The sequence below is a fragment of the Saccostrea cucullata genome, unplaced genomic scaffold, assembly GCF_032062105.1.
Source record: "Saccostrea cucullata isolate Sc308-1 unplaced genomic scaffold, CSIRO_AGI_Scuc_v1 ctg461, whole genome shotgun sequence".
In the NCBI taxonomy this organism is placed as follows: Eukaryota; Metazoa; Mollusca; class Bivalvia; order Ostreida; family Ostreidae; genus Saccostrea; species Saccostrea cuccullata.
This window is the reverse complement of record NW_026927825.1, coordinates 49,335-172,267: the sequence shown is the minus strand read 5'-3', so window position 1 is coordinate 172,267 and position 122,933 is coordinate 49,335. Positions and strand designations below refer to the sequence as shown.

The 122,933-nt window shown below is 33.8% G+C and overlaps 6 protein-coding genes and 1 long non-coding RNA gene across 7 annotated transcripts; 3 read left to right on the top strand and 4 right to left on the bottom strand.

The window, feature by feature from the left end:
- The first annotated feature begins 768 nt into the window (after positions 1-768).
- Positions 769-11,752, top strand: LOC134275578 (mucin-3B-like). Its single transcript, XM_062757845.1, has 6 exons — positions 769-1,446; positions 4,533-9,395; positions 9,492-9,592; positions 9,701-9,847; positions 9,979-10,176; positions 10,331-11,752. The coding sequence occupies exons 1-6, from the start codon at positions 1,377-1,379 to the stop codon at positions 11,597-11,599; spliced, it is 6,648 nt and encodes a 2,215-aa protein (XP_062613829.1). The 5' UTR covers positions 769-1,376; the 3' UTR covers positions 11,600-11,752.
- Positions 11,753-17,033: 5,281 nt separating this feature from the next.
- On the top strand, positions 17,034-20,527 carry LOC134275577 (uncharacterized). The gene is made up of 2 exons (XR_009993853.1): positions 17,034-17,248; positions 18,783-20,527. It is a non-coding gene; the product is annotated as an uncharacterized LOC134275577 (long non-coding RNA).
- Positions 20,528-25,899: 5,372 nt separating this feature from the next.
- On the bottom strand, positions 25,900-27,153 carry LOC134275565 (uncharacterized). Its single transcript, XM_062757834.1, has 2 exons — positions 26,972-27,153; positions 25,900-26,630 (listed from the first exon to the last, which is right to left on the bottom strand). Exons 1-2 carry the CDS (start codon positions 26,975-26,977, stop codon positions 25,941-25,943), a joined length of 696 nt encoding a protein of 231 aa, XP_062613818.1. The 5' UTR covers positions 26,978-27,153; the 3' UTR covers positions 25,900-25,940.
- Positions 27,154-28,524: 1,371 nt separating this feature from the next.
- Positions 28,525-59,900, top strand: LOC134275582 (gamma-tubulin complex component 6-like). The gene is given in 30 exon segments (XM_062757848.1): positions 28,525-28,789; positions 30,622-30,752; positions 31,047-31,183; positions 31,386-31,477; positions 33,904-33,952; positions 34,415-34,536; positions 34,797-34,976; positions 35,209-35,413; positions 44,911-45,194; positions 45,307-45,373; positions 45,470-45,579; positions 46,796-46,887; positions 47,086-47,222; positions 47,732-47,874; positions 48,088-48,179; positions 48,341-48,429; positions 48,932-49,047; positions 50,985-51,147; positions 51,318-51,487; positions 51,762-52,620; positions 52,702-52,726; positions 52,949-53,117; positions 54,021-54,162; positions 54,308-54,464; positions 55,525-55,562; positions 55,810-55,942; positions 57,066-57,120; positions 57,417-57,578; positions 57,776-57,975; positions 59,648-59,900. Coding segments are annotated over 30 exon segments (4,611 nt in total). The 5' UTR covers positions 28,525-28,589; the 3' UTR covers positions 59,740-59,900.
- A 679-nt stretch (positions 59,901-60,579) lies between these two features.
- LOC134275564 (transmembrane protein 18-like) lies at positions 60,580-63,199 on the bottom strand. The gene is made up of 5 exons (XM_062757833.1): positions 63,044-63,199; positions 62,231-62,348; positions 61,947-62,001; positions 61,600-61,693; positions 60,580-61,170 (listed from the first exon to the last, which is right to left on the bottom strand). Exons 1-5 carry the CDS (start codon positions 63,113-63,115, stop codon positions 61,063-61,065), a joined length of 447 nt encoding a protein of 148 aa, XP_062613817.1. The 5' UTR covers positions 63,116-63,199; the 3' UTR covers positions 60,580-61,062.
- A 9,577-nt stretch (positions 63,200-72,776) lies between these two features.
- Positions 72,777-79,214, bottom strand: LOC134275573 (uncharacterized). The gene is made up of 11 exons (XM_062757841.1): positions 79,151-79,214; positions 78,113-78,766; positions 77,862-77,942; positions 77,551-77,718; positions 77,249-77,339; positions 76,878-77,063; positions 76,675-76,700; positions 74,408-74,575; positions 73,996-74,132; positions 73,246-73,585; positions 72,777-72,897 (listed from the first exon to the last, which is right to left on the bottom strand). The coding sequence occupies exons 1-11, from the start codon at positions 79,212-79,214 to the stop codon at positions 72,797-72,799; spliced, it is 2,016 nt and encodes a 671-aa protein (XP_062613825.1). The 3' UTR covers positions 72,777-72,796.
- A 15,033-nt stretch (positions 79,215-94,247) lies between these two features.
- On the bottom strand, positions 94,248-104,103 carry LOC134275572 (uncharacterized). Its single transcript, XM_062757840.1, has 9 exons — positions 103,443-104,103; positions 101,628-101,708; positions 99,504-99,671; positions 99,196-99,277; positions 98,862-99,067; positions 97,530-97,697; positions 97,139-97,275; positions 95,112-95,451; positions 94,248-94,735 (listed from the first exon to the last, which is right to left on the bottom strand). The coding sequence occupies exons 1-9, from the start codon at positions 104,101-104,103 to the stop codon at positions 94,620-94,622; spliced, it is 1,959 nt and encodes a 652-aa protein (XP_062613824.1). The 3' UTR covers positions 94,248-94,619.
- Positions 104,104-122,933: the final 18,830 nt, after the last annotated feature.

Below are 122,933 nucleotides of genomic sequence, written 5' to 3'. Positions count from 1 at the left end.
AGAGCGTGCTCTACGTATGTACTATTTCTAAAACGAAGTAAGTTATTGACAGACAAATTGATGAAAACAAAAAAAATCAACAGTTTCTTTAAAGTCATCATTTCGTAAGTTCCATGGTCGATACATTGACCTTACCATCAAATATTATTTATCATTAAGTCAATTGATCAAAGACGTTTTTCATACTAATTGTAAGGCCATTATTTACACACTAAATTGTCGACAGATTTTTATTTTTCGTTCAGAACAAGGAACACACGGCGGGTGTGATCCATAGGCAGGGGGTGCTCAGTCCTCCTGATTCATCATCTGATGTTTTGGAGGTCCGTGTTTTCTCTGCTCCAAATTTGTATTGCTTACTTACTTTTACAGCTTGAATACTGTTCGATATCTCCATAAAGTTCATCATATATAACATAATTTTTTTTAGGAATAAGAAAGGTAATTTTAATTGAAATATAATTGATACAAAGAACAAAGTTGCAATTACATGTATAAATAACAAAATTACACCTTTCATCAAAAAAAAAATCTTCGACATACAAAGAGAATAAACAATCAAAAGAGTTTTAAAAAAATACGATTAAAATGTCACAAATAGTTTGCTTAATTAGGCTTAAAATATCGTAATACATGTACAAATATTAGTGCTTATACATATACCACTTAATCTAAAAGATAAAATGTCATAACCAGCTTCCGGATCGGAATTTTTTTAACAGTTCCGTGTATTACATACTACTGGGGATGGCCCAGTTGTTTAATAAATTTTCATGTCGAAAGTCATGACCCAAGCTGTTGGTGGTACTGCACTAAACTCATCAAAAACGTGACTTATACCACGTGACTTGCAGAATTTAATGAGGAGAGTAATCGGAAAGCATTAACTTTGAATATGAGTGCCGTAAAACCACAATATAACTATATTTTAGAGCTTAAGCCTTATTTTGGAATGTAAACACCTTAAACACGTGCATTTGGTGGCTGAAATGAAGAAGTGTTACGCAATAGGAGATTGATGGAGATAAAGACTAACGATCAATTAAAGCCGCACATGCACGACTCTTTGAAAAGGCGATTGGAAAGTCGTTTTAAATCAGGAAGCATTTCATTGCGGCTGGTTCCAAGCTGCTGTTTTTCTCGCTGACATAAGTAATGTTTTTAAGCGAAAATCAAAACAGGTACTAACAACTTAAGATGCCTGGGAATATATAAGTGTAAGCAGAGAAACTGTAAAGCTGTCAACATGAGAAGAACGCCTTTATTTACTTTTTATTTGAAAAGGACATAACGACGTGCAGAGTGTGTCATACTTCACAAAACTAAAATGAATTTAACGTTTTCTGATGCAAGGATAGTACTATATCATTAGGATTATGGGTAGATGCAGTTGGACTATTCCAGTTATCATTGTTTTATTTCTCAGCTGCTGTCGATGCCTTGAAGGTACCTATACACATTTTCAAACTTTCTTGATGCATGAAATTTGCTCACTTTCAATTCACTTTTTGTTTTATTTCAAGCTATGCCTGTAGTTTTTCAGATTTATTTATATAATTTTGACAATTAGAGATTATAAATATATATTTATATCAACTTTATCGATGTTTACATTTTTCAAGGAACTTAAAATCAAAATAGACTGTTATTCAGGGAAAATGAAATACGTTTTTCAAAAAAGTTCCTGCTCGTCCTCGGCTCGATTTGCTTCAGTATTTGTTTCCGGTGCAATTGTCAAGAGCTTTTGTGAGAATACTTAGAATGCTGTCTTATCAGGCTACACACAGATGTTTTTATCCTAAACCATTAAAGGACAGACAGTAATATTATCTCTGGTGATGTAGAGCAAATTCTATACGACACTGGGCCTCTTCCAAATTGAAAAAAAAAACTTAAACCATTGAACTTGGTTTCTTTTATTTCGATATCCTAAAAATTATATATAAAAAATGAAATCAAATGCAAAAAAGAAAATTATAATATTTTCTTTTTCAATTCCACACGTTTTAAAACCTTTCCCTTCTAAGAAAACTCATTTAAAAAAAATAAGCAATGCATTATTATTTTAAAAAAAGAATGAATTTCAGTGAGAGAATAAAATAACGGAATCCCATAAAACAACAGTTTTATCGCAGCTTGTTTATAAATGTACTTATCTTGCTGAGATTTGCGGTCTTGGTGCAGCTACAGAACACGATCTGGAATCTCAATTCTCCAATTTCAGACCTGGCGCACAATGTCTTTGTCCTTCCGAACTGTGACTTATCTCAATTGTTTGGGTCTGCGTTTACTTTCTGATTTTTTTTTTTTTGGTTGCTTTCCTTTTTTATCCTTTAAATGTAATATTTCTGCAAGTGCTACCTAAATGACCGTGTAGATTTAAGATATAAAAATCGGACTTGGTATTATTTCAGATTTACAGAAAATATTGAATAAGATGAATAATATGTAAAGCCTTGTTACTTGTAAACCTCAGAAATATCTTTGTAACTAAAAAAAATGCTAACAGGTGTAAATAACGAAGACTTTGACTGCCATTTTATTGAAAAGTAACCTCACTTTGAATTGGAATTTGTTCTATGTTTAAACAGATAAAGAGGATAAAAATGTTGTTGATCAAAGGTTATCTTGTGCAGCTGCATTCTAAAACTTCCTTCTTGTGGCATACTTATTTATTATGATATACTATACTACAGTGTCACGATCTCTTTTGTTTCTCTTTATTTGTCTGACTATACACATACTTCATCACAACATCCAGGGAATCATGTAATATTCCCATCTGTTAGTATGTTTGCGGAAAAAGACTATTCACAAATACACTTTGATACACCCTGCTTTTGGAAAACATGTCTATATTTAAAATTTCATCATGACTGAGAAAGATTTCTCGTTTTAATTTGATTTTTGAATTTCATATTCACACATTGTTTGCATACCTCGGTAATGAGCTGTAATATTTTCTTCATTTACTGCACGCCGAAACTAGATTGACGTGTTTCAGAAACCATGTTATCTACCTCCGTCTATCACGATGAATTCCAACCGAGACTTAAAAGACTTGCAACCGAGTTTTTTTTTAATTCATCAACAATAAAACAAGCTGCTTTAATAAAAACAACACTTAAACTGTGAGGTTATCAGGCCTACAAATTGATGAGGGTGTTTCTTTCTTTTTAGGTCATAAAATTCACACTTTTAAGGACACCATCTTCAATCTTAAAAATCTAAGATAACGTGTATTCTGATGCGTAAAATAGTCCTCTAAAACTATTATTCGATATCAGATTTAGCTATATTTGAACATGTTGAATATATTCTAGACTAAGTAGGAATATATGTACATCAATTCTCATTATATACTGTACTTATACACAGATATATAATTGGCAATATTAACCTATGTTTTCAGTGTATATTGTTATTAAATAGAGAAAATCGTCGATTCACATACGAGTATTTCTTTGAAACTCCAGTTGCTCAAATTTGAGTTCTTTAATTGAATGAACACACACTGAGCTGAATGACAATTGTGTGAAGTAAGATCGAAAGTAAAGTGGTGCTCTTGTGTCAAGTACGTGGGGTCTTACGAGAAACTTAGACTATGTCAGTTTCTAATCATCTATACAGGGAAAACTATACGTCGTTATAGAAGCAAAGTCACGCTGAGATCTGGCAGCGGCTTATCCGAGTTAAAATTCATGTAAAATAGGCATGAGAACCATTAATTTCTTATGCAACAAATGGTGCTTGTGATTTTTACAGATTGATATGATAAAAAACAATTTTTTCAAGCTTTTTAACGATTTCCAGGAGAACAAAAAATCAGTAGAACTCTGACTCAGAATATCCAGGACACAGACGTACAGAATTTGGTCTTCAATTGAGCAGATGCTCTTTAGACAACATGTCTGTGAATCACTCGTGCTCGAGTATTATTAATTAGGTATCATGTCAAATTAAAATTTCGACATCGTGTTCACATGTCGAATGAAATGTGTCAAATGCTGCATGTCAATTACTGAGAAGTCATTATTCAAAGCAGTCTGAAATCTCCGGCTATACGATCAATTAACGCCGAGCAATTAGAGTAAATCTTTCAGCAAAAAATACTGCAGATCCCCAAATATTATATAATACGTCTTACTTTTATTTAAGTGAAATTAATTGTATAACTTAAATGTCTGAGCTTACAATGGTTCATACTAACATATCCTTTTGAAACGGGGGTTAATTATTTCCTGAAACATTACATGATCGATAAATTAATATGTATTCTAATTGCAGTCTTACCATTAAACATGTAAACTATTTATATGCTAAGATTCTGACAAAGGTTTGGACTTGTTTAAAACTTTTATTGAAGACAAACTTATAACATTACGCAAATCTCTTAGCATGACTATAAAACATGAAAATTACATATGCATTTGTTTTATCTCTCTTAAAATATATCATGCATTACATATGTTTTAACAAAATGTCAAAAAGAAAACAAAGTTATCAGGTAAAATTATTTTTGTTTGTTGCAGAGTTGTTGGAATCATCACTGCCATTCCTTATCCTCAATGACACGCGGCAAACATCGGGCAGCACACCGAGCATAAAAGAAACGCTATCACCGTATAAAGAACCTTACAAAGTACCCCTATCACCGACACTCAGCTTAACTTCAGAAATCATTTACGACAAAGGCAGAACTACTTTAATTCCTCATATAATAGAATCCAATCCTACGGAGTTGACAAAGGATATATCCTCAAAATACAAGGATTTAATATCACCCACTTTAAGCATAATTTCTACATATGACAAAGATGCAATCAATTCCAGTACCATCCTTCAAAAACAGGACTCCAGTGTTGGACTATGGACAACGTACGCACCTATTTATAAAGAACAAATTACACATGCTACGAGGAAAATATTAGAAAGTACGGATGAGATAAGTGAAGTCAATTTAAAGTTGATATCCAAAAGAATCGTGGATACTACTCCAAGTCTAGAGTCAACGGATATACAGTCACAGTATAGAGAACAAGTATCACCTACAATCAGTGCAACCTCAGAAATTACTGAACAAACCATTTCAAAGTTAGTCCCTCAAAATTCTATAGCATTTCAAAAGCTACAAACAGCCGATAAACTTTCACGGTATGCGTATTTGAAATCAAATACAATCAGTACAACAACGCAGACTATATATGGAGAATATTTGTTGAAATTAATATCCACTGAACAAAATCATATGACGCCTCCTGATAAATCTTCATCAGGATTTCCTACTTCCAAATTTCAACATAGTGAAACCGAAACAAAGACTAAAATAACAGCAGAGGCATGGATGGTGAATATGCACAATGCCTCACCCCAACCCCTCAAAACTGAATCATTAACATTACCGATTCTTACTTCATCAATTATGAAAGAAGACACGTCAGAGCAAGTCCATAGTCTAGAGTTGTCATTGTGGAGTCTTAATTTCTCCAGTATCTCATCAGTTTATGAAATCATATCCGAAAACACCAAGACAACAGCATCAAGTTCAGTCTTTTTGATGACGCAAAATCCTTCCTCTTCAATACCATCACCGTCATCATTGATTCAAACGAGTCCGACATCATCCAAAAAAATGATTCACAATGAGGCTCAGACAGTAAACCTGCTTTCCGAATTGTATTCTGATTCGGAATTATCACATGAGACGCTTATATCTATAACTACTTCAACATCACATAACTTTATTTCTCCGTCCAGGACACAAGTGATGGAAACAGAATTTTCTCCAGGAGTTACAGAGCATGCGTCATCTATATTAATGTCTAATGTTCCCTATGACATTCAAAGCCAATCTTATGATGAGGTGCAAGAAATAAAAGATGACCCCAAAACTTCGAAAGAAAAAACATTGACGACACCCAAAGATGAAAAAGCTGTTCTGACTTCGTCAATTATCACACAGAAACAATTTGATTTCGACACATCGTCTCTCAACTCTGTCTCTCATGTCATTGAACCTTCTTTTGACATGAACTCAGAAATTCTCTCTGATTTTACCTCTGCTTCTGAAGCAAAGGCATCATATTTTGGAATTCTGAAAAAGGAAAAACTTGTGGACTTTACAGAACAGAAAAAATCAAAATCTCCTGTTGTGACCTCCGAATATTTGGAAACAAGTGAATCGATTTCTTTTAAACCTTCAATTGAAACGAATTTTCTAGAAAGAAATAGCAGTGTATTTTCTATACCTAAAACAAACTTCACAGAAAATATTGACAATATTAAAGTATCCTTGGTAACAAAGTCTCTAAAAACGAATCAGAGTAATCATAATTCTTTCCAAGAAAAAAGATCATCATCCAAAGTTTTCATGACAGATCTTCCATACTACACATATGAAAATGATCTTAACAGTTCAAATCCTTTTAAGTCTTATCGATCTTCCACTACCCCGTATTCAACGGGGCTACCGAAATTTTCTTCCATAGAAAGATCATTTAAATATGAATCTTATCCTATCTCAATTCATCCTAGCAAAGAAAAATTTACTTTACCTAGAACAACTTTTTATTACGGATTAAAGCCTTATAGTCAAGAACATTCAAAAATGAAAGAAATTCAAGACAGGATTGAAGCCCAGTCACAAACAAAAACGTCTGCCAGAAAAATCAGAAAGTTTGCATACACACAAACAACTCATGGACTAAGTGGGAGTGAGGCAGAGAACATTGATGTGCATGACTTCATCTCCATACCTTCTTTAAAATATACTGATTCAGATCACCAGATAGCGTCCACTTTTAATACAGATAGTGTTTACGAACATGAAAATGATTCATTAAAACTCTCTATGGATTTACATACAACGTACATAGAAGAAAATAACGCAACAATATCCTCAAATCAACTGCTAAATGACTCAAATTCAATAGCTACTGGCAGTGATCAGGAATCAATAGAGGCAATTGTTCCATCATCTGAACCCACTTTTGAGATTTTTCATTCATTGAGTGACAAACTAGTCTTACAAGAAATTGCATCTACATCACAACACGAGACATCGTATTTAAGTTTATTTCCGTCTCAGGATTCTTCTTCACAACCAGAACTGCAATCATCTTATACCTTGGTACAAGGTGGTTCGACGTTCTGGACCACCAATACTGAACCTTTGTCGACAGTGAATGATAAAATAGATAGAGCTTTGATACCTTCAACATCTCAAACAAGAGTGAAAGCCCTTGCTGCCGTTAGTAAACAAACTCAAAATCAGATAAAGTCCTTTATCTCTCACGCTTTCTCATCACTAACTAATCAAACGCAAACGGTGAGATCAGCACAGAGCGGAATACACACAGCTTGGTTTGAAAGTAATGTAAGCTTTGATAACTTTAACACATCTCAGCATAAGTCGCTGGATAGTGACAAGGAAAATCAATCAAAAAGCGAGTATCATACATTTTTGTCTAACCAAAATGTAGGCACTTCTAACTTTTTTACTTCAACTCAGTTCCGTTTAGAAGATGCCATTTCATCTTTAATTCGCCCAACTCCATCAACAGCCTACGATGTTAATACTACCCAGCCACCCAAATTCAACTCCAATAATGTGGTAGTACAGGTAGAAACAAATGATAAATCAAACAACAAAATCCTCACTTATAAAACACCAACACCTAGTTCAGCCTCAAACAGTATGGACTATGTATCCACTGTATTCAGTACAATACTGATGCAAGGGGATAGGAAAACTTTAACTTCTGACAACGAGAAGAAAAATGTTGTGCAAACAAGCGAGTCGTCAGGTATATTATATTCTTCGATGGAGAATCAATATGAATACTCGTCAATGTCTCAAACAGAAATCTCAATAGCTTTGACAATTTTGTCAGTCAGCTCAAATGTAGGGATTTTTGACAGTTCTTTATCATCAACAGAAATAGTGCAAATGCCAAATAATTTAGACACTTCGTACAGTTCACCAATGTTGAATGATGTGCAGTCGACATTTATAGATCATTGGAGTGTTTTCCAAACCCCCACATCACACATATCAAAAGAAATGGTATCAAAACAAACCCTTCAAGATACTAGCACTAGCAATTCATCTAAAGGAGGATTAGAATTTCCTACTACGTTGCAATCATCCATATTTAGACTTGAGACGACCACCTCAAATTCTGCATTGATTTCAGATATGTTTCAGATATCGTCAGATGTCCATTATATAACAGAGGATTTTCAAAACCTCACTATGGCAAAAGCATCTATGGCGAAAGAAAATTTAATTAACATGGATTCATCTTCAATTTTAGAAAACTCTGCTGTTGATTCTGAAAGTCCTCGTCCATCTCTTCATTCGTCATTCACACACAGATTATCTACTTCCATGGGAGAACAATTTTACTCGTCTTCCCGTACAAGGCAATCACTTCACGACTCTAATATCATTGTTACATCAGCAATTGACATTGATAAACATATATTTGAAATCAATAGTTTTGTACGATCTCAATTTACATCTGAGTCGGACTCACACATTAACAGTGCATCTATTGCAGAGTCTTCCCAGATCTTCACTATGACCAATGTTTCAGTGTTTCATGAAACTTATGAACATAATATATCTTCGAATAGAATTGATTCTTCGTTGTCCAAACACACAACATTTTCATCTCTGATAGATGAAAATGATGTCGCTGACGTAAAATATTTTACAACATCATCAAACTACAATCCTGCAATATCTCAACTAATTGTTTCATCTCTATTGAGTTCATTAGAATTTGAAACCACTTTTACACCAGGTCATGTTTATTTCCCATTGACTTTGTCGAGAACACGCAAATTTAATGAGGAAACAACTTTGCATTCCTTGGACATGTTTTCTTCGGAAACCGAGAAATTGTCATCTACTGTATTGCCAGTTACAAGCATAATCGAACAGGAACTGAGATCAATTACGTCTAGTGGGTATAATTATTCAGCAACAAACAGTGCAGAAGTGAAGCAAGAAAGAGGGATAAGTCGCGTTGATATCTTACCATTAAGCGTTTCTGTAGCTTTCTCTGGAAGTATTAACGAATTTGACACAACTGGAAGCGCCTTCTCTACAGAAAGGCATAGTCCAACAGTACAATTTACCACTATCACATCATCTGAAAAAACTGAATCCGAAACACATGACGTAGAGAGCAATGCCAACTATTCAAAAGAAAAAGAGAAAATTCTTAGTACTTCTTTAGCGATTAAACCATCTTTGTCAGTGCTTGATACATCCTCTAGCTCTATCATGGTATCTCTTTTTGCAGAAACAAACCTTTTGGTCTTGGAAATCAACGTTAAACCAGAAATAGATATTTCTAATGATGACTTTAAATCCAATTTAGAAGAAGGTTTGTGCCGTCTTTAACTGAATTTTTTTTGCAATTTTTATATTGCTTATTTATTCATGCACACGCCCAACTTTCGCTGTTATTTTCGATTTTCAGACCTCACTACTGTTTATATAGAAGGTTTGCACGGTCGGAGAAAGAGAAATTCAATAAGACATTCTACACGTCAAGTACAAGATACGGGAATTTCAGTAAAGGTACTAGTACATTTTTTTTGGAAAGTTGGAAGTCCCTCCTTTAAGTGAATGGTATAAAAATATTGGACAAAGTATGATCATACATTTTTTTTTTAATTTCTTTTGCAGGTCAGAGAGATCGATCGCAAGTTCGGAGAACGAGTGAAAATAATTTTTCTCGTTATGTATAATGGAATTGTCGTACATGCTTCATTGGCAGAATTGACGTTTCAGAAAGTATCAGACGTCGAAATGAGTGCCATATTGGGCTATCCGGTAAGGATAAAAATGTATAATAAATAAATGAAAGACCATGACTTGAATTTTCCATATCGTTAAACAAAATACTTTGTTTATGTCTACTGTCATATTGTTGTCAAAGATATTATTCAGTCACTTTATTTTAGGTTATAGTTTCTGTTTCGCGTTGGAACGCTGGATCAACATCACCACCTAACCCTGGTGGATGGGAAGAGATCTTTCAACCTCTAGTAATAGTACTTATCACATTGCCGACTTCTATTGTCATCATTGCAACAATCATAGCAATCGTCAGACAGTGCCGCTCAAAATCTATACATAAACACCCATCAATCCCGAGTCAGGTAAGTGAAGGTCAATTGCATGTATCTCCGATTTAAACTCGTGTATGTAACTTTCCATTAATTAATCAATTAACAATTTTGTATTTTAACATATTACCTACATATAAATTCTTAAATTTAAACTTTCTTCAAATTAAATTGTCGTCTGCTTTAGATGGACTCATTGTACAAACATAACCTCGTTGTGGATGTTGAAAATGGTGACGTCAGGAACAGGAGGATTTCCTATGAATATCCTTCCGATGACGAGTTCAGCATGGCGTCTTCCGACGTATTCAATGAAATCAAAAGCAAATATTCCCAGTCCATGCATTCCAAGATTAAAAATTTCGAAAAACATAATCTCAAAAATCACTTCCACAATCACGTAGAGAGAAAAGCAAGCGATGCTTTAACAAACAAAGTTAAATTCAGTGTAAGTGCGGAAGATAGCAAATGTGTATGTGTTAAGACAGACAGCAATGAGTCTAACGACAGTGGAGTGAGCAGTGATGGACAGAAATCACCGGGTGAAGGGCCAGATGTCCCCTGTTTAATACCCGAAAGAGTGTCTCAAATAACAAGCGCAAATGTGCCACAAAATCTAAAACAGCAAAACAATTTGCAAATTCCTCCAAGAAATATATCCTTACAAAATCCATATCCTGTAAAAAAGAAAACAAATATAAAAAATTTGAACAGTGAACGTGTGACTTCGTGGGTTTTCATGGGTGACAACACAGACGCTCCAAACAATCGTGTTCATCATGAAATTTCAGGGGTCAGCAAAACTAATGAAAATATATTAGAAAATGACAGTGTGACTCAAGTCACTCATGATTTCAATCACATTCCATCTATGTGTGATAACGAATGCCAAACCTCAGACCAGCCATCAGACTCTGGTGTTCAGGATCATATTTACGAAACTCTTAACCGAAATGATTCAGTGAAAGAGGAAAAGACGGAACAATCCTCCATGACCCAGACCGAATCAGGAACTAGCGGCTCAGACGGTTTTGAGTATTTGGAGCCGCTCAGACAACTATTAATGGCTGTAGAAAATCACAGACGACGTAATCCGCCTGTCAGTCAATTCCTCCAGGAGGAAAACGTCTTACAAAGGTGCATTCATGGATTCTGTAATATGGGGAACTGCCATGCAAATTGTTCTCCAGTCAGTGTACCGTCACGATATGGAGAAGAAATAGGAGAATGTGCAAAGAAATGTAACTGTGAAACTCCTATCTCAGCCAAACAGGCACAGGAAACACGAGCTGGTGCTGATCATGTGTGCAATGAGAGACAACTCGTCACGGAACAATTAAACCCAAGCAAAGAGTTGTTACGCCGACCTGTTGTGCTTAGTGACACAAAAGAGGCATGTATTTATGATCAACCAGAATTTTCCCTTGTTGGTTTTACAAACTCTGCTGAAATTTAAACATTCTGAATGTTTTGGTGTAATTCTATTATACCTTCCTGGTCTTTCACTTTCTCTTTTTTCACTGACAATATTCTGCAACATTCTATGGTTATTTAATGCAAAAATTGTTATGTTATACCAAACAAAATAAATTATTTTAATTCATCTAAATTTAATGTTTGTCTATCTCTATCATAAAACTTGATATTATCTTTATGACATTAAACTTAAATTAAGCAATCACCATCTTCTACAATGAATGAAGTTCTGCTGAGAAAAACAAAAATATGGATTTTTTCTAAAGTGTATTGTTATTGTTGAAATGGTATTTTATTTTTTATATTAAAAGCAGGGTATCTTTTTAGTATAGTTTAAAAATACGAAAGGTCCAACACTGGGTCTAAGAAATAAGGGAATTATAAAAAGATGAAAATATTCTCAGCAAAGGCTACAAATAAAACAAACCGGTGAACTGGGGCATTAAAACGAACACCAGGAAATTCAAGCGATGGGATAAGTTGCCTATTGAATTGATTTATTTGAAAGTGAATTATATAGAGATCAAATGCCATATACATAAAATTTCAAATTTATTCTCATGTTAAACATTTTTCCTCTACAATTTTTATTTCTCAAGAATTAAATCCCTTGGTCAGTGTGTTTCATTGAAAGGAAATCGCGAGATCCAAATGATGATGTTTATAATTTGTGATTACAATAATTATACATGTAATAACCTGTTTTCCAATTCACAACTAGCATCATATCAGACCTCGAGTCTTCTACTGATGATACAGGATACATTATTCTCTCTGTGTATATCTATACTTTCCTTGACTCAAATGACCTAAACTCATAGTAAACAGAACAGCGTACTAATTAATCTTCGGTAAAACACAATATTATGCAGCTTTTATATGACTCAAAACCGAGGTTTTTTAGTAAGTCCTAAGAGATGCCATTTGCGCTCTTGATAATATTTATTAAATTTTTTAAAACAACATGCATGAAGTATTTCATTGATGCACGTGTGAAAGTAGCTATATATGTAACCTGCGGAAAAGGAATACTAAACTTTATTTTCAAAAAAGTTAAAGTCTTTTATAAAAAGTATACAAAACTATGTAAAAAACATGAAACTTTTTTCCACTTAAACATTAATCTATTTCTTGTTCTCTCATCACTTATACATGTATATTTTTACTTCTTTAAATTCTCTTTCTCTCCTTCTACAATGGTTTCTGTAGAAACAAAATTACTCAGGTATACTGCAATAACAAAAATATGGACCCTGTAGCAGTTCTCAAGGATAAGAACAAGAATGAATTCTCTCTATACATCTCTGCAAATATTAGCTTCAAAATGTGCATCAGGGACCATTTATTTTGTATGTTGATAAGACAAACATTATGGAAAGCCTATTGACATACATCAGGACTTATTACTTTAAAGTTTCGCTTTTGTTTAACGTGAAAGCCGCTGAAAAAGGCGCCAAAACCTAAGATTATTTCTGTAAACAGTTATGTCCCTGTTTTTACAGTTTTTACAGTTTTTGTTTTGTTTTTGTGTATAATGATATGTTGTGCAAAGTATTTCTGAATAATTTAATTTCAGTTGTAACACGTCATTTGATTGGTTAAACGGTTTTATCCATTTTGTAAACATAACTTGCCTACGTCACAATGAGTTAGTCAAGAACGTATTACTCCACTTGACGTTAACCTTTAAAATTTGAAAATTATGTCATAGTTTTTGAAGGAAAAAAATAAAAATTGTCACATTGTCTACATTGAAATTAAATTATAAAGGAATGAAAGTTATTTCAACCAGCGGTTTATAAAAAACCGTAAATGCCTTAAAATTTTTATATCGTATAACATAAGTTGAAATAACCTTCATTCCTTAAATATTGCCTTATCTTTTGTAAGATGAAATGAAATATACAGTATTCAATCTCAAAAGTCCTTTCAAACAACACAAAATCGGGAGTTTTAAAACATCAGTATTGGGGTCATATGTCAGGGTGCTGAATTTTACTACCGCCGAGTGCTCCTTGCCATTATCGGACAAAAGGGAAAATCTGTAAAGAAACCAGTGTGTAAATAATTGTTAGTCCTTATACATGCAGAAGACACGGATTTTTCCGTTATTTCCCGAACATGACAATGAGCACAGCTTAGTTTGACATTTTAAACATGAATTACGTACGGAGATACGGAATTGATGATTAATTAGAAAACCTTACTAGCGGTCATAAGTAAGGTGTTAGGGGAGGATAACTTAGCAGGGGTTGGTCAAGGTGGGAAGAGATGGGTTTAGTATCAAATTTCCTTTCAAACAAAACAAAACAACGTAATATGTGTTTTGAACGACCGTACATTGTCCCAGTGTAAAAGTAAATCGTCGATTGTAAAAGTCAGCGCATCTCGCAAAAGTCCAATGGTCTAACAATTTCACGTTTGATTGTAGTTGCTGACAAGATCACGTTATCGACAAACTTGGGAACTGTGATGGCTTTAAATTAAACGGGGTATCCTTGATTCATCAACTTGCAATTGTTTGTCAAAAGCTGTCATTGTTGTCCCTAAAGCATCCTCTTAAGTATAGAATCAACTGGGAGACACGATACTCATATGAAGGTGACTAGGATATATTGCTACCTAAGTTATGAAAATTGACGGTAGAAAAAATTGAAGTCATAACGGTCATCATAAAGTTAATTTGTTTTAAGATCACCATTAACGGCTTCTGGTAAAATATTTAAATATAAAACAGATGTGCCAGACTCTATGGGTGGGAGTCGGCATACGAATGGAAGTAATGACACATATGGAGAAAAAGAGACAGTATTAATGCTCAAAAGTCCATTAAACAATACAAAATAGATCCAGAGCAAACCTCCTAAATGATCAGGTGCCATGGAGGAGTGAGCATCCCTTGCCGACCGGTTACCCCCGCCGTGCGCTCCTTGTCATGATCGGGAGATAACGGGAAAATCTGTTATCAAATTTTATGTGTAAACAATGGCCTGACCATTATTATGAAAAACCTCATGAAATCAGTATTTGACTCAATGATAAATTGTATTTGCTGATACGGTCATTGTATCTACAGTAGAATTTACAAAATGATTACTTTAAACTAAACGAGAATTAATTTTTTTAAGTGATATAATAGGTTGTCGATAAACTTGTAGAAAGGATCTAAATTGATCTAGAGAGTGCAGATAAAGGAATAAAAGATTGCTACTAAAGAGGACAATGACCCACCCATAGTAAATGGAAGCGCATTAACGTCCTAAGTATGGAGTACATGCATGGGAGCTGTTAGACTGGGTTCACTGACCGCCTAGAGGTGCCTTAATACAATCATCTATTGATTAAAATAAATATAGACCATTAAGATATATATAGACCAAGAGCCAGCTACATTGCTGTTGATCATTGATAATGCAAATATCGATAACTCTCAACTATGCCGGAAAAAAAAATATTTACATTAACTGAATAAAAATTTTACCATATATTAATATCAAACACAGTCAATATTACTGAACATTCAAACTATCATAAAAGATAGAGATTCTTAAAATCCTATAAGCCTTACTTTAACAATCTTATCAAAGTTTGTTTTATATTTCGGAATTATAAAATCCTGAAATGGCAACATTTGATTTAAATTATGTATTAAAAACCAAGAAAAATATCCATTTAGTTATAACTCGCCTGTATTGTAATTGATATGTGTATGGAAAAACCCCTGTTTATTCATTATTTATGTGTGGATGTGGGGTCAATGTTCTGAGTCTGTTCCTAATCATACCTCGGAGTTTTACATTAAAATACATTTGGCAAATGAAATTCATGATTGTTGAATAAACACCTTATTTTTTTTAACCTTTTTGCATTTCTTTCTTAATGCATATAATTTCTGTGCTTGATTTATGAAAAAAGTAAAATGTTTGCTTGATTTATGTTAGCATATGTGGGCGTTTTTAGAAGCCTTGCGATAAACATCTAACAAAATGAATATTGTTTGAGTTTTTTTCTCAAGATTTTGATGAGATAAGTATTATAATAAAAAACTGATTATTTATTGAAATTCTTTATATCAAACTATAATGTATATGATATGTTATTGACTTCGTATTTATCTTTAACATGCTTTGCTCGAGGAATTTGCTAGGTGATGTATTAATAAATGAAAACTGATCATTCATCGAATTTTTTTATATCAAAATATATGTATATCATACATTATTGACTTGGCATTTATCTTTTACAAGCCTTGCTCGAGGAATTTTTCTTCCATTGTTTTTTTTTATTTTTAAGTTTCAGAAATGTACACCGAAATAAAAATACTTATCGCATTGGTGTGGGTTTCATGTTAAAATAAGCGTTCATGGTGTACCTACAGCGAGAGCATATAGCATGTCCTCAGAGCCAATGACCTCCGATCGGTGGAGAACGTCTACAAAATTATTTTTTAAAGAACGATGCTATGTGATAACCTATTATTCATCTGTTGAAATTGAATGCTTGGTCACCATTGAAATAATATTTAGTTTTTTTATGTTTCCCTTTTCTATTTAAGGTACTAAGTATTTGCATACTTTCAAACAACAATCCTTTTGCTTATTATTTCGTTAATATCAGGGACGTATATACATGTACATCTCAATTAATATGATTGATCAAAACTTGCTGTTGAATGTCTCATTTTCGGCATTTGATAAAAATGCATTACACAGAAAGGATACTAATTATGGATATTTTTAAAAATAATATTTTATTCAATTAATGGCAGTTAATGGCATATTTCGTGATGAGTGGGAAACATAATTTGACATATGTATCACATTCTTTACAAAAATATACATGTATGAGGGTTCAAGATTAATTTCATTACTTTGAATTTTTACGGTGATGGCTTACTGTGTTTACACTTGTTATGCTACAACTACATACAATTAAAAAAACCAGCAGATTTGTTTTGTGTTTCAAATTTTATTATAGAGATAAAAAAAAACAGACACTTGTCTTAACAAAAGAATGCCAGTGATTTCATATTCTCAAATTAATCACAGATATAATTATGTATTTTATAATACTAAATTATAAAATATGGAAGCTTCTAGATATTTCTTTCAAATGATTAAATGAATTGCTTAAGTCTGTTGACATGGTACCAAAGTAATGATGATGATGATGATGATCACTGCATCATGCTGCATATGTTTTAATTATTATATTTTCTTATACTTAACTTTTAAAAGATACATGTGATTATCCATTCTCGAAATAATCATTAAAAGTTTGTCTTCAATTTATCCACTGTCTTCTGGAGAAATTATTCGAGCTTAAAATTGATTTACGCGCGGTTCAATGTTCGCAGCGAATGGAGGGCGTTGACCCAGTCAGCCATCTTGCATTTTTTCAATCTACGCAACATTACATATTCAGATTGTTGAGGTCGGGTCATTCAGCCCTAGACTTTATGTCATGCAAACACACTGCCCTAGTTTCCACCAATCGTTAGCCTTCGATCATTCACCTTAAATGCCCCCATTTTGGTGTATATAAGATGCAAAATTTGGGTTAGGAGAACAAATCTCCTCACTAGGTCAGAATTATAAGAAGTTAAAACGGGGACCAGCACCCTTACCAGGTAGGTTTCTTGTATTTTTTCATATTAATTTACATATATGTTATGATCTTATATTATAATGCGCTGTCAGCAAGGTTAGTACGTGATTATGGAAGGCAGCCATATTGAATATCTTTTTTGCTTTTTCGCATTTTTACTCATTTGAAGATACTTTAGATCAAAACACTTCGATTTACTTCAAATAAATTCTTAATTCAGCTAAAAGTGTAGAGATGTTTTCCTATAATTCACTCTGAACGCCAGAATCCCTTTTGATAACTGGGGGACAACTGGTTATCAGCAGACATTAGTTGACCGCTAAGAATAGCTGGATAACCAATACCTGGTAAATGAATACTGACCAATGGTCAGTCCATAATAGATATACGTCATACAACTGATGTATTTATGATTGCTCTTGCAATAGCTGATAGCGTTCACACCCCACTCTTTTGACCTAATTTCGACTTCTCTTGATTTTTTCTTACAATTAAAGAAATTATAACAGGAAAAAAATGTTCAAAGCGTACAATAAATATTCTAATGCTTCTTCTTTCAAGTTATCTAATCTTCTTGAAACAAGGACTAACGAATACTCAAGAAAATTCAAATGAATTTTCCGCAGATGTGCCATATTGTGTATAAAAAAAGTTTTGATAGTTCAAGAAATTTATTTTAAGGGGAAGGGGATTAATATCACGTTTAATTTTCCCTTTGGTTGAAATTGAACCATGAAATTTTAAGTTAAAATACTGGTTAATTTTTCGCAGATATGCTAAATTGTTTATACATGTAGTAAAAGTTTGATAGTTCAAGAAACTGATTTTGTGGAGTGGGGTGGGATGGGGGTAAGTAATATCAAGTTTAATTCCTTTTCCCTGTAGTTGAAATTGAATCATTTAGATTGTATTTTAAAATATTGGTAAGTTGAATGAGTGTCAAATAAATCTATCTAATTCCATGAAGCAATCAAAAAACTCAATAGAATATAACTATGTCTTTAATAAAATATTACCCCCTCAGGAACATTTATATAAATGTATACAGTTATGTTTCGCTTATATAAACAAAAACGTAGAGAAAACTTACAAATATAGAATGTAGTACTTCTCCTAAACAGGGGAGTGAATTAGATATGAAATTTAATTAAGCACATCCTTTAATTCATACATCAGCTTAAAACAAAAATTCTTCTACAGCACACCAAATAAGAACTAAAAAAGCGGATAGGACATTGGCCAGTGACGTAGGCATATTATGTGTACTTTAAGGCAGAGGGAGGGAAAGGTCATTGCCCTCTTCTGTGTTTATCCTCACATTCAGAGAAAAAAAATCAATGGTTAAGGCATGCACTGACAGATAAACTAGGCCAAACACATTTTCAGAGGAAAATAATTAGGGCCCTTTTTTTATTATGTTCATTGATTTCATTTTTTTAATGTATGAAAAATATGAAAAGAAAACATTTTTACTTGAAATAGCTTTTAATTGCTATTTCAACAGAAAACTTATTATCACCTTTCTCCAATGATAATTAATTGTCTTGTTTTTAAAGGCGCTGGTCCCCGTAACGGTGATTCATACAACAAGCAGCGAGAGTCGTTTACCATCTAGATTACTTCAGCAAAAAAAAAGAGAGAGAGAATGACGAAAGTTAAAGACCGCTTTAGACTGAGTGGACCTCTGAAAACGAAGAGAAGACAAGGCTGCAAAGTTAGAGAGAAAGTTTTACATCGTCTGATTGATCGAGCCAGTCCATGCCGAATTTGAACGAAGAAAAAGGATAAAAAGCAAATCATGGAGAGAGAAGAAGAGGAGGAACTCTCAGAGAATTTGAGAAGTTCCTGTCAGCAGTTTGATCTGAACGATCTGTTGATTTATACTGGTGTGTTTAGTTTTAGTTTACTATGTCTATATTTTATTAAGTCAGTAACGTGCACTTTGGTGCCAAGTCGGATGATGTATCATCCCGGTGAAATAAGAATTTGATGCTTTATTTGTGTAACTGATAATGAGAGAATGAGCGCTGAGTTATGTTCTCTGGTGTCAATGCTTACATGTCGATAGAATATTAAGTGAACAGACTGATAGTGAGAAAAAGATTTGACAGCATGTGGTAAAAAGAATGCTGAAAGGGAGTGTGTTCGAATGAGAGAGCAGACTGTTGTATGCATTAAGGGTGCAAAAGAAATGTTTCGAACATTTCTGCATTTAGATGCTGAGTTTTGAAATACTGCATAATATTGTATTATTTGTTATGGGACTCCATTACTTACATTTAGTACTTTTTTAGTACTCCGTGTCTTCTTGTGCCATATTAAGACATGTATATATGTATAACATATTACTGCGTAGCAGAGCAGTGCTATAATATAATGTAACCTGCTTATTCTTTTTTGAGTTGCATTCTCAGGTGTGTGCGCCACTGAATATTATATTTAAGCAGCACATAAGGGTGAACTAGCCGGTGATTTTTGTGTTTGGAACCTCTGTGGTTTCCTAGTATGTATGTCATTAATGTATGCTAAGAAATTCTAGGGTATTTGATGCTAAATCTAGACACTAGATTGTCGGGAGTGTTTGGTATGGAATACCTGATAAAGAGTACTTGGTGTGCGTGTGTGTTCATGTGTTATGGTTGCTTCATAGCAGCGACGATGAATATGAATTAGAATATCTGTAGAGTAGATGATGCTTGTTTTATCTTTATGTGCCTTCAATTCATTGAACAGAATTCTCTGTAGATCTGGATTGGGATGAATATGTACCGGTGATTTTGTACATATATAACTGCATTGCTATTTTAATTAGTGAGGCTTATGCTTTTTTACACAGTTATACAACTCACAACAGAAAAGAGAAAATATAATTGAGGCTTATGTAAACAAGTGTTGTGACAAACTAACCCGGTGAAATACTATCAATTATAAAAAGAGAGTGGGAGGGGGAGTCTTTATGAATGCATATGAATTTATGAAAGAAGGAAATTAATTAGCTTGTATTATTGTTTACTGTTCTTAATTAAAATTGATTCAGGCCCTGTTTGTTCTGCAGTGGCCACGGATGAATATGTACCGGTGACGAGATCATTAATCAAAACAGAGAGAGAGAGAGAGAGAGAGAGAGAGAGAGAGTAAATCCTAATTTTTTTTCCATTATTGTGCTGTGAATTTCTGTGCCATATTGTTTTCTTGACTATATATCAGATATTTTGTTTGCAATGCATCCAATGCTACTACAAGTATGATTTGTTTTTGTCCGATAAACAAGTTTTACAATAAAGAAGATCAACATCTTAAATTTAGTTACTTGTATTTTTTCATTCCGATTAGTCTAATATCGCAGGCCTCTAGCTATCGGCAAGTGGTGACAAGTCAATTTAAGTAAGAAGTTCCCAAAAGGGACATTAAACAAACATACAAACACAAGATTCTTCAATTTGGATAATGTTTATGAAATCCTTCATATACATGTAGATGTGAAAACCTGGTTTTTCTTCCTAAAAGTATATGAAAAGTGATCTAGAGTGAAATATCTGTTTCATACAATTCGTTGTTTTGTTTCAGAAAGACATTGTTAACGAAGTATATATAACATGTTAATCTTATGGTGGTGAACCTGAAACCTAATGACTTTAACTTTTCAAAGGTCAACGTTCCTTTTTTGTGTACCGGTACATATAGCAGTATAGCATGTACCTTTAAAATCAGTAGACGGTGTTTATATTTTCCATATATAATGAATATATAAAGATATCTATAAAATACTATATCTTAGCAATCGTGCAATAAAACGGTTGAAATTTTAAGTAAGTATATTATTACTATATGACACTCCCCTTTCCAAAATAAATAATTGAATAAATGTTGAATCAACTGTTTTTCAACATATAATCAACGTTGATTGTCAATGTTGATTCAATGTTAAGACTTCAACGTTGATACAAATTTTCAAAATCTAACATAAAATCAATGTTGAATCAACATAGAAAAACAACGTTGATTCAAAGTTTATTCAATGTTGTGTGCCTGCTGGGTAGTATGTTCTGCATACAAACAATGAATCAACCAAAGCAGACTTATTATGATTGGTTGATTTTCAGAGGTATCAACGATCTCGTTGATCCTTATCTTCCATATATAAAAAATATATAAAGATACTTAAAGAATGTTCTGCATACAAACAATGAATCAACCATTACATCAGTACGTACTGGTCCCTGCTGACAAAGCAGGTAACAACATTGTCTTCGTTTGTAAAGCTCATTATATAACTTGTATTTTAGAAGAACTTTGATTTAATTCTACCAGTAGTAATCCAACTTATACTCATAGTTCAATTTCTAAGGAAGAAATTCTTCAAAATCATATGTCTGTTTTGAATATTTTTAATATCCCGAAAAATCAAAATGATTTTGAACTACCATATATATATATATATATATATATATATATATATATATATATATATATATATATATATATATATATATATATATATATATATATATATATATATTGGATTCCAAAACTTCATAAAAATCCTTACAAACAAAGATACATTGTGGGTTCCAGTGAATGTTCAACCAAGTCTCTTTCTTTACTCCTCACTAAGATATTGACAGTAGTAAAGGAAAAACTTCAAGAGTACTGTGCAACAATATATTCAAGAAGTGGTGTGAATCAGATTTGGATACTCAAAAATTCCAAAGAACTTTTGGACAATTTGAAATCACAAACTTTTACCAAAATCAACAGCTTAAAAACTTACGACTTTTCAACTTTATACACAACCATTCCCCACGATAAATTAAAGTCCAGGTAGGCTTCTTGATATCATTGACAGCTGCTTTTTCAATAAACATATCTGAATGGAACTCGTAAATTTACTTACTTGGTCATTTGGAAAATACTTTTGTGAAAACACATTCTGGTTGCACACACAAGTACATGTACTCTGAAGTTGACATCAATAAGATGCTTGAGTTTCTAATTGACAATATCTATGTCGTTTTTGGAAACAATTAAGGTCTTCCAACAATCTATTGAAATTCCCATGGGTACCATGCGCTCCGTTATTAGCAGACCTAGTTTTGTATTCATATGAAGCAGAATTTGTGCAAAATCTTATGCGTGAAAAGAAGAAAACACTTGCTGTGGCCTTGAACTCAACATTTAAATATACGACATATTGTCAATTAACAATGGTGATTTCCATTCCTATGTCGATACAATATATATCCTGGTGAGCTTAATTTAGATAAAAGATACCACAGAGTCTGACACATCTGGTTCATACTTAGATATTTTACTTGAAAAAGACGTTAATGTTAATCTAACAACCAAACTCTATGATAAACGTGATGACTTTAACTTTTCTATCATCAACTTCCCTTACTTATGCAGCAATATACCTTCAATGAAGATATATATTTTATGGACTTTGATATTGAATACTGTTCGTTATCTCCATATCCATCATCCAAAGCAGACTAATTATGATTTGGTTGATTTTCAGAGGTATCAACGATCTCGTTTAAAGTCAACATTTCGCGTATTCTATTACCAATACAGGGAACTTGTTTGCAAAATTTCATTACAATCTGTCGTTATATTAAATGTTGACCGACGACTTCTATACAAATTGTTAGGTCAAAAAAAATTCTTACTGATTTGTCAACGGACAGCTCTGTTAACTTGATCTTAAAGGAAAAAAGGCTCACGGGTTGTGGCACGAACATCAGGGAATACTTAATCCTCCATACGCTTACATAGGCGTCGGAACCGCAAAGATAGACATAATATAGGCATTGAAAATTGGGGTTTACCTTTTTTTGTTGGTTTAGCCCCCTCCCCCCCCCCCTTTCAATTTGCTTCCGACGCCTATGTCTTACCTTCATTCTTTTTAATTAGTAATTACAAAATTGTTCAATTCAAAAAGACCCTAAGCTGAGTCTTTATAACATTTTAACAGGGCTCGTTTATGATGAGAAAGTGGATAATGAGTACTAGATTCTCTCAAAGCTACAAGGACCAGTAATTTTCTACATTTACAATTCACAATTAGAATCTATTCACTGTGCACTATGAACGAGGTACCTCAATAATGCTTTTTTTAAAAAGATATGTAAAGGTTGGTAAAAATAAGTTGTGGATTCTCAATTTATCCAAAGAAATTTAAAAAAATAAATGCAGAATACTTTTTTTCAAAATCAACATCAGTAAAACGTACGACTGCAATGTTTTATATTGCCATTATCATATTATATATCATAGACAATCAAGAAGTTGAATATAATAAACAGCGAAAAAAAAGATCTGTAAATAATACATATCTGTGAACAGGGTCCCTTGGAAATTCCAGAGGTGGGATCAGGTACCTAGAAGGAGTTAGAATCCCTTGTTGATCACTCACACCCGCCCCGAGCCCTGTGCATTCATGTTCAATGTATTGTAGAATCAGAACAATTTTTACAAAGTAATTTTGTTGTCTAATCACACAACTACCGCTTTTATTGAAAAAGCAACTGTGTTTGATATCGAGAAGCCGCGTTTTTTTTTCATTTATCGAAAGGGATCGGTGGTTGTTTAAAGTGTAGAAAATTCGTATGTTTCATATTACTTACTTTTGGGGGAAAATGAGATTCTAATTTTTCTAAAAAATTTATAAAGTTTTTGAGAATCCACACGAAATATATGGAGAAAAAGAACAGTAGTCAAGCTCAAAGGTCCAATAATAGTATACAAAATTGGAGCACAGCAAACACAGATCTAAAAAATATCAGAGGTGGAATCTGGTTCCATGGAGGAGTTAGTATCTTCGTTATTTCCCGAACATGACAATGAGCTCACGGCGGGTGTGATCGATCAGCAGAGGATGCTCACTCCTCCATGGCACCTGATCCCACCTCTGATGTTTTGGAGGTCCGTGTTTGATCCACTCCTATTTTGTAATGTATATTTCAACATTTTTCACCCCGTTGTGTGCTCCTTGTCATGATCGAGAAATAACGGAAAAATCCGTCGATAAATCATTATTTATACAATGGCTTAACAATCAGTACGAAAAAAGTCAGCATTTGATATAGAACTTACGAAATGATGACTTTAAACGAGGCTGCTGATATTCTTATTTCAGCAAATTGTTTGTGAATAATTTACCTCATTTTAGAAATTGTTCATACGTAGAGCATGCTTTCGCGTGTCGAATCAACCCCGTATGCAGATGATGAAGGTATATTGCTGCATAAGTAAGGGATGTTGAAGATTGAAAAGTTTGTCATCACATTTATCATAAAGCTTGGTTGTTAGATTACCATGAACGTCTTTTCAATGTAAAATATCTAAATATGAAACATTTGATTTACATTAAATCTGCAAAATGCTTTAGGACAATGCGTCTTGACTTTTTCCTTTACAACAGTTAATATTTGTGGACGAGGTAAAGATTTGGGCTTGGGAGTGCATTTGCTGGACCATGCAATTATCTTCGTTTTGAAGAATTTTAGGATTAGATAGAACTTGCTTTGGTTGACTGGAAAGTTAAAACACAGAATAATGATTTTGAAGTATTTCGTCTTTAGAACGTGAACTGGATCACGGTTTGATTTCCAAATGTATAATTAAAACCAAGATCTTATAAAATACACTTACTAATTTTAGAATGGGCCTTACAAAGACGATAATGTTATGAACCTTGTCTGCTGAAACCATAACATATCGTTCATGTAGTCTTTCTCATTCTTGTATCTCCTCCGATTTAGAGAAAACAGAATGATAGATAGTTCGCCTATTGCTTTGTAAATTGTGTACTATAGTGTACGATTTCTTAATGTATACTGTATTTCAAAAACTAGCTGGAAGTTCCTTGCCTTGTTCATTAGTCATCTACAATCACAGTTTATTAAAACATTCTGATTTAAAAATTTAATAAAATTTGAATCCAGAACGCCAAAAAAGAGATCGGTTAATAAAGAAGTAAGCCTATTGCTTTGGAGACCAGGTCGTTCAACATATCATTCTATCAAAAGCTTTAACCTAAAAGGGAGGAAAGGTTTTCTGTGATCTTCAATACGACATTTAGATTAATAAACATGTACATGTTATTTTTATTTATATGTAGACTTAACACAATACATGCATATCCCAGTAAACACGAAAGAGTCTGGTATATCTACTTCCTATATATGGATGTTATACTAGATAAAAGACTTCATAAAAGACTTGGCAAATAAATTTATTAAAATAAAAAAAAATATATATTTTCTTTTTATAAGCTGCAATAACTTATTTTTAAATCGAAGATGCCAATTTCTCTATACGGGTCGTCTTTGTTCAGATAGCAGATATATAGTGTTTTCAAATGTTCTACCGGGAACTATATATATATGTACATCTTTCACGCGAAATTTGGGAATTACTAGTATTGTGCATTGTTATATTATCAACACGAAAAAATGATTTTAATAATGGAATAAAAACTTTTCCCTGAGATAAAAATATATATTATTTCTCAGAATTCAAAATCACAGTAAGATACGATAGCGAAAGAGAAAAGAGTAGACTTTAATCAAAAATGGTATTAAAAGTTTTATTATCAGATTTATTTTCTATAACAATAAGTTAAAAATACAACAACAAAATGTAGGAGTTCCGAAAAGGAACTCTGACAATTTCAATAAACAACTGGATATCATAAGTCATTTATAAATTATTTAATAGATGGGCGAAGATGCAATGCCTCCTTGGGACCATGAATTTGAGGACCCTAGAGAAAATCCGGAGTTCATTCCACCGCTTCCACCCCAAGAGTTGGAGGATCCAAAAGAGAATCCGGGATCCACGGTCTGTCCCCAGGAGCCAGATCTGCCTCGTGAAAATCCAGGATCAATCATATCACCACGCCCCCATGAACCCGAAACATCCCCTCGAGAAATTACATCATTAGAGTTATCAGCTGATAAAAAGTCTGGGGCTGGTCCAATGAATGACCCAGGCGGAAATCTCCCTCCCTCGATCCCCTCCCCAAATGTGAATCTTCCGCTTATTCCTCCTATTTCACCGAGTCCTCCCAAACCAGATATTCCACTTAAACCGGTTATTCCTGGACCTGCACTGATTCCTCCAAATCCTCCGGAAACAATGGGAATAACCTCACCGAAGCCGCCCGATATACTTTGTCCGAAACCGCTTCCGATGAAAGTTTGGGGTGCTCCAAATCCGGACACAACTTCGGAGAGGATATTATTTATTGATCCCATCCATCCTTGTCCAAATCTTGATCCGCCCATGTAATTTCCTACCGATTCAAAGCTATTGTACGGGGCGGATATCAGGCCACCGGAGAAATACTGCTGTCCCCTGACAACACATAGTGTAGCAAATAACGACAGAATGTATGCAGCCTAAATTGAAGAGAATACAACAGTTAAGAACTACATTTATCATAGCAAAATACATTTATATGGTTAATAAAGAAAATCATCATGTCAAATTGCATGAAAATTATTTTAATCATTAATTCCTAAATAAATCTTCTTAGTATATATACAAATATAATAATCCCTTATCCTTTTATTTTCTCGAGAACAGTAAATGGAATTTTCGAAAACTGAATTAGTCTATATGAGTAAGTTAAATATGAAACACATTAATCTGCATCTCATGCTCCTTTTCAATGTCATTTCTGGACCTTAAGAAATAACATTCATTTATATAAATCTAAACAAGATGAAAAACACGTTACCTTCATCTTAGATGTATTTCTGAGTAAACTGATGTTATTTCATCCCAAAGTTGGCTTTATATATACCTTCCTCGTTTAACTTTTTGGTCACAGAGAAACAATTCTGATTGGTTGGAATCGGATTGCTTAATTAACCAGTGAATGATTGGGTTTGTAAGTGAAGTCATCAAAACGAGGTAACGACCTCGTGTATTATTTGATATTACTCGGCAGCTCGTTAGATCGCGTGTATAAGTGACGTCACGTGACGCAATAACATGGATGAAATCCCGATCACTGAATAGTTACGTGTACCCCGTTTGTTACCTGCTCCTGTACTGTGACTGATTGACCCAGCTGACCTCAATAGTACACTATTCCGAAGTTAAGCTTCAAAAGCATCAACTTGACCATTGTAAAAAGTTGAATGTGCTGTGTTGTTAGAATTCCAGGGTAAAACCAGAGCTAGGTGCATGTGGATCCCTCCCCCTACCTTTACCCGAAAGGTTCTTCCATTTTTAAAAATTTCGATGACTCTTTAATAAAGTATACGTTTATTACAGCCTAAAAAACCAAAAATATAACTGATACTAAAATACTTATTCTGCATAACTGAGAACTATAAACATTCTGTCGCATACATGTACCTCTAAGTCAATTTTCATGAATAGATTTATGAGAGAGAGAGAGAGAGAGGGGAAGGGAGAATAGTAAAATAGTATTTTCCATTTAGTAGAGAAATGAATGGGAAAAAAATGTTTAAACACTCTCCTTCATTATTTAAAAAAAAATCTTGTTACATATATTATCTGTAACGTTATGAATTGCAATTTTTAAAAAATCAGAACCCCCCCCCCCCCCCAGCCGATATTTAATTTCAGACAAAAATCCAACGAACATGTTTGTTTTGTTTCGAATTCATAATTTGGATTGTGGTTTATGATTTTTCATATAGTCTTTTAAAGAGCTACATGTATAATGGTTATTTATTATGTAAATTCGTTTTATTTTGTAATTGTTTTATATTCATTATCATATTTACTTTTTAAAGTTTTGTAATTTCCGTTTTTATTTTACATTTCGTTTTATATTTTGTGATTGATTTTTTTTTATTATTAACATCTTTATTTTGTTTTACTTTGCACTATTGAGTTTCCATACGAATAATTAAAAATTCTGACTTTTAAGTTCGAGATCGGTGTTCCAGAAATTAAAATCCCATTTTTTCAGCGGGTTCTGGTAAACAAAATAAAATATTTGAAGAAATGCTTTCGGTCACCGTTAATTTGATTCCATAGAAATGGAGAATGTTCTGTTAAAAGACATTATTTCCAGCTGCTTTTGTAAGCAAATGCGTTTTAAAAACAGATATTCGGGATGGTAACGATCGTTTTTCGATGAAAAGTTTTAACAAGATCGTGCACATCTCGCTGACCTGAAATTTATGAATTTCAACTTGATCTGGGTAGCATTTAGGCAATGTTTCATCTTTTTATTTCGTTATGTGGTTTTATGTCAGTGTACAGTATTTCTTCTAATCATCGAACTATTTCTTATTTTCTTCACCAGGTTATAGTGATCAACTGAAGAATGTAGCAATAAACCAACTTGAAATCAGCGTCAGAGAGAACTGAGGATTATGGCTTGGAGCAGCAGTGCAGAGAGCTGTGGGGATAGCATCACGGAGTTGTTTAAGCATCTCTGTAAGCTTCACTGTGTATCAGATAGAAAAGTGTCCCTACATCGACCAAAGACATCAACACTCCCCACCCAGAGAAAAGCCCTCAGAACTCTGTATGATGTCCTCTTTGAATATCATCTGGGAGATCTCAAATATTGGTAAAACATTTAACTGAAGCATATATCACAATTTTTTTTAAATTATGCAGAAACTGTGTATCTACATTTATGAAGTTCATCAAAATCTACTTTGTATCAGTGATTCATTTTGCCCTGCGTATTGCGTAATTTACGCTTTACATTCATTAAATACCCATTGGTTTTTGTCCAGTGCATCCCGAATACGCAAAGTGATAACCCATATAAAATAGAATCGAAGTTTCCAGTTTCTATTTTTATTGCTCATTCTGTTTTTCGGAACAACTGCCTCTTTCATCTTTTGTAATAGCGTTTAGAGGGGTACCGAACAGGGTGTGTAGCAACGATAGCTATGACGTCATAGCCTACTCCACTTCGTAACGCAGTGGGAAAAAAACCTTTTTTTTCACTCGATATCCGGTGAAGCATGAAGCGGTTTGAGGACTTATGTACTAAGGCTATAGCAACGAGGGTAAAACAAATATTTCAATTGGCTGCAATAAACGGAAACCAATGAAATTGTCTGTTATTCCTAGAATTGTATACAAAACCAAAGTAGGCATCGTAACAATTTACGCGTGCTATACGCCGGTCAAAAAAGTAATCAAACTGCTCCAAAATCAAGGTAAATTGAATAGTTTTTTTTTTACCCAAACAAGGACTTTAGTGATGTAAACAACAACAATGACAAAAATGATCAACATGACGTTCAGAGTTCAGATGTAGAAAAAGTTAAGAGAAAAGTAAAGAGAAATTTTCAATCAAGATGGCTATCAATTTATTCCTGGCTTAGATTAGAGAAAGACGAATCTTCATCTTGTGAATACATATACTGTATTATGTATGGACAATAACAAAATTAATAGTATGCACAAGTTATCTAAGAATCAAAATTTCCTTAATTGAAAAAGATAAAACTGCTTGATATCACAATCTTAGTTGTTGTTAAAATTCTGACCCATCAGTGTGCGAAATTAACGGTGGACCGGTAGACAATGTCTGTAGAAAATCTAGTCGGTCTATACCGATCGAAATATTAATAGACCGACTTGTCTATAGGAATTCTGAGTAAGAAACTGGTTCCCTGCTTGTCTCTAATAAACAAACCACAAAAAGGAGGACCAGTTTAAATAAAACGTCTGTATTACACTGATGTATTCCGTTCACCCCTTAGTTATAATAGTTTGTTCCACGATGTATGCAAAAATAATTCGAATCGGAATATTTTATTTTTAACATGAGGGGAGGTTAAGTTGTGATTACTTAATGGCCGCGGACACCAAAACAGTGCAGAAGAAACATGTCCTTCTTCGACCGTTTAAAGTATGTTGAGGGTGCACGCCCGGGAATTATTATTACTCTTGTCTATCAGACAGACATTCTCAATGTTTGAGTCGTTTATCAATGCTGTTGTAGTCAGTCGTCTTACCGTGTTTTTTGATTCTTGTTGTAATCTTTTATCCAGTACAAAAACTACTGGAAAGTGTAATTATTTCACCATTTTACATCAAATACGTTTATTTTAATTTCAATATTTTAGCATTGAATGTAGTATTCTAAATTTCGGTCCATAGGAAGTTGCTGCGGTCTATAGAAAATGAAATGTCTATGGACCGAAAGTCTATAGGACTTTGAAGTTAGTTTCGCACACTGCCCATTGATTCTGAGTTCTGACCCATTGTTTTCTGACAGAGGGATACACTGTACCCATTCCATCAATTTTCAAAATGAATCACTGATTGTATTATGTGAATTAATTGTTAGTGTGATTAGAAACTTTGATATAATGCACACTGACCACATGAAATCATTGTAATTGTTAACAGTTTGATTTAATCCTCTTTATATTCCAGTGACAGACTTTCAACCTTCCATTCCATGACTCCAGACTTGTGGATGTTTGAGTACATATATGATCTTAGAAGGGGAAGACAATTTGACAAAGCAGACAAACTAGAAAAACTGTTTACACATCTACAGAATGGTAGTATTGCATGTTGCAGAATTATTATATACATTAGTTGCATGAATAAATGTGTTGTCAAAGAAATTTCAACATAAACTCATTAAGTGATCTCAAAAAAAAAAAACAGAAGGGAAGGGAATGTTAGTGAATAAAAATTCAAGTTTTGTTTTTCAGTTTTGATTGCTATTAAAAACAGAGTTTTTTAAATTGAGATTTGAGTAGATTTGATGCATTGTTAAATGCAATATGGTAACCAAATTTAATCATCAATATGAATCGGACCTGTGGTTGAAATTATTTTACTTTCTGCAGATGACAGTGTAGACTTGTCCGAGATGGACTCAGTTTTGACCATTCTTCTTCTATTGGCTGATACCAGTCCAGCAACAGGGTCCCACACCATAGGACACGAAGATCAACACCTTCCAGTCGTTGTCTACAGCAAAAAGGTTTATTTTTAAAACTGCAAAATATAGGTTCTGTTAATTTCAAATTAGTTGTATTTTTGGCAAGATCCATATAAAAAAAGAAATTAAGGTAAATAATAAACATAGGCTAATGTAAATACATTCCTGGAAGCCTATCCTGTCTTTCGTATATGAAAATTCATTGTTTATTTTATAATTCATAAATGTTTTATGGAATTTTTAGGATGATGGTCATCTCCTTCCTGAAGGTCCTGTACTCTATCGGGACTCTGCTGTATACAAACCCGACAGTGCTCACTACATGCATTATCCTAGGTAAGGGAGACTACTGACACTATCCTAAGTAAGGGAGACTACTGACACATTATCCAAGGTAAGGGAGACTACTGACACATTATCCTAGGTAAGGGAGACTACTGACAGAGCTCAATACATGAAGGAGGGGCATTTTCTGAATTTTATAATCTCAGTGCTCACAGAACCTATAGTTGTTATTATGTTCCCCAAACGAAGTTGGGGAACATATTGTTTTTACTCTGTTTCTTCTTATTATGTTCCCCAAACGAAGTTGGGGAACATATTGTTTTTACTCTGTTTCTTATTATTATTATTATTTTTCTTCTTCCTGGGAAAATTTTGTCCACGAGTGATCTTGTAAACTACACATCCAACTAAGGTAAAATGTTTTTAGGGTCAGTAGACATGTTATGTAGATTTGCCGAACGAAGGTCATTTTGCGCGCACGTGCTTGCAAGAGCGCGCACGTGCAACACATGAAATGACCAATATAATGGATATTGCTGTAACTTTTCTTTTTCTTGATGAATTTTTTGGAAACTCATAATGTAAGGATACATTAGTAGTATAGACAAGATGGCATGGTCAAAATAGCAAGATCTCACGCGCATGCACGTGGGCTTCGCTCTGATTGGCTGAAACTAAAGTCTCAATATCTTTCTTGTTTCTTGTCATAATCTTTTGAAATTTTGGACATAGTCCTACATTATAAAGATCTACAGCATGATATATAAAAATTTTCATGAAAGCATGCGCATGCGCTCGTGCTGCAATCTGATTGGCTGAAACTTTTAATGGCTATATCTCCTTTGTTTTTTGACGAAATGCTTTGAAATTTAAAACATAGTCATGCATTAAGATATCCTAAAATATGATATAGAAAAAAATCATGAAATCACGCGCATGCACGTGTGCTGCAATCTGATTGGCTGAAACTTTATATGGCTATATCTCCTTTGTTTTTTGACGAAATGTTTGGAATTTTAAAATATAGTCATTCATTTAGATATTCTTCAATACGATAAAGATAAAAATTTATGAAATCACGCGCATGCATGTGTGCTGTAATCTGATTGGCTGAAACTTCAAATGGCTGTAACTCCCTTGTTTTTAAACCAAACAGGATGGGATTTAGAACATAAATAAATATAAGGGACTTCTACAAAAAGGTGAAGTCACTATGCATGTGCTTCCACGTGCGTGCACGTTAAATGAGTAAAATTAAAAATACACTCGAATTAGTGAATTTTTTAATACTTTTGGATTAAATGCTTTAATATTAAGTATATTAAAATTTGAGATATTGTAGACAAGATAATATGGTCATAATGCACATGAACACGCGTGCAATGCCTATTTTTAAATATATTTTGTATTTTTCTGGGAAGACCTTGGTTAAGTCTAAATTCCATAAAGTATTTCTTATCTAATAGAGATTACAGGGAATATGGCACCAAAAGGGAGTTGGGGAGCGTTTGGGGAACATCTGTAACGGTCCCCGTTACAATTAGCACTAGTTATTTTTCTTCTTCTTCCTGGGTACTTTTTTGTCCGCGAGTGATCTTGTAAACTGTTCACCTGAAGTAGGTAAAACCTTTTTAGGGTTAGTAGACATGTTATGTAGATTTGCGGAATCAAGGTCATTTTGCGCGCACGTGTTTGCAAGAGCGCGCACGTGCAACACGTAAAATGACCAATATAATAGATATGGCCGTAACTTTTCTATTTTTTGATTACATGCTTTGAAACTCATAATATAAATACATAATAGTATTATACACATGATGACATGATCAAAATAGCAAGATCTCACGCGCATGCACGTGCGCTTCGCTCTGATTGGCTGAAACTAAAGTCTCAATATCTTTCTTGTTTTTCGACAAGATCCTTTGAAATTTTGAACATGGTCATACACTATGAAGATCTACAGCATGACATATAAAAATTATCATGAAAGCACGCGCATGCAGGTGTGCTGCAATCTGATTGGCCGAAACTTTGAATGCCTATGACTTTCTTAGTTTTCAACAAAACAGGATGAAATTTAGAATATGAATAGGTATAATGGATTCCCACATTATGCTACTATCAAAATTGAATGCAAGGACAAGCATACACATGCGCAAAATGATTATACTTAAAACATGGTAACATTTATATTTGTATCATTTTTTTCTTGATTTTAAGTATATAGAAATATGTTAATCGTGTAGGTAACATGCCATGATCATCTTGAATATGTATGAACGTGCGCGCGCATGCAAAACGTTGAAAGACATTTATAATTGATTTCATTATAACTTTTTTATTCTTAAATGTACTTCTTCGATACTAAGCAAATAAAAAAGTCTTACAGAAATAAGGCACAAAAAGGATTTGGGGAGCGTTTGGGGAACATCTGTAACGGTCCCCGTTGCAATTAACACTAGTTTTCTTTGCTTCAGGAGTTTGTTTGAAGGAGAACCATTAACAGATCTAGGATATCTTTCAATGGTAAGTTTTTTAAGTCTTGGTTTTGCACACAAGATTTACTTCTGATTCTCTAATGATATGAACATATTGCTGATAACTTGATAACTTGATAGTTGGTCCACTTAACGATATCTGAATATGAACAATTATAGTACATGTACTTCAAATTTAGGGCAAAATGTTTATCAACTGAACATTTTTTGACTAATTAATTTTGACTTCCATGTGCATGTACAGATACTTTTTTTTAGAGCTTAATAATTTTGATAGAGATAGACATAAATGTCTAATGTTAGGCTGTGCTTAATCTTGTGAATTAAAGATTGTGATAACGAAAAGTTGAAAGTTTTAGTCGTTTACTTCTCAGTAAAGTAAATTGTGAAAATAATGTTCATTTTTTAAAGTAAAAGTAGCAATGAATGAAGGCATGAATGATTCATCTGATATGATAATGAATTGAACAAAACTAATTGTATAATACAGGAGAGCTCGTTGTCAGATGACCTTGACCTTTCGTCAAAAGGTTCCCTGTTTGGAGGTCTAGTCCAGCCTAAACAGATAGCCCTAAATGACAGACTAGAGTTACCTGACTTTCCAGAAAGTGGGTAGGTCTCACAGAAAAAAATAAAACAGATTTTCAAAGCTTTACACTACTCTGTGTGTTTTATCCCTTCTAGCTAAATGTTACTGATTCACCCCACTTCTTACAAACTCTTGAACTGTATTTCTATCAAAGCTTGGGAGTTTTGGAGATCTAACTGTGTACTCAGGTTTATCAATTGCCTTAAAAAATCATAAAGAAATCGTTAATGAATGATTAATTTATTTAACAACAAAGTGTTAACAAACCTAAACTGCTTTGTAGGATATTTGAGATTCACATTCCTCAGAAGAGGGAGAGGCAGGCTCCCCCTGTAACCCTGGATACCTCGGTGATGTCCAGTGGCTTTATATCTGACGTCCAGCTCAGGCCGAGCACGACCCACTGGGACGACTGCCTGAACATGACCCAGAGTCAGTTCTTCACATGGGACAAGCGAGGGCGGTTAGTGAAAAAATAATGCTGTCCTAATCTTTCAGTGGTTTCTAGGATTATTTTAATAATACTGTATTCTTCCTGAAATTATATTGATAGAAGAAGGTAGAAACAAGTTCTGGAACTAAACTGGCCAATTTATCTGCTACTATATATTTTCAAACTAAGTGAAACAATTTTTATGATTTGAATTTTTTTTTCATTTGACATAAGTATATAATGTCTACAATGTATGTTTCAGTCGAGGCCCCACTGAGAGACCTTACATGACGGAACTGGGACAGCGAGGGGTTCAGGAGTGGAGTAAAATCAAGAGGAGGGAACTCTGTCTGTTCTCCCCGGACCTCCAGCCTCCCCCGGTCAGGAAGTTCAGCCCCAGACAGGTCACCCAGGACCTCCTTCACCTAATGATCGGCATCCCCTCCCACCTGTTTATCATCAACAAGGTCAGCAACTTGTAAAGACAGAACAGGATTTACTGTAGTTAAAGCTGACATGAACTCTTAAAAAGCCATCATTTTTCATCTTTGTACGACTTGCTACATTCCTGTACGCCTTTGTCCGCCATATTTCTTCAATTCCGCCATATTTAATTGAAAATTTTTGGTCACCTGTACCTGCTATATATAGCCTTGTACGATTGCTTCACTTGAGTGATTTTCTAGCCTGACTGTCGACATGTACACATCTCCGATAACGAAGTTTTGTAGAAGTCCATAAACTGACCAAATACATGTTTGAAAAGTAAAAATTCAACAAAAAATAGAACTATACCGAGAATTAAATTATTTTTGAATGCATTTGCTGCAATATAGAAAATAAACTAACACGGAATACATACATGTGCATCAAACACCCATGCAGGTCGAGAAAACGCGTCAAACGCAGTGATAAAAACATTTACCTGACTTCTGATATCGTTACAGGGATGTGCACATGTCAAAAGAATTATCCTATTTTATTTTTATTGAAAAATGCATCTCAGAAGTCATGTAATCCATTGCTAACTCAACAGTAAAAGATGCTTGGACACATGTGGCCCATGCCGATCATTTTATTTGGTCAGGGAAAATATCAAAGGTTGAAAGCTCAGTGGGGTTGATTGAAAAAAAAAATGCAAGTAATTTTTTCAAAAATAAACATTACTCTTGTCTGTAATTTACGATTAAGTACATGGTTTAACTTCATCAAATTCATAAAAAAGCAGGCATTATTACGAATCATTTACCTTTTGAAGATATTTTCCTGTGATATTGGGGGGGGGGGGAAATAAAACATGCATAACACTCTCATAAAAATAATGTAAGAAAAACGTCTGAAACAGATTGGATTTCTTTATGATCAATTATTATCAAATAAATACTGTGTATTGGCTTTATTAGACCTAATATAATTTGATTTAAAGTTATTTATAATTTTATGCACTATGAAAGAAAAAGTGAGCACGTTCACATACCCGACGCTCCCCCAAAAGTCGAAGTGCTGAAATTCCCAGAAAAAAATAAAGGAATCGTAATTTCCTTGTAATATGCACATCTATACACATTGTGTCCTAAATATCTGCAAAATTTGACGAAATTGTATGCATCGGTTTATGAGGAGTTGCGCTGACAAACTGCTCACCTCTATATTCAAGATATGGCCAAAATCTAAATGTAAAAGTGCGGGAATTTCCGAAAAATAAAGAATTCGGAATTTCCTGATGATGTGCAAATATACACACACATTGTCTCTTATAAATATCTGCAAAGTTTGACAAAACTCTGTGCAGTGGTTTATGAGAAGTTGCGCTAATCAAAAAAAAAAAAAAAGACTGACTGTCAGACGGGTCAAAAACATTATACCTCACGCGTGGGGTATATTAAACGAGTTTGATTCTTTGGTACAATGATAATGAAAAGAGAATTTATTGTGAATTAAATTTCTAGACATAAATAATTAATGATTATTAGAATTAGCATATAGGAAGAGACAATAAACTCCTCGTGAGAATTCCACATTCTACCTAAAACTAGCTTTTTAAAAATCCTCTGTCTGTTGTCCAAGTTCGACACATACGTTTGAGAAGGTATTCGAGAAAGTTCCCAAAGTTCCAATTCCTGTGATTTATATTTCACGTTTATCATATCCAGGGGCGTAGCTACGTTAGGCTCGAGTAGGCACGTGCCTACACATTGTCACTAAAAAAAAAAAAAAAAAAAAGCCCATAAATTTTTGCAAAAAATAATTTAGGCCCAATGTTCATACATACAGGTTTTAAAATCGGATATAAAATTATTATTCGTCTGACCTTTTCTTTTTATAATGTTCCTACATGACATTAAGGTGCTTGTCGTAATAGAGAATTAGTACATACACGTCAAGCGTTTAATTGATTATTTAAGTCATGGATAAGTTTATCACCCGGAAAAATTTAAATTCAGTGTGTAGACCAAAATCTGTATCTAATGACAGCAACAGTGCCATAAATAACAGTGATGTGCCTACCTATCCAGATCTTGGTAAAATTATTCCCGAGTCAAAACACCAAATTTCAGATCACTGCAAAGTGGAAATTCTCAAATCTAAATGGCATCAGCATGACTTTGAATTTCCGTCAAGGTTAGTACATACTACAATATGAACACATGAAGAAACCTTACAGTCTTCTAAAATTTGTGAAATATGCTGATGGTGCCGACACCGTGCGAGCGGAGTACTTGTTATTTAAGGCCTAAGGGCCTATAAAGATCAGGCGCGGATCCAAGATTTTTTTTTCCGGGGGGGGGGGGGGGTCCAATTATGTCCAAAAAATTATACCCTAGACCTTTTCCTCACCACAACTCATTAAATGAAAAAAAAGATGGTCTTCCCAAACCCCAAATTCTCAAAATATTAATTCGGGGGGGGGGGGGGGGGGGCTAGTACTTTTTCAAAGGACAGTAACTCTTTCCAAAATTCTCAAAATCCTAATCGGAGGGTGGGGGTGGGGGTGTGAGAGAGAGAAGAGTTTTTGCTACTCGCTACGTCAATTACATACCCCTCTTCCTTCCACCTTTTACCAATATATTCCGGGGTGGCAAACGAATAATTTTTTGTAATCCACAAATTCCAGTGGGGGGGGGGGGGGGGGGTCAGAGGTCATTTTTTAGTTACTCTACATTCTCTATTTTGCTATTCCGCAAATTCCAGGGGGGGCCCCTCAACCCCCCCCCCTTTAGATCCGCGCCTGAACATGTTAACGCATTCATTTAGGGGTGGTGCATGCTGACGTAGGCCTAACATCGTATTTCATTTGAAATTGAACCAAAACGGGCTAACCTTAGACTATAACTTTACAACTGTTTTAGATATAAAATAGCGACGTTAACAATGTGTTAATGACAAGATTCAAAATATCCTATAGATCTAGTACGTACAGGGTTCAATTTTAACAAATATAATTCTTGTAATGTTTACTACTAGGCCTAAAATAAAATATCGTTTGTTTCCCCTTACCCACCGACCCACCAAAATCGCCGGGACTCAAAAAATTTTATTGCCTCATCTGAGGAAAAAATATTTTTTAAATGATTTCATTCCTATCATACCTGAACTCGGTGGATGTGTCTAATATATTTGCTATTAAACATTGATAAACAAATTTAAACTTAATCAAAAAATTACAAATGATTGAACTTTATTGTCTGATATCTAATAATTGTTGTTGGAAAAAAAATAAAATATTTTTCCTACCTACCGACCCTTAGGTCACAATGCTGAGTCGGAAAGGGGAAACAAACAATATTCTAATTTAGGCCTTATGATAATATATTTATGGGATTCAACATACCTTTCTTTGCATATACGTAAATACTAATAAAAGGTATGTTGAATCCCATTAATCTAATTAAACTTTATCTAATTATGTGCGAGCTCTCTGTGACAGTCGGTGTTGCTTTGAACACAATATTTGCTGCTTTAGCTTCGTACCTAAATATCAGTAAACAATGAATTTATTTACCAAGATCATTGTTCAGATACACATCTACAAACTATAAGAAAGTAGAAAATTATTTTCATTCTAAATATTACCTTTGATCTTTGATATTTAGTCCTCAGACACTTGTGACATGGATCAAGACCCCCACCCCCTATTCCCACCTTATTAAGGTAAAAACTCATATACATGTGTCCTTCTAGCATGAATTACATTGACAGGGTTGCATAGTACTTTACATTGGTTTTCCTTTATTATGTTATCATTTGAATTGTAGATATTTGTACATAAAGCAGTCATATAAAAACAAGTCACACATCAAATTATCAATTTCATCATTTATTTATATTGATATTGGATAGACACATTTAATTTTTCTTGTACTTGCAATATAGATTTAAATCAACCACCCCTTTTTTTGTCTTTGTCAAATTTGGTTTAAAAAATGTTGATAAGATTTGCTGATTACATAACTTTAATAATCCATGTCAGAGACAATAAATAATTTTTTGGGGCTTAAATACAAAAAAAGTCAATCCCAGATTTAAAAAAAAAGAAATAAAAAAAACAAAAAAAGAAGAAATGAAATTAGCTGATTAGAGGAGGGATGGAATATTGATCCAAGTCCCAAGTACCGAACGTAAAATAATAAGCATTGTTGGTCGTTTGCACAAAGAAAATTGAGAGTTGGATGAGTGTACCTGAATGCTGGCTATATTTAAATTTTACAGGTCCTTTGGTACCAAATCTCGGCGATTCCAACCATCTTGGTTGAAAGACCATCATTGGATGCGCTATTCTATTTCCACCGACTCTGTGTTTTGTGCGTACTGTTTCTTATTTGGCAATGCTGATTCGAAAGAAAAATCGTTCTTATCCAGTCCAATGACAGACTGGAAAAATCTGCTATCACTTGGGCGGCGCCATGAAAATTTAGCATTTCATAAGGGTTGTGTAACGGCGGGGGAAGAATTTGTACGAGTAAGTGAAGGGAAGGGAGATACCGTTGTGAGCATGCTATCATCAAGCCACAAAAAACATACTGAGAGAAATAGACATATACTTAAGACAATTATCGAAGTGCTATTACTATGTGGTAGGCAGAACATCCCTATAAGGGGACACACTGAAGATAAGAGTAACTTCATTGCCATCCTTTCTGAATTTGCCAAGAGAGACCCCGTCTTAAGCGACCACCTTGCCACGCGTCACGCGTCACGCTCTACCTACTTATCCCCTGATATCCAAAATGAACTAATCAATCTGCTTGGAAACCAGGTGCGCAAAAACATTGTGGATTCTTGCAGGAATTCTAAGTTTTTTGGGCATTATTGCTGACGAATGTACCGATTCCTCTACAAAAGAACAGATGTCTTTGTGCATTAGGTTTCTTGATAGTATCGATGGTTGTCTTGAGATACGAGAAGAGTTTGTTGGCTTTAAATATGCAGAGAGTGTGAAAGGTATGGCAGTTTCCAATATCATCATTGATTTTCTTGCTGAATTGAACCTGAATATTCAGAATCTACGAGCTCAGTGCTACGATGGAGCTGCTAACATGTCGGGGAAATACAGTGGCGTCCAGGCCAGGATACTTCAAGTTGTTCCCGAGGCTTCTTATGTTCACTGCAAAGCACACTCGCTGAATCTTGCATTGATACACAGCAGCAAGGTTATGTGCATTCGAAACATGATGTCAACAGTGCAGGATGTGGCATTTTGTTTTGATTATTCTGCAAAGCGTTTGAAAGCATTCTCCGACGAACTGGCTGAAAACGATGACGTACAGGAGCAGATGGACCGACGAACAAAACTCAGAACACTGTGCGAAACGCGTTGGTCAAGTCGAGCAGATTCACTGTTCACCTTCCGCTCAGCTTTCCCCGTGGTCGTTGCTGCCCTCCAATCACTTGAAGATGCTAAAGATGAGAAGGCATCGCAATACTTAGCTGCTATTTTGAGATTTGAATTTATCATTGCACTAGTTGTAGCGGAACACGTTTTGAGCTCTACAGTAGCCTTAACAAACTATCTTCAAAAAAAGGACATAGACCTTTTAGAAGCAGTAACAGAGGCCAAAGTCGTTATCAGGAGATTAACTGATGAAAGAAACGACATTAGTGTTTGGGATGCATTGTATGGCAGGGCAACTGAAATAGCTGCAGAGCATGACTTGCAGCCATGCGTTCCAAGAAGAGCAGGACGTCAACAACACAGAGAAAATCATCCCCTAAACAACCCGTCGGATTACTGGAGAGTTTCGTTGTATCTCGTCTTTTTAGATCACCTGGTAAACGAAATATCTAGTCGAGTAACAAAGAACGAAGAGAGATTTTTAATTTCGTATTTGCTACCAGCCAAACTGCAAGACCTTACAGCGGATGTTACAGATCGTCTGTACAACGCCTATAAGTCAGACCTCACTAGCAAAGTAGAGTTTGTGGATGAAATAACAAGATGGAGGATTAGATGGAATCTTGCTGGTACCGATACAGGACCGAATAAAATCATCGATCTCCTGAATAAAACCAACAAAGACATTTATCCTGGCATTTTCTGCGTTCTGTCCATTTTCTTGACCATGCCAGTATCCTCGGCCTCTAGTGAGCGTTCGTTTAGTGCGATGCGTAGAGTTAAAAATTATTTGAGAACAACTATGGGAGACGAAAGGATGTCCAATCTTTCTCTGTTGCATGTACAACGTCATATGCCAGTTGACATTGATGCTGTAATTGACAATTTTGTTGCTGTGAAAAACAGAAAAATCAATTTCATTTGAAGGAGAATTTGAATTTTAAAGCAATAAAAAATGATAAAATTTTGTGGATAATCTTTTTAAAATCTTACACTAAATCCTATCAATTTCATATTACATGCACAAGTCATTTTTAATACAACACGTAATACCACATGTCATGACTATGCGTGCAAAATCTGGTACAAAAATTCTTTAAAATTACATCATTTTAAAGATATTTGTAATACAAAATTTAATGTCTATTTCAATATTTTTGATGCTCAGAGTAGTGCAAATGAGTCCTAATATTTCAAAAATTTCTCGGGGGTGACCCCCCGAACCCCCCCAGCGGGAGGGGGCGACCCCCTCCAGCACCTACCCCCCCTCGGCGCTTCGCGCCTCGGTGAAACCTTCGGTTTCATTCTTCGGCCTACACGTTACAATAGTCCTAGCTACGCCCCTGATATCCCCCGCCTGAAAAGTGGGAGGTAATCGTTATGTCCGTTCGTCTGTCTGTTACGCTTTGGGGTAACCATCTCTTATCCGCAAATCCTCTGACACCGATTAGAGAAATTTAATGAAACTTTCAAAGAATCCTAAGTTTATTACATATTACCATTATGCACCTCCTATTTTACTTTTTGATCTGACACGTATGGGTTTAGCGAAATGTGGACTTTGCCATTATAACCATATGGGAGGCAGGGGGTATCATTTAGTAAGTTCATTGCTCATAATACATGTACGTCTAGTTTCTCTTTCAATTTTGGCGTTTGGGTTAATTTCCTGTCCAAAGTAAAATTATTATTCAATTTATGAAGTTTCGACATCCCGCCTGAAAAAAATCCTTGATCTGTCCTAAGGCATAATAAATGGTACAGCACAAAGTGCGTAGAATTTTATACCTATCATTGCCCCAACGGATGGTTACAGACAGAAAGAGAGAGAGAGAGAGAGAGTTCAATATACAAAAGAATAAATAATAATTATCCGTATTCAACCAGTGTCAAGTATTTCTACCCTAGCTTTTAAAATTGTTTCCCAAAATCACCTACAGAAATTATTTATATATCAAAAAAAAAAATACCTAGACTATCAGGCAGGGATACTGAAATCTCGAAATACTTCCTGTAAATACATAATTATAAAACAGTTACATTCCTCAAAATGCACATACTTTGTGGTCGGAGTGACACATTTTAAAAAAAATCTCAAAACTGAATTCGGCAGAAATTTCTGTCTTCCAAGAATATTTAAATAACGGTCATGTCAATTATTTTTGTATGCCCCCCCCCCCCCCCCCGTCCAAAAAATCAAATGCCTAAATGTCAATCTGAACAGGGGATGGCCTTTCTCCGTGTCTGTATGTGTTAAAGAATGTATAGATGTACACATAAAAATTTGTATTCTGATTAATTGCTTTTAAGATTTGAAGTAAATTATAGCCGTACATCAAATTACTTTGTTTAGATTTGAGATTAGAACTAAAATAATCAGTTATAATTGACAAATGAATTTTGCGACGCAAACCAACTGCAGGCTATATACATGACTTTGTATAGAATGTATATTAGAACTACATGTAGATAAACAATTCACAATTATAGCTTATGAACATCAGTTATAATATCCCCCCCCCCTCTTTCAGCTGCGCAAATACCAAATAACTTCTCTTTCCACTTTTGATATTTTCCCTGACCAAAATCTGATCAGCACGGACTAAGTGTATAGTCGTGGTAGTGTGTGCGGAGTAATGACAGTGTGTTAACTATTGAGCTTTTATGGAGTTTATTTCTTTTTTGTGATGCATATTTCAATAAATGGAATTCAGGGTGTATATCACTTGACTTGTGCACATCTTCGAACCGATGCAGTAACCTTATTACCAGGTATGGGTACGTTTACAGCGTTCGAGGCGTTTCCTCGACATGCATCAATTGCATAGGATCTGCAAATCAAAGACATTGGTTCTTTTGTTCCATTCAATGTTCAATGATATAAATTCAAAATGTGTTTGCAAATTTTACTGCTTTTTATTTCAAGTTTATTCTGCATAAATTGGCGCACTGTAAAAATACGTACTCATGCATCTAAATTTCTCTTCCAAACTTGCATTTTTTTCTTTTGATTCAAATAAATAATCATTCAAAAATATTGTAATGGTTTGGGCCGTGGATATCGGCCTGGATAGCTCAGTTGGTAGAGCACCTGACTAGAGATACAGGGGTCCCGGGTTCGATTCCCGGTCCAGCCATGCATTTTCTCCTTTCCTGTTACAGATTTGGTGCCGTTGACCACCCCTGGAATTGCAGGTGAAAGTCCTGCCAGGGGCAATAAGAACTTGGGTTGTGTCTTCTAGGGCGAAGACCATTTAAGGAGGGAAGAATGTAATGGTTCGGGCCGTGGATATCGGCCTGGATAGCTCAGTGGTTAGAGCACCTGACTAGAGATACAGGGGTCCCGGGTTCGATTCCCGGTCCAGCCATGCATTTTCTCCTTTCCTGTTACAATATGATTATTATGTTGTTCATTTTGTTTTTGAAATGTCTTGATCACCTCATGTGTTCTCATATGCTTTACCATCGGAGATGTGCACAAGTCGATACCCAATCCAAAAAATCATTCAAGTGTAACGAGCGCATTGGTGTATACATCGTTACAATGAGACAAAGTATCTGAAAGAAATATGGCGGAATACGGCTATAGTTGGTATGAAACAAGTCGTACATAGATGAAAATGTTGCGTTTTTAAGAATTCATGTCAGCTTTAAGGTTATACATGCAAGTAGAATATTTACCTTAGTGTTAAACTTTTTTCAACTTAAAGAATTACTTCTTGTGCATGAATAAACAATTCATCCCCACTTTCCACTCAAAATTGCATTGCTATATATGCCTGCAAATACTGTAGAATCAGCATTGTTCGTTGGGGATCAATGTTGGTGGATTTTGTGGGTTACTTTCACCCATAAATTTACATCCCCATGAACAAATTGATTCATTGAATCTATCATACAAACAAGTAACGTACAAAATTACGTCCTCATAAACAAGTAAATTTTATTGGCCCATGAATATTGACCTTCACCAATTAAAATTATTCCACAGTATGTAGCAATGAAGGTCAGGCTTTTAATGAGAAGTCTATATGAATTTTTTCATGATACAGGAGCTGTTTTAATTGTTTTTTATCCCTTTATCTTTTTATCCTGTATTCCTGACTTGATACTTTGTTTTCTGATTTTTAGGAGTTGCAGACTTTTTACCTGGGGGAAGGCTGTGAATTACATGGCCTGACACCAGAAGCCTTTCAGAGTTTTGTTGGTGATTTCATTGATTGTGGAACACGATACTGCCGTCTGCGAGCTTTTTGTGCTTCCAGCACGATTTACAATGGAGGATTGATTTTCCAGGCATTTCTTGTTGCTCTGAATCGTGTTCTCCATCACTATGCAGCAGTTGTCCTGTCCATTCAGAGTCTAAACATCCTGCAACTCAAGTTCCTCTGTCACAAGCTTTTTGCTCAGATGAAGTATGCAATTTGTTTTCAGCAGAAAGCAGCATTTTTATTAATATGTCTGAAAATCTCATTGCATAATGACTTATTTAAATTGAAAGTGTTTAAACATTTCTTTTGTTTATAGATATTTATCCACAATGTGTCATTGTGAACAACCTGTGAGAATGCAACAACTGGAGGCATTTCCAAAGGTAAAAATAAAAGCTCCAACTGTATACATTTCATGATATAAAGTGAGACTATCATGTTTTACTTGTCTCAGATAATGATTTGATTATTTTTGTCAGGGAGTGGAGCTTTTGAGTTATCTGTACCAGGAAACAGCAGACTCAATAAACACTGACAACTATCCCATGATGCTCTCCATACTACAGACTTCCTGTGGACCGTATAACCTGTAAGATTTTTTTGAGATATTTTGTTTAATGTATAAAAATACAAATGTATATAGTAGATCTATAAGCACTACCGTATAACTGGATTTTTCTACGGGATGCTATTTTTTGCGAAATTCTGCGATCAAGTCTTAATCGCAAAAAATTCAATTGCAAAACTACGTAAATAAAATCCGGAATTTTCAGTTGCGATCATCGAAGCTCTACTTTTACAGATACCGGAAGTATATGTAAATAATGCTATTGCACGTTTATTTTACAGGTAATTTACTTGATATCAACAACAATGATTGTTTTTCGAATAAATAAAACGAATTCCTAAAGATTCAATATTTATTTGTTCCTACATTGTATTTCATGATTTATTTATATGAAACCTGAATAGCAATTGTCGGTTTGGCTATTCCGCGGCTTGATCGGGTCCTTCACCAGTGCTTACCAGATTTTTCTTAATCGGTATTCTGTCCTTGAGAAAAGAATTTCTTGTGTAATATCTCCCCTACTGGGATTATATAAACTCTTTATAATCATAAATGAAAGTCCATAGTCTATGGGAACTTACTGAAACGAACTTCTATAAATTAATTTCAAAGAATTATCGTCTCGGTTTCAATTCAAAATAATTTTGACTTTGTTTCTAATTTACCCTGTGAATAATAACCCATTAATTATAACAACACACGGACGACCCACAGGTGTAGTGTCATCTATGTAAACACCCAATTAACAGCCCAAGGCCTTCACTGTTTCCAGGTAAGTCCAGACTGCATCTATTTTACGCTTGATTGGCGTGTATACAAGCGCAATCAAAACTTCGAGAGATAGAGAGTAAAATTCAATGAAATATGTGTAACGGGACCCAGGTTTTGGTTCGAGAGATAGAGAATTTTGAGAGATAGAAGTTCGAGAGATCAGGAGTAAATTTGCTTAGTTATATAGAGGAAAAAACGGGACCGGAGGTTCACTTCGAGAGATCGGAGTTCAAGCCATCGAGAGTCACCTGTATTTTAAATTGCTTTGGTTTGTTCAATAAAAAATAAAAATGGACTTAATTGTTTAAATGTCTAGTAGTAAAATTCAATAAAAATAGACTTTATTGTTAAAGTGAAATCGCAAAAATTAAAATCGCAAAAAATAAATGTATCTATTTCAAGATCAAATCGCCAAAATTTGCACCCGCATTATAAACCAGTTATACGGTATGTCCTATATTTTTAGGTTTGTGAAGGAGTGGGTTTATCACGGCGTTCTCAGTGACACTTACGGAGAGTTCATGATCACTGTTAATGATGACTACCTCAGATTTAGGGGTGAGATTTTTAAAAAACATTCAGAAACAAATATTAATTTTCATCAGATAGTTTTAGAATATCTGAGAAAAGAGAAAATCCCTTTAAGGAAAAATCAGGTGCAAGATTATTTCAAACACATATGGATTAAAACTTTGTTGCATGAGAATAATTCTTTTGTTCTGAGTACTGCTGGTAAAGTTCTTGTTTTGGTTACAGACAAGCATTACTGGAGCCACAGCTACACAATGATGGATCATGATGTCGAGTTCGTCCCGGGATTCCTCCATAACTTAGCCAGTGATATTTTTATTTGTGGGAAATCCCTCAACCTCCTAAAGACATGTTCTCCACATGTATGTAAACTCAACTTTACAGAGTTATCTTTCTTAATCTGCTGATATCCTTAGGTGATGACAGAATTGCCTTTCGTGCCTGCAAAATATGTGTATATATATAATATAATTTTTGATTTATCAGTATAAAATTAAATTGTTGAATTTATTAAATGAAATGTTCCCAAGTCTGTTGGCCTCAAGGAATTGAATGAAGAGTCTGTGTCAAAATATGAGGATGTTAATACAGTTCTTTTCCTGAGCAATATATTTAGATATTATAATTGATAGAAACTGAACAAAACAAAGATGACTTTGGCATTGGAAAAGAGAATTAAAATTGCTGTAATTTTTTTGGTATATTATTTGCATGAATAAAGAATGTAAAATAAGTTTATTTTAAAAGACAGGCAGCTTGCATACTAACACAGTAGAGATCATGTATTTTTGTAATAAAATTCTTAATGACTGTTACTTACTAAGTGGAACCATGTTTTAAATCAGACTGTACTTTTATATTAATTTTGTAGCATTTTCTGTGTGAAGTGAAGGAGCTCGACATCCCCAGAATCTCATTAACATTCTCCGACAGTGAACTCCGTAATACAATGATACAGTGCCAGATGTACATCAGCAAGATGAAGCAGATTGCCAGACAGCAAACCATGTCAAGGTTAGATATAAAAGTAGTTAAAAACCGTGTCTAGGTCAGATATAAAAATAGACAAAAAATTAATCTTTTCACGGTTACTTATGAAAATATTACAGCTTACTGTATCAAGTCAAGGTGATTAAATTAAAAGTATTTGCAAAATAAAATGATTTTTTTTGGTAATGTTTAGAACTGGCTGTATATAACAGAGATTCTTGCCCAATGTAATTTCAGACAAGCGGCGGAGGACCAGGTCCGAGAGAGGAAGAGAGATCTGATGAGACGAGCCAAGGCGGCGGCTACAAAGGAAGTGGAGAGGATACAGGGTAATGACTGGAAACATTGCTAGGCTGACATTAAGGCTGTCATCAGAAATAAACGGAACTATAATCCTTTGTATACTTGATCAATTTCACTCCATTCCTCTTAAAAGTATTGCTTTAAGTGTCAGACTTATTGGCTTTTACATATACTATGTATGTTACAGAGGCCATCTTAAAGAAGAGAACTCTAGCTAATGCCAAGAAGAGAGAACAGTTTGCCATACTAAAGAAGCAGATGGAAGAAGATCTCCAGGTAAATATTACAAGATGAAATATTTTATTCAGTATCATGGATATATTATTAAAATACCTGTTTAACAGGAAGGGAGAAATTGTGACATGCTCGACCAGGAATAAACTGGTCCCCAAATAGAAACCAGCAGTAGAACATGCCTCCTCATTAGATGTTTATTGCCCAGACAATGGTTACCATAGCTCTCCCTGTCATTTCCAGGGCATAAGATTTAATGTCCCAACAAACTAGGCAAATTAAAAATCTTCATAAAACTATGCATCAATGAATAAATTTCACAATGCTCCCTGTTATGGTCAGTCGGTTTGATTGCTTGTGGACAGATGGTAAAGCACCTTAATACTAAAATTCATGCAGAAGTAGAATATTTGATGAATCGTATACTAAGTAATTTATTTAAATGATGGCGCTCTAGAATAGGAAGGACAAATGATATGAAATTGACAGTGAATGGTTTAAAAGTGTTTATTGGAGTTACAAATCAGTTACCCTAATTTTGCAGAGGCGATCCGATTCTGTTTTAATGGAGAAGAAGGCAGACAAAGAGAGAATGGAGCTGTTACTGATACAAGAAAGAGAAATGACAGAAAAAGAAAAAGAGTTAGAGGCTGAGGCAAGGTAAGAAAGAAAACTTGGAGAAATAAAAATCTGAAAACAGAAAAAGGGAATGGAAACATGAGCTCAGGTTTGAAGATATCTTTTTTTGTGTTTTAATTCAAAAGGATTGGGTAAAATGTTTAACCAAGAAGTTCCTCGACAGAAAGCCAAGTCTATAGTATTCATAATGAAAAACCTTAAAACAGGGAAACAATATTTTACAAATTAAAAAGGTTTCTGTGTTCTTTTCACACCTTCTTTTTCATAGCTGTGAAACCATTAATTCAGATATATATTGACAATAATATCAGCAAAAATACATATTTTTAGCTCACCTGAGCCGAAGGCTCAAGTGAGCTTTTCTGATCACATTTTGTCCGTCGTCCGTCCGTCTGTCCGTCCGTCTGTCCGTCTGTCTGTCTGTCCGTCTGTAAACTTTTCACATTTTCGACTTCTTCTCAAGAACCACTGGGCCAATTTTGACCAAACTTAATACAAAGCATCCTTGGGTAAAGGGGAATTTAAATTGTTAAAATGAAGGGACATATTCGCAAGGGAAGATAATCAGAAAAGACAAAAATAGGGTGGGGTCATTAAAAAATCTTCTTCTCAAGAACCACTGGGCCAGTAAAGCTGAAACTTATGTGGAAGCATCAGTGTAGATATAAATTGTTCAAATCATGACCCCAGGGGGAAGGGCGGGGCCACAATGGGGAATCAAAGTTTTACATAGAAATATATAGGAAAAATCTTTGAAAATCTTCTTCTCAAGAACCACTGGGCCAGAAAAGCTGAAACTTATATGGAAGCATCCTGGTATAGTGTAGATTCTAAATTGTTCAAATCATGACCCCCGGGGGAAGGGCGGGGCCACAATGGGGAATCAAAGTTTAACATAGAAATATATAGGAAAAATCTTTGAAAATCTTCTTCTCAAGAACCACTGGGCCAGAAAAAAAACTTATGTGGAAGCATCCTGGTACAGTGTAGATAAATTGTTCAAATCATGACCCCCGGGGGAAGGGCGGGGCCACAATGGGGAATCACAGTTTTACATAGAAATATATAGGAAAAATCTTTGAAAATCTTCTTCTCAAGAACCACTGGGCCAGAAAAGCTGAAACTTATGTGGAAGCATCCTGGTATAATGTAGATTCTAATTTGTTCAAATAATGACCCCCGGGAGATGGGTGGGGCCACAATGGGAATCAAAGTTTTATAAAGAAATATATAGGAAAAATCTTTGAAAATCTTCTTCTCAAGAACCACTGGGCCAGAAAAGCTGAAACTTATGTGGAAGCATCCTGGTATGGTGTAGATTCTAAATTGTTCAAATCATGACCCCCAGGGAAAGGGCGGGGCTACAATGAGAGAATCAAATTTTTACATAGAAATATATAGGAAAAATCTTTGAAAATCTTCTTCTCAAGAACCACTGGGCCAGAAAAGCTGAAACTTATGTGGAAGCATCCTGGTATAATGTAGATTCTAAATTGTTCAATTAATGACCCCCGGGGGATGGGTGGGGCCACAATGGGAAATCAAAGTTTTATATAGAAATATATAGGAAAAATCTTTGAAAATTTTCTTCTTAAGAACCACTGGGCCAGAAAAAGTGAAGCTTATGTGGAAGCATTCTTTTTAGTGTAAATTTTAAATTGTAGGAAAATGACCCCCGAAGGGCAGGACCATTATAGGGAATCAAAGTTTTACATAGAAATATATAGGAAAAATCTTTGAAAATTATCTTCTCGGGAACCACTGGGCCAAAAAGCTGAAACATGTGCCCATGGAAGGATCATGTGGTAGTGTAGATTTCAAAATGTCTAAATTATGATCAGTGGGGTAGGATGGGGATGCATTAATATAACAAGGGTATATCTGCTAAAGAACAGAATGGTCAAAGCTTCTCAGGTGAGCGATGTGGCCCATGGGCCTCTTGTTTGTCTTTATTGCAGGGCTGAGATCATAGATTACTATGCCAAGCTGACCAAGGAAGCAACAGAACGAGAGGAGAAGGCAATGTGGAAGATAAGACGCTCAGTCCTCAATGAGGCCAGACGTAACTTCCTGTCCGAGGACGAACAAGCATGGAGGGAGGAAATGGAGGCCAATCCAGAGGTGAAATATCCTGAATTCTTATAAAGAAATATCTTAGCAATGACTGTGAAACATGCTTTAATAATTTCATGACAAGATTGATTTTTGAAACATTATGTGGTAAAAGTTACTTATAGCAAAGTGCTAGGGATGTCAAATTTTGATTTATAGTGAATGTTATTGAATTACAGGGCAGGAAGATTGACAGAGCCTTGTGGGAGAACAAGAGGTCGGACGAGGCAGATCTTGATTTACCAGCGTGGGCGCGGAGAGTGATAGCCAAACCAGCGCCATTAATACCAGCCATAGAGGAACCAGAGGAGGTTCAACTCCCTGCCTGGGCTGCTAGAAGACTCTCAAGGTCAGGTCAAGGTCACACTTTTAATATCAAACATATACATTACTCTTATTTATTAGAGTAATAGTTACATACACTGTACATGACACTTACAAAATCAAATTGTGCAGAAGTTTAAGTAAAAACATATTTTAAAAATTGTAATCTTTTGAACATTTATTAGAAATAGATTCATGATTTTATGAAAAGAATTCAATGATCTATTAGATAATGTATTAAAGATCAAATGAGTCAGTATCTAAGAAGTAAAGGTTAAAGGTACACTGCTTTGTTATAGTCTGGAGAAGGAAAGTGGTCATCTATCAGAACACCAGCCTGAAGTGTCGCGAGGGAGGAGGGTAAACATGGAGAGTGAAGAATCCACAAACAAGCCTACCATCCATGTCTTCCCCGAGCATCATCCATCTAAAGAAACTACTGACCTTACATCAGCCAAACCACACATTCACATTGTGTCTGACAGACATTCCTCTAAAGAGTCGGAACCTATAAAGAGTACCAAGATCGGAGTTAAGCTCTCCAGTCATATGAGTGCAACAACTGAGACTGAATCTAAGGAATACAAACCCCATCTAAAGTCACATGGTGATAGGAACGCCACAAAGGAGTCCACAAAAACTAAAGAGGTCAGTTTCCCAAAGCTTAAAGGTCAGGTTGGGACAGGTGTATCAGCTGAAACTCAAGGGAAAGAGTGGAAAGTGAAGCCAGCTAGTCTGTATGGACACGTCAGCCAGCTGTCTAAACAGGAAGTCCAGATCAACGTCCCACGGCTCAAACGCCCAGAGGAAATCTACGCATCTCTGGAATCTGACTACAAGGACTTTGGAATCAAACCCAGAATTAAAATGAGCAAAAAAATGTCTGCCACAAAGGAATCGGAGGCCAGTGATGCTCCAAGGTCAGGAATCAAGTTCTCTAGTGTGATGTCATCCACGAAGGAGTCTGAGTGGGTAGATACAGACAAGGCCAGACTGGAGAAATTCAAACGACAGAACGTCTATGGTCACTCCTCAGACTCTACTGTCCAGGCCCTGCTGTATGGATTGAAGAGAGATAAAGGTAGGCAAACTTAACATTTCTTAAATTTATTTGAAATGTCTTCATCTTAATAATCCTTTAACTCTAGTAAATATTCAATTTGTTTCAACATTTTGCAAATATTAATTTAGATGAATGTGTTTTTTGTTGACAAATGTCTCAATTGAAAATCCAGACACCCCTGTAATAACTTTGAAATATGCTGTAAGAAACAATATAAAACTCCATGCACATGTATAAAATAAACTGAAATTTGGCATGAAAAATTTATTAAGCCTTCAACAAAATTATTTATTTACCAAAGAAAACTAAATGTACTCTAAATAGTTGTTTGTGAATTCAGTTACATTTAAATGCCAGTTTCTTTTTTAAAAACTGTTTACTTGTACCTGATCTTCAATTTTACAATACTTTATATTCTGGCAGGCCAGCCCCCTGTTGTTGATTTGCTAATGATGTCATCAGGTATGGTTTACGGAGGTCATGGGGATTATGGGATATCTCAGATGACAGATGTGGATGTGTATGATTATCTGCCCCTGACAGAGATCATGGAGAGATGCCTTACCAAGATAACTTATGTAACATTTCCCTTGTAACACACAATATAGTTGCCAACTCCTTGTACATTTATAACCCGATTAATTTTTATGACCCGGCGGGTCATGCTTTTCATAAACTGAATTTTTCAAAAAAATAATTAAAAACCTTTAAAAGTATTATTATCAGTGCAGGTGTAAACAATTAACTGGGTGTTGTTTTGACAAATCAATGTTTGAAGTCAATTAAAATGGCTTGTGAACTATATCGTTATCAGGGCCAGCACAAATTGAACCAAACACATGTCTCTGATTGAACCAAAAAAAGAAACAATATTTATGTACACATCAAGTAATCTGGGAAAAAAAACTTTCATTATATAAAGTGATCGAAAACAGTGTAGGCCTAACTTCACATTTAATATATACATATTGCAGTAGTTAATTAATGAGAGAGGAAAAATAACTTCAAAACTAAAATTGGTATACTTTCAAATTTAGCAGAAGCTGAAAAGGCTTTTTAAAAAAAAAATGCACACTTACTTCAGGTCAATACTGAAATATGAAACCTTCAATTCTCTTTTTTAACATGTAAATTTAATCAAATTATGTATGAATTTTTTGTCATTGTAAATTAAAGCTTTTTCAATAAAAGAATTTACACAAATACTTTGTATATATATAATTATGTATAAAATTTAATCATGGTAAATATGTCGTGAATGTCGTTACGCGTTATGACCAGATTTTTTACTTTCCAAATCTGGTCATGACCAGATTTTTACATGCTGGAGGTTGGCAAGTATGAGAATGTAAAATAAAGAAATTTATTTTTTTTATTGAAAGAAGAGCCAAAATACTTATTTTAGCATCAAATATCTGACCAAGAAACACAGTAGATTTAACCAAATTTGTATACAGGATTACCATTGGTTGATTTTACCATGTTTGTTTTACAGGATTTCATTGGTGAATGAGAGTCTGTTGGATTACTTCTTTGTGGAGCTACGTCTTATGGACCACTTTAAAGCTCTGAGGCGCTACCTCCTTATGGAAAATGGAGACTTCGCTCAGATGCTGAGTGATATGTTGTTTGAAAAGGTTGTTGCAAATATTAAATAAAATGGGGCAGGGATGGTACAATCTTACATGTGACTGAACGGGACTTTAAAAGTCACTTTTAATTGTCTCAAAATGTTTGCACATGTAAAAAAAAATCTAACTTTTAGTGATATTTTCATGATAGATTTCTTCCCCTGTAAGTGCACGAGAGATGTTGACACCCCTGTTTCTAAATGGTGCCTTATCCAAGGCACTCAAGTCCACCACACAAACAGATGATAAACTGGCTGAAAATCTCAGCTTTGCCTTCAAGTATCCTCCAGGACATATCCCAGCTAAAGGTTGGTGTTCATACTCATCAGGTTGTGATAGATCTGTTGCAATGCAAAGAAGTGGTAAAGCTGTAACAATTTTATATGGAGAACAGCTGAAACATTTGGTTTTATCACACTTGAATAATTGTTGTAATTCTGTAATGCCATATCAAAACTCACAGTCAAAACTCATTAACTGGAATTTGACAGATCTGAGGAAAAAAAGTTATCTGGCGATTTGAGATATAGAGGGTAAAATAGAATAGGAGGTTAGGGTGCCCAGATTACTTCAACATATTTCTGGCATTTAAGATTTGGGGTTTGAGATACTGAAGTCCAGATATATTTAATTAGCATCATATTTCTTTGTTCATACAGTAAATGTAAAAACAATAAAGTTTAAGCAGTAATCTGTATAATACAATGGGTATTTCAAAATTTCTGGCAACTGTTTAATAAAAAAATTAACCATTTTATGGAAATTATTGAGTTTGATATCATTGGAAAGATCACAGAAATATGCACATATGGTGTCGTCACGTTGTAATTTTTATCACGTAATAACTCCAAAAATGATGTCAGAGTATAGAATGTTTAGCATACTGAAAAGTCACGTTTTTATCCATATGAGACAATCGTAAAAGTACTGCCAAAGGCTTATTTGAAAAAATATTTCAAAGAAAATTTTAATTTGCAAAGAGATGGAGGAGGACTATGGTACTGTGTATCAGCAGTTCCATATTTCATTGTATGGTTTGTTAACTTTGTTTACTAGCACGGTTTATGTCCACTTATGCTATAATCGACATTCATTTAAGATTTTTATTTACATGATATTGCTGGATTTTCACCCTTTTTTTTAGCTCTCAATTGTATGAAATATTACATCATAAAAATTATAACGTGACGTCACAATATGCATGTGTATATTTTTCTGATCTTTCCAATGATTTCAAACTCAACAATTTCCGTAAAATGGTTAATTTTTTATTAAACAGTTGCCAGAACTTTTGAAATGCGCCTTGTACACTTTTTTACTTGTCATAAATAATTTTATAAAATGGTAATTTGTTTTCCTATATTATAGGGAGGTCTGTTTTAGACTGTATGGAACTTCGTTATATAGTAAGTATGGCTTTATACCTTACATATATTAAAACTCTTTATAGTAGATAGCAGATACAGTATGTAAAGCCCACATTATGTTACATGTTTAATATACATGGTTTAAAACTGATATGTTTCATGGTAGAACATAACAATACTAGGCAAATAGTAACATTCTGTACAAAAAGGGATATACATGTATTAGATGTGCTGCAACACTAAGTAAATATACAGTGTTAACAGTAGATAATGAATTCCTTTGCAGGTATCCTGGCCAGTAAACATTGTAATCACAGAGGAGTCTGTCAACAAATACAACCAGATCTTCTCCTTCATGGTGCTACAGAAACAAACGGTGTGGGTGCTCAAAGATGTCTGGCATAGACTCAAACGAGCAGGTCAGTATTAAAAAATCAGGACGAAATTCCAGTGTTCCTTTAGTGTTATCAGCTTGTTTTTTTTCTTCATGGTGTTTTTGATATTATTACATTTTTACCAGTGAAATACTGTAATTTATTCATTGAATAGAAATTATGTGACAAATATCAGAAGTGCGGTAAAACTCGAGATTTTCCTTCCCATAACTGAGAGTGTAGTAAAAAAAAATCTTCCTTAACCTGATATAAGATAGATAGAAGTAAATAAACCATTCTGACAGAGAATAAAACTGCCAAAATTACCTCAAAGAGCAAGAGCAACTTAGGGCCTTTTTTGGCCCTGAGAATTTCTGAAAAATCAAAACTGCTTAGTTTAGGCCGAAAATGCCGGATTTATAACATGGACTCTCGTTGACTTAATATCTATTGAACATGACCTAATTTTCCCTTTAGTCAATGCATTATGATGTCATAAAATGTGCCAATTTCCCATATCCTATAAATACCTTTGAAAATGGCCTAAAATCCAAGATCAAAAAACAAGTTTTAATTTTTGGATCATGGACTGTGCTCATATTGTTATTCTTTGCTGAAGGTAGTCAAATATGCATGTTTTCTGAAAAATTCAAGAATATTGCATTTTTTTAAAGCCTGATTTCCAATACCTGGATTCTCACAAAGAAGTTTAATTATTATATATAATAGGAAATGAAAGCACTTAGGCTCTACTTTATTTTGATATATGAAATAGGTAGGAGGGTAATAGTCAAATAATTGATTTAAGTACAGGGCCATTTTTTGCACAAAGTGAACCTAGCTCTTGGTTGCTAAATCCATGTTTACGATGTTTTCACCTCACTTAGCTATGACGTCTCAACCGCTCAACTATGTCATCGTGTAGCCTATGACTGTATTTCAAAAAGACAGAGGCAAAGGAAAAAAAATCAAAGAAATTTTTTAAAATGTAATAAACAGAAAATTCAATGTTTTGTAGTTAAATATGGAATTCATTTCACTTGTGAGACAGGATTTTTTGATATTTTCACTCCTGCTTCACACTCTTGAAAATATCAAAAAATGCCGTCCCACTTGTGAAATAAATTCCATATTCAACTACAAAACATTGAATATCCTCTATTTACAGCTCTTTTTCACAAAGCTGGCAATGCCTCTCAGTTCCGACGTCTACAGCTTTACAGGTAGGTAGTTAATTACTGTTTAAGAACTGAAAGCAGCACTTTGGTTAATGGATACATTGTAAATAAATCTGGCTCTGTCAACAGCAGCAATCATAATATTACATATACATGGAGTATTTATACCACAGAATATATATGTGTGTACATATCCGAAGATTTTGTTGTTGAAGAAATTACGAAATATTGCAATTGTGAAATGCAAGATTTTTTATCAGTAATATATAAATTATGACCAGTGTAACTGAAGATGTATCTGAAAACACGAAAAATCTTTTGCTCTTCCCATGCTTCTTTAGACAAGAAATGCAGCATTTTGTGAGAGTAATGCAGGGATACATTTCACATCAAGTTATTTTTGTCACCTGGAACGAATTTAAAGCTTCCCTGAAGTCGGACGTACAAAACCTGGATGACCTGATCCGAGTTCATGACGACTACCTTGACCGTGCCATATTCAGGTTTGATCATGTCTCGCAGTCAAGATGCATGTTTTAAGACATTTGTTTGATAGTTTTATCAGGGCACATGCAGTGATTTTATTGTTTTATTTTGAAGTTTTTAAAAGCATTTCAAGACCCATTTTTTTTTTTTTTAAATTTAACCGACTATTGCTTCATTTAAACATGAGAGTAAACTTCCTTATCTTTTATTACAGGTGTTTGTTGAACACAAAAGCAGCCAAAATAATGAAGATAATGCGTGACATGTTTAGCCTAATCCTTCAGTTCCGTACTCTGTTAGTGGCTGCAGACTGGAGGAGGGATAAAACCACGGGGGAGGTATCTCATGCCAACTTCAACCTCATGCTCAAGTGTTTCCAAAATTTCAGGCAGTATTCCATTTTTCTCTTCAAAGGTCAGTTTTAGTCCTTAATAATCTAAAGTATGTCTTAGCTATATGAAGCTGTAAAGCATTTATCAATCTGCATTGTTCAAATCATTACCCCCTGGTGTATGGCTTGGGCCACAGCACTATTACAAAGGATGGAGGGGGGGTTGTCGGAGGAAGAGCAGCAGGGCCAAAGTTACTCAAATGAGCATTGTGGCCTCTTGTTATGGTGTCATATTTTTGCGGTTTTTGCCTGCATGTTGCCTATCTTTGACATTCTTTTACAAATCATGTCCGGGCTATAAAATCTTAAATTGGAAAGCATTCAAACCAACAGTATATTTTGCTCAGATTTATAGTTTGTTATGATATGACCCTGATACAAGTTATTATGTCACTGAAATCAATTGCAGTAGGATATTATACCCCACGCAACAAGTTGCGTGAGGTATAATGATTTTGACCTGTCCGTCAGAGTGTCAGTCAGTCTGTCAGTCCTGTTTTTTTGTCAGCGCAACTCCTCTTAAACCGCTGCACAGGATTTCATCAAACTTTGTAGATATGTAGGACACAATGTGTAGATGTGCATATTACCAGGAATTTCCAATTCCTCAATTTTTTCCGGGAATTTCCGCACTTTTTAACTTAGATTTTTGGCCTTATCTTGAATATAGAGATGAACAGTTTGTCAGCGCAACTCCTCATAAACTGCTGCACAGAATTTCATCAAAGTTTGCAGATATTTAGGACACAATGTTTAGATGTGCATATTACAAGGAAATTCCGATTTTTTTATTTTTCCGGGAATTTCCGCACTTTTTAAATTAGATTTTTGGCCATACCTTGAATATAGAGATGAACAGTTTGTCAGTGAAACTCTTCATAAACTGCTGCACAGAATTTCATCAAGGTTTGCAGATATTTAGGACACAATGTGTAGATGTGCATACCAGGGTATTACAAGGAAATTCCGACTTTTCAACTTAGGGGGTTTGCATTTTACACAATGTGTAGATGTGCATACCAGGGTATTACAAGGAAATTCCGATTTTTATTTTTCTGGGATTTCTGCACTTTTCAACTTAGATTTTTGGCCATACCTTGAATATAGAGATGAACAGTTTGTCAGTGCAACTCCTCTTACACCGCTGCACAGAATTTCGTCAAACTTTGCAGATATTTAGGACACAATGTATAGATGTGCATATTACCAGGAGATTCCGATTCCTTTTATTTTTTCCGTGAATTTCCACACTTTTCAACTTAGATTTTTGGCCATACCTTGAATATAGAGATGAACAGTTTGTCAGTGCAACTCCTCTTACACCGCTGCACGGATTTTTGTCAAACTTTACAGATATTTAGAAAACTGTGCAGATGTTAATATAACTGGGAAATTCCGATTCCTTTCTTATTTTCGGGATTTTCAGCACTTTGAGTTTTGGGGGAGCGTGGGGTATATGAGCTTGCTCACTTTTTCTTTCATTAGATGTTAAAGTTATGTTCTGGCTTTAAATTTCTATTCCTGTATTAGAATGATCTTAAATAATCTTAATTTTGATACATGTATTGTCCGTTGGTGAGCCATCATTTTAATCAATGCGGTAAACAGATGCTGTTTGGCTTTCTTTAAAACCATGTTTTCATCATAAGGATCTGCAAAAAGCCAAATTTGAACAAAATCTGTTTTATTTTATAGTGATCAGTAAACTTGTGAAGCGTGGCTACCAGTCACATCTCCAGGACTTCCTGCTGCGACTCAACTTCAACGATTATTACCGAGACACATAGCCATGGACCCTCCACACAGACAATGTTGATATTCATTAACACTTTAAACAGCCTCAAGTTCTGTGATATACAAGTATAATATCTGTTAACTTTTAGACACTTCTTATTTATTTATTATGTATAATTTGAATAGCAATAAAATTTCTATTCATTAAAGGATTTTCTATAGTCTTGTACATTCATTTAGGATTATCAACCTTTACTAAATTAGGCACAAAAAAATGGTTATGCCCCAGTATGACAGCTTGTGGTCAAGAAAGGTCTGGTCACAAGGAATATATGTGTGAAATATGAAAGCCCTAGCACCAATCATTCAGAAAATATGACCAAGGTTAAAGCTTTTCAAATGTAGGTCATAGTTCAAGGTCATTTGGTAAAAAAAAAATTATGGTACAAAAACAAATTGTCTTGTCAAAGGGAATATATAAATAATCAAAAAGTCAATTGTTCAAAAGTTATGAACAAGGTAGAAGTTTTACAAAAGTAGGTCATACTCTAGATCAAGGTCAAGAGGTAAAAAAAAAAAGTTGGAACTCTAAAAAGCCTTGTATTACTTTGAAATAGAAAAAGTCACAGAACCAGTCCTTCAAGAATTATAGCCAAGCTTAAAATTGGTAAAATTTTGAAAAAGTAAATTAATCTTGAAGGACAAGGATAAATCTTTTTTTTACCTAAACAAAGGTCTTGTCACAAAAAATTCACATGAAAATGACATCCCTAGGCCTAGTACCATCCATTCACAAGTTATATGCAAGGCCAAAGTTTTTGTAGAGAAAACAGACAGTCCAAACACCACATATTCTCCTGAATCTTCAATTATGGGGACATAAAAACTACAACACTGATCAGGATGCTTTAATGCAAAATGTTACCTTTTTACAATTTTAAACAGCTAACATTTTATTCAAGATACTCAAGAAATTCACTGTAGTATTGAGATGAATTTTATTGCACTTCAACACAAACTGCACAACAGCAGCAAAAATCCCCGAGATTTCATGTAGAATTTCAATACACGATAAAATTGATATGCCTAGTGTGATACTGTACACCAATCAAAGAGTATTGTTTAATGTCCTAATCTAAAAATAGCATACATCTATTTCTTTGCCAAAGTTTTTCGATACTTGAATCTTTTTCCACAATTTTATTGCAAATGTACAAGTGAGGATATACATCCATATGTAATAATGCTATATAATTTACATCTGCATCTTAACTGATGAACATATAATTTTCATATTCATCTTTATACAAATGAACATTGTAAAGAACAAATTATAAATAATTAATATTGAGATAAAATCCTAAATAAGGTTGGAGTTAGTTTTCTTTCTTTTCTTTTTTCTTTTCCTCTGCTTTTCTTTTTGCATCCATTTTCACCCTTCTCATCTGAGACACAGCTGCTCCAAGGTTTGACATCCAGATAAACTAAAAAAAAAAACAAACAAATTAGAAAAAAATTGATAATCAGTAGAAAATTACAAAGATTTCGGACATTGATGTTACTTAGAATGGATGTGAATTTAAAAAGCACATAACCCCAAGCAGGATTAAATACAAATTTATCTTAAGCATTAATGAATTTTAAAAAAAGATGTTGACTTGATGATTAATTATGCACAGTATTCCAATACTGTTAGCGACAAATGATAAATATCCGAAATGAAGATCTGCATGTGAGTAGGCAGTAAGGTGTGTTTTATTTTGGCTAGCAGTTAAGTTTTAATCCAAGCCACCACTTTTCACGGTCTTTCTGAAAGCTCTCTCAATGGCGGACAATAAATATTTCGGAGTCTTCAGTTCTCTCTGCACTGAATTGATCTTAGTGTAAGATAGTAACGCTAGTCAAATACTTACCAGTAAAAACAGACAGTTGAACAGGACAGGTGTGGAATAGACAGTAGAGAAGAACAACCCATTGCTGTCAAAGTACTGCTCCTTCGTAAAAAGTCTAAAAAAAAGAAAAATAACACAACATTAATTAAAGATTGAATAATTACCATGATGATTTTTTTGAACTTATCATGAAAACATTTCACAACGTGATTGGGTGGTGCTGTTGCACTACATTTAAGTTTTCATACTGAAGTAATAACTAAAACTAATCACTGTACTTTTACGCATTGGAAAACACTACAGTAAAAGCAATGTTTTAATCACAGATTCTGTTTGTAATCAATTTACACAAATGGAAAAATGCTTACTTCCAATTTTTAGCTGCCAGCTCATTTAAATTCTCAGCAAAATACACAGACAAAACTGCAATAGAGGTTAAAAAATGGAACACTCTGAATTCACTAGTGATTGCAAAGAAATACCAATTAATATTAATACTCCAGATAGGTAGCATAAATCACAGGAGTTCAAATGTTAGCAAATTTAAGTCAACAGGAATATGCATCCTAAAGTTTGATAACTTTGTAAGGGTTTGGAATGTGGCTTTCTCCTTTACCAGATTTATTAATGCAGAATATGTATCTGTACTTACGTAAAATAACAAATATAACAGCCTGGATTGCTCCACTTCTACGAGTCACAAGGATCAGGAAGAAACAGGTGATATGGAACATGAGGAGTGCTATCAGCCACTTCTCTGTCCAGTCAATCTACTCAGATAAAACGTCATTGTGAGTTTTTTTAAGAAAGTTCCTTACACTACTAAATGAAAGTTGATCTGAATAAACTATGAACAAGGCTCCCCTTCAACAACATCTTATTTTTCTTTGGGAGGACCTCAGGTATGTTGGCTTAGCATGCTTTTCCTAGATGCAATTATGCCATTAGATTTTGTCCAGATTATGCTCACTTATTCTGTTAGGAGCAGCTGATCACAGGTACTTGTCTTGATTTCTAGATATGTATACCTACATGCTGAATTTGCTTTTATACATAATATGATAATTATATCAATAGTGTTGGTAATATTCCTTGACACTTCACGGTCAAACCAGGACCCAGTACCACAGGCACTTGAAGTGTAAATATTGAGTATATGTATGTACAAAAAAAACTTGCACATGCACATACTCAATATTTACATGAAACTTCCAGTGCTCGTGCCCAGTACCTGTTCAGTTGACCAGCGGTCGTTTTTGATCATTACATGTTGCACAACAAACTTTTGAACATAGGCATAATCAAATATTGAATGTGCATATTTGTTTTATCTCTAACTGGTGGATCGGATTTGTCCCACCGATTAATAAATATTTATATATATACGCAGTTTACAGTGTGTACAACATTCGCGAATGTTCCAACATCATTTCTGACGATATGCATCTAACGTTACTGTTCTTACCGTGGCAATGTAAGTGAAGAAGTCATTGACTTCGTCGATTCTAACAGGTCTCTCTGGTCCTGTACTTTCCATGTTAATAGAGATTCTTATTCCCTCATCCGCACCGCATTGATCCCCACGTCGTGTTTACATGTCGAGTACATTGGAATATCGAACCCGATCAAAAATGAAACGGTCCGATGGGCCTGGTACATGATATAAAACAGCTAGGACAGAAAGGTTTGTAGATTGTTGAGAAAGATTATATATATACTTTAGGTCAATGTAAAAATATATAAACAGGCTAGGGGGTGTGGGGGGATAAATCAGATAGTTTTAATAAATGTATAATCATGATCGTGAATTCATGTACATAAATAACATGAATAAGTTCTGAGCCAAAATATTTGTTATATTATATATATAGGTCACACTGTGAAATGTATGGAGATAACGAACATTTTTCAACCTCAAAAGCCCAATAAACGATACAAAATAGGATCAGAGCAAACCACGGACCTCCAATCCATCAGATATGGGATAAGGTGCCATAGAGGTTTGAGCAGGATCCCCGGTCACAACCTCCGTGTGATTCTTGTCATGATCGGGATGTAACGGAAAAATCCGTCGACAATTCAGCGTGTAAATAATGGCATAATACAGGGGCGTAGCAACAGGGGGGGGGGCACTTTTTTTCCCAACCTTACTTATACTATAGGAAATGTTAATTGAATGCCCGACCACTTTTAGTGATGTACCGAAAATGTAGTATTAGAATTGATACTGAAAGTAGTTGACACTGAGAAAAAGTCCCCCCCCCCCCCCCCACGAAATAGGATTTTCGGGTTTGGGCAACTTTTTCCTTTTTCAGGTAAGTAAAAAAAATTCTCTGGATGCTCCCCCCCCCCCCACTTTCAAAAACGATGCTACGCGCCTGTAATAATTATTATAAACTAGAAACGATCTCGTTGCGAGCAACGAGAGGTCTTCCGTCCGATTCTGAAAAAAAAAAATAACTCGTAAAGTCGAGCTGAGAAGTGATTAAAAATTTTGGTCACAAATTGAATCCAGGTTGCCAGCGTGAAAATCCAATCCGCTTTTTTCCTTAATTTTTATCCCCAACGCGCTAACCATTACACTATTGGGAGTTCTGCTCTAAATGTACTTGTGTATACTTTTCTACAGTACACCTGTCTAAGAATTATAAAAGACGGGCCATTATTCATTATTTCGCGCCAAGCACCACGTTAAATCTTCGCGCCTTTTCTTTGGACTGATCTATTAAATAGGTGTGATAGCTTCAATGAAATTAAGAAAAAAGTACGTTCTCATAGCCTACATTTCGAGGTTTAGAAAATATATTTAACACATTGTACACATTCTATAGAAAAGTAACACAAAAGCACTGAAATGACTGTAATTTAATTGTTTTTTATTTCCCGTCTCAGGAGTGAACTATGCCGATTAGTTACACTTTCATAAAAAGGTTGAAATGTTTCGCCGAAAAACATGCCTTGCTCTACGACAGTCAAGGAATCAGATACCATTTATGTTCAATAACTTGATTCAGATCTTTGAGAAAAGAATGTAAATATAAACTCCATTAGACGGTCTTATTAAAATGGTTTTCTTATTTTTGTTTTTTTTCTAATCGTTTAATATCACACAAGTGTGCATGGGAAAATCAGTGGTTCTACGCTTTTTACTTACTATGTATATGCATCGATATTGTTTCTTGAAAAACTGTAACTTATAACTATGATTTAAGATATGTTTTTCCGTCTTGCAAAACAAATGATAATAGGTATCTCTCATTTGCACATTTAGTCTTTTCTTTTTCTACTTTGAGAACCAACCAAAACCAGTTACAGAGGACGTTTGAGAAGACACTGGAATAAATCATGACACAGAATTGTAACGTAATTACTACGTGATCTATTAAAGCGCAAACCATTAAGCTATTGGGAGCACTGCTCTAGATATACTTGTGTATACATTTGCAACAGTACACCTGTCTAAGAATTATAAAAGGCGGGCCACTGTTCATAATTTCGCGCCAAACGTCACGAGTAAATATTCACGCCTTTTCTTTGGACTGATCTATCAAATAGGTGTGATAGCTTCAATGAAATTAAATAAATGAAACGTTCTTATCGCCTTTATGACATGACATGATACCAAATAAATACTACTACTTTATTTTATTTCAACGTTAAAAGGTATATTTAACACATTGTACACATTACATATCGTATCTAGCCCAGTTACACTAAAGCAGTGAAATGGAAATAAAGTTTAAAGATTGACACGTAATTACAACGTACTACTACGTGAAAGTCCAAGTAGTTTTTTCTATTTCATGTATCCTTATGTCAGAATGGTTTAATCAAACGCTCAGCTGCCTCCACAACCCCCTACTCGCGAAATGGCGGAGTCAACAGAGACAGCCGCCATCTTGGGCCCGCTTCAGATTTTCAAATATTAATATCTAGCGTTCAGATTAACCAATATTCAAGCAACTTATATAGTAAGCTTATATAGAAGGGTCTCTATTAATATTCCAAAAATCAATAATAAATAATGGAAAACAAAAAAGTTAGAAAATAAGCTTTTTTCAATTCGCATCTCCTAACGACAGGAAGTATTGACGACTAACAAAAGGTCGCGTCCTGGATAGTATCTATCACGATCTATAATCCCTGAAAGTTTCACATTGATATCTTTTACCGTTCTTGAGATTAACTGAAGACAAAATTGCATTTTAAAATCAGAAAATTGTCCGTAACTTGGCACCAGAGAAAAATTTCCAAAAAATCTCTCGGATGAAATAACTTCAGATAACAATACATTGTTTCAGCAAATTTCATGAAAATCCATCCAGTAGTCTTCGAGAAATCGCGTGCACAAAATTAGATGGTCAGAAAAATAATAATAATAAGAAACAATAGAATCGCTATAAGGTCTTCCGTGAAGACGGAAGACCTTAAAAAACTCCAGTCAGCAATTACTGACAAGGTCATTGATTTGTATCGACCATAGTTAACTTACGAAATGAAAACTTTAAACGAGACGGTTGATATTCTTGTTTCATCAACTCGTTTGTCAATAATTTACATAGTTTTAGAAATTATACATACGTACATGTAGAGCAAGTTCTTGCTCTTGCGTATCGAATCAGCTGATAGATATAAACCCCTTATGCCGGTGATGCAGTTACACACATGTATTGTTGCATTAGTTTAGGGAAGTTGGCGATTCAAAATTTAAAATTATAACGTATATAATCATAAAGTTTGGTTGTTAGATTACCTTTAACGTTTCTTGTAAAATATCCAAATATTAAGTAGACAGACTCGATGGTAGGGATGGGTATCGCCAGAAATTTCGTTTCGCGATATATCACGATTTTTTCTCAAAATATCACGATAATAACATGATATTTTTACAAGCTATTTTTACAATGATTTTAAATGAATAGTCATTATTTTTCGTAAAAATACGCTAGAAAAACAGAATTTCACTTCTTTTTTTGGAATTTTTTATATGCATGAAATTAATCATGTTTGGTTGGTAAGATGCTGTTCTTTTCACAACATTTTTTTTTAGACTTTCTATAATTGTAATTTGAAAGATTGAACAAATTAATAAATAATTTCTGGACTTTATAATATGTACCTAAATACCGGTATTTAGGTCTCCGTATCACGATACGTATAACGCATTAAAAAATCGCGATATACCGGTATACCGATAAAATCGCACATCCCTACTCGATGGTATATTTTATTTCAAGCTCACCGGGATATATCGTATCGACATAAGAATGGAAATAACCATTGTGTTAAAATTGACAAAACATCGTCGATATATCTAAATGTCGAGTTGAAGACCAGGCAAGTATTTTCTTCTTTTTACGCAAAAAAAAAATCGGCTTCATATGAATACAAAAAAGGTTTGCTGATAACGGGGCAAAATCGGTACCCATGCGATTTCCAATGAATTGTAGAAAGATCCCGATTTGTCTCCAGAAATCACATACGTGTACACAAAAAGTCATGTAGATATTGTGAATTAGAAACTCAAGCATATTTTTTTCCCCACACATTTATTCAAATATATAAAGCCAGAATTTTACATTACCCCTACAACCCAACCTGCCAGTGACTAGGGGGTATGGGGTGTTATAACTTAATCACAGTCACTCACCCATACATACAGATAAACATTCACTCAAAAGACAGAAGAAAGGAGACGGAGAGAAAGAAAGGTATTAAACTCTGGATGTTCTTATACAAACCCTATATATATATACATTACTTGAACTATAATTACACTATTTTGTTTTTGGATAATAGACAAATTTCTAGTTAAATATGGTTCTATATATTTTTGATATCAACTTCATAGTGTTTGTGTGTACAATCAAAATGTTTTAAACAAAATTATAATTTTGAAAATAATTATTTTTAATTGATAAAACATCGATGGTCGAATTGAAGGCCACAGAAAGTATATTCCTCTTCTCATATAGAAGTTTTTGAATATACTCAGTAAATTCTAAATCTGCTTCATATGAATATACATGTATAAGGGGTCTGCTTATAAAGGAGTACAAATCGTGCTCATCGCATTTCTAACAGTTCGTTGGAAAACTTGAAATTGAAGTAGCAGTTGTCTATGATATCAAAATGTCTAGATTTGAATTTAACTTTGGAGGTGTAGTGTACGAGGGGTGATCAAAAAGTTCGCGAACTAATTGAATAACTTCCATAAAAGAAACAATATTTGGTTTCAGTGTTGAATATACTTTAAAATATTTCCATTTCTTATTTTTGTCTCTGTGATAACTCTTTAAAACTTAGCGGAGTTAATTTCTTGATAAACCTGTCGGAATGTAAATTAGGCAGGTCGAAAGGTCAGGAGCTGGGGAGGCCTAATATGCATCTGCATCTGTCTCTGTGTCTGACGCCAAGGATGCCAAATATGCATGAAAATCTCGTGCGGCTGCAATTGTGTTCAAGACGTCAGTGGGAGAGGGGTATGGAAATTGGCAAGGGAGTCTTCATGTAATTTAAATCTATGTCAACATTTTAAAAATATAAATCTACAATTTTATTTCACAGTGAAACGGAAATATAAGAAATCACTGTCTAGTTCGTATAGTATGCCAGGGACATCAACGATAGTGGGAAACATGGGATAAAAGCATAACGGGCGAAGCCCGTTTTGCTTAAATCATCCCATGTTTCCCACTATCGTTGATGCCCTAGCATACTATACGAACTAGACAGTGCATGATTCCTTAATTAGTCCTCTCCAATTTTAATGTACATCTGTCACCATTCTGCTCATGCGCAAATCACGTGATATAGGCGGTCACGTGACCACCTCCGTAGCGTTCTGTCACAAAAACTGAAAGATTTTTCTGAGTTTTATATTTCTTTCCATGTAAGTTAATATTTATAACAAGAACAGTTCATTTGTCAGAAATGATCAAATCTCGGCAACAGAATGGGTGGATAAGAATTTTTATCCTTTCCAAAAATATTCTGTCTCGGGAGAGACGTTTGTCCAAGGTGTATAGAGAATGGGTGCCTCCTTTTTATCACATGTAATATGTTTAAAATCTAAAGTAAAATTAATGATATTTTAGGTATTTGGTAATTATATTATTGTTGAAACATTCATATATTTTTCAGAGTGTAAATTGGTGGTCTTTGATAGCAAATTGCTTAAATAAAAATACATCTCTTTTCAAACTTGCTCTCACTGGGCAACATAACAAGTATCATTTTTAACCATCTGCCTTCCTTCACTTAAACGATCAATCCAATCATTGATTGAATTTATAGGAAGTCATACAGTGTATGTCTCAATAAACTGTGTACAAATTATTATACGCTACTTCAAAGGGATTTCTAAGATATATAAATTTTACAGTCGTTTGTTGAACGAGCTCGACTGAGACAACCATTTTTCGTCACAAGTGACCTGCATAGTGACGTCATTTTCACATTGTGACGTCACAAACAAGGAGCAAAACTTTATTCAGCATATGCTATTTATATAGAACTTGTGTATGGCTATGCCTGTGCCGATTTTTTTTCTAATCCGAATTGTGGTTTTGTAGATATAGAGATAGTTCGCGAATTTTTTGATCACCCCTCGTAAAAATCTTTAGTTTTGATGTTATAGATTTTTGAGAGAATTAAGAATTTTTAGGTTCCATAAATTAAAATAAATTTCTTTGTTTCTGTGGATCCACATCTGATTCCCACTAGAATATGCTCTAGCACATTCCGTTTGAAGTTTTTCTTTTATAGTAGTTAATATTTTTGTAAGGAGTAAAGAAAGGGGCTTGGTAGGGCATTTGCTGGACTCGGTAAAGACTTTGCCGTAAAGTACTTGTATCTGTTTGTGAAACATATAATTTTCATGAAGTTTTTATGAAGTTCAGGAATCCAGTACAGATGGGGTAGATTAATTAAACTCACATTGGTTGACTGGTATGTTAAAAGTATTAAACGCTGAAATGTAATTTTGAAGAAATTCATCCTTGGAAAGTGATATGTGAGAAAACGTTGGATTTCCGGATGCTATAATATTAAAATCAAATTCTTCTAAACGATATTATTAAAAGGCCATGTCCGCTGGAACTGTTCATGTAATCTCTCTTACTCTCTCATCACTTTAGGTTTAGTGAAAACGGAATGCATTTTGCCTTTTAATTAATTTTTCTGATACGAATCTTTAACTACAGTTAAAGACTACACTTTGTATATATCTTACAAATATACATCGACCTTTTTAATTACAAAACAAACTTGACATAGCCTGGATGTCGAGTATCTGAAACATAATAATTCATCATGTTCTTGTTCTTCTTCACCCTATAACTATAGTCCTGCTGGACACATTATTACAGGTGACTTTATGTCGTTAATAATATGAGGACCTTTAAGCATTTATTTTAAAAGGTCCTAAATATAGGGAACCCCGATCCTTCAACTGGCGTCGGAATTTCGTAAATATTTTGGGTTCTTTTGAAGATTACGCCAAGCGATGGACCAGATATGAAAAAGGGCTTTGACACTTTGTCAGAATGGATTAAATGTATCAGATCCATGTTAAAATTGCGTTTTAAAAGATTGAGGGGCAATAGGAAAAGCATGTAGTATCCTTCTGTATTCAAAAATCCAGAAGTGATAAAGGAATTAGATAGATTTCTTGATCAATGGGGACTGGTCCCTGCTGACAAAGCAGGTAACAAAATTGTCTTCGTTTGTAAGGCTCATTATACGTATAAATTATAAATAAGAAGAACTTGGATTTAATTCTACAAGTGGTAATGTTCAATCAAGCATCTTTCTTCACTCCTCACTAAAGTATTAACAGTAGTGAAGGAGAAACTTCAAGAGTACTGTGTTTCAATATACTGAATAAGTGGTGAAAATCAGATGTGGATACTTAAAAATTCCAAGGACCTTTTGGACAATTTGAAATCACAAGATTTTACCAAAATCAACAGCTTAAAAACTTTTCAACTTTATACACAACCAGTCCCCACGACAAATTAAAGTCCAGGCTGTTTGATATCAATGACACCTGCTTTTTCGATAAAAATTGAGCTCGTAAATTTACTTACCTTTTCATCGGTCATTTGCAAAATTATTTTGTTAAAACGTTCTGATTGTACACACAAGTACTCTGAAGTTGACATCAAAAAGATGCTTGAGTTTCTGATTGACAATATCTATGCTGTTTTTGGAGACCAGGTTTTCCAACAATCTACTGGAATTCCCATAGGTACCAATTGCACCCCGTTATTAGCAGACCTATTTTTGTATTCATATGAAGCAGATTATGTGCAAAATCTCATGCGTGAAAAGAAGAAAGCACTTGTTTTGGCCTTCAACTTGACATTTAGATATATCTACGACGTACTGTCAATCAACAATGGTAATTTCCATTCTTTTATTGTCGATACGATATATCCCGGTGAGCTCGAGATAAAAGATACCGCAGAGTCTAACACATTTGTTTCAAATTTGGATATTTTACTTGAAAAAAACGTTAATGATAATCTAACAATCAAGCTCAATGATTAACGTGATGACTTTAACTTTTCTATCGTCAACTTCCCCTACTTATGCAGCAATATACTTAGTACCTTCATCACCTGCATACGGATTTATATATCTCAGTTGATTCGATATGCAAGAGCATGCTCTACGTACGAACAATTTCTAAAACGAGGTAAATTACTGACAAACAAGTTGATGAAACAAGCGTATTATCAGTCTCGTTTAAGGTCTTTCCACCCTCACAAATTTAATGGAACAAAGTATAAAAAATATAGTTTAAATTTACTAATTGTTGCAAAAAATGTATAGGTCGCCATATTATTTAGGATAGCAGACATAAATAAACAGAACATAAAAAAACTGTATATTTTTTGTAAACATTACGACAAAAATTATGTAAAAACTGGTTCAAATGCATAATTCTGATGCTAAAAGTTCAGAAATACCTGCTAATTCTAAGATACATTTGAATTGTGAATACTAGGGAAACTTTTTTTTTTACATAAAAAGTATAATAATGAAAATGCCTGAATGAAGATCGCTGCGAAGGAGTTACATTTTTTAAAGATTGAATAAGAGTTTTTAAAAAAAAACAATATTTATCATTACACTTATTGAAAAGCATTCTTATAAATTTTATTGTTCTACTTGGCATAAAGTTAAATTAATAATAGTTCCTGCAAAAACCTATGACATCATAGGAGGATGGAATTATCTTAAAGTCATAATTTCTTACGTTCTATGGTCGATACAATGACTTTGTCAGCAAATACAATTAATTCATCATTGAGTCAAATGCTGACTGATGTTTTTCATACTGATTGGTAGTCCATTATTTATACACTCAATTGACGACGGATTTTTCCGTTATTTCTCAAGTTTCTCGAACACTTACTAGTAAACCATTCTGACAAAAAGTGCAGGTCTTCCTTCTCATACTTATTCCAATGATTTGCATAATCTTTGAGGATTTACGTATAATGAAAATGAAGTTCTATCACTAATAGAAAGACCGAACTTTCTGTATTTTGGACCTTTAACAATAATTGCTTTATTAAGGCCGACATTTCAATTACATGTATATTGACATCACCAGTAATGACATGTTCAGCGAGACTGTAGTTGAAAGAAAAAGAGCAAGAATACTGACTATGATTTCTTAATTCTATAGATGTAAAACATCTAGTCACAATCGGGTTTGTTTATAACTGAAAAGTTTGGATCCCAGATCTTTCAGTTGGCGACAGAACTTCATTTCTGCTAGGAATTCTTTCGAAGGTTAGGCCTATGCCGAACGTTGGGCTAAATATGTAAAGGGAAGACTTTTAATACAGTTGCGATGCCTATGAATACTGAACTCTAGGTTTATGTTTCTCAATCTGTAAACCGAACAATCTTTATTTTTCAGAGAGCGAGGACCCACGAGCAGGAAAAATTATACTATAGCAAGTACATGTACATTGAAACGACCATTTTTTTCTTGTTTTTGGTATGTGCATGCAGTTTTACAGATGTATATTTTTGGAATAAGTACTTTTGAAATTTGGGTATATTATAATTTTTTTTTAAATTTTTATAAAATTTACTTAACTGATAAAAACTTGTAATACTGAGACTTTTATTAAATAAGTGTATAAAGTTTAGAAAATAATAACATAAACGGGCACTAAAAAGATTCAGTTCTTTATTTTCAGTCGACAAAAAACATGGTGTAGTTCATCAGAAAACAGCTGATCATGAACATGGTGGAGATAGGCAAAAGACTGGCGATCAGGGAGGTATAGAACCAGGCTGTAAAACAGAAATAAGGTATACACTGTAGAACCAAGCTAAAAATCACAAACAAAGGTAAGTTAGAAACTACAGAACAGTTAAAAGTAAATTAATTTTTTTTTACAGAAATACTACCAATTCATGTACAGTGTATATCTTGCAGCTAATAATCAAATAACGGATCTTTAAATAACATTTATATTGATCTGCCCCGGTGCTTGTATTGGTCAATACACGTCAATACGCCAGGGTGTCAGTTTTCATCTGAATGAGTGTTTATCTGAAATATGCAGACCAATTCCGAGATATTTTTAACTTTGTAACGATATATATAGTGTATTAGATAACAGAGCAAATTTTACTCACTAGGAGGAATGTAAACCTCTTTTTCTTTAACCTCCGTGATGTCAATTTTTAAGATGCCCTTGACGGTTCCAAATCCGTCCTCACAACACACAGACAACATGTAAGAATTAACGTCACGGTAAGCAAATACTGGCTTTTCATATGTAAAAATGACGAATTCTGTCCCATTGATGAGTTTTATTTCAAAGTTTAGTGTCTGAGGTCGAACACTCTCTAATGTACAGCAGACGGCATCAGGGGGCACTGTGGGGTCATACACTGCCACCTTGTAAACCAACTCACTTCCGCCCTGTGTTTCCGGCAAGGACATTTCTTTCGGAAAATTGGTAATGATTGGTGGCTGAAAAAAATAAAAACATCAGTATTTTAAATAAATTTCAAGTCGCCTGCGCGGGGCAATGGTTAGAGCGTCTGTTCTAGTGTTCCAGAATAAGGAGTTGATCTTCACCTCGCGGGTTCGAATCCCATTGCGGGTCGTAGAGCCAGATTCTTTGGATAAGACAGGTATAATTAACGTAGGTTTAGTGTCGCAGTTGGTGCTGGCACATAAAAGATCCCTTACTTCTCAATGGCCCCGAGTGTTGAATGTAGATCTAATTTTTTAGCCCGCCACTGACAAGAAGTGACCTCTCCATACGAGTGAAAAATTGAACTTGCTAATACGTAGGTAGTGCAGTAATCTCAGAATGCTTTGTTGATAGAAGTTCTAAAGAAATTGCTAAAATTGACTCCCTTTAAAGGTATACTGACCCCGTTAAAGGTTTCGACACTGAAGGTAGCGGTGGCTGTATGACGGCAGGTGTCCACCACCTTTAACTTCGCCATATATCCCGCCAAACCCTGGGAGCTCTCTGAGGGCTCCAGCTGCCGCGCTACTTGGGTAAAACCTAAAATCAACAACCCTTTCTTTACTTGATTTATAGCAGGCGTGGATATTAAAAATAGATATGATTTTAAATAAAAGAAATACACGTTACAGAAACTTTAAAGTAATTTATAAATATCATAACTTATTCTTTCGAATTGCACATTTATGTTTAAAAACATCATGTTTATTGTTTCTTGAGGATGAACTGAATAATGACGATTATATAATTTCTCTTTATTTCCCTTTGGTTACATTTTGCTCTGAAATCTGAATATTACCCACAGCTGTACTCACTAAACGACTCATTAAGGTCAATATATTTGTTTCTCAGTGCCCAAGACAAAGTGACATTTTCTTTGTAATCTTGACCTAGGATGGTATAGGAGGAGAAACTTGTCCCTATCGGCCAGTGGTCAGCAGCAGAGGTCAGGTACATCGACTCCTCAAAGGACACCTGTGTATCTGATCAAAGGTCACAAATGTCCACAAATCACATCAATACTACTAATATGATGTACATTTAAATACTTAAGAATGAACTGAAACAACAAACCAGATGTGTTTGTGAAACACTAATCCCCCCATATGGCAACATAGCAAAGGTTACATTTTCTCAAATGCACGTTATGATACCCAAAGTAAGGCCTTCTCACAAGAAATACAAATGTGAAATATAAAACCTTTGCACCACCTAGTCAACTGTTATGGCCAAGGATAACGTTTTAAAGATAGGTAAAATTCCGGGGTTGACGTCAAAGGGTCAAGGTTCTTGTTTTCTAAAGAAAGGTCTTGTCACAAAGATTACAAATGGGAAGTACGAACGCCCTAGCCCTTTCTGTTCAAAAGTTATTGCCAGGGTTAGAGTTTTTTAAAAGTAGATCAAACTCCAAGGTCTTGTCACAAGGAGTACATATGTGAAGTATGAAACCCCTAGCCCTTTCTGTTCAAAAGTTATGGCCAAGGTTAAAGTTTTAAAAAAGTAGGTCGATCTCCAAGGTCAAAGGATCAAGTTGTTGGTAGACAATGGATGGTCTTGTCACAAAGATTACATAAAAAATATGTGAAGTTTGAAGTTTGAAAGTCCTAGCACCAACAGTTCAAAAGTTATTGCCAAAGTGAAAGTTTGGAATCTTGGTGTAAAAGTGTGTCAAACTCCAAGGATAAGGGGTCAAATTTGGTGGTACCCAAAGAAAGGTCTTGTCATAAGGAATACACCTGTGAAATATGACAGCCATAGCCCCCTCCAAAAGGTATAGTCAGACAGACAGAGACAGACAGACAGACGGACGGACAGGGCAAAAACTATCTACCCCGAAACTTCGTTTACGGGGGCATAAAAAACAAGACACTGATGTTCCCTCAGTGTCTTGTTTCTCAAGAAATCTTAAATTGTTTTCTACATGTTCTACCGTCTACAGACTCGAGTGAATATATTTTTTTATGCCCTAAATTGATGACTAGAGGTTGAAGTTCCTCAAATGTAAATTAAACTGCAAGGTCGATGTCAAAACATGAAGATGGTTGTTTTTCCAAAGAAGGGACTAGTATCAATGAATTTTAAATTTTGTGAAATATATATGAAAGCCAAAAAAAAAAAACCTTTCAAAAATTTATGGCCAAGGTTCAAGTTTTTCAAAAGTAGGTCAAACTCCAAAGTCAAAATTAGTGATACCCTGGAAAAGGGTTAATCTCCAGAAAAAATATACAAGTGAAAGCCCTAGTACTAACTGTTCAAAAGTTATGGACAAGTAAATTTTTAAAACTCCGAGGTCAATGTCAACAGGTCGAAATTGTTGGTATCCAAATAATACCCTGATACAAGCAAGAAACCTGCGTAATATTGTCAAACAGAAACTCAAAAATCTTTTTAATAATAACTTATAGTACTTGTATCAGTTGTGTGTACACTCAGAGAGTTTTTTTAACCAAAAAAGTTTTGCAAATAAACATTGACAAGGTTAGTAAATTTACTATTGTCATTTGGCAATGTTTTGTGATGATATCAAAAATTCTGGACTTCAATTAATCGTGGGGAGTGGTAGATAAAGTGTTGAAAAGTCCAATGTTTTGAGGTTATTCATTTTCATTGGTAAAATTTTGTGATTTCAAATTTTCTTGAAGTTTCGTTGACATTTTAAGTACATGTATCAATATCTGATTTACGCCACTTCTCGAATATACATGCACTGGTGTACAGTGCTCCTAAGTTTCTCCTTCACTGCTGTTAATATTGAGTGAGAGTAAAGAAAGGGGCTTGGTAGAACATTTAGTGGATTCCGCTAAATATCTTTTTTGTTTGTTAGAATTTTTAAGAATTTTATAAATCATTTATAGGTATGGTTACTAATCTACTGTTTGGCAGTTTCAGAGAAAAATAAATTATAGGAAAAAAATTTGCAGAACTTATTTGGTGGTAAATTCATAAGGATTCTCTAAGCCATCTGCGGACAAAATTATTGTTAGCACAAACCAAAATGTTACATCTTTCCTGACTTTGCTCAGGGTGACATAGTTATTGCGAGTTGATTATTAATTAATAGCAAAAACTAATAGCTCCTTACTGTTGTTGGCGTACACTTTGATTGTACAGTGAAAACTGTCTAATCCGACACCTGAATAATCCGACATACTGTGAATTCCGACGTTAAATTTCTTTCCCATTTTAGTATTTTCCTTGTTTTAACACTGTACAATCCGACACCCTGTCTATTCCGACACAAAATTTGTCTCCCAGTGCATGTCGGATTAGACAGGTTTCACTGTATATCCTCTCTCTGACAATTTCTCAACTGTTGACGAGCTTGCATTTCCTTGACTGTCTGACCAATCAAACAACATGTATTCATACGGGTCATCTGTGTATTGATTACGGTATATGTTCTGTGGACAAAATCTGTCAGTTGAATATGTGCAAGGTTGGTATGATATAATGTTTCTTGAAGAGACTCTCCTACAATTCATAAATGTCAATATATTTTTTACTGATATACATGTACATGTATAACTATTTATAGAACTACGAGTATATCTATAAATATTTATTTCTCTATTATTGCTAACTTTTTCCTTATCCAAAAAGATCTACCAAGTGACTCCTTCATTATGCTCATAGATTAATGTTATATCATACGTTACCACCCAATTCTATCCCCAGCCACAATAGCAATACGCTGATCCTCGGGAACAGTGTAATTAAACGCTTTTACATTTCCCTGGAGATCAGAATCTAGAGAAAAACATAAAGTGTCCTTCATCATATAACCATAACATATTTTAAAATTGAGATAACAAAAATCACAGAAGGCATTTCTTGTTCAACGATGACTAAAAGAAAGAATAATTTACATAATTCAATTAATTGGCGTTTCCTTTACATGTATAAGATAATAAATATGGTGCCAATAAATTATTGCTTTAATTTTTCGTTTCTGACTCACCCAGAATCTCCACTTCCTGTATGGCCTTGAGTTCGTATGTTGTTCCTGATTTCAGGGACCAAACCATAAACTGGACGATTCCAACAGCACAAGGATAAAACTCCCAGGCGGTTATTATGCCACAGCAATTAATCTCAAACAAAGGGTCCTGCATCAGGAACATCATTCCTAAATCAAAAAGTAGGTATAGTCCTTCATAATAAAAGACATTCATATACCTATGGGTTATGTTGGTGGTTTCAACAGAGCTAGAGAGAGCACAGCAAAAGAAAAGCAGATTCATATGATGTATATAATTGCTGATATTTTACCTGTATCCTGTTCACAGGTTTCCGTGAGGGCAGAAGCTGAACTTGGTTCTTCAAAATATAAAAGAGGAACCTGGAAACAATCTGTGTCAAAAGAATTATTAATTATTGAGCAACACTTGACAGTACGTATATTTTTGTTGGAAATTGCTTTGTTAAGAAGTAAATTTCAACCAAAAATATTGCAAGGTCAAAAATTAAAAAAAAAAAAAACTCGCTGAAAATTGGACTCCTAGAAAATAAATGATACCTACAGTATTTTCCAATGGCTGGATCTGTGATTGGACACCCACTGAAGGCCTCCCACATCTTTTGGGCGAACTCATCTGTATTGATAGCGGAAAAACTGGACCCCGTGAAGTACCTCCCATCCACCCCCACAGACTGAGACAGTTTTGTCTGGGAGGCGGCGTCCTTCACCCCGATAGCCCAGACGTAGTTATCCCCACCGCTTCGTATAGTTTGTACTTCTGAGTAGGGATCGTCTGCTGAGAAGAGAGAGTCTGACGTGTAGATGTAATAGTTGGGGGCGTCTGGTCGGTCCCCTTTATCGGCCTGGGACATGTTGGTGTATGCATAATTCAGGGCCTTGTCTGAGTAGTCGGTGTCGTTTTCGTACATGTTCGACCACCTGTCTGTTGATATCCCTTCAATAGCATTCCGAATATCGCTCTTAGTGGTGTAAGTGTTGAGATCAAAGCGCCAATCTGGGTCCGTATTATACGTCACGGCGCCCACTCTTATCCCATTGTCTGGGTCTATGTACATTTGGTTCACTAGCTTGGACAAGAATTGCTTTTGGTAGTTCCATTCCATAGGAGCCGAGTTAGGATATTCCCCTGTGCTGTACGATTCCTCAAATATAAAAATAACATCAGCTCTTTCATTGGGTCGGCACCAGCAATTTACTGAAATAGAATGATCTTATTTATCGACATTGTATTATTTTAAAGAGGATGCCTGTCCTTTCAGTACTGAACACATGTAATTGTGTTGTGCAACATAAACCTGATAAATTTAACATTTAAGAGGGCTGAGTGGCTGTGGCCATTTTTAGACTTTATTGATCGCCTTTTGAACAGCTAAAGATACATGTATCATAAAAAAAAAATAGTTATATCTGATGGTTAATTTGTTGACCCCCAGCCTCCTAAAATTCCTTTCACTGGAGAAAAAAGTCTTCAAAATTCACATTAATCATTTCATTTTAGTAGACTAATTAATTTTCAATAATACGTGATGGTTTGAAGGACATCATATGACCCAAACAGCAACTAGGTTTTAACTGTAACATCCGGGGTTTGAACTCACGTTTTTCTGATCACGGCGCATGTGTTCTACCATGTGAGGTACCATGACGTTTGGACTATATCAGTATGATTGATTGATTATATATATCGTTTTACACCCCGTTCGAGAATTCTTCCCTCATACAGAGACGTCAACATATATCGTGCAAAGGGTTTCAAATTTAGACCTTAAATATACGGCACTTGGGGCTATTTGGCAGTGGGAGTTCTTTATCTTGAAAACGCAAGAGCCTTATTTCTTTAGGTCTCCTCCGAATGACCACAAATTTCACTTCAAAGTGCCGAGGGCTTGGCAAAGGATCAGTTTCTACCTAATTTTTTATCGGCGTAGGTCAGTCATGCCGTAATTCGAATTAACACACGACCCCCTGATCACCGAATAAGCGCTCTACCGACTGATCTATCGTGATGGCTAAATGCTGTAGAAGATTTTTGCAATGGTTCACTGATTTTTATTTCAGTCTAGGTTTTCCTGGCCCTTAGTTACCAACCATGCCAACCCATATGGGTCATGTTTTGAAAGATGTATATGTGAGTAAATGAAATAATCATGTATAGATGTATTTTTTCCCCATCAGATTGACAATTAAAAAAATGAATAGTTTCCCAAGAACTACCTTTTTATTATAGGTAACATTTATTGCAATCTTGATCTAGTAAACCTACAAAGATTGAAAATCTGCCCCTACGTACCACCCAAGTAAACAAGGTCTCTATCGTTGAAATCAGGCAACTGCTTAAGATAAGAAAGAATATAGAAAATGCAATCAAGTCATGGAATCTTTAAATTGCCTCTTAAGTATTTCCTATTGATATCATCTTCCCTTGTATTCATAGTATCGCCCTTGACCTGCATACAATTATACAATAGCCAGACTTTAAACTGTTTTATAGAATTACGCAACAAATGATGAATATCTATATTTAACACAAAATAAAGGGTTCTATTTATATTTATATTTATGATTACAAACACGTGTGATGGGTTGGTTGTACTTACAATCCTGCACTGTGTTTGGTTCTAGGGGACAGAATGACAAAATGTTAGGATAAAACACATACGTTATTAGCACACCTATATTTCTATTCATATGAAGTAGAATTTGTTCAATATCTTATTATGAAAAGAAGAAACACTTCTTCCGGCCTTCAGATCGACATTAAGATATATCAGTGACACATTGTCAAATAATAATGGTTACTGCCTTTTTTCAACATGGTATATCCCGGTGAATTTGAAAAAAAAAAGATACCACAGAATCTGACACACCTGTTTCATATTTGTATATTTCACTAAAAAACGACTTTAATGGTAAACTATTAACCACGCTTTTTGATAAACACAATGACTTTAATTTTCAATAGTCATTCAACATCCCGTACTTATGCAGTAATATACAGTACCTTCACCACTGCATACGGAATTTATATCTCTCTGTTGATTCGATATGCAAGAGCATGCTCTACGTAAGAACAATTTCTAAAATGATGTAGGTTATTGATAGACAGTTGATGAAACAAGAATATCAGCAGTCTCGTTTAAAGTCATTATTTCGTAAGTTCTATGGTCGATACAATAACCTTGTCAGCAGATACAATTTAGGTCAACCGATTCCATTCAGTTCTTACATTCCCGGATACGATATTTTTTCCTTTTCATTCGTCAACAAATATGTTAAAATTTCTCGAATAAATAATTTCTCACCTACCTACCGACCCAATAGTTTTAACCTTTGTTGAAAGAAGGTAATCAAACATTATTTTAAAGATGACAATAACAGTGCATTATATGGTTAATAGATTTGCGAGAGGCTAACATTTTATTGACATATCAAAAAAAAATTAGCATATACATGTACTTATTTATCAGTTGCCTGCCGGGTTTTTAATAGAACGAGATTAAACATACGTCATGAAAAGTTGAAATTTGATAAGAAAAGGGCAATCTCGTTTACTAGATAATTTACCTGTTGGTTAGCCCTTAACTTCTATAGCTACAAAAACATCCAAATATGAAGAAATTTACACAGCATATAATTCAATAAACTATATTAAACATTTTATAACAAGTAGTGGTCAAGACAACAAATAATACAGGTATCATGTATCAAATGAATATTAAACATATTGCCTAGTCAGAGAAAGCATTAATGATGAAAATAACTAGACGTGTTTTCTAGTGTAAACACTCTATAACAATCTCCATACTTTTAATCACTTTTTGTTCGCGACTTTATTTTCGCTGAATTACGCGAGACAATGAGCTCGCGAAAATGTAATTTTAGCGTCTAAAAATATTCCTTACGATTAAATAGACGAAAAACAACAATTCGTGAAAATTATGTCTCGCTAATAAAGAGTATCTCGTAAAAATAAGGTGTCGCGAAAATTTAGTGATCTACAGTATTTAAGATTTTTAGTCAGAGTGCATAGTCAGATAAAACTTTTATGATAAAGTTAACAAGATTTGTTTTCTAATGTAAACTTTTTTTTTAAATTTTGACTGACGGTCTCCACCTTAATGGTATAGCATGCACCCAATGTTGTTTAGATTTTCAAAATGATGGTTAATTAATGAAACTGTGAACAGTTTTGAAATTAGAAAAGAATGATTGAGATCATTACAGTAAGCTAGATAGCATGAAATAATAGTCGAGAACAATAGGATGTTTAAATTGAAAATAGCATGAAAATAATGAAAAAAGTAATCATTCCCAAAGAATTTATGTAAGGAATCGAACAGACTTAAACATAAAACCGATTGATTGTAAGAAACAATTAAACTGGATAACCCTTCAGTAACCTTAGAAAGACTACTTGTATGCAAAAAACACATTTCAATCAAGTTTATTTATTTACAAATTATTGAATTAAAGTTAAAAGTCTTACGAATATTTCGATTAAAGAAATATAAAAAACGATATTATTTCGAATAAGCAGTACTGCTACATTGCAGGTAAAAGATCAATAATGTACACTGTACATTGATGTCGAAGACAAGCATAAGGAAAAAATGATAACGATTGATACAGACATTTGCTGAAACTTAAGGAATATTACGAAGAAACTGACGACAAAGTACACTGTTAATAGAGTTGCTGATCACAGATCTAATTTCGACTACTTTTTAGATCTTAGATCTTAAGTTTGAGTAGGTAACAAGACTTTTTTTTCAAAATCCTTATTAAACAATATATGTTAAAATATGGAAATTTTTCGTTCTGACACTACAAATTATATTTCTTTTACATGTACATAGACGTGTTTTTATAAACAGAAGGAAACAATTTGTAGATAATTTTGTCAAAACTTTGTAGTTATGTATTGAAAGATATTTAGCATCCGCAAATATACTCTTAAAAAATGTTTCATAGAAATCAAGATAATTTGAATCATTTGATATTTATAATTTTTGATAATTAAGGCAGATCTCTATTTTAGGCAGTGCCTTTGAGGTAAATATTTAGAAATGTTTTTCTTTTTTCTCGCAAAGATTTTTAAAATATTACGTAGAGGTGTGTGTATTTAAACATGTAATTTCATGAATGTTATTACACTTTCCATAAAAGACCTGCTGGGCGTTTAAAATGCAGTGATTTTCAAGAATGTGAATTAAACATTTATTTATAGGCTATGACAATATTTTTCTCTGAATAAATGTATATATTGTGGAAAACTAACCTGCTTTAGGATAAACTATCAATAATAGTATTATAATTAATAATTCCATGGAAAAACGTTTCTCGAATCTTTCCAGTTATGATTAAATTTCAAATGAGTGGAGTGCATGTGTGTGAAACATACAACTAAACAAATGGGGTACAAGCACTAAAATTTATTTCACGATAAAGTATGGTAAGAATCCTTGAAAAAATTATCAAATCACGCTATCTTTAAACCGCTTTGAAGTATTTATTCACATGATACCAATTACTAACTTGGTTATTTGTATTATCAAGCTCTGCTTACAAATTTAATTACTTCTCATTAATCAATTAAGACAACTTCTTTCTAATTATGCAACAAAAGGTGAACATATCCTGGCCCATATTTCTAAACGGTTTTATTGATGAACATACTGAATTTTAAATCTAATTTGTTGTGTTGTTTATTTATTTATTTCCATTTCTAAGTCATTCTTCTTCCTTCATCTCACACATTCTTCTGAGTGTATAATAATAAGTGTGTGCAGAATTAAAATTCAGTGAAAAAAGTGGACAATAACGAACATTGATTAATATTAAGAAATCTCTGATTAATTAAAATCTGTAAAGAGGGCTTAACACACGGACCACTGAAAATTCGAGACATGGGATCAGGTGCCTTCGAGGAGTAAGCATGTTGACCGGCCACATCCGCCGTTATCCCTGCGTATTGATCACCCACATGTAAACGGAACGTTTCGTAGTTATATTCAAGGGAAAAACAAAGGCCTAACAAAAGGTATGAAAAAATATCAAATGATATTTATATCAACTTATATGTCTGAAGCCTGCCTCGGTTTAGAATGGTAATTTTAATTCCTACGTTGATACGATATATCTTGGTGAGCTTGAGATAAAAGATACCACAAAGTCCAACACTTCTGTGGATATTTTACTTGAAAAAGACACTAATGGTAATCTAACAACCAAGCTATATGATAAACGTGATGACCTCAACTTTTCTATCGTCAACTTCCCTTACTTATTCAGCAATATACCTTCATCAGCTGCATACGGAGTATATATATCTCAGCTGATTCGATACGCAAGAGCATGTTCTACGTATGAACAATTTCTAAAACAAGGTAAATTATTGACAAGCAAGTTGATGAAACAAGAATATCAGCAGTCTCGTTTAAAGTCATCATTTCGTAAGTTCTATGGTCGATACAATGACCTTGTCAGCAAATACGATTTATCACTGAGTCAAATGCTGACTGACGTTTTTCATACCAATTGTTAGTCCATTATTTATACACTGAATTTACGACGGATTTTTTCCGTTATTTCCTGATCATGACAAGGAGTACACGGCGGGTGTAACCGGTCGGCAGGGGATGCTCACTCCTCCATGGCACCTGATCCCACCTCTGATGTTCCGGGGGTCCGTGTTTGCTCTGCTCCTATTTTGTATTGTTTTATGGACTTTGAGATTGAATACTGTTCGTTATCTCCATATCCTTCTACCGCACTCGGAGGATGCTCATGAGCATCGAACAAGTTAGAAGATGTATACATAAATAATGTTAATAGCGGAATTTTATTACATAAATATATATTTAAAAAAAGGTAACGATGAAAAAGTTAAAATAATCTCGTTTCTCATGGTAACACTTTGATGACTTTTTGCTTTAAGTTCACTGGGATGTATCAAATCGACATATGAATAAAAGTTATGTAAATTTAGATACACCGTTGATATACTATAGAAGCACACGTTTTCGTTGGGATAAAATGTCGTTGATTTGTCATCTAAAATTTTGCGCGGGCATTTAATTTCGTTCCTTTGAAAGTAACAAAATTTAATACATAGTCATTCAAAAATTTCTTGTGGGATTCAATTTTGTTGATTATTGATAGCAATTAAATGTATCTAAATGTTGAGTCGAAAGTCTCAGTCTTAATTTTTGTTTTTGTTTTCTTTCTTTTTTTTTCTATCACGAATTTGAAGAAATTTTTAATACATTCTGTTTTATTGAGATATTAAAGAAATGATAAAACCACGTCAGCTTATAAAGGAGCAAAATTCGTGCCCATCGGAATTCAAAAAATTTGTTGGAAGACCCCGTCTCAGAAGACTACAGATATATTGTCAATAAAGAACTCCAGCATCCTTTATATCAACTTCAGAATAACATTGTGTAGAATCAGAACATTTCTGTAGTCTTCGGACAGCAAAGTTATTTTGTTGATGACAAATCACTAGATATAAAAACATATTGAGTTCTGTTTTTATTGAATAAATCTGTTGTCTATGATATCAAAAAGCCAAGTTTTTAATTTAAGATGAGGAATGATTGTATAACATTTGGAAAAGCCGAACGTTAAAATATTTCTGACTTTTGAAAAAAAAAAAAATGGCAATTTTAAATTTTCTAACAGTTTTTGGGAATCCACATCTGATTTGGGCACAGTACGTTTGAAGTTTTCTTAAACAACCGTTATTTTTTTTTTAGGAGTAATGGCAGGAGCAAAGTAAAGTGTTTGCTAGATCCACAATATATCTCTATATTTGTCATTCAAATTTTTATATATTCGAGTTATCCATTCTGAACTTTAAAAAAAGATATCACACAGTCTCACAAATTTCTGTCATATGTAAAATTTTTACTAGAGAAAGACACTAATCATGCTAATGGTGAAAAAACTTATGATTTCATCTTTCAATTTCGCTTAATTATATTAAATATATACATGTACTAGTATTGGCTAGATATGGAATTTGAGTCTCCAGTCTTATGATTTTATACGAATAAGCATATTCTATGAACATATATCAACATTTTCTAAGGCCGACTCGTCCTTGAGAGGGAATTGCAGCAGAAAAGATAACCACCTCCAGAATGTTAAAAAAAGACGTCAAACTCAATATTTTGTACATCTAAAAGCAGCTTGGAATCTTGATATCCGTTAACCGGTGATAAATATCGCTAAGTGACTAAATTAAAGAGAGCTGATACATATAAGTGATACAAAAGTCACAACCCCTATAAAATCTTAAATTATCGAAAGTTATCATCTAACCTTTATGTACTAATACCTCTATATATCTATTTGACTTTTGTCTTGAAATTTCATTCATATAATTGCAATATTTTATGAAATATTTTAATAATGTTACATTTAGTCTTATCTAAGGCCCCTTTACAAGAAGGTGCTAACCTCATTATGACGTTTCTCTTGGACACAGTTTTTTTTTTTTGTTTTTTTTTTTCAGATGGAACGTAAAGATTACAAAAAACAATGAATTCATAAATAACATTTGGACAAAGTTTAAATAATTTTAATGCTACAACTCAAAACGAATGGTGAAAACGGAATTTTATTATATAAATTTTAAAAAAGTTAAGAATGAAAAAGATACAGTCATCTCATTTGTCGCGGATACTCTTTGGTGCCATTCTACTTTAAGTTCACTGGGATATATCAAATCGACATTTGACTAAAAGTTACTTTCAAATTATTTGGTTTAATACATCGTCGATATCATGTAAAAGCACATTTTCATTGGGATAAAATGTCATTGATTTGTCATCTAAAATGTCATTCTTTTTTCCATAAATTTCATTCTTTTGAAAGTAAAAAAAAAATCAATATAAAGTCATACAAAAATTTCGAGTGGAATTCGATTTCGTAGAAAATTGTTTACAACCAAATAAAAGAAATTCAATTACCAAAAATTAAATGCATCTAAATGTTGAGTAGAACGCCTCTTTCTTTCATGCAGAAGTTTTGAATACATTCTTCTTCATAGAAATATAAAAGAATTTAAAAAAAACAGATCAGGTTACAAAGGAGCACAATTAATGCCCATCGAAATTCAAACATCGGCAGACTAGAAAAATATTGTCAATGAGCAACTCCAGCTATTCTGGATATCAACTTCAGAGTAACTCTGTCAGAGTAGAATCAGAACATTTCAGCATTTTAGTAAATTTTTATGACAAATCACTAGATAGGAAAAATATTGAGTTTTAAAAAATGAATCTGTTGTCTATGATGTCAAAAAGTGTAGTTTTTAATTTATTACGAGGAATGGTTGTATAACATTTAGAAAAGTCGTACTTTTAGATATTACTAACTTTAGAATCCACATTTGATTGTGACACAGTGCCTCTGAAGTTCATCCTTAATAGCAGTTAATGCTTTTTTCTGTGAGGAGAAAGGACAAGAGCTACAAGTAGATTGTTTGCTAGACCCTACAATTAATCTCTGTTTTGTAATTCAAAATTTTATAAATTCGAGTTATCACTTCTGAACTTAAACAAAACACACAGTCTGACACATTTCTTTCATATGTACATAGTCTACTAGAGAAAGACACCAATGGTAAAAAAAATATCGAAACTAAATAATTTCATCTTTCAATTTAGCTGATATATGTAGAAATATTGACCATTATCACCTAAATATGGAGTCTCCAGTCTTATGATTTGATTCGAATAAGCACATGCTATGTACATCTTTTTCTATGCCCGAGTCGTAAATTAATGATTTCATCTTTCAATTTAGCTTATTAATGTAGACTTATTTACCATTATCACCTAAATATAGAGTTTATATCTCAGATGATTTGATACGAAGAGGCCTATTCTATGTACATGTATCAACATTTTCTAAGGCTGCATGAGTCATCTTTTAGAGGGAATTACAGTGGGAAGAGATGTCCACCTCCAGAATGTAAGAAATGATGTCAAACTCAATATTTTGTGCATTTAAAAGCTGCTGCTTGGAATCTTCATATCCGTTATCCGGTGACAAATATCGCTAAGTGACTACGAGAGCGGATATAGAAGTGATAAAAAAAAATGACGTACAACCGTTATGAAATCTTAAATTATCGAAAGTTATCATCTAACCTTTATGTACTAATAACTCTATCTCTTTCGACTTTTTTCTTGAAATTTCATTCAGATATGTGCAGTACTTCATAAAATATTGAAACTACATTTCGTCTCATCGAACGTCGCTTGACAAGAAGTTGCTGACATCATTATGTCGTTTCTCTTGAACACAGATTTGAAATCAGATGGAACGTAAGAATTACACTTAAAGAATGGATTCACAAAATACATTTGGACAAAGTTGAAATAATTTTAATGCTACAACTCAAAACAAGTCTTTTATAGCAAAATGGTAACAGAGATATATTGAAAAGAAGCATGTAAGAAAAAAATTAGAAACTAAAAACGAGTGCCGAAAAAGTAACGTCAAAACGACTTCGCAAAGATTCCACTTAAGTAAGGCATACTATTTTTCAATCGTTATCTTTCAAATAAGTGAAGAATAGTTAAATCGCTTTAAGATATGTGGGGCATTCTGAATTAGAATTATACAAATTATGAAAAAAGTTATTTTTTATATAGCCCAAAGTCTTTCTTCCCCTAAAAGTTGAACACAACTCGTAAATATTCATAAGCCATATAGGTTTTCCTTTCTACAAAACCAGACCTATGGTATTATTAGTTGCATAGTCTTTTTAGTGACAGGGTTTGTGATGATACCTGGTTAGAAAATTTAACACCTGGGGAGGCGAAGCCGAATCAGATATGACATTTACTAACCAGGTATCATCTCGAACCCTATCACTAAGAAACAATCTAAAAAATTTACCCCACTGATGAAACAATTTTCTTAGTCAAGTGCAGACACTTTGCAAATTTAACCTCGTGAATTCGAATTGTTGGAAGTGTTTCAAAAGAACAATAACTCCAAATCGACCGTGTATTTGTTTTTCAAATGATCATGTATAAGTAATCCACCCCTTCACATGACAGACTTCAACCAGTCGTCAATCAGGATTTCGTCGAAAAATCAACAGAGGTGGGGTGAATGTATACACTTTCCATCCGTTTCATAAACACCTGACCGCTTTCTTGCTACGAATGCGTGCGTGGAATGGACGACACGTGTTTATTATTGTTTTCTTACAATTAAAACCTTACATTTAATGGCAGTTTACGTGTTTTGTGTTTGTTTGTATTCTGAACCGAATTGTGCAAGTTTTGTAAGTTATTTTTCTGGCTAACAAATGTTTTATAATAACTATATAGAAAATACGTCCAATTTCACAGGTAAAGGCTGATTAAACTGAAGTACGTTCAAGTATGTGGCTTATACAGGGGTCAAGTATAATGATAGAATAAAAGAAAATGGCGAACAATCTTCTTTTAGGAAAGATATTAAGCTTAAATGGAAAGAATGCTTGGGGACAGTGATCGATCCCAAAAATCTATAGAAAGCAAACCTCTTTACAGAGCATAAACACGGACACCTACAATTCCATATATGGGTTCAAATGCCTAGAAGAAGTAAGAACTCCGGTCACACAAACCGCCATGAATCCCACGTGTTCATAAATAGACGCAACATCCTAATTTAGGTATAAAAGCAAAGGCCTAACAATTGGTGTTATGAATTAAGTCAAATACGAAGCAATTATTAGTTGTATCTTTTACCAAGGTCATTATAACGACCATGGAAAGACATATGGAGATACCGAACAGCAAGAAGCCTAAAAGTCCATTAAAATAATGCAAATCGGGAACAGAGAAAACGGACCTCAAAAGATATAAGAGGTGTCACGAAGGAGTGATCATCCCCTGTCGACCAGAACCATCCGCCGCAGGCTCGTTGTCATGACTGGGCAAACAGAAAAACTGGTAGACAATTCAGTGTGTAAAGAACGACCTAAGGAAAACGGTCGGCATTCCACTTACTAAAAGATGTTATTTCTAGACAACGTCATTGTGTATTGACCATAAAACTTGCGAAATGCTGACAATGAATGTTGATAATCTTGTTTCCTCACCTTGTTTTTCGATTACTTGTCTCGTTTAAGAAATAGTTCGTTGGTAGAACATGCTCTTACTTTTCGAGTCAACTGTGAAACATAAATCCCATATGCAGGTGATAAGGATTATTGCCACATAACTAAAGGATAAACATTAAATTTTTCCACCTTTATATGCTCTTAAATGCGGGCAATAATGAACAACTCAGTTCGTATGTACATGTACCTGAAGCACATTTGCAGCTCTGTTCTGCAGCCATTAAAATGATAAAGCGAGTGTTTGTGAATAGAGCATTTATTACATTACAAATGCCAAATAAAATGAAAAATTTTACAATTTCAGAATGCAGCAGAAGGTGGGGTGCAAAAAATATCCCACATCTTCAACACAAGAAAATCAGTAATCTGAACAATAATAAAAATGTGCATGGAGGTTTGAGGGGGTGGAGGAGGGTAAAATTTTCAAACCACGTTTTTTGGAGCCAAGTGGTATTATGAATATGGGTTAGGATAATAGCCGTCAATAGAGGGTGCTTGGAAACTATAACCCGGAAAAACCCCTCAAGACCCAAACATTCATACACATTATTAGTAAATCAAAATACAAAAACTTTGAGCATTTAGATCCCATAAATTCCTTTATATACATAAATACACTTTTCATGAAGTTTTGTTGATAGGTAGCAATAAACGACCTAGAATACCCCTGTCTGAAACAGATATGTCTACCAAATTATTTGTTATTCAGGAGTTTACTCAAAGTACGATCAATTTTTCAGCGAGGCATGCTACTAACTAATAAGTTGATGTTACATGGATTTAAACAACTTCATTTAAACTCAGCATTTCGAAATTTTTATGGTGGTTTATGATAACCTTGTTAGCAATATGATCCATCATTTGTTCGTTTTTTGACTAACTTGTTTAATACCAATTGTGAGGGTTTTGCTTTATACTGCACTGAAAACAAAGGGATACATGTATGTCTACCCAACCAATATATAAGGCTCGCGAGGGAGAGAACTGGTCGAAAGGGGATGTTTACTCCTCCTACGCACCTGATATCAATACTTAAATTTCCTCGAGATCCGTGTTTATATTAGTATATTGTATACTTTTTTTTAATTGATCACTCTTCATTACGTATCTTCACCTTTTTATATTATTTCAGATTCACAGGAATATATATAAAGGCGACATGTAAATGGAATTACAAGTAACTATTTAAGCATTGAATTCATATTTTTGGACGTCTTCGGTCCTATAACACACCTGGCCGTGCCGACAAATTGAATACAGCGCGTTAGCGCGGTATGATAATTTGTCGGCACGGCCAGGTGTGTTATATAGGACCGAAGACATCTAAAAATATGAATTCAATGCTTATATTTACATTCTCTAATTGTCCTTCTTCATAATTGCTTATTTCGTTAATCTTAAATGTGAATTTGGCGCCCTTCAAAACTGCCGTGGTTAATAGATGCCGTTTGTGATGTCAAATGATGTTAAATGATGTTGCAAAGTTAAATAACGAGGGAAAAAGTGACAAATTAATTCTTAATGCACATTACGTTAATTTTTACGTTAATTTTCAGGGTTATAGTTTTTCATTAAATTGAAATAAAACATTTTACATTTTGGTGTTCCAAGAGTATTGAAAATGCATATAGTTCCTACAGTGTATTCTAACACGCGGTGACAAGGTTTCGCGCGTGTTATAGAAATTTGAACGTCGTGGATTTCTAATGGATTTCATAAGGAAAATTACACTGAATGTAAATATTTATAAATAAAACGTCGCGGATTTTTCTGAATGTCGAGTTAAAGGCTAAAAGAAGAATCTGTCATCAATTCAGTGTATAAATAATTGACTAACAATAGGTATAAAAAACTTCGTTCAGCATTTGACTCAATGATAAATTGTATATGCTGACAAGGTCATTGTATCGACCATAGAACTTACAAAATGATGACTTCAAACGAGACTGCTGATGTTCTTGTTTCATCATCTTGGTTGTCAAAAATTTACCTCGTTTCAGAAATTGTTCATACGTAGAACATGCTCTTTTGTATCGAATCAACTCCATATGCAGGTGATGAACGTATTATGCTGAATAAGTAAGGGAAGTTGACGATTCTAAAGTTAAAGTCATCACGTTTATCATATAGCTTGGTTGTTAGATTACCATTAATGCCTTTTTCAAGTAAAATATAAAATAAAATACCTGGTCTCCAAAAAACACATAGATATTGTCAATCAGATGTCAACTTTAGAGTACTTGTGTGTACAAGCAGAATGTTTTTAACAAAATAATTTTGCAAATGACCAATGACAAGGTAAATGAATTTACGAGTTCTATTTTTATTTTTTAAAAAAGCAGCTGTCCATTATATCAGAAAGCCTGGACTTTAATTTATCGTGTGGAATGGTTGTGTATAAAGTTGAAAAGTCGTATGTTTTCATCATCAGAGTACTTATATGTAGTATCAGAGTGCTTTTAAAAATCTTTGCTGATGACCAGCCATAAAAAGTGAAAATTTCCGAGTTCCTTTTTTATTGAAGAAGCAGTTTTCTATTATATCAAAGAGCTAAACTTTTAATTTACCGTTCAGTTTATTTAACACAAGGTACCTGACAGATGCCTAATTATGTCCTTTTCTATCTATTATACAGATGAGAGTCATGGGTATACATTTCTCAACTTGTAAAACAAGCTGGTAAACAAAGCCATTGGCTATTGAATGTTTAAATATTCAATCTGCCGTAAAATTCTACTCATGTGTAAAAAATGGAACAAATATGAAGATTTTCTTAGAACACTGACAGTAATCTATTATGGTCTGTGGAAGAGTGAAGAATCTATTTTCCTTTGCATAAAACTGAACAGCCGGAATCGTAGCGAAAGCGCATCTACATCCCTAATTTAGTGTCGAAGATCTCTCTCAAAAGTCTACAAGGTGAACTTTGAATTTTAGTTTGACTTCCTTCAGAACTTTTCTTTGTTTATATTCCAAGATAATAACAGCATACACTCCGATTGTTTACTTAGTTGTCCTCATCAAATCAGCAGTCTCGTTCAAAGTCATCATTTCGTAAGTTCGATGATCGATACAATGACATTGTCAGCAAATACAATTTATCGTTGAGTCAAATGCTGACTGACGTTTTTCATACTAATTATTAGTCCATTATTTGTACACTGAATTGACGACGGATTTTTCCGTTATGTCCCGATCATGACAAGGAGCACACGGCGGGTGTGACCGGTCAGCAGGGGATGCTCACTCCTCGATGGCACCTGATCCCACCTCTGATGTTTCGGAGGTCCGTGTTTGCTCTGCTCCTATTTTGTATTGTTTTATGGAATTTGATATTGAATACTGTTCGTTATCTCCATATCCTTTATTGATTTAAACCTTAATTATCTTGTTAGCAACTATCACAAATTATGCATACAATTGCTAAAATATATTATTCATACAATTTTTTTCATTGTCCATGCACTTAATCTTTCTTTCTCTATTTTTATCCTATGTTATCGATTAAGTACTAGCTTTTGGTTTATCCCAATTTATATTTATTATATAATAGACAAGAATTTACCTTAAAATAAGCACGTATCTCTAAGGCGAAAATTGAGAGAAGAGTTGGGGCAAGTTATAAGTTAATTAAGCAACAATGAATATTGAGATAATCAACATTAACTTTGTGACTACTCTAAGTACAAATTGACATACATATATTATATATTTAATTCATTATTACATGGTTGCAAGTCGACACGTTCTTCATCTTGGTATGTTGGTTAAAAGTATCAATTAAACACAGTTATGTATCGTGTCTACAATTTTTAATACAAAAAATTTGTATAATATGAAGATAGCGAAAAGTTCTAATGCACAAAAGTTCACTTTATTTTAAATAGTGTAATTTTTTAGCAGAGCAAACACGGACCTCTTAAAATATTAAAAGAGGAATTATCAACCCCCTGCCAACCAGTCCTACCCTTCATGTCCTCTTTGACATGTTCTCAAAAAACGTAGTAATTAAGAATGAGAATAAGGATTTGATAATTAATTATGGAATTTGATGTTATTTTCAAAATCGCTAATGTATCGACCATAGAATTTGTCTTCAGAAAGATTTTGGATAAGCTTTTTCTTCCACATTTTTTTTTTACCAGTAGCCAACTGTCTTTTAGAAATTGTTTGTACATGTACATGAATTAAACATGCTCTTGTGTGTGGTATCGACAGTCATAAAGATTGATTGTTAGTATTCCATAATTGTCTTTCTTTAATAAAATATTCAAATTTAAAACTGCTGCTTCACACATTGTTGTGTTTTTATGTCCTGTTCGATTGGATAAACATTGTATCGAGTCAACGTTCTGAATTGCAGAGTACATTATTATTACAACAACATTGTAAAAGAATTTGCGTTAATTCAGCTAATAAGTTTAAATCCTTTACATTTAAAACTTCTTTAAATTTTGTAAAAAATCTTGTAAACAGAAATAATTGTGTTTTCATTTCCATTGTAACTATTTTACAATATACAAAATAGTACAAAATAAGCTAGTAAAGAATATAAAAAAGTTTTTTCTTGATCAATTTAACAGTGACATTATAATCATTCATTATTTGGTTGATACTAATCGATAAATGGTTTAAGCTTGGCTTATAACTAGTTATTTACAACATATTATAACCTCATTCCTTAATACCCCGTACTACATACAGCATCACATTGTTACTTTGTAATGTCATATTGTAAAACTCAGTATATCATACTGTAAATCATGTATCATATTGCAATATTATTCCATATATAAAATTGTGAAATAAAATGAAATATCTTTTTTTTTCACAACTTTATATTTCATGAACAATTGTGAAATATAATGAAATGTATTTTCATTTTTCTCACAGTTTCACATTTCATGAACAACCATCATCCATTCACACCTTGCTTCACCAGAAAAAAAGACTCGATGAGCAGAACACAGGCGCATACGAACATGACTGTAATGGGGAGAAGACTGGCGATAATCGACGTCATGAACCAAGCTGGAAAGCAAAAGATAAGTTTAAAGAACCATACCGCTAAAATAAAGTGGTATATTAATGCAATTACAGTGTAGAAAAGACTTGATGTTAAAAATATGCATGTGCCTTGAAGATTTACATGTATATCTCTTTCTGAAAGAAATGTCCTTTTCAAGAAAATTGTGTCATTCGTTTGTCAGAATTATGATGTGAAGCGATCAAATCATGTACCAACACTGACCATTTTACATTATAATTATTGTTAAATGTTCCTCATCAATACTTAAATAATTAGTTTTATCAAATTGATGTTAATTTCAATATTTTGCATAACGTACTTGAATTCTTAGATATGACACCTTGACATACAAGTATTTAGAAATTTGATTTTACTTACAAGGAGGTGTATATATTTCATTTTCTTTGACCTCTAACACGTCAATCTTCAGAATTCCCTTCACCGTGCCATATCCGTCCTCACAACACACAGTTAACATATAAGAATTAACGTCCCTATAGGCAAATATAGGTTTTTCTTGTGTAAATAATATAAACTGCGTCCCATTGATAAGTTTAATTTCAAAATTAGCTGTCTGAGGTCGGACACTTTCCAGTGTACAACATACAGGGTCAGGCGGCACCGTGGGGTCAAACACTGCCACCTTATAAACCTCGGCACTTCCTCCCTGAGTTTCCAGCACTGATATTTCTCTTGGAAAATTCGTTATAATCGGTGGCTGAAATATCAACAAATATTCTTTTATTTCAAACATTTTTTGAGCCCATGTGGTAAAAATATTTTACCGGGGTATTATAAAACATTTATACGATATTTATTTGCAAATACTAATTCAAGCTTAATAAATCCACTTAATCATTTTTGTTCTCGTATCAATTCAGTATAAAAAACAATAAGTGGACCATCTCATTGATATAAAAAAGGTTAAATTTTTATTCTTATTTTGGAAATTATATACACTAATTAAACAATTTTTTTAAAACCCCACACATAACATTTCATTTAATTAAGGAATCACTGTCTAGTTTTGAGAGTATGTCAGGGACATCAACAATAGTGGGAAACATGGGGGTAATTTAAGCATAACGGGCTTCGCCCGTTATGCTAAAATTATCCCATGTTTCCCACTATTGTTGATGTCCCTGGCATACTCTCAAAACTAGACAGTGATTCCTTATATTTCCATTTTTACTTGAAATAACCATCTTAAAATAAATCGAAATACCGTCTAATTGAGTAGATTTGAAATGCACAAGGCCCCATGACGTCAAATTTTACTATAAAAAAAAAATAGTCCCAAAAAACACGAAACAAATTTATTGATTATTTAGTTACCGTAGTCAAATATCAACATTTATCAAATAAACAACAAAAGAATTTTAAATTATGATCAAAGTGATCTTGTTAACTTTAATTATATATGTGACCTAGATTTAGGTTGTCGGAAGCACGAACATATACCGTATAGCGGGTTTTCTTGGCGGGTGTAAAATTTGGCGTTATGCGAGCTCAAACGTATGCCAATAATTTTGGCGTATTTATTTTAGCTGACACAGAGTTTCAGCGGTTTGCAGATTAACACTTAGATGAGTATTGACTATTTTTAGCGATTAAAATTTTAGCGGGCTATCATCAAAACGCCAAAATAAGCTAAAATTAGCACCCCGCTAAAATAACCCGCTATACGGTATAAGCACTATGTCACTTCTCCGCCGCCATATTGAATGCAATGTTGCAGTTGATGAAACGGGAGTTGGTCAGCATGGTCAGGAAACCGATTTGTATGGATGTTAAAATAACAGAAGAAGTTGAGTTGCGTAAGAAGTTGGGTGGTAATGACTAAGGGACGATGTCAGTATCAGATGATGGAGTACGTGCAGATCCATGTGGCAATGTCAATTTCTCCACGTGGCTGTTTACCAGGAAGTGGAGTTCTCGGTCTCGCGAGGCCTCGGTGATAGTGGACAGCGTTGCGCTAGTGACTTGCTTTCGAGCCGAAGATAATTCATTATTTATTTTGTTTGTTAAAAAGATATATCATATCAAATTACGTAGTAAACAATTAAACAAAACATCTATTTTTTCTTTAGCAGATTTATACGCCAGTGATATACATGCAGGTTGACACCTGACCTTTCAGTAATAGAGAAATATACATACCACAGGGTATTACCATGAAATTAACAAGATTCACTTTTGTAGTGTTTATCATAGAGAAAACAATTGGAAATGGAAATATAAAAAGATAAAGGACTGCATTTATGCTCAAAGTCCATTAATACAACACAAGTTGGGAGTAGAGTATAAAAGGGCCTCAGAGTTGGAATCAGGTGCCATAGGGGCGTGAGCATCCCCTGCCTATACATTACCATATGTAGGCGATAATCTTTCTGAGATTAACTTACGCCATTGAAAGTTTCCACACTAAAGGTGGTTGTGGCAGTATTTCTGCAAGTATCAACCACTCTCAAGGTTGCTAGGTACCCGGCCATTCCTTGAGGACTCTCCGAAGGTTCCAGCTGTTTCCCTACCTGTGTAAAACCTAAAGTAAAAAAGATGTACGCAGATTTACTTTTGTGTTGAAAAAAAAATTCTTTTAGTTTTAGTCGCAGATTCTGTCAAATCAAACAAAGCATTTGTAAACACTACACCGATACATGTAAGAGGTCATCGTTATCATTTTTCCTAATCTTTACTATTTGCAACCTTATAGTCGCATGAAGGAAAACATTTCCCCTCACATAAATTTAAGTTCATATTTGTATGAGTTTAAAAAATATTTAAGGAAGATCATACTGAATGATTCATTCAGATCTATGTAATTGTTCTTGGAGACCCAGGAATATGTCACGTTCTCCTTGTAGTCCTGTCCCAGGACAGCAAAGGAAGCGAAACTGGTTCCTATCGGCCAATGGTCAGCCGCTGATGTCAGGTAAAATGATTCCTCGAAAGAGATCACCGTATCTACAAACATTTTATAAAAAATTCTCTGATTAAATTCTGAATAATTTACTTAAAACTAGAGCTGGGTATCGCGACTGAAAAATCGTATCGCGATATATTGCAATATTATATTTTGTATTGCAATATATCACAATATAATTTTTTAAAATAAATTTTGCTTTTTGTCAATGTCAAATGAAAACACAAACTCAAATTACATGTTTTTCGAGTTGATATTGCAACCTCCTAGTCGCGTTGTGTCGGCGCAAGTGGCAAGCCAAGTTTTTTGTGGCACAACTTGACAAATAAAGTTGTAATATTCAGATTAGGCTTTAACATGAAGGGCTTTCATGTAACAGTTGTCTCTTCGTTTCCGACAGAGATATGTCTCTCGTTTCTGACCACACTTCACGTCGCTTGCCGCCATATTTTACCTTGAAAAGGGCAAATAACTCTTTTTATAACAATTTATAGCATATCGAACCCCAACCGGTATTCACAAAAAAATACCGCGATACGTATTGTGAAGAAAAAAATCGGGATACACCGGTTAACCGGTAATATCGCACAGCACTACTTAAAACCGTTTTTAATGAAACGAAAATAAGTAATGAAAGGAACAATAAGCTATAATTGCCATTATTATTGTTTAATACGTGTTAATTTTTATATGATGATTCTTCCACAGATAAATATTTACATACAGAATTTTTTATACTGAACGTTTTAAATTATAAACTGTACCATTCTAGCACTACTTATAAACGTCAATAGCAGTTTAAATTATTTATTCAATCATATAAAGATGATGCTTTAAAAAAGTCAAGATATTTGTATTCAACGATGTTAAACGTGTTGAACTACGAACAATATCATTTCGTGCAATATCCCGCATATCGCGGGGTTGTTCCTCGTATCCTATACCCGCAAAGTAAGTTTTTTGTTTTTTTCATATTTTCAAAATGTTAGCAAATGAACCTTTTCTGCATACTTAAAAATCATGGATAACAATTTGCTCAAGCATATACCATTCTTCAAACTAAAATATATTTTTCTCTGTAAATCACTATGTTCGCAAACTTTTTTCTTCAACCGTGTATATCATAATCTGATGACTGGAATATGCTGCGTTTGAATTTTTTTTATGAAATTTATTAAAATAAAGCCACTATATATGTTTCTTACTATTATTAGCGTAGATTTTGAGAGTGTATCCACGATTTATTAATTTTTCGACTGCCGTTGAATTTGGAAACTGTTCTGACCAATCAAATTGCATGTATTCATAAGGGTCTTCAATGAGCTGTGTTCTATATGTGTTCTGTGGGCAGTATCTATCGGTCAAATAATCACAGGCCTGGTACGATATGATGTTCTTCGTTTTCGAGCGCCTGTAAAATAAAATGATGATTAATTATAAGAATTGTACTATATTGTTAAGTCATACACAAACTTTCATCTTAAATTAGTACTTGTATGTTAAAAATCTTTGTGAAAAAAAAATGTGAAAAAAACATGCCATCCGATCCTATCCCCTGCCACTATCGCAATGCGTTCTTCTTCAGGAACAGTGTAATTCAAAGATTTTCCAAGATCGGTATCTAAAACAGAAGAAGTCGTGGAATGCGTTTATCAAAGTCAGAATGACAATCTACGTGTATGTTTTCAAATGTTATATTGAGTACTACGTGCTCAAGATTTGAACAACAAATAATGAATACCTCTTTGCAAAATCAATATTAAAACAATCAGTAAGATTTTGAAAATACTTAATGCAGAATTTTGCATAAAAAGTTCCTCCATTCTACAAATCTTATTTTCACTCACCTAAAACCTCCACTTCCTGTATAGCTTTGAGTTCATATGTTGTTCCTGATTTAAGGGACCAAACCATAAACTGGACGATTCCTGCTTTACAAGGATAAAACTCCCAGGCTGATATTATTCCACAACAATTTATCTCAAATAAGGGGTCCTGTAGCAGGAACATCATCCCTGTAAAGGCAACGATATAATAGCCAGTGCTCGAACTTAATCGCTTTATCTAGAATTATAAATCTCTTTCCTTATTCTTATTTGGCCATAGACACAAGCCTTGTCATGTGTCTCTTGACAATTCAAATATAAAATAAAGAACGTTGATTGGGGAAAAACCGGTCTCTAACAAGTACTGTCTATTGGACCAGTTTTTCCCAATGAACTTACATGTAGTAATGTACAATATAAAGGAAATAAGTATAGAGTTAAGCAACAATTATAAAAGTTCTTCATGGTGTTAAAAACTAAACACAGGAATGATGAAAATCATCCACATCAATGCTAGGTCTTTTCCTCTGTTTCATTACTTGTTTTGGAGTGGTTGTATATCTTGATTTCAAGTTTTTTTGTAATATTTATCCAGCTATATATTCGCGAGTACTTTACTGGCTGTTCAATAAATAATGCCCTGACCTCTTTGACATACAACATAGAAATCATATGACATTAATCTTGTCTTTCTCTAATACTGAATCTTTAAGGAATTGATGGTAATTTGTGTGACCACTTTTCATCACACATGTGTAGTTTTATTGTGAGAAGCTGGAAAGCAAGGGCTATTCGAGACACTGCATTAAAAATGAATGGTAAAGAATCAGTAAACTAGAGTGAAATTAAACGCCTCGGTAAAGTTGCTGTAAAACTTGATAAGAATCCCAAAAGGAATATTCAATGAAATATGTGGAATTTTACAGCAACTAATGTTTTAAAGATACATGAATAGGTGGATTTCAATGAACAAAAATGATATAATGGGCATCAAATTTGGGTACCGTCCTTGGCGACAAGGACGTACAACAACCAATGTATTGTTTGCCAAAAGTCAACAAATTATCACTGATGACGTTTGATTGACTTTAAGACACATCGCAGATTTGACAGGCATCATTTTGGGGAAAGTTCACACCGTTTTAAAGAAACATTTGACAGTAAAAAGGCTTAGTACTAAATGGTCACAATTTGTTTTGAAAAATGAATGAAAACGACAGCGTGTAAGAATATCTAAACCATTATTTTAAAAAATCAAAAATTAGTTATCCACGTTTGTCTGAAATTCAAATAGATAATGAAACTTGAATCCATTGCTTTAAATCCTCAAAACAAATTTACAATAAGATGTACTTGACAAAAACAGCAAAGGTCTTAGAAGAGCAAAGAATTGCAAGAGAACAAAGACTATTTTATATGCCATTTTCTTAGATATTAGTGGTCATGTTGTTCAAATTCTTATTCGGGGAGGCAGTTCAATTTCTGGAGAAGTCTAGAATTCAATATTTTTGCAAAAAGATCGAAAGGTTTATGAGAGGAAGGAACCAGAATCAGGAATCCACTACATTAAAATCTTTCTTCATGAAAGCGTCCAAACCCACACGCCATGAAGAGTAAAGGAGTTTTGGGGATAACAAAAAGTTACTAGTAATTTTTTTTTTCACACCAACACTATTCGCCAGACCTTTCCCCCTTTGACTTGTTTAATTTTCCAAACTTGAAAAAAACACCTGTTAGAAAGAAGAAACAAGTACAGGAAATCATAGGATCTGTCATATTCCAATATACGAAGGGCCATACTCAAAAATGTGTTCTAAAAGTAATCAGAAATTGGATAAAAATGTTATGGACATGTATTTTAATTAAAAGAGAATATCCAAGGGATATCATTAAGACTAAATTATTGAAAAGCGTTTTCTGTTTCTTTCCAAGCACCGAGGACGTTATTTATTGAACAGCCCTCGTATTATTTAGATTTATAAAATGAATTGGTGTTTTAACCGTACAAAAAAGACCAAAACCCAAAAACTTTTCTTTGTAATTGAATGTAAAAAAACTGTTAACAAATATGAATAAGATTATATGTTATTTATAATTAATTAAGATTTCAAGTAATTAATAGTTAATTAAGATTAGCTGTCTGACCTTCGTCCTCTTCGCACGTCTCTGTAGTCGGTGTAGCAACAGCCGGATCCTCAAAGTATAAAAGTGGCACCGAAAAACAATCTGAAATATTAAAAGAATAATATCAAATGAATAAAAAATGAGCCTTCTCTGTGTCATTTGAAGCAATATACCTTCATCACCTCCATACGGAGTTTATATATCTCAGTTGAATCGATACGCAAAAACATGCTCTACGTATGAACAATTTCTAAAACGAGGTAAATTGCATGGTTCAGGTAAATTATTGACAAACAAGTTGATGAAACAAGAGTTTCAGAGGTCTCGTTTAACTCATCATTTCGTAAGTTCTATGGTCGACACAAGCTAGGACCTTGTCAGCAAATACAATTTATCATTGAGTCAATTGCTGACTGACGTTTTTCTTACTAATTGTTAGTCCATTATTAATACACTAAACTGACGACAGATTTTTCCGTTATTCCCGTTCATGACAAGGAGCACACGGCGGGTGTGACCAGCGATAGGGGTTGTTCACTCCTCCATGGCACCTGATCCCATCTCTGTTGTGTTGGAGCTCCTTGTTTGCTCTGCTCCTATTTTGTACTGTTTTATGGACTTTTGATCTTGAATATTATTCGTTATCTCCATATGTTTCATAACTAGTGTAAAATGATGTTTCTGAGAGTATCATTTTATTATGTTTTGATTAAGGAAAAAAAAAAATGTTTGGTGTATATTAAAAAAACGAAAATAAATGAAAGTAAATATACAGTGAAACCTATCTAATCCGAGATACAGTAGGAGAAGAATTTTGATTCGGGATAGAGAGGGTATGGAATTGCACAGTGTAAAGAACATGGAAAATAGTAAAATTGAAAATAAATTTAAGGTCGGAATGCACTTATTACGAATTGCACAAGTGTCGGATTATAGCAGCTTTCAAAGTATAATGAATCAACTCGACATTTAGGTATATCAACGACGTATTGTTAATTAAAGATGGTTATTTCAATTCTTATATCGATATGATATATCCCGATGAGTTCATCTGCTTCATATTTATTTAGATATTTGACTTGAAAAAGACGTTGATAATTATCTACAACCAAGCTTTATGACAAACGAGATGACTTTTCAATCGTTATTCCCTTACTTATTTTATGCAGCAATACACCTTCACCACCTGCATACGGTGTTTATATCTCTTAGTTGATTCGATACGAAAGACTATGTTCTATGTATGAACACTTTTTAAAACGGGGTAAACTATTGACAAACAAGTTTATGAAACAAGAATATCAGCAGTCTCGTTTAAAATCATCATTTGTTAAATTCTATGATCGATACAATTGCATTGTCGCAGATACAATTTATCATTAAAATAAAATGCCGACTGACGTTTTTCATACTAATTGTAAGACCATAATAGACAAACTCATTTGTCGACGGATTTTTCCATTTCCCGGTCGTGACAAGGAGCACACGCGGGTGTGACCGGTCGGCAAGGGATGCTCACTCCCCCCTTGGCACCTCTGATGTTTTGGGGGTCCATGTTTGCTCTGCTCCTATTTTGTATTGTTTATGGAGTTTTATGTCTTGAATACTGTTCGTTATCTCCATATGTTTCACTCCATATACTTCGTAACTATTAATTCTCTTCTTTTTTTAAATGTCATAGGCACTAGTTTACCATTCTATTCTAAGGATAAGTTTGTGCAATATAAAGAAAAAGAAAGAGAAATCAATAAATCGATCTACACTATATGTCACTGTTCACGAAAGTTTACAGGTGTATATATGCCCTACAATGCCCTCGTTAATTTTCTCACTTACAATATTTTCCAATGGCTGGATCAACAAGTGGACATCCGCTAAATAACTCCCACAATTTCTGAGCATGCTCAACCGTGTTCAGAGCCTGAAAGCTGGATCCAGTGTAATATTTTCCATCCGATCCCACGGACTGTGAAAGTATACTTTGGGTTTGCGCTAACTTGACACCAATCGCCCAAATATAATTATCTCCATCCACCCTGATATCAAGTCCCTTACTATACGGGTCATCATCGGGAAATATATAATCACTTGTGTATATATAGTAGTTAGGGGCGTCTGGTCTATCTCCTTCACCTGGCAAAAATACAGAAACAAAAGCTTTGTCTAGACCTTTTTCTGAGTAGTCAGTGTCATTTTCATACATTGTCTTTCTTCTGTCTGTTGGAATGCCCAAGATGCCGTTCATAATGTCTGATTTGGTTGTGTATTCCACAAGGTTGAAGCGTACCTTTGCTCCTGTGTTGTAAGTTACTGCCCCCACACGGATTCCGTTGTCAGGATCTATGTACATTTCATTCACAAATTTAGCCAGCATTTCTTTCTGATAGTTCCACTCACTTGGGACTATCATCTCTCCTGTGCTATAAGATTCCTCCATAATGAACACAATATCTGCTCGTTCATTTGGACGGCACCATGAATCTGTAAGGTAAATCATAATGTCATTTTGGGGACATTTCAAATTTATTAAGATATAATTCTTCTGTGAAAACTGAACAAAACTGAAGATTTTAGTCAACAACATTTATTTCTTGAAATGGCTACTGAAAATAGGCACCTCGACTTTATTGTGATATTTTGTTAAAGACATTCTTCATTGGTCGTTCTTTAATTCCTCAAAATAATTGCTGATAACTTGAGTAAAAGGAAGTTATAAGCCAATATAGTAAAGATCTCTTCATTTAAAGACAAAAGGTATGAAAGGTATTCAAATTTATTAAAAGTCCTTATCCGTTTCAGCACAGGCCTTAATTTTCGTTTGTAGTTTAAACTTTTTTATCGCTATATCCACATTTCGGTTCATTGCCCATCGTTCTGTTATCAATTCTTAACGTCGTAAACAGAAGAGAGATTACAATTACATAATGTAATCTTTTCCTGCATATTTGTTCTGTGTTCTTGTTTTGTGTAGTTCTCTGTGATAATAACGCAATTCTTTAAGGAATTCCGGGTGTATCCTCTTGACTTGTTAGGTTTTAAAACTTTTTGTTCAAAATTTTTCACATCACGAAAACAAAATTGTCGATTTTTCCACAAATATCTAAATCTGTAATAGATTTTCTGAAAATAATTTTACTGAAGTAAATTTATCGAATGCTATTTTAATTATATATAATAATAAAAACTTTTAAGTTTCAAGCACTGTTTTGTTCTCATCAAAGCTTTGATTCCTTTTTCAATATCTTAAAGATGTTTGAAATCCTTTATGCAATAGTGCCATTTACATATATATAATTAGTTTGCTTACCAACCTTACCTAAATACGGAATGTTATGTTATTTAAAACAAAATATCGTTTCAGTTCATTTCCTAGAATTCAAATCTAGTCATTATTGCTAAATTATATCATAATTATCTGAATTTGACATTAAGATTAAAATGTGCAATAAAATAAAATTATTCATGATTACAGATTGCTACAGAAGGTTGGTTTTAAACAAATATTAAAATTATCTATTATTCCTCTTTTGCAATTTATATATATTTTTCACTTTTGTTTCAAATTTACAAATACTGATGTCTGAGTCAAATTTAATAAGTTTTAAATACATACCCGCTAAGCCAAAGACGGAGATGAAAACAAATATAATTATCATCTTCAGTTCAAATTCACTCAAATCTTTAACACAGTCATTTCATATAATAATTCCAGTGATCGTAATACCCTGTCAACATGGTTAACACCTTACTAATATTCAATAACTTGGGTCGTTCTGTTCAAATTAAATGTCAGGTGTTGCAACAAGGTAGTCTTTTTTAAAAGATGACATATTTTAAAATCACGGTTATCGGGGGTAATGCATCAATTAATCAATTATTACAATACGTCAACTTAGCTTTGTCATAATGGGTCGATATAAATTTCAGAGACAAGCGTGATCAGAGAAGTTCATAATACCTGTTGGTCATAAAAGGAACTAAATATTTTGATTTCTGAAGCATTGCAAATTGTAAGGTTTGTGATGAGGAACACGTTTTTTTTTAACTAGTAGCCATGCAGTCATTACCAACGGCTATGAGTATATCGTTTCATGCTATCAGGTCATGAAAAAATATTGAAAAGGTTATTTTAGATAAATGTTGAAAATCAAATAAAAATCAAATTGAAATTAAAAATTGCATGCCTTTTGCTGCAAGTTTCAGTACATCATAACAGAATATCAATGCATGTTTATTTGAATCGAGTTCTAACTTTACTAAGTTGATATATTGTTGCCACATATATATTTATTTATTGATTTATTTATTTTATTTATTTATTTTTTTTTTTTTGCAAAGTTTATTTTACTGATATTTGTCAAATTGAAGCATTTGTTGGTTATTATTCTTTTACTAAAATCTTTTTTGAATACATAACATATAGATATCCATAGAGACAGTTATTATATAGCTGTGTTCTCAATAAATGTACATCCTGGATTAAACCTTGAAGGAACAAACTACGGGTAGGTCGGAACCTCTGGTTTTAACTTATATTTTCACATTGTATAACAATAAATCGTTGTATCTATGTATTTCTATATTTGGAAAAAAATGTTTGAAAAAACTGTATTTACTTAAGTTTGCAAAATGTGTTTTTCCAGTACCTAACTAGTATATGACAAGTATTTGGTTTCTCTGTGGATGTCAATATTTTAACATAAAACTATTGGTTGGTATATTCATGTAGGCTGCAAAGTACATTTTGAAATTTTCGTTCAGGTTCTTTAATTTAAAACAAGAGGCCCACGGGCCTTATAGATCACCTGAGCATTATGCAACAACTTTCCAGTTATTGAATTTGATTCCTGTTTTAAGCCAGATGCTATATGGCATTCACAATTTTGAAAGAGGCACCATTGATCATCATAACAATAGACGCAGTTGCTTAGCTTGGTTACTGAATACCCGTACGCAGGGTAGGGGAACAAAAATGCATTCCAACTAATCAGTAATATTCAACAATAATCAGTAGTGCCCCTAACACTGTGACATAAACCCCTGACCCTAGGTCCACACATTACACAAATTTTAAAAAGGCACCCTTAAAATTGCCTATCAAAAAATAAATAAATGTTTTATAAATACAAAGGAGCAGATTTCAAACAATTAATTCATTTTCAGTATATAAGTCTGAGAGCCCCCCACCCCCCATCCTTGACCCTGGGGCCTTGAAATTCACAATTCTGCAAGATTAGGGCCCTTGCTCATCATAACTATATAGGTAGTTCATCTGCTTCATACCCAGAGACAGAGAAGAAAATTTTCAAAGATTTAATGTATTTTCACTATATAATCAATAAAGCCCCGCCCTATCCCTGACCCTGGGGCCATAAAATTCACAATTTTAGAAGAGGCATTCTTGCTCATCATAACTATGCACTGAGTTAGTATATTCAATTCCTAGGAACAGAGAAGAAGATTTTCAAAGAATTCATGTATTTTCAATATATAATCAAACGAGCCCTGTCCTAACACCAGAACCCCTGACCCTGGGACCATAAAATTCACAATTTTGGTTGAGGCACTCTTGCTTATCATAACTATGCACTTATTTAGTTTATTCAATACCTAGGAGCAGAGAAGAAGATTTTCAAAGAATTCATGTATTTTCACTACATAATCAATAGAGCCCCCTCCCCCCCACACCAGAACCCTTGACCCTGGGGCCATAAAATTCACAATTTTGGTTGAGGCACTCTTGCTCATCATAACAATGCACTGAGTTAGTTTATTTAATACCTAGGAGCAGAGAAGAAGATTTTCAAAGAATTCATGTATTTTCAATATATAATCAATGAAGCCCCCCCCCCCAAACACCAGAAACCTTGACCCTGGGGCCATGAAATTCACAATTTTGGTTTAGGCACTCTTGCTCATCATAACTATGCACTTAGTTAGTTTATTCAATATTTAGGAGCAGAGAAGAAGATTTTCAAAGAATTCATGTATTTTCACTACATAATCAATAGAGCCCCCCCCCCCCAACACCAGAACCCTTGACCCTGGGGCCATAAAATTCACAATTTTGGTAGAGGCACTCTTGCTCATCATAACTATGTACTTAGTTAGTTTATTTAATACCTAGGGGCAGAGAAGAAGATTTTCAAAGAAATCATGTATTTTCACTATATATAATCAATAGAGCCCAACCCTAACACCAGAACCCCTGACCCTGGGGCCATAAAATTCAATTTTGGTAGAGGCACTCTTGCTCATCATAACTATGTACTTAGTTGGTTTATTTAATACCCAGGAGCAGAGAAGAAGATTTTCAAAGAAATAATGCATTTTCACTATATACTTATTTAGCCCCGCCCTAGCACTAGAACCCCTGACCCCAGGGCCATGAATTTCACAATTCAGGTAGAGGACTTAATGCTAATTACAATCATGCAAACAGTTTGACTGCTTGATGTCCAGGAGTAAAGAAGAAGATTTTTAAAGATTGCATTAATTTTAGTTGTTTAGGCCCCACCCGTCAGGCCCCAGGGGGGCAGGGATCATGAAATTCACAATTTTTGTTCCCCTTCTTCCATAGATGCTTTGTGCCAAATTTGGTTGAAATTGGTTCAGTGGTTGCAGAGAAGAAGCTGAAAATGTTCAAATGTTAACACACGATGGACGACGGACGACGACGGACGAAAACGGATAGCAATAGGTCACCTGAGTTAACTCAGGTGACCTAAAAAAGCGCAGGATCAAATTGCTTTTTCCCCTGGAAAATTTGCATATTAATTGTTGCTGTTATACCGGTATGAATCTATGGACTGCATTGGCTTTTTAGCATGTTAACTTACTGTAAAACAACAAAAACAACAAAAAAAAGAATATAAGTTGCATTCTTGTCTTATGCTTCCCAAAACCGTGCTCTGATTGTTAAAAGAAGCCATTCAGTGTTATTTCATCCAAAATTTTCTGATACGAAGTACTTTATTCCAAAATATCGTCTTGGAAGTATTTTTTCCTGTTTTTTCAAAGTCCTTAAAATTTATATAATATAAATAAAAAATAATTAAATACATACACGGAACATTTATTTGTCTTAAAAGCCCATCGAAAATTGTAAACATGGAATTTCTGATTATTTTAAATTTTGATTAAGGGTGATTAAATAAAAATCCTGGATATTGTGTTAAATCACCACTCAAAAACACATTTTCATGAAACCATTTTAAAGCCCAATAAATTTCTTAACATAAAAGAGTATGTTTTATTGATTTAAAATGATTAAAACAAGGTATATTTACCGTTTTTAATAAATAGTTGTGTCTTAGGGACACAGAAAAAGAGCATTAAGGTGTAATTCCATAGTTTATAATCGGTAAAATATCAAATTTTATTTATGGTTCAATTATTAAAGTTACATAAAAAGAGATATCAGTCAATCAATTTTGGTTCAAACATCAAAGTTATTTAAAATCGTACAAGTAAATTAATTTGGCTGAATATCAAATTGTCGAAAGTGTCTTTAATTATGAATAATATAAAAATGGTTTGATAGATGAAAACCTTTTTCTAAAGCAATGCAATTTTTTTTTTTTTTTTTTTTTTAAATTTATTACAAATAACAAAAACATAATATACATGTCGCACACATGTACAATACATTGATTAGATAAGTTGAACAATTACATTCTTTCTATTTGTCATGTGAGAATCATATATTTGAAATAAATAATCAAAATATCAAATTGAAGAAAAGTCCTTTAAAAATACAGCTGAATAACTTATGTATAATTGTAAGTACCCTTACATATCTGGGAGACCACACCTCCAGTTCAAAAAGTCTATTTATTGTCTCCCAGATAAGATTTGTAGAACAACAGGCTTATTCTACAATGGGTTGATGAATTATAGTTTGTCTTTAATACATTTTATAATATTACAATATTTCATATGGTGAATTTTCTTATATACTTCTGAAAAAATATTCAACATACTCTTCATATAATAACATATTTCTTTAGGCTTTTCTTCTTTGTTTTCTAGTCTACAGTACATTTTGTATTTGTAAATTTTACATGCAATCAGGGATATTATACTATTCAAAAATAATATCTTTTCATTTTTTTCATTATAAAATCCAATAACAATATTTTTCCACGATATATCAAATTTCAAAACTTGCTGTACAACATCCCATATGTGAGACACATTTTGACATTTTAGAATAAGATGTTCATTATTTTCTTTTACATCTCTACAAAAGACACACAATTCATTTTCAACATGTTTCCATTTCTTCAACATTACTCTATTACACAATAAGTTATTTAATAATCTATAATTAAAGTCTGATATTCCTCTATCTACAATTGCTAATATTTTTTGTTCATATATAGATTTCCAAGCAGCTTTTGGAATTTCAAACAATTTTTCATAATAATATTGATGTAACGGAGGTTTAAATTTATCATGACATAAAATGCTATAAATCAATTTTGAAGTAATATCAAAAACTGTTACTTGATGATGGTATAGTAAATCATATACATTATTTTCATATTTGATATTTTCATACTGTATATTTGTAAAATCATAATCTACAAAAGCTTTCAAAACTACATTTTTCATTATCATATATTCACAAAACTCTTACATACAAGTTTATCATTAAACCATTCTATGGGTTGCATACCATTTTTGTCTACAATATCACCAATATACTTAAAACCACTTTTCAGCCAATTTACAAAAAATAGTGGCTTGTTTTTAAACTTCATTTTATAATTGCACCACAGTGGTTCCTTTAATAAAGCATTTAAATTTAGTTCTCTTTTGTTTCTTTTACATTCATTAAAAAATACAAGCATTTCTTTGTAAAACAAAGGAAAGTTTTCCATAATTTGATAATCTTTGGTATCAATAACGTTTGTTTTACAAAGATATTCAAAATCAAAATTTCTCTCTCTACACAAACTATCAACAAATAAGAATAAGGAATTTGTTTTACTTAATATGTTTTTAATCCACGATACTTTTATGGATTTTAATTTTAAAGGTACATCGACAATACCTATTCCTCCTTCTTGAACTCTTCCAATCTGAGTGTTTCGTTTTATTCTATCTTTTTTATTCCATATAAAATTGAAAATTAGACTTTGTATTTTCTTAAGTGTATTTTCATTTGGAAAACTTAAAACTGACCCAACATATATAATTTTTGATATTGCTAGACTATAATTACACAGACTTTGCCAAGAATTGTTAATTTTCTTTTTTTCCAAGATTCAAAAAGTTTTTCTAAGTCGTCTACAATTTTTGTCCAGTTTTTATCATGCCCTATGAAGATCCCTAAGGCTTTTATACAAGAATTATTAACGTCAACATTTTCTATTTGCCGATACAAATTTTTCCATTTGCCTGTTAAAAGACATTCTGTTTTGGACATGTTTAGTTTCATACCAGATACTTTACTGAATTTTTCTATAACCTCTAAAGAATGTTTGAGGGACTTCTTATCTTTTAATGGAAGTGTGCAGTCATCTGCATGTTGTATAATCTTTATAATATCAGTCATTCCAGGTTTTTGAAAACCCTTAATGTTAGGATTTGATCTAATAGCAATGGCTAATACTTCTACTACGAATAGGAATAAAATAGCAGAAATAGGACATCCTTGTCTTATACCTCTATGCATATCACATGTTTTAGATATCCAACCATTATTTTTTATTCTAAATACAGGCTTATCATATAAAATGGTGATCCATTTCAAGAAATTTTCTCCAAAATTATATTTTTTAAGAACTTTCAACATAAAATTCCATTCTACAGAGTCAAAAGCCTTTTGGAAGTCTAGAAATAACAATATTGAATCCATGTTATTTTCTTCACAATATTCAAAAATATCAACAATTAATCTTGCATTTAAGGCTATGTTGCGCCCTTTTATATATGCTGATTGATTTACATGTATTGCATTATTTAGTATTTTTTGAAGTTTATTAGCTAAGATAAATGCTATTATTTTATAATCAGTATTTGTTAGACTAATAGGTCTATAATTTGTTATATTCTTAGAGTCACCTTTTTTAAATAAAAGAGTTATTAAAGATAACCTTTGTGTATATGCCATTTGTTTTTTTTTCAAAAATCTCCTTAAGAGTCGAATAATAATAATCTTTAATATTTTCCCAGAATGTTTGGTAAAATTCACAAGGTAGTCCATCAAGTCCTGGTGATTTATTTTTCTTCATGTTAAACACTGCTTCTTTACAATCAGATATTGAAGGAAATTCATCTAATTCTATTCTTTCCTTATCATTTATAGTATATTCTAACTGTAAATCTTTGAGATATTCCTCTATTTTATTATCAGTTACATTTTCTGAAGAGTATAATTTTTCAAAAAAATTACATGTTGATTGCAATATTTCATCCTCATCAAAAACAGTACCGTGCTCAGTATTTAAAGATTTTATTATGTTTGATATCTGTCTTTTCTTTTCTAAGGTTAAGAAATATGAAGTGTTTTTCTCTCCATTTTCAATCCAGTTTGCCCTTGATCTAACTTGAGCACCTTTTGCTTTTTTGTTTATCAATTCTGTTAATTCGTTTTCTAATTTTCTTTTTCTATTCATATCAATTTTTTCATAGGGCAGGTCTTCTATGTTTTTTAATTCTTCTTGAATAAAATTTATTTTACTTTTGTAAGATTTTGATAGATTCTTGGAGAAGTTAATACAAAAATCTTTTACATTTCTCTTTAAATCTTCCCATGATTCTATTGGGTTTTCTCTATCATAATTAAAATCTTTGAGAAAAGTTTTCATATCACTGATAAAATTTTCATTTTCAATTAAAGATGTGTTGAATTTCCAGTATCCTGGACCTCTAAGATTTTCATTTACTAACATGGAGAAAATTATACATTTATGATCAGACATTCTTGTTCCATTTGAATGTGAACCAGGAATGTTTTGGAGTCTTATAGTTTTACATTGATAACAAAAAGTATTTGAAAGTAAAATATAGTCAATTCTACTTGTTGGAGTATTTTCTCCATTACACCAAGTATACCCTTGTTTATCACTTTTCATAGTTTTCCATAAATCATGCAAATTTAACTTATTCAAAAGTTGTTTTAAAGAAAGAGTACTTTTATCATTATTGTTGTCCGACACACAGTTCAGATCGCCGCATATCAGCATATTTTCAAAACTTTCTGTGTATTTACTTATCCAGTCTTTAGTACGTTTAAAAAAATCTGTTCTATTGTTTATATCATTAGGTGCATAAATATTGACAAGCGTAATTATTTTCTCATCATACTCTATATTTACCAGCAGTTTTCTTCCATCGTTTGATCTATGCGTACTAATTATTCTAATAGGTAAATCTTTTTTAAATAGAATTGAAACGCCCCTGCTATATTGAGAATCTGAGTAGTTGTGAACAGATACACCTTGCCAGCGAGCATTATATTTGAAAACATTCTTTTCGATATAATGAGTTTCTTGAATAAATATAATGTCAAACAAACTATCATTTATCCATGTATAGAACTTTACTCGCTTTTCTGCAGTATTTAAACCCCTGCAGTTAACTGAAATTATATCTAACTTATTCATTATTGTCTAAAGTTTACCATCACTGTATGTCTAATTATTACTTTTTCCTTTGTTGTTCCTCCCTGGTCTGCTGCTGCTACTGGATCCTGATCTGGAGCTCGGGCGTTTTAATTTAGCGGCCATACCGTCGAGCAGGCGCCCGAGTCTATTTTGGCACGGCCAGTGCTGCATGACTGTATGCAATGTTCCGGTAAAGTTCAGCCCACTACCCCAGTACTCGTCCCATGTTGATTCCACCAAGATATCGGTTTTTCGCACTTTTTTTAAAGAATCCCTGAATTTTGAGCACTGTTCAAGTTTGGCCTCTAGAATTTCGTTCATGACTGAATCTATAGATGAAAGCCATGCATCTGATTCTAGAACTTGGCCTCCAATACGCTTGGCTTCTAAGGCAGTTTCCACTTTACACACGGCTTCGGCTCGGTTAAGATCTCCAGATCGTAAAGACTTTATGTGCTGGTAGGCATGCTCCGCTGATCGATACGATTGCTGGAAAACCTTGATTTCGGTAGGAAAGAAGTTGGACAAAGGGTTTTCCTCCCCATAGAAGCATACAATATCTTCCTGATTTGCGACATATGATTTGCAATGATCAGATCCCGGAAAATGGCCTGGCACTTTGCAGATCCTGCAACACTGCTCATATTCACAGTTGCCCCTAAAATGGTCGTCCGCCCAGCAGTTGGTTCATAGTTTCTTTTTTTCGCGGACAGGCTGACCCTTATGAGAGATGGTACAACGTAAACCTGCGCACGTGGTAGAGCGTGGTAGGAACTTTCCGTTTTCCAATGGTGACATATAAGCAAAACGATTTCCATTTAGAATTTCAGTCATTCTGTGAGTTTTAGGGTTTCTAATTTTTTCATATTTAAGATCGCTGGTTAACTTGGCACCAAGGCTCTCGAGCATGTTGACTATACAGCTATCTTCTACAGAGAGGGGAATTCCCTTCACAAGGACACGAACGACATTATCATCCGGAGATTCCGTCCCAGCGGAGTATGGGTTTGTCTCAAACACCTGGATAGTTCTGCTTCCGAGTGTAAATCCACCATGTATTAGTGTGGCTCTACTATCCGTGGATTTAATGTATATCCGCCACAAATCTCTATCCCTCTGTACGCACATCACATCAGAAACTACGGTGCCTGCAGCCTCCGCTATATCATAGTCGGAAAAAAATTTGTTCTTACTTGTTTGAATGTCCCTGTTTCTTAGATATACAGGTTTAAGGGTCTGGATCCCTTCCATGTTTGCTGTTTACAAAACCGTTAAGCACAAACCGTTATTCACTAACTAGGCAAACCAGGTTGGCCAGGTAGTTCAAAAGATCGTGAACACCTACTCACAGGTAATACAGGTAAATAAGTTTAAACGCACAGAATAAATCAACACAAAGAAAATAAATCCCAAAAACCGAGAAAAAGTTCGCTAAACGTATATCCAGAATCTATACAACATATACACATTATCCAAACACAAAAAATAAAGAATCTTCGCCGTAAAGACTCAGAAAAATTGTCAAAAAGACGGAGCTATCGAAAGCACGTCTGTACTATAGCCCGTCACGTGACCGCAAATTTTGTTATGCATATTTCAAATAGTTTATAATTATGTTGGTAATTTCCCTCAAAGTGATTTTGAAATATATTTATCTGTTTATAGACAATCAGAATTCAAGCTCAAACTTCCATTAAAAAAAAACAAATTTCGGAGCAGAGCAAACATAGACCTCGAAAACATCAGACTTGGGATCAGGTGACATGGAGGTCTCAGTATCTCCTGTTAACCGGTCACACACCCCCTGTGCTCCTTGTCGTGATCGGGAAATAACGGGAGTATCCGTCGACAACTCAGTTTGTAAATAATGACCTTACAATTAGTATGAAAACGTGAGATATTGACTTTACATGAGACTGTTGATATTAAATTTTGTCAATTACATGTACTTACCTCGTTTTAGAAATTGTTCATAAAAAGAGCCTGCTTCTGAGTTACGATAAACTGAAAGATATAAACCCGTATGCAGGTGATAAAGGTATATCGCTGCATAAGTAAGCAAAGAAGAACAGGAGCTTAACAGTTTTGTTTAAATTCAGCATTTCTATGGTCGATATAATGACCTTGTCAGCAAGTACAATCTATGATTAAGTCAAATGCTGAGGTAAGTTTTTTTTCTTACTTATTGTTAGACATCATTTACCCAATGAATTGCAAATGGATTTTCTGAAAGTAATGAAACAGATACTTTCTCTATTATTTTTTTTATCAATGTATATCTTCATGTAGCTTCGTGCAGTGATCGCTCCATCAGCTGACATTGTCGATAGTTTGAAGACCTCTTTCCTATTCTTATCACATGTTCTTTAATTTTTTTTTACCATGACAAGGAGTGCAAGGCCGTAGTGACCGATCGGCAAAGGATCCTCCCTCTTTCATGACACCTGGTTCCGCCTTACTTCTCCTGATTTGCATTGTTTAATGGACTTTTGAGCTTGAATACCGTTCGTTATATCCATATGGTTCATGTACTATTAATTCTCTTTTTTCCATACTTCATTCCAATACATCTTAATAAATATAATAAATATTTTTAAAAAGCGGAACGAATATTTGAAAACCCAACTTTTCTGTTTTTTTTTTCGAAAAAATTAACAAATGTCTTTATAACTTTTACATCTTTTAATTTGTGCTTTGTAAAAGTTTAATCTATAAATACCAGGTTAAAAAATAATAAAAGAGGAAAGGAAACATGCAATTCCGTGAAAAAACAACCTTAAAACAAAGTTTGCAAGCTTGAAAGTAAAATGAGCAAAACATATGATACACCAAAGTTCTTCCATCGTAATTGTTAATTTGATATGCAAAAGCATTCTGAATTCGTTTAAAACAAGATAAGTTAAAGAACTGATGATAGTGTACAAGGTCTAATATCAACAACCCTTTTTAAAGTCAACACTCGCAAATTCTTCAGTCAAGACATGTGCTGTTTTGAAATACACTCTACCGTTTACTGGTAGTCAAAGTGTGACTGGCTTAGTCATGATGAGGGAGATACGACTGTTGGGACCTGTTAACAGGGGATCTTCACTCCTCCATTGCATCTGATCCGACCTCTGTTTTTTCCGAGGACTGTTCACGATCTCTTTCGTTTAATTGGACTTTAATACATATATGATTTTCGATATCGTCATATTCAAGGGCATTTGTTCAGTACGTTATAAAACGCGAACAATCTCCGGTACACAAAACGACCCATTTACAGAGCAACAACACAGTCCCCTGGAACTACCAGAGGTTGGATGATATACCTGAGAGGAGTAAACATCCCCTTTTGATTAATCGCACCTGCCAATACCCATATGCATTGTAGGAATACAGGGTACTTTGAACCTGTTTGAAGTACTATTTTTTTATAAAGCAATTATCTTATAATTGGCAGTCAAATATATCAGACAAAAGACGTGAAGTCCTCCTCGGACAGTTGTGAAAAATACAGATGACTGCTTTTTAAGGTCAATATTTGACATGTTTTGAGTAGTTTTCTACACATTTCTCCTAACAGCAGTACTTAGAGGAGAAACACATTTAGAACCTCATAAAGATAAATTATGCTAATTACGATATTATTAAAGCGGTTTATAAAAAACGTAAACTGCCTCAAGTTATGTTATATCGTATAACATGGTTACAATAAGCTTTATTCATTATAATTTATATTAAGTGTAGACAATAAGACAATTTTCCTCCAAAATGGCTTCAAATTGAGCATATTTTAAAAGTAACATCAAGCGGAGTAATACGTTTCTGACGTATAACTCATCGTGACGTAGGAAAGTTATGTTATACTATACAAGAAAAACATTGATGTAACCATCAATTATCGCCCGGGAAATATATTAAGTAAACAATGAAAGAGTCTTGATCATCAAACCGCTTCGATATGGGTGAAAAGGTATGCGTCTAATTGATGGAGACGATAGTCGCGAATATTTTAAAACTTTATAGTCGGATAAAAATCAAACAAAAACGATATTATTTTAAACTTGATCACTTCCTCAAGTAAATGTTGGCTACATAAAAATATAAATTGAAGTTGGACACATACATCATTTATATTCAAAAATGTATAATTTTTCAATTTTAGAATATAAAACACAAACTGTGCAGAGTACGTTTTTATGCGAGAAGTAAAATTCGATGTTCTAAAAAAAGGGACCTGTCGTTTTTTCGATAGTAAATGATAAGCAACTTTATATATTAGATATGAAAAACATATATATTTTTACATATTCACCTTTTGGAAGTAAATATATAATGTATTTCTTAATTTATAAAGGGAAAGAACATTCTGATGAACAATCTTATCAATGTTTAGAAAACCTTAAATTCTGAATAACTACTACCATCCCAATCCCCATATACCAACACTTAAACTTATATGTATAGAGCAGCCCGGTCCTCCGGGCTGCAATAACGTAAATCTTTTATCCATTTATTGTTTTAATGACGTGTTACAACCAATATTAAATTATATATTATACATATAATGAGTATATAAATCAACAACAGAAATGTACATACCAGCTGTACTGAGAATATTCGCAATACTCATCAACATCCATACACTCATTTTCTAATGCTCTTCCGGATGTGTTCTATAAATGGATATTTTTTACTATACTTTCTGGTGTAAATATTTTATAGTTAGTATCTACCCATAAATAAAATAAAACACAAAGAATTATTAAATGCCGGGTCACAAATCGTTGATATCTGCGAGATGAAGACAAAGAGAGATCGGATTTCAGATAACATATCAACGATTCGAAATAGATACAATAGTTGAAATTAAATAAACCTATCAAAGATTGGTTTGATATGTTAGTCTTAACACATGATGATCCATGACACGCTCGCATTTTAAAGCTGTATTCATTCAAATATTTATAGTGTCTTTGGTCTCACGGTTAAGTCATTCAGTGCTACCAACTGCTCGGCGGGTGATATCTTGTTGGAATCGAGTTCTTTGGTCCATTAATAATGTTTCCAAAACAGTCTGAGAAGAATTCATTGTACAGGGTTTTTTTTCTTTGGTAAAACTTTCTTGTTAAAGAATGAATTTGCAAAGTACTCATTTCTTTGAAGCTTTTGAGGGGATATATGCAAGAAATGGAGTGATCTTTTCTCTTTTCTTTTTAATTTTGCAAGTCTGATGCAAAATTTAGACTAATTTGATGGTTCGATCCGAATATTTATTTGTTTCTTTGTAACAAGACAATTATATGAATAATATTTACATTCAGTCGAAAAAATATCATAAGATAATCACATTGAACTTAAATATACATTAAGGATATTGTATAAAGAATGTTTTAGGTTGGCGTTTTGATTCAAGAGCTCATTTTTGAAAATGGAATGCTATATTTAGGGGAAAAAATAAAAGTAAAAAAAAATTATTGAAAACATGTATTGAAGAAAAGTGAATGGTACTGCATGTGTTTCTGATGAGTATTTCGAAGTTATTGATAAGCTATAATACTATGTACAATGCTGATGAGCAAGTAGGATTTTCTCTGACCTTTGTTGGCAGCCTGGAACATGTTAAAATAAATTTACTTGTCACTGGTCATTTGCAAAATTATTTTGTTAAAACAAATTTTGATTGCACACACAAGTACTCTGAAGTTGACATCAAAAAGTTCTTGAGTTTCTGATTGACAATATCTTTGTCATGTTTGGAGACCAGGGCCAGGTATTTCAACAATCTGTTTGATATTCCCATGGGTACCAATTGCGCTCCGTTATTAGCAGAACTATTTTTGTATTCATATGAAGCAGAATTTGTGCAAAATCGTATGCGTAAAAAGAAAAAAACACTTGCTGTGCCTTCAACTCAACCTTTAGATACATCGACGACGCATTGTCAATTAACAATGGTAATTTCCATTCTCATGTCGATACGATATATCCTGGTGAGCTTAAGATAAAAGATACCATAGAGTCTGACACATCTGGTTCATACTTGGATATTTTACTTGAAAAAGATTAATGGTAATCTAACAACCAAGCTCTATGATAAACGTGATGACTTTAATTTTTCTATCGTTAACTTCCCTTACTTATGCAGCAATATACCTTCGTCATCTGCATATGCGTTTATATATCTCAGTTGATTCGATACGCAAAAGTATGCTCTACGTATGAACAATTTCTAAAACGAGGTCAATTATTGTCAAACAAGTTGATGAAACAAGAATATCAGCAGCCTCGTTTAAAGTAATCATTTCGTAAGTTTTTATGGTCGATACAATGACCTTGTCAGCAAATACAATTTATAATTGAGTCAAATGCTGACTGACGTTTTTCATACTAATTGTTAGTTCATTATTTATACACTGAATTGACGATAAATATTTCCGTTATTCCCCGATCATGACAAGAGTACACTGCGGGTGTGACTGGTCAGCAGGAGATGTTCAATCCTCCATGGCACCTGATCCCACCTCTGATGTTTTAGAGGTCCGTGTTTGCTCTGCTCCTATTTTGTATTGTTTTTTGGACTTTGATATTGAATACTGTTCGTTGTCTCCATTTCCTTCAGTGTACTATGTGATCCATTAAGAAGAGGAAATGGTAATTTTATAGTCTTCATATTTGTTAAAAGTAAAAAAAAAGAAACATATCAACAATATTAAACTAAAAATGTTTGCATCATATTCATTGCTTTGTTGTTGTACGCATTTGATGTATTCTCATTTAATCGAGTTTATAAATGCAGAATAGTCCTTTACTTCTACCACTTGTTAAAAAGTCTCTTGAGATCAATTTTCAAAGTTCACTCAATGTCTACTCGTATTACACGAAAACATGATTGAATCATGCAGGAGGAGGCCCAGGGTTAACATCATGGGAAAATCGCCTTGACACTTCAAAGCTCAACACTCGGGCTTTAATCATAGTCCGGTACCGACTATGTAACCTTTATTTTAACAGCAAAGATCTCCTGCAAATTCTGCTCTTCATAATATTTTGATTAAAAGGCATGGGGTGTCAATTCCGTAAATTCTGGAGTTAGTGAGGCGATCAGCTGATGAATGAATAATACAGAGATTGATACAAGTGATACTGTCTCGGGTCTACCACCGTGTGGTTCTGTCGCATGACTCCGCATATTGACTTAATTATCTATTTCATCTAATGAATGCGTTAAATTCAACGTTTTTAATTGCTCTTAATTATAACATAAATTTTGTTCTGATTCTTTTTTTCTTTTAGTGGCTAAATGACATATGACTATGAGGGCCCATAGTCACGGGGGAGCTGAGACTTTTGCTTTAGTCTTTAAACAACCCCACAAATAGTTGAAAAGTTGCATCGAGCAAAATTAAGCATTAGCTACTTCCATTACCTTGAGAAAAATATTGCGGTTTATTGACTGACCGCGTATCAAATTACTGTATAGTATACGTAGTAAAGATGATGGTTATTAAACACAATAAAGGGCCATCACAGACCTTATGTTAGTTGGTTGGTCAAATTCTTTATGTTCATAAGGACAATCCGAGAGGCATCAATGAAATATATGGAGATAACCCTTAACCCCCCTCCGCCCCCCCCCCCCCCCAAAAAAAAAATACTGTAGTAAACAATACTTAACAACAGTTTACTCTTGCTATCTATAGTATCAAAGAAAAACTTTGGAACTTTGATTTACTAAAGTAAAAAAAAATGAACTTTGATTTACTAAAGTAAAAAAAAAAAACTTTCAAATTTCATTTACTATAGTAAGAACTTTAAAACTTTTATTTTCTATATTAAAAATTATTTGTGGTGAAAATTCATAAAAGCTTCAGAGAACTTTTTTATAAACCGGACCCTTCCCCTAAAATAATAATGTGCACGAATTGAATCTTGATGATAGGTTGTCTCTTGTATCGATGAATAAGAGATATTTTTAATGTATTAAAGTTACTACAGATAAAGTCTTTTTTTTCAGAAGAAAAATTAAGAATTATAATTTTACTATAAAACTAAAATGCCGGCTTTAGTAAAAATAATATTGTAATAAAGTTAAAAATTTAAATATTTCAACGGATCTAAATATTTAATTTTACTGCGCAACACCATCAACCCCCTTAAAACGTAAAATAAGCATAAAATATAGTCTAAATACCTAAATAAGTTCTTAAACTATTATGAAATTTTTTTTTTAATGTAGTACAAATGTATATAGTGAGAACTTTGACACTTTGATAAACTATATTTATATATGGTAACAACTTTGGAATTTTGACTGGCTATAGTAAATACTTTTAAACTTAATTGATTTACTATAGTGAACAATTTGTAATTATGATTTACTATATTCAAAACTTCGGAAATTGGATTTACTATAGTGAACACTTTGTAATTTTGATTTACTTTATATAGTTAAAACTATAAAACTTTGATTAACTGTAGTGAAAACTTTGGATCTTTGATTTATTATAATATTGAAAACTTTGGATCTTTGATTATTGTAAAAAAAAAATGGAACTTTGATTTACAATAGTGAAAACTTCGAAACTTTGATTTACAATTTACTAAATTAAAAACTTTACTATACTGTACTTAACTAAAGTATCTTTTGTTAGGGAACGAACAATATTCATGCTCAAAATTACATTGAAACAATATGTACAATTTAAGAGCAGTGCAGACAGGAACCTCTGAAACACCGGAGGCGGGATGAGGTGCCACGGAAGAGTGAGGATCCCCTGCAGAACGATCATACCCATCGTGTGCTCACTGTCATGATCAAGAAATAACGGGAAAATCCATCGACAATACAGTGTGTAAATTATGGCATAACCACAATTATGAAAAACTAAGTCAGCAATTGACTTAATGATGCAGCAGGTTGTATCTGCTGATAAGGTCATTGTATCGACCATAGAACTTAACAAATGATGACTTTAAACGAGACATCAACATTATTGTCAATAGATTACCTCGTTTTAGAATTTGATCATATGTAGAGCATGCTATACCAACCATTTTTTCTGGTTTTATACTCCTAATAGACCCTTTTCATACTGGAATTCTTGATCTTTCTTTGTCTATGAGATATACACATCGGGGAAAGACGGTCCATCTGCAGAGATATATGAGTGGTCATAATCATATATAAAAGTAAAGATAAATCAGAATTTTTTTAAAAATCTACAGATAAAGAAAACACTTTTGTGACTTTTAACTCGACATTCAGATACAGTATATCGACGATTATATCCATTTTAACCAATACTCACTTGCTAACAAGATTATTGCATCGACCAAGACCTTGCTAAATAATGACTTTAAATGAGGGTATTGCTTTCCTGGATTCATCAACGTTTTTCAGTAGGGTGTCTCGTTATATAAATTGTTCGTACTTTGAAAATGCTTTTGTCTGCCGAATAATCTGGGATATAAATCCATACATACTGCTAGTCAAGTTTAATAGGGGAGTTGATGATTAAAAAAAGAAGTCATCAACGTTTGTCTTTGTTGCTAAATTTACTATTTACATTTTTCAACGTAAATTAACCTAATATGAAACAGACGTGTCAGACTCTTGGAATGCAGTATCGAGTCGACGTCAGAAAATATATTTACTAGAGGTACTGTTCAGCAATGAGCTCACTTAATGATACCCCCGCTTCCCTTATGAATATAATGGGAGTGTCCA

What these genes read in the sequence shown, in the direction of transcription:
- LOC134275572 (XM_062757840.1), bottom strand. Translation starts at nt 104,103, where the DNA reads ATGATTTACCTTACAGATTCATGGTGCCGTCCAAATGAACGAGCAGAT. An exon ending in CAAAATCTACGCTAATAATA is followed by an intron (nt 97,698 to 98,861) that starts GTAAGAAACATA and finishes AAATGTTTGTAG; the next exon opens with ATACGGTGATCTCTTTCGAG. An exon ending in AGATCTGAATGAATCATTCA is followed by an intron (nt 97,276 to 97,529) that starts GTATGATCTTCC and finishes TTTTTACTTTAG; the next exon opens with GTTTTACACAGGTAGGGAAA.
- LOC134275578 (XM_062757845.1), top strand. Translation starts at nt 1,377, where the DNA reads ATGGGTAGATGCAGTTGGACTATTCCAGTTATCATTGTTTTATTTCTC. An exon ending in TAAATCCAATTTAGAAGAAG is followed by an intron (nt 9,396 to 9,491) that starts GTTTGTGCCGTC and finishes TTCGATTTTCAG; the next exon opens with ACCTCACTACTGTTTATATA. An exon ending in ACCCATCAATCCCGAGTCAG is followed by an intron (nt 10,177 to 10,330) that starts GTAAGTGAAGGT and finishes CGTCTGCTTTAG; the next exon opens with ATGGACTCATTGTACAAACA.
- LOC134275564 (XM_062757833.1), bottom strand. Translation starts at nt 63,115, where the DNA reads ATGGAAAGTACAGGACCAGAGAGACCTGTTAGAATCGACGAAGTCAAT. An exon ending in TGTTATATTTGTTATTTTAC is followed by an intron (nt 62,002 to 62,230) that starts GTAAGTACAGAT and finishes CCTCTATTGCAG; the next exon opens with TTTTGTCTGTGTATTTTGCT. An exon ending in TCAACTGTCTGTTTTTACTG is followed by an intron (nt 61,171 to 61,599) that starts GTAAGTATTTGA and finishes TTTTTTTTTTAG; the next exon opens with TTTATCTGGATGTCAAACCT.
- LOC134275573 (XM_062757841.1), bottom strand. Translation starts at nt 79,214, where the DNA reads ATGGTACCTCACATGGTAGAACACATGCGCCGTGATCAGAAAAACGTG. An exon ending in CGTGAGTTCAAACCCCGGAT is followed by an intron (nt 78,767 to 79,150) that starts GTTACAGTTAAA and finishes ATTCTATTTCAG; the next exon opens with TAAATTGCTGGTGCCGACCC. An exon ending in AAATTGTCAGAGAGAGGATA is followed by an intron (nt 76,701 to 76,877) that starts TACAGTGAAACC and finishes CAGTTTTCACTG; the next exon opens with TACAATCAAAGTGTACGCCA.